At 51.7% G+C, this 140,112-nt stretch overlaps 3 protein-coding genes and 1 long non-coding RNA gene across 11 annotated transcripts in view; 3 read left to right on the forward strand and 1 right to left on the reverse strand.

Annotated features, from left to right (window-relative positions):
* The first annotated feature begins 11,175 nt into the window (after positions 1–11,175).
* On the forward strand, positions 11,176–23,729 carry PROM2 (prominin 2). Its single transcript, XM_032352808.1, has 24 exons — positions 11,176–11,783; positions 12,449–12,498; positions 12,887–13,086; positions 13,182–13,302; positions 13,588–13,651; positions 13,940–14,029; positions 14,302–14,501; positions 14,849–14,923; positions 15,675–15,738; positions 15,963–16,122; positions 16,415–16,567; positions 17,521–17,644; positions 17,765–17,856; positions 17,971–18,055; positions 18,834–18,980; positions 19,507–19,578; positions 20,387–20,479; positions 20,615–20,668; positions 20,971–21,051; positions 21,264–21,332; positions 22,069–22,158; positions 22,385–22,491; positions 22,857–22,931; positions 23,137–23,729. Exons 1-23 carry the CDS (start codon positions 11,540–11,542, stop codon positions 22,918–22,920), a joined length of 2,499 nt encoding a protein of 832 aa, XP_032208699.1. The 5' UTR covers positions 11,176–11,539; the 3' UTR covers positions 22,921–22,931; positions 23,137–23,729.
* A 6,798-nt stretch (positions 23,730–30,527) lies between these two features.
* Positions 30,528–111,992, forward strand: KCNIP3 (potassium voltage-gated channel interacting protein 3). 4 transcript variants are annotated; one of them, XM_032352810.1, is made up of 9 exons: positions 30,528–30,606; positions 42,421–42,586; positions 103,140–103,264; positions 103,719–103,788; positions 104,050–104,120; positions 109,558–109,665; positions 110,341–110,445; positions 111,139–111,201; positions 111,824–111,992. In XM_032352810.1, the coding sequence occupies exons 2-9, from the start codon at positions 42,427–42,429 to the stop codon at positions 111,869–111,871; spliced, it is 750 nt and encodes a 249-aa protein (XP_032208701.1). In that variant the 5' UTR covers positions 30,528–30,606; positions 42,421–42,426; the 3' UTR covers positions 111,872–111,992. The 4 variants fall into 4 exon arrangements, with proteins under 4 accessions (XP_032208701.1, XP_032208700.1, XP_032208702.1 ...); XM_032352809.1 differs by lacking the exon at positions 30,528–30,606 and adding an exon at positions 30,949–31,111; XM_032352811.1 differs by lacking the exons at positions 30,528–30,606; positions 42,421–42,586 and adding an exon at positions 49,113–49,284.
* Positions 104,846–109,620, reverse strand: LOC116595946. 4 transcript variants are annotated; one of them, XR_004287927.1, is made up of 4 exons: positions 109,540–109,620; positions 107,023–107,109; positions 105,611–106,081; positions 104,846–105,278 (listed from the first exon to the last, which is right to left on the reverse strand). It is a non-coding gene; the product is annotated as an uncharacterized LOC116595946 (long non-coding RNA). The 4 variants fall into 4 exon arrangements; XR_004287926.1 differs by having other exon boundaries at positions 109,473–109,562; XR_004287929.1 differs by having other exon boundaries at positions 105,611–106,144; positions 109,473–109,562.
* A 24,033-nt stretch (positions 111,993–136,025) lies between the features above and the next one.
* Positions 136,026–140,112, forward strand: part of FAHD2A (fumarylacetoacetate hydrolase domain containing 2A) — an 8,702-nt gene continuing 4,615 nt past the window's right edge. The window contains exons 1-2 of one of the 2 annotated variants that reach the window (XM_032352822.1): positions 136,026–136,214; positions 138,441–138,709. In XM_032352822.1, the coding sequence (XP_032208713.1) occupies positions 138,468–138,709 (242 nt within the window). In that variant the 5' untranslated portion in view covers positions 136,026–136,214; positions 138,441–138,467. The remainder of the gene's footprint in view (positions 136,215–138,440; positions 138,710–140,112) is intronic. The other variant, XM_032352824.1, reaches the window with a different exon arrangement.

Consider the following 140,112-nt stretch of genomic DNA (forward strand, 5'->3'; position numbering starts at 1 on the left):
GGATGGGGCGCCCACACACTGGCTTGTCTCCCAGTCTTTCCAGACTTAGAAAGCTGTGGCCACAGAAATGGCCAGAGGCCTCAGGATGGGGAAGCAGATCATGATCTTCGGTGGGGAGATGGCTCTGACCCTGGCTTATCAGACGGGAAGAAGGTACCCTGGGGAAGGTGCCGAGGGAGTCTTTGGGACCCCCAAAAAAGAACCTGCCCTGAGCTCTTTCAGGGATGTAGTCCTACTTCTCAGAAAGTAGCCGAGGAGCAAACAGAAACAGTTACACTCCCAGAGGAGAGGTGTGGCTGTGGAGACAGCTCCTCAGGCCTCTGACCCCCCGCCTGGCCTGAGGGCTCTCAGGAAGGCCCCCCTGGGTGGCGCAGGGGGACGTTTACCTGCAGAGAGCCACAGGAGGACACTGAGGTCCGGACACAGCACGTTCAGTGGCGGAGAGATAGAAGCACAACAGACTGGCCTGTTGGGGCAGAGCGGCCTTCTCGGTGGCTGTGCTTGGGGATGGAGGGGTGTGGCAGATGTCGCTGGCGAGAACAGGTGGCTGTGGGAGGGTTGGCCCCACGCGAAGATGCTGGAAGGGGCCTGGTCCACGTGGTGGCTGTATTTAGTTAGGAGGGTTTAGGCTAGGTTTCAGGAACTGAGTAACTACAGATCTCAGGGCCTAATCCAACAAGGAGTTATTTTTCCCTCGGGTCCATGTGCGGTGCTGGCCGGGGTTCGCATGCATGTGGGGTGGGGAGGAGGAGGGGTGCTGGGTTTGGCAGCTCTGCCGACACCCAGGGATCCAGGCTGAGGGAGGCATCACCGTCCTGTAAGGTCCCTACCCCGCTGTGCAGCTTCAGCTGCCCCACGCCGGGAACAGAGTCCTGGGACCCCACACTGGCTTTTGCTCTGCTTTATTGGGGGGACCTTGGGGAGCAATCCACTTTCCCTCCACTGACAGCCTGTTCAGCAGGATTTGTCCCAACCCTCGCAGGCAGCCCACGCTGGGGACAGGACTTCGTTAGGGGGCAGGGATAGCCCTGATGTATTTTAAGTAGGGGAGTGTGATGACCAGCGGGGTTCACCTGGGGGCCACCACATTCAAGGGGACTGGTAGTCCACTGCTTTCGGCTGCTGTGGAGCTGTGGGCAGGCCCAGGGCTGCTGCGGGATCTCAAAGATTTTCTGCCGAGAGAGTCAGAAGAGGGGATTCCGGCTCTGCCGGACCTAGAGCAGAAACCACTTCCCTCTGCAAGTATCCAGGGTGCTCTGGGCTGCCTGACATCTGGACAACAAGAGCTACTTGAGCCTTCTTGTCAGAACTTCAGTTTGGAGACATGTGGAGTCCTGGAGTCTGGACCCTGGAAGGCCCAGATCCTGCTGCTTCAGCTTCTGGGGCTCCTCCTGCCCGCCCTTGACGGCTTGCCTGCCCAGACTTGCTTGAGTTCACCTGCCTCGGGCCTCGGTATCTGCACTCACCTGGGTCTCCCCTGTGACTCTCATTCCTGCTGCGCCCAGCCCATGGCCACCCCTTGCCGAACTGCCACCTCACTGCCTCCCGCTGACTTTGAAGTAAGACTGTAACCAGACTCCGCGCTCCCTGCCTGGTCCCCTTGGTTCCAGCTTCTTTCCTTCACCTTCCCCTCCTGCTCCTCCTGCTGACACCCACAGCACCCGCCCCCCCCCCCCCACCGCCCATGCAGGCACGCTTCCTTCCGAAGGGAGCAGCCCGCATTCGGACCTGGTGCCTTCCTCACCCCAGTGTACGCCTGGCCTGGCCTGGCCAGTGAGGGGACTCTGCTTTCTAGATGGCAGGAATTTATCCTACAGGTCTCCCCACTGGGCAATGCACCCTCATAGCCCACCTGCATCCATCATAGCCTTGATGTTTTCAGTCTCTTGGGTTTCACCCGCTGACCCTCTGGATAATTTCTTCAGTCCTCTATAATTTGGTCTTAGAATACTTCCGCTCCTTTGGGGCTAGGAGAGTAGGACACACGTGTATCAGGCTGTGAGAGGTAATACATTTTCCTGTAGGTTAATGGTAAAGAGCCGCCCCTCCTGAACTGTGCTCTGAGAAAAAAGGCATCTGTTGTCAAATGCGCTTGGGATAGCCAAGGGGGGCAGTGACAGCTGGATCCATCCAATGTCCCACTCCCGTTCTTTCTAAGCCACAGAACACTGGCCTTATTCCAGGCAGCAGAGCCCCCTGCCCCCTGATCCCCCAGAGAGCATGCTTCCAAGCCTCCCTGGAGTTCGGTGCGGCCTTATGATCAATCTCTGGGCAATGAAATGTACGTTGAAGGTCTGGGAGTGACTTCTGGGAAGGCTGCTTAGAGGAAGGTGCCCCAGCCGGAAGGGTTATCAACCCTTCCTGGCCATCTCCAGCCTGGAATGTGAACATGATGGCTGGATCTCCAGCCGCCATCTGTTCCATGAGGCGATCCCAAGGCTACAAACAGAGAAGGAGACTGTGTTATTGTTGCTTCATGGATCTGCCAGATTAGTGCCGAATGGCCAGCCTCCAGTCTCATTTTATGAGAGAATGCCCACGGTTAGGTTGGATTTTCTGACCTACTCAGCTGAATCTAATCCTAACAGATACACCTGACATAGAAAAAAAAAAATTAGCTAGCAAATTAAAGACAGTGGGAAGGGACACCTGGGTGGCTCCCAGCGTCCTGGAATCGAGTCCCACATCGGGCACCTTGCTCCGCAGGGAGCCTGCTTCTCCCTCTAACTCTGCTTGCCGCTCTGTCTGCCTGTGCTCGCTCTTGCTCGCTCTCTCTCTGACAAATAAATAAATAAAATCTTTAAAAAAAAAATAATAAAGACAGTGGGAAGTTCTACTGAAAAGACAGCTCTTATATAGACAGAATTCCCAGGATGTCCCCTGAAGATTCTTATCCCTTGGCTGTGAGTCAAACAGTACTCTAGGAGTCGCTGTGATGGGACTTTGCAGATGTAATTAAGGTTGTTCATCAGCTGGCTTTCAGATAGTCCATCCGGGAACCTCCAGGTGGGCCCGCTGTGAGTCCCTAATCACAGGCGAAGGAGCAGAAGAGGCAGCGAGAGAGCGGAGGGACGAGGTGGAAGAGAACAGAGGAAAGCAACACAGAGGGGCATCAGAGGGATTCCAAGTGTGAGAAGGACTGGGTGCACAGTTGCTGGCTGAAGGGTGGAGGGTCCCACTCCAGGGAGCTGAGAGCCGCTTCTAAGAGCCGAGGGCAGCCCCCAGCTAGCTGACAGCCAACAAGGAAACGAAACCCCAGTTGGAGGCACTGCTCGCTCTCTGCTCTGGTTAGAAGTCCATGTTCCCCTGTCATTTGCAATGAAAAGGCACAGCTGCTGACGTTCACAGTCTTTTGAAGGCACCGTTCCATTGTCAACCGTTTTAGACATCACTGCTCTGATCACTGCACCCGGAAGCTGTCTCCCTGTCAGCTGCTGCACTGAGCCACCCTGGGACGCGGCTGGAGGCAACGCTCCTCTACCCTATATTTGCACATCACTATGGCTTTCTCCTTGCTTCACGGGACTTCCTCCTCCCCTTGCCAGTGCATTTCGAAGGTACAGCTGCAATGTCCTCTTTGTTTGGCGGCACGGCTCTACTCCCTCTGCATTTCAGCGGCACAGCTCTGCCCCCATCATCTTCTTGATTTCGAAGTCCTTCCTTCACTGCTGCATTGGAAGAACAGAAGCAAGATGGGAACCTCACTGTTCTGGTCATTGACTTCCTGTTTTCCTGCTAACTCGTTAGCCCGTCCCTGAGTGCTTTCTTTTTGACCTCATTAGGGACCCACAGAACCCCAGAGGCTGCCCAGACCCAGTCAGGGAGTTTTCAACATCTTCAAACATTCTGGGAATAGGTCTGAGTCCCCCAAGCCCAGCTACTCACAACTAACTGAAGGCTTCCCAAAAGGTTCCTCTGGGGCTTTTCTGGGACCCCGCTCTCTCCCTGTGACCCACTCCTTCCTGTCCCTTATACCCCGAGAACAGCCAAGGGACCCAGCTCTCTTCCTACACCTCCTTCTCATGCCCCTAGACCTGTATTGGTCTGGTCCCCCAAAGCCTGGAACGGAGGCACCTGCCTATGGTGGGTAGGAAAGGAGGGGGTGGGGATGGCCACAGGCAGGAAGGGAATCCTGACGCCCTATTCCACGCCCCTGCAGGAAACTTGAGGAGTGTGTGAGGTGGGGGTGCCCCTCCCCTTTGGGATAATGTCTGCTTTCCTGGAGGGGGGCCGAATCTACCCATGGCATTGGCTCTCGGTCCACCCCGACCATCAGAGCTCACAAAACCCGCCAATACCAGAAACCTGCCCCTGGAGAGTCACACTGAGTGGGGAGCAGCCCGGGCATCTGTGGGTGGTTTTGTGGGCAGCTGAATTAGGACTCCCCCAACTGCCAGTGGTGTAGGAGGCTGTCATCTCTGTTCTTGCCCTTTTGTCCTTACTGGCTGAGCAGCAAATTTTGTCTCAAACGACAGTTCCCTTACAGTCCCCTAAAGACCTGTTCTCCAGACTGAATGCTTAACAGAAGAGAAGGTCTCCTGTGGGAACGAGTAGTTTTGCCATGGTCCCCATACCTTCTTTGGGTCAGGATATGTCCTTCAGAAGCCCCTCCCACAGTTTTGTGATGCTTTCCTGTGTCTTAGGGACAGAGACCGGTGTGTAACTCACACCCCTGGGGGCGTCCCACCTAGGGGAGCATGTCTACATTTAATGTTTTGGGCTATCTGTGTTTCAATAGCAGTATTTGTGTGTTAGATAAATGCACTATGTGACATGAGATTCAACCTTCTCTAATGAGATGGGGTAAGGGTGGCTTTCTTATTACAGGTCACCCAGAGAGCAGAGACCCTCCCTTCCAAAGAAGCCCAGAAAAGCAACCGTCCGGTTCCTTCCTGAATCTGGTGTCCTGCCTCCTGGGGAAATGCCTCTGGGGGATTACTGAGGGGCCTGCTGTGCGGTGAAGGGGTGCCTATGACATCCTGAGTGTCAAGATGTTCCTGTGTCTAGGAACCTGTGTTCCTGTGTGTGTTCCTGTGTCTAGGGGGACCCCAGACACATTCAGTTCCACCCTCATTCTAGGGAATGCATCAGCTATGTGAGAAAGGGAAACAGAGCCCCTCTGTGGGGAGCAGAGCCTGGAGAAGGCTGGTCTGGGCTCATCGCGTCCTTCAGTGACCAGGACCCAGTCTTGGCGGCCAGGTCTGTGGAGCTTCAGGGAATGTGGGGAGAAGTGGTAGGAGGAGAAAGGCAGGCCAGGTCCCTTGGCAGCTTTTAGTATGAAAGACCAGAAGACAATGGAGGCTTTTTTCCTGCCGTTCCTGTCCCACTTCTTGACCCTTGGGTGGTCCTGTCCTGGACTCAGGTGGGTTCTTGGGGCTCGGTGCTCTGGCCCTGCCTCACCTGGTCATGGCAGGGCCTTCAAGTTCCACAGCAGGGCCAAGCAGCTCTAGGACAATATCACTGGGCCTCTGCAGGGGGACCTCTGACCTCTCAGGCTGCCTAGCATTACAAAGGCAGCTTAGGTATCCGGCCTCATTATTGACTCCTGCTAACTTGTGGTCAGCTGCTCCATGATGGTCTTTTTGTCTCCACAAACTGTTATGAATCTAGGAATCTGTTTGTGAATTGGACGTAACATTTCTCCTGCTTCCATTTCATGCTGCAAGCTAAAAGTCACCATTCCAGTGGCTCAAGATTCTTTCAAATCCTCATTCCATCACTGGGATCGTGCCCCTTGCCTCCTGGTTTTGCATAGTCGACAGTGAGCTCACATGCGCGGAGAGCAGCCAACACACCACCTGAAACCCCTCCCGGAGACTTGACTTTGTGTATTGACCCTCTGTGATCCCACGCACCTCAGTCTTTCCAGCCTAGCTCCCCTCTTCCAGACTTGCAGTCGTGAGGACCCTCTGCTGCCCTGTCTTGTGTCCTTCCAGAGCTATCTTAAGGGGACTATGGGTAGAGCCACTTTTTCCAAACTGTAGTGTAACTCTCTCTACTTCAGGCCTTTGCCATCGAGCTCCTAGGCCTCAGGGCAGGATGTGCCCATGAGGAGACTCAGGGCCCAGACAGAGCTCCTGAGATTAGGGCCAGTGGTGCTATCATGGGCACCCAGGAGGAGGAAATGGACACATGATGCCTCCAAAGAGGGGATGTCAGTAACAGCGAATGTGGTGACAGGAAGAGCCAGGGCCACAGAAGATCCTATAATAGCACCAGCAGCTCATCCCCAACATGTGCCTGTTGCTTTCTAAGTTGGGCTCTACAGGGCACATGGCCTGCCCCTCTGATGCTCCTGGACCATACGAGGCCCCACTTTGCCCCAAGGATCTGCAAACCAGACTCTGTCTTCTCCTCAAAGGGCCATGGCTGTGAGTGTCCCCATGTAGAGAAGGGAGCAGATGTCCTTGTCACATGTGGCCTAGGCCTTGACCTTGGAGAGCAGGGGTAGCCCAGGAGGCTGTGGCTAATGAGAAAGAGGATGCCAGGGAGCCTTGAGGAGATCTGGCTCAAGCCAGAAGATGCTGTCCTTCTAACTGACACAGAGACCAAGAAGTTGGGGGAATAGGATGACCCTCTGGTCTCAAGGGGACGGACCTGGCCATGAGTGTACAGCCTACTCAGGGGGCCTGGGCTGGAAAGACTGAAACCTTAGACAGACCCAAATCCTTCCTATGGTAAATCCTTCTGGATGATCGACCCACTCTTGGGCTCCTTCCTTAGGCAGACCAGAGTGCAGCCATGTCCATGTGCCTGGGCCCCTGTCTTCCTGACTAGGACTACTCCTGACAAGGTTGCCTGTCCCAGCATACCCGCTGCCCCTGGGCTGAGCCCAAGCAGCCATGTTGGAAGCTGCCTCTGGCCTGCGGCAGTTACCACAGAGATGCTAGAGCACTTTGCTAAAGCCCCCACATGCTTCCTGTGGCCTCTCTTTGGGCTGTACCCCATCCTTAATGCTTGGCAAAGCTCATGAAGAAATTCCCAGAGACATGCCACTCACCAAACAGCATCCTCCCTTTCCCTTCCCACCCCACCCCTGCTTTGCCTGCTTTACTAACCACCTCATGCACAGAATTTCACCTTGGGGAACTCTCCCATTCCTCCCTCCCCCCCTCCTTTTCTTTCGCTCTTCCTTCCTTCCTTCCTTCCTTTCTTTTTTAATTTTTATTTTGCGTCAGCTCCATGCCTAAAGTGGGGCTCGAACAGATGACCCTGAGATCAAGAGTCACACGCTCTACCAACTGAGCTGGCCAGACACCCCAGCTAGCACCTATTCTTGAAGCACATTCACTCGAAGACTCTGGCTGAGAGCGAATGTTTTTTCTTTAAATGTTTTGAAATCTGCTTTCTAGTCTAGGGAAACTTTTATGGAGAATGCTTTATGTGCCAGGTTTTGTGCTTGGGGCTGGGGGGCTGGAGAGATGGGAGCGTGAATAAAATACTCTATGTGAGGAGGACTCATGACCAAGAAATATGGACCAGCCTCAAGGGACTGCCACCTGAGCCTGGGGGAGGGATCTGGGAGCTTCCCAGAGAGGATGACCATTGAGCCAAGTCTTGAAGGATGAACAGAAATGGGGTGAAAGCAAAGAGTGGGGTACAGCAGGGGACCATGTGGACAGGGACAGGATGGAGTGGGTACAAATGAGAGCAGAACCCTGTGGGAACTGCCAGGCGAGTTGAGGGCTCTGGTGGTGCTTGGGAAGACAAATTAAGGAATTCACTGTCATCCTGAGACTGGAGAAGGAGTCTCTGGAGGGTTTGAAGCTGAAGAGTCACATGGCCCTGTCTGTATTTTCAATGGTCTATTCTGGAGAAATGCTCAGGAGGTAGCATTGGAAGGATACAGTTGAGTGGCTGGATGCAAGAACAAGGGATGAAGAGTTAGGGGTGGTTATATGGTGGGGTACGTGGTGGTGGAAATTCTCCAGAATATTTCTACGAAGTTACACCTTCTTCCAAGCTTGTGGAATTCTTACCCAAAAGCTTTTCGGAATGATACACATTAGGAGGCATACCTGTTTGGTGGTTTCTTGGAATGAGGTTCAGCTCCCAAGACTATGGCCGCCATCTTCTGGATATTGCCTCCCACTCAGAAGTCCTCACACAGCCACCAGCCTGTCACCATACCAGGTGGCTTGACCAGGGTGGCCTGGGGGGATACTGCCTCACGCTGGCGCCATGAGTCTCTTTGTGCCAGGATTCAGAATGTGGCCCACAGTGCTGTGGGCTCTGGGGACAGTAGACCTGGGAGAACAAGTGGACTCAGATTGGCAGGACATCCCTCTTTGTCCTGTTGGATGTAGACAAGGTCTGCAGAGGGTCCTGGACAACGCACAGTAAGGAGAAGCCTCAGCCCTGACAGACCATCTGAGACAGAGCAGCGGGCACTCGATGGGCTTCCTGTTCCAGGCTCTGAGCCCTCGTAATGCCCAGCCCCATCTTCCAGGCGTGGAGTCCTCAAATGTCTTGTTTCTCTATAATAAATTCTCACTTTTCAGATCCTTCAGCAACTTAATAGGGTCTCTGATTCTTGCCATCAAAATAATGTTGACTAAGCAAATGTTGTACTCCAGCTTCAATCGTCTGTCCCCTTGGGTTGGTTTATAACCCATTCCTGGGACATAGCATGGACACCTGAGGCCAGAAAGAATAGGGCATACCAGCTGTTTCCTTGAGAATGTTGAGGCATGCTCTTCCCTTTACTTCCAGCAGGTGGCACCTGAGGCAGACGACTGGCCACACCTGGTGTCCTTCCGACCTGTTTCCTGAAGGGCAGAGCCCCTGTCCTTACCCGGGTCTCCCCCTCCACACTCCCCACACTGACCTCAGGACTGTGGGGTTGGGGGACCATCAAACTTCTGAAAACTGTGAGTCGGGAATGAGAAACCGGACCCAGGAAGTGTGCCCAAGGTAACAAGAGACAGCTGCTTCCAGATCAACCAAAGAATTTCCACAGAGGGCAGAGAATACCAGGGGGTCGCAGTAATAAGGGACAGGCAGGTGTGCCAGAAAGGTGTGATTAAAGAGGGAATGGGACAGGACCATGTTTCAACCCCTTTCTAACCTTCTAGAAGTCCAGCAGCCTAGCAGCCCCATGTCCTTGGAGGCTGAGGCAGGGGCATCCCTGCTGCCGAAGGGGCCTAGCCCACCCAGACCCAACACAGCCCCTTGTTCTGTACCCCTTAACCCCAGCCCGAAGAAATTCAATTACAGCAGCCGGTTCATGGCCCCGGCCTGGTGCCTGGGCTGGCCAGGTGGGGCTGGGGGAAGGGGACAAGCCTGAGGCTGACCAGCCAGTCTGATGATAGATTGTTCCATCCAGATCCTGCTCAGGAGAAGATTCCTGGCCTCCTCACTGACTCAGGAAAAACCCTTCTTCAGAGCCTCACTTTGTCCACCTGTCAAACTGGCAAATTCAGTATCTTTAGCGACCCTTCCTGCCCCTTAGGCTAAAAAAGAGCTGGTATGTTTTGTTTCTTCTTGGGGAAATCTTACCTTCAAAGTACAGTGCTTTTATCATAGACACTTATGAAAACAATAGCAGTAGCAACTCACGGCTTAATGACAATAGTTGGGAAGAGACAAAGAGTGGGAGGCTGCACAGGGTGGGGGCAGGGCTGGACGTTTCCCACAGACCCAAGCATTTCCCATCTCCTGGGAAACTGAGGCCTTCACTCCCCCACCACCTCTCTGAGTCAGGGAATACCAAAAAAAACCCTAAACGGACTTCACTGCCCCACAGGGATTATAGCCAGCTAGGAAAGATTTCTGGGGGCAGTGCTCACATGGTGGGGGGGGGGCGGGTAGTTCTTCCTAACAGCTTACGCTGGAGGAGAGCTGATGAGAGCAGACCAGCCCTTCCCCTTGGCAGGCTCCAGGGGCCCACTGGGGCTGGTGCCCCAGTGCAGGTGCTGGGCTCAGGTGAACAGGATGGGGGTGAGGGGGGCCACAGCCTGCCTTTAGCTGTCCCGCACAGTCTCAGGGCAGAGTGGTCAGGAGCCCCCCTCCACGGGCTGGAGTTGGGCCTCCCGGGGCAGCGCTGGTCCTGGACCCTCCCTGGACCCCAGGAGCCAGCACCCCCGGCCCCTTCCCCATTGCAGCCCCGATCCTCATCTCTGAGTCACCCTTTGATGAGGTTCTGTTTCCTGTCTGCACCCCGTTATTAACTGGACTATTCCTTCTCTGACTGTACTCCTGTCCCAGCTCAGAGGATACAGTGGGGGCAGCCATAGGAGGGATCCAGCTGCAGACTCAGCCCTGACTCAAATTTAAGTTACTTCTTTCAGGCTCACCTCACCCACCCAGGAGCAGCTGGGAATCTCCGTGCCCCTCCCCCACCCCTGCCGAGCGGGCAGAGCCTAAGGGTCACAGACCTAGGGGTCACTCCCTCCAGGGCTCCCAGTGGAAAATGTGGCTGCTGTGGAAACTGACAAACTTCTGATCCTTCTGTGAACATAAGTAACACATTTTATTGCACAGAGATTAGCAAGTGGAGAGGAGCAGGTTAGAATATAAAAAGGCCATGATTCTACCCGGAGACGGTCAGCTGTGCCGTAAACAGCTGTTTGCCCTTAAAGCACTGAGTATCTTTCAAGTCAAGGGAGCAATTGCCACATCATTTTCTCTACAGACTGCCCTGGGTATCTGGCGAGATGCTCATTTCACCATTTCCTTGGTGGTGGTGGCAGCCATCGGGATAGTTTCCGTACCATGAAAAATGCTGCCAGAAACATCCCCCAACCGTTTAGCAATACTTCCTCACAACCTGCTCAGCCCGGGGCACCCTCTGGGTGTCGGGCAAACAGCCACTGACAAAGCAGAGACCTGTGGAGACAGATCTCCCGCCCTATCCTTGATGAGTTCCTTCAGCTGATGACGGGATGGGGCACTGCTGGGCCAGAGCGCACACCTTTGCCGGGATTCACCCTCTGGAAGGTTGTACCTGTCCCAGTGGCTCCTCTGAGAGCCCCCCTGGGTGAAGCCTGGTGGCCTCTCTGCTCCAGATTGGATCAGGCAGGTGCAGGCATGACCCAAGGGACAGAGCCGGCCCCAGAGGAAGCTAGGGGAGGAGCCCGGTTCCTGGGTCTGGGCTGCCTGCCACCCCTTGGGCTAGGGCTGCACTGGGTGGCTGTTTTCCCAGCCCCAGATTGGGCTGTTGGGTCTGGGTATGGAATATAATATTTGCAGCTGGGCCACTCTAAGCAATCCAGAGCTACTGAGGGGTCTTCCCTACCCAGCTCGGAGGCGGCCCTGCGTGGAGGATCTGCGGAGGGGAGAGTGAGCCCAGGCTCCCACCCCAGGCCGCGGAAGGCGGGTCCAGGTCAGGCCCTGCCCCCCTACCCCAGGCCTCCGCCCCTGCCCTTCCAGCGCAGCGGGCGGGCGCCCAGGTAGCTCAGGAGCCCAAACCTGTCGGGCCGGTTTTGAGAGCCGCGGGGACGCAGGCTGGTGAAGGATGCACGGCCTGCCCCGCGCTCTGTCCGCACGCCCGGCCGCCTGAGCCCTGTTCTGCCTGCCCCGCAGCCCCCCGAACGACCCCATGACGCGCGCGCCCGGCCTCCTGGCGACCCTGCTGGGGCTGGGGCTGGGGTTGGGGCTGAGCCCGCCTGGGGCGGGGGCCGCGGACTGCGGGTCCCTCAGCAGCGCACAGCGCCTGGCGTTCGCCCCGGCGGCCGGGGTCCACTGGCTGGCCCCTCGCGTCCGCCCGCCGGGGGCCCTGAACCCCCTGTACCGCACGGTGCGCCGCTTCCTGTCCGTGGTGCAGCTCAACCCCTTCCCCGCCGGTGAGTGCGCCCCTCCTCGGGTGGGCCTCCCAGCTAATGGGTCCCCACTCCACGGCGGGCTCCCCACTCCACGGCCGGGCTGCCTGCCCCGTCAGCAGGCACCCGGAGCGCAGGGTCCCCGGCCTTCCCCAACCCCCGGCGTCCTTCCCAGAAGACCCCGGGGCCCAGGGGCATCCCATGGAGACCTTCCTGCGTGACCTTGGGCAAGCCCTTTTTCCTCTCTGAGCCTCAGTTTGTCTGCCCTCAAGTGGAAAAACTTGCGTTAGAAGTTCTCACAGACCTGGCTGAGATTTTCCCGGGGTCTGGTGGTGCTGAGGGGTGAGAGGGCCAGGAGGGGTTACAGCCCTGTCCCTCCCAGCCTGTCCCCTGCTTCTTGAGGGAAAGGACCACTGGGCCCTCTGCTTTCCACCAGACTGGCAGCTTCGCCACTGCAGGGCTTAGCTGTAGGGTCTGGGAGGAGGGGTCCACCAGGCCTCCCCTCAGCCACTCCCTCCCCTGGCAGCACTGAGGACTGGGCGGGATGGCCCAGGGCTGCTTCTCGAGTGTCATGGTGGTGGGAGGAGCCCTTCCAGAGATCCCCACCTCTCCCTGGCAGTGGGCGTGGGCACAGGGGTGGGCAGGGGCTGTCCTCAAAAACCCCCTCCCCAGCTTGACTCTTTCCTTAGAGTTGGTAAAGACCTTGCTGAATGAGCCAGCCTCCGTGAAGGTGGATGAGGTGAGCCCTGGGGGCGTGGCCGGGGGGGGGGGCATGTTCAGGGGTGAGCATGAGGGGTTTCCTCAGCTCAGCCCATGTTGCTGGGTGTCCCCCAGGGTGGGATCCCAGGCATCTCTTCCCCCTTCCTTTAGCACTGCACTTGGCAGACCTAATTTCAAACCACAGCTCTCTGCCATTAACGGGCCCTGGGTTTTGCAGGGAGCAAACACGGACTTTGGTTTCCTGGTTTAGAGCTGGTAAATCACAAGGACACCGTACACCTTGCATGGGTTCTAGGAGATGTGTGCAAAGTGCCCACTGTGTGTGCATCCCCTCCCCTTCTGGGGATGTTCTGTGGCATCGGGCAAGAGGGGTCGGGACAGCCCCTCATGCCTGCTGCCTGGCCCAGGTGGTGCGGTATGAGGCGGGCTATGTGGTGTGTGCGGTGATCGCCGGCCTCTACCTGCTGGCGGTGCCCATTGCTGGCCTGTGTTTCTGCTGCTGCTGCCGCCGACGCTGTGGGGGCCGAGTGAAGACGGAGCACAAGGCCACGGCCTGCGAGCGAGGCACCCTCATGGCCTTCCTGCTGCTGACCACCCTCGTGCTACTGTGAGGGGCGCTCGGGCCAGGTGGGAGGCGTGGGCTGAGGCCCAGGGTGCCTGCAGGCATCCAGCAAGCCCCTGTGTCCTCCCCCATCCCTGCAGGACTGGTGTGGTCTGTGCCTTTGTCACCAACCAGCACATGCATGAGCAGATGGGCCCGAGTGTGGAGGCTGTGCCTGAGATTCTGCTCAGCCTCCGGGGCCTGGTCTCCGATGTCCCTCAGGTAAGTACTGAGTGACCCCCTCGCCAGGGCAAGCCTGCATGAGCACCAGCCCCAGGCAAGACAGAATAGTGCCGGGACCTGCGGATTAGAAAGGGCTCCCCATTCAATGAGCCCCCTGACTGCCCCCTGCTGGAGAGTGGCTGTAATACATGAATGCACCCTGGGCATCTTCAGGATGACCAGGCTGCTGTGTGCGGCATCTCTGGAGAAAGCTGCAGAAGGGAGGGGGTGGGGGGCTGTCAGGTGACAGGGGGAGAGCGGTCTCATGACCCTGTGTTTGCCTAGGAGCTGCAGGCCGTGGCACAGCAGTTCTCCCTTCCCCAGAAGCAAGTCTTGGAGGACCTGGACGGTGAGGGATCCAGCCGGCTGACGGATGGGCCAGCCCGTGGATCCCCCTGCTGCGCCTGTCTTGGGGGGGGGGCCCTCTCATCCCCTCATCCTGGGCTCCACCTGGCCACACCCTCGAAGAGGCAGGGTTGGGGCCCAGCTATGGAGCACAGTCATCGCTGTGCTGCAGGACCGAGAAGCCAGTGACTCTGCAGAGCCCAGTGTGGGGCCTGGGGAGGCTGGACTGATGGGTGAAGAGGGCCCCTAGGCTCCTGGGGGCCAGCCCTGCAGACCATGCTGTGCTCTCCAGGGGTCGGCATGAACATTGGGAGCGCTATCCACACCCAGCTCAAGAGCACTGTGTATGAAATGCTGGCCTCAGTGAGCAGCCTGGGCCAGGGTGAGTGGGACCAGAGGTGGGGGGGTGGGGGTGGCATCGCTTGAGGGCTGGCCCCACCTTCACCCAGGCCAGGATCCCATTTGCCTCTGCAGCAGGCCCCTCCAATGACTTCCTCATGGCTTTGTCCAGGATCCTTAGCCTGGCTTCCCGTGCCCTTAGGGCCGTCTTCCTTCTAACCGCAGAGGTTCCTGACCCACCTCCCGGGGGATGGGGGAAGGGGGAGGGGTTCTGTCTCCCACAAGGCCTCTGGGGTCCAGAAGGGGGTCCCTCAGCCCTGCAGGTCTCTGTGGATCACCTCCAAGCCCTGAACAGCACGTTGGTGGAGCTGCAGAAGAGACAGCAGGGCCTGGAGCCCTCTGTCCAGGAGCGCCGCAAGCGCCTCCTCGCCCTGCTGGAGGGGCCCAGCTGCCAGGGCTGCACCGAGGCCCAGAACCGAGCCCGTGCCCTGGAGCTGGGAGCTGACTTCCACCAGGTGAGGGCCTCCTGAAGGGAAGGGGGCTGCTCTGCCTGCTACCCCGGGAATCCCTGGGTGTTTCCCGAGGCAGACTCCGGATCCCCTTCCTCGGGCAGCTCCTTCCCTCCCCACACAGCAAGGGTTCATGATTTGGTCATCCCGGCAATGGGGTGAGAGAGCTTTCCTGGGCCATGTGCTGTGCTGTGGGCTTCCTGTATTTTAGCTCCCTGAGTTCTCCTTGCCCCCTAGTGAGATGGTCCCCGTTTTGCAAGTGAGGACATTGAGGGTTCCTCTCATCCTCCCTCTGGGTTCCCCCTTAGGCCTCTCCATGGGCTTTGTCATACCACCCCCTCTCCTCATTTCAGGTGTCCCCCGTGGACGATGTCCTGCATCGGCTGAAGGGCGTCCCAGAGGCCAACTTCTCCAGCATGGTCCAGGAGGTGAGTGCCTGTCCATTCTGCCCAACTTCCCCATCACCTAGTAGCTCACAAGTGAGGGGGCCTCATTTTCCCCCTTTGGGGGTGGGAACCCAGTCGAACCTAAGACTTGGGTCAGATCAGGGCCTTCCCTACTACAGGGCTCCCTGGGCTAGGTGCTCATGATGAGGGTTCTCGAGTGTGTGCAGTCTGGTGGGGGAGGCAGCCCCGGAAGCCAGAGGGAAGAGCTGGGCCCCTCGAGGTGGTGGGGGCTGGGGTGGCCAGGGAACAAGGATGCCAGCCGAGCCCTGGAGGTGCAGCCTCAGTGCAGATGGGCTGTGGGGGAGGGTGTGGCATGAGTCAGCACCTGTGACCCGGGGCCTGGAAAATGCCAGAGTTGGGGAAATGGTGAGTCACCTGTGCTGGGTGGCTGGAGCTGAAGGTGGGGGGGGGGGGGAGCTGAGGAGGGGTAGGTTGGAGCCAGACTTCAGGGAGCGAGGCCTGGCATCATGTGCAGGATGGGTGAAAGAGAAGACAATAGCAGGGAGAGTTGGGAGGGGTCCCCCAGGAGCAGTATTTTGGGGAGCTGAGTCAGGCAGGGCTGAGGAAGCAGAGAAGAAGCCATCTACCAAGAGAACAAAGGGCCTGTTTCCTGATTTCCTGAGCTGTGAGCCCTGAAAGGGGTTCCCTCCCCCGGGCCTGGTGCTGTCAGGGGTCCCTCAAGCTGGGACTGTGGGTGGACAGCAGGAGGTACAGCCACCTTTTGTCCTGGCAGGAGAACAGCACATTCAATGCCCTCCCGCTCCTGGCGGCCTTGCAGATGGCCGATGTGGTCAAAGGTGAGGCCCTGTCCGGGGCCTGCTGCTCCTACCAGAGGGGCCCGTGGAGAGGAGGTGGGGTGGGGTGAGGGGGCAGGGGTGGAGGGATAAGGCTGTCCTCCATCTGGGCCTGGGCAGAGAGTGGGCCCTCTCTGGGGGTCTCAGATGTCCTTCCGGCCCACCCGTCTCCTCCCTGGGCTCCTGGGTGCCTTCCCCCTCCCATAAGTCTCTGCTGCTTGGGGCAGAGCTGAAGAAGGTGGTGGCCCAGAAGCCTGAAGGGCTGAAGACACTGGCCGAAGAGTTCCCAGGGTGGGAGGCAGCCGCTCGCTGGAGCCAGGCATTGGAGGAGGTGGAACAGAGAAGCCGCCCCTACCTGCAGGGAGTGCAGAGATACGAGAAACACAGGTGCCCAGGAGCCCATGGGCTTGGGGGTGGGACAGGCAGCCCAGCCTCTCAGCCACACTGGGCCTGATTCCCAGCCCTCATCAACCAACCCCAGGCTATACTGAGCATCTGCCCCCATTTCAGCCAAGACCCCTTACTCCTTGGGCCTCTGTCTCCGCCTTGCCTATGGGCCCTTGGGACGTGAGCCTGGGGACCCCACAGGGGCCATGGGCACCCTCCCCAGCCACTAGATCCTATGCCACCCCATCCTGGTGCCTCCCTTCTCAGTGACACCCCATCCTCTCTGTGGCAGGTGGATTTGGGGCTATGTGTTGTGCTCCGGAGTCCTGTTTGTGGTGGTTTGTAACCTGTTGGGCCTCAACCTGGGCATCTGGGGGCTGTCTGCCAGGGAGGACCCCAGTCACTCGGAAGCCAAGGGCGAGGCTGGAGCCCGCCTCCTCCTGATGTAAGATGGGCTGGGGGCAGGGTAAGAGTCTCTTCCACTGGGCCAGCCGGACTCCTCTCATGTCCATGGATAGCTTCTAGTGTGACTACAGGAGAACGTCCTAGGAATCAGGATGCTGGGCTCTACTTCCGGCTCTAGCACCAACTCACTGGGTGACTCTGGGCCAATTACTAACCCATCTGGGCCCCCACGTCCTCATCTGTGTGAAAGGGTTAGACTAGAGCAGGAGTGGCAGATAAGAAGCACCTCCCCCTTCCACGCCATTGACAATTATCGTAATCAGTGGGCGCTCTTTCCCACTGAGCCAGACGTGGCCTCAGAATCCTTCTTAACCCAGCATCTAGATAGCACTTCCAGTAGGAGGCAGCAGCAGAGCTAGACTCTGTTTGCCCTCTCTGCACTAGATGGTTAAGTCTGGGGCTGCCTCATTCAGTTGTGCAGGCTGGCCACTGCATCAGGGTGCTTGACCAAAGGGGTGAATGGAGGCTGAAATCTAGCCCTTGTTCTATTCTCCGAGCCTCAGACCCTCGCTTGGGGCTGTGCCAATCCCGCAGAGAAGCCCTATAGATCAGCAGCACTGGTCCCATTCAGCCCCCCTAAGTTGTGGCCCCTACTGTGCCACGTGGCTCTGTTGAGGGCTGAGTTCTGGAGCCGGTCACCTGCATGTGCCTGAGGCTCAGAGGCTGGCCATCCTTTCTTGTCGAGCAAAGCAGCTAGGCTGCCAGGGCCAGCCAGGGTATCAGTGAGAGGCGGGAGTGGGGGGCAGGGGAGGGGGACAACCAGCAGTTCTGACTTCTCCCCTCTGGCCCTAGGAAGCAGAGTCCTCAAAGGGCTCTGTCTTGGGGCCAACAGACCCCAGGCCGCCCCCGCCATGTGGCGGGACAGAGGGTGTGCGGTCGAGGGTAGCCGGCCTCCTCTTTCCCACCTCAGCCCCATCCCTCTGCCTTCCCCAGAGGTGTGGGTTTCAGCTTCCTCATCGCTGCTCCCCTCATCCTCCTTGTCTTTGCCACCTTCCTGGTGGGTGGCAACGTGCAGACGCTGGTGTGTCAGAGCTGGGAGAGCAAGGAGCTCTACAAGGTGACCCTGCCTGTCTGTTCTGGGGCCCTGAGGGAGGTGGAGGGGACTGGGCTCTCGGGAAGCTGGGGTGGCCTTGCCCTCAGCCTGCTCAGGGCCCTTTTCTCTTTGCCCCGTTTCCAGTTTGCAGACACCCCGGGGAACTTGCCCCCATCCATGAACTTGTCTCAGCTTCTTGGCCTGAAGAAGAACCTCAGTATCCTCCTGGCCTATCAGTGAGTGGGAAGCCTTGGCTGGGGACAGGGTGTGGGAAGGAGCTGAGGTAGGGGATGTCGGTCCCCTCCTGCTGTCCTTTCCTCCCATCTTCAGTGTCTGTTATTTCTCCCCAGTCAGTGCAAGGAAGGGGCTGCGCTCTGGAGCGTCCTGCAGCTCAATGACTCCTATGACCTGGAGAAACACCTGAATATCAGCCAGGTGAGGGAACCTTCTAGAAGGCTGTGGGGATCCCTCCTGCAGAATCCTCCCTCCTCTGGCCTTGCCTCTGTGGTGGGACGATCTTACTGAACCAGAGAAGTCTGCAAGTCTGCAAGAGTGTTGGAGACACCTTGGGGCAGAGGCCCCAGGGCCGAGCTTAGGGCCTGGCCCAGGGCGAGAGCCCAGGATGGTTTCTAGGGTGTGTGGGAAGGTGGGTGAGTGCCTGGAGGCACAGCTCCGAGCGCTGTGCTCCAGAAAGAACTGAATACACCTGAGGTTGTAGCAAGAAGGGCTGGTGACAGTGAGTGATGGGGCTGAGGTGTGCGTGTCCTGACTGAGGACAGGCATTGGTTAGGATGCTGCTGTGGTAGTAGGGTAGTTGGGGCTGGGGGGGGTGACAGTGAAAACGATGGTGATCGAGTTGTGAGTCCCTGGGGGAGGTCTCACCAGAGGCCCTCTGCTGAGCTCCCACAGCCATAAACGTGGGCCACTGAAAGCTCTTTTATAGTGGTGGCCTGGGAAAGTCTGCATGCTGTCCACTAGCCAGATTTGTGTGGGCAGAGCTAGGTCTTGGTGGGGGTGGGTTGGAGTGCAGGCAGGTGAGAAGCAGAGGCCTCCTGGGAAACTGTCTAGGGCTGGAAATATCCAAGATGGGGGCCCTGGATAACCAGGGGGAGAGCCCTGAGGGCCTGGTGACTCCGACCCCCGGAGAGCAGCTCTGGGGTCCTGGCTGAGCAACTACGCATGCCCTCACGCTGTCCTCCCCCATCCCCCTCAGTACACTGCCAAGCTGCAGCAGGAGTTGCAGAATCTTAAAGTAGACATGAAGAATCTGGACCTGCTGAGCCCAGCCGCCCACCGGGACCTGGAAGCCCTGCAGAGCAGTGGGATCGAGAAAATCCACTATTCCACCTTCCTTGTTCAGGTCAGCAGGGAGCCCCTCAGGCCAGACCCTGGCAGACAGAGGGGCTCCCCGAGGAGCTGGACTGACAGGTGGTGTCTTGTGTCATCACAGCCCTCTACATTCCCTCCACTTTTCTACATGTCCCTAGGGGTTGGGGGGGTCTCTTCCTGTGGGGGGTTGTCTGCACACCGTGTGCCTCCAGCCTGTCTGGGTGCCCTGGTCTGGGCTGGACAGGATGAACTGGCTCCCACCCCAAGCACGTGTCGCTGTTCCTGGTCCTGAACCCATTGCTGTGGTGAATGCTGGTGGGAAGTGGCCTCTTCATTGGGTTATACCAGAGGGCGCCTCATTGGTTTGTTTTGTTTTGTTTTTTTCTATCCTAACAGAAAATTCCTGATATATTTCACAGTTTCAGGTCAAACCCATGGTGACCCCTGTGTCACAGTAGACTTAGCTGGTGAGGGGTACTTCTGAATAAACTGGGAATTTGAGTGCTGGGGGAGCCACAGTGCATCATTCCCTCTTGGCCTCTCCTGTCTGTCTCCAGATCCAGAAGCCCGTGGTGAACACCAACATGGAGACACTGGCCCAGGAGCTGGAGGAACTGGCCCGGACCCAAGTGAGAAGGGACCAGGGGCCCCACTGGGCAGGCAGGGGTCAAAGAGAAGTTTGGGAGGTGGGAGAGGTTGGGTAGCTTGGACTGGGGAGGGGCATGAAGGCAAAGGCAGGGGATGGGGGGGTTCCCACCAGGGAGCGCTGAGGCCCTGGGTCCCCTGGATGGGCTTAAGAGTTTTGCAGTATCAGTTCTGACTCAAGCTCTACCTCCAGTAGACTGTGTGGCCAAGGGCAGGTCATTCAGTGTCTTCAGGCCTCAGTTTCTTCATCTGTAAAGTGGACATTCCTCTACCTCAGACCAGATGAAGTAACTGTCTAATGTCACAAAGTGGAGCAGGGGTTTCTAAGTGCACACTGCTTAGGGAGCCTGCTGGGACAGGCATGAGGACCGTGCTATGGACTAGGTGTCGTGATAGTTATCCTGGAGAAGCTTAAACTCCACTAGAAAAAAATCTAACATTTTGCATTTATAAATATTTAGAGCTTAAATTGACTCTACACCAAGCACACATGATGGGTAGAGTGAGGAGTATTTCCTGTTTTAGGAGATGCCACCGCCGTATGTGTGTGGCCACCTCGGTGTGGTGGGCTTAGAGGCACCTAGTAAGCTAGCAGTGGACCTAGAACTCGGGCTTAGTGCCTCCATACCTGGATCGGGGCCAGGAGCTTAAAGAGGCCTCGGTTTTCTGCCCCAAGCTCAGCCCCTTCCACATCTTCTCAGTATGTCTGACTGAACAGCTGAGTAAAGAATATGTTGGCAGAAGTTGGCATGTCCCTGGCAGAGTGCCATTCTCATCTCTGTCTCCCCTCAGGGCAGTTCTGTGCTGGGACAGCAGCTGCAGCAGGAGGCCCAAGAGCTCAAAAACCTCTATCGGGAGAAGGTCCTCCCCCAGGAGAGCCTCGTGGTAAGTTTGGAGGCGCAGGGAGCCTGGAACCTGGGGAAGAGGAGAGGCGGGGAGGGGTAAAAGAGGAGGGAGGGGCAGGAAGCTTTCTTCCCTATGCATCCCTTCCCTTAACCAGCCCTGCCCTCTCCCCCGTAGGCCAAGCTCAACCTCACGGTCAGGGCCCTGGCATCCGAAGCTCGGAATCTCCAGGTGGCTGTTGGGGATGGGAAGGGTGGGGTGAAGCAGGTGGGCTGCAGAGGGGCCCTGCTGGTTTGGGATCTCATCTACTCCACGGAGTCCCTGTGGAGGTTGATAATAGAGAGTGGGAAGAAATGGGGGTGGGGGGACAGATCCTTAAAGACCACCATCTTTGGCCTCTGTGTCTTGGGCCCTAACACCTCCATCCCAAGGTGAGTATGTGTGTGTGAGAGGTTGAATTAATGAATAGGTGAATGAATGCTTGGCTGCTCCCTGACTGAGCAGGCGCTGAGTCAAGCCCTCTCCTTCCCCAGATGGAGACCTCTGGGGTCTTGGACAACGTCACCTACCTAAAAGGAGAGCTGCCTACCTGGGCCACCAGTATCTTGAGGAATGTGAGTGGGACGTGGCACAGGGGCGGGGGGCGGCCACATAGTCGGAGATGGACTGAGCTGCTGATGCACATGGAGCTTCTTCTCTCCCCTGTCCCCTCACCATGGCTCCCAGGAAAGCCAGCTCAGCCTGTCCTACTGGTGCTTGGCATGGGTGGTGGTGGCGGCTGGCTCCTGGGACCCCTCCCAGCCGTGGGCTCTTCTCTCTCCTGCAGGAAAGTGAGTGTTTCCTGACCCGGGAAGTGGATTATTTCTCCCAGTACGTGGCCTGGGTAAGAGAGGAGGTGAGTCGGGGGCCAGGCCCTCCTGACCTCAAGCAGGTTCCCGGGGCCACCAGCTCTTTACGCTATTGCATCCTTCCTCTGTCCCCTAGAGCCCCTGGGGGTGCCCTAGGCCTTCAGCATTGAACCCAAACTCTGCATCAGGCTTCTGCACTCCTGCTTCCTGGTGGGGCTCTGCTTACTCAGCCTCAGCTGCAGCCCTTCTCTGGGGCCTGAGTGTGAGCTGGGCCGGCCGTGGCTCTCTAGAACCTTGCCCCCATGCCCTTCCTCACATGGACCCCTGGCCCAGCTCTCCAATCGGCCTGCCTCCTGCAGGCCTGTGCTGGCTTTGGCCTCTGTAAGCCATCCAGGAGCCACACAGGGCAGGTGCGGTCGTGCTGAGCCCCAAGTGTGCGTGTGTATGGGCACATGTGGGTGGTACGTGTGTGGGGGCTTGCACACCACAAGCGGGGCCTCTCCAGTGAGGGTGTGAACCTAAAGAAAAGTCCTGGGCACACAGTAGGGGCTTAATATAGGCTGGCGAATGGAATGGAAAAAGCAGGAGCAGAGTGATGACCCTGGGTCAGCATGTCCTCCTCTCTGTGTCCCTGCATCCACATGTCTGTGCACAGCTGTGAGCAGGCTCCCTATGGGTTCCCTGGACTTATCTCTGTCCGGTCACCCTCCTTCTCTGACTGTGGGGTGTATGCCCGGGCATCTGAGTGTCTCTCCACGTGCCTGCTTCCTGTCGACACTACAGGTGACTCAGCGCATTGCCACATGCCAGCCTCTCTCTGGAGCCCTGGACAACAGCCGTGTGATCCTGTGTGACATGATGGCCGACCCCTGGGTGAGAGCCTTCAGCTCCTCAGGTCTCATGGATGTGGAGATCCCCAAGACAGCATGAGCAGGGCCTGAGGGGAAGCAGGAGCCCTGCCTCCAGGCCTGCCCGCCAGACCTTCCGCTCAGCTCTGAGAACCCGTCCCTGTGCCCCTCACTGAGTCAACAGGAGGCCTCGGGGTGGGAAGAAGTTGCTGCCTTGCCACAGCGAGCTGACCACACATCCTCTGTTCTAGAATGCCTTCTGGTTCTGCCTGGCATGGTGCACCTTCTTCCTGATCCCCAGCATCATCTTTGCTGTCAAGACCTCCAAACACTTCCATCCCATTTGGAAACGCCTCAGGTGAGGAGGTGGCCAGGACTGAGGGGGACAGCAGGGGTCTGGGAAGGAGTCCTTCTAGTTGCTGGGTACTGACACCCCCTCCTAGGGGTCCGAAGGAAGTCCTGAGACTTCCCTTGTAGAGGAGGCCCAGGCCTAGCTTTGAGGAGTCACACACTCTGAGCAACTCTGGGGCCAGAAATTTCTTTTGTATGTCTGCCCCATAGCCTTCTTGTTGCAACACATCCTACCATGCACAGCTTTTTGGAACTCTTCCTACCCCTGGAGAGTTTCTGTGCTGGGAAGATCAGGGCTCTGGGCTTGTCCCTGTGTCGGGGCCGAGGGTCCAGACCTGGGAGGTCACTGGCTTTCTTTTTGCGACGTCTCAGCTCCACCAGCTCAGAGGAGACTCAGCTCTTCCACATCCCCCGGGTCACCTCCCTGAAGCTGTAGGACCGAAGTGGGTGAGTGTCCCCACCCCCTTCATTCCTCGGTGCCGGGAGTGGAGAGTAGGAAGGGAAGGAAGGGCTTGGGATCTGGGGTCTCTAGGGCCCAAGAGGGCAGGAGCGTTCTGGGACTTGGTGGGTCTGGCCCGGTGGTGGATCTGACCCACCCGGCCTGAGCCCTGCCTTCCCCGCCCTCCCCTCACCCGCCCCGTTCTTCCTCCAGAACAGGGGTATTTGCTGGCTGCTAGGTGATGCCTGGGGCTGCTTGCCTTCCTCCTCCTTTGACTTGCCCTGGACCCGAGGACTTCCGTTGCTCTTGCCTAGAGCCCAGACAGGCATCAGGCCTGGATTAGCCTTCAGCTCCAATTCCCTGACCCCATGCTGTCTCTTTTCCACCCCCTTCTGCTGATGAACCCCTTTTTTCATTCTCAAAAGCACGTTTGACTTTGGTTGAGCTACAAGGGCCGATGGGTTCTTGCAGGTATCGAGCCCTTGTGCTCCTTGCTGAAACTCGTTAGCTCCAGGAGGAGCCTGTTTTCCACCTGTTGGAACCCCTTCCTCAGCCCTGTGGAGGAGACAGAGGCCCTGCCCAACCCCATTCTGTCACTATCTGCCTACCCCCCCACTCCAAGCTCCTGTCCCGTTTCATCCTCTGACCTGCCCACCTGTCCTAGCTTCATTCTGCCCCAGCCCTTGTGTCCTCCCCACAGGGAAACTACTTTCCCTGCTTTGACCCCTTTCTACCTTATCTGATGGCCTTGCTGGTACCCAGAGGCTTGTCCTGCCCAACTAAGCCAATCAGGTAAAACCGCCAGGCAGGCCAGGGGCCGCTAGGGCTCAGCCTCATGGCCCTTGAGCCCTCCACTGCCCAGGTACCTGGACCTTCCACAGGCCCTGGCCTGGATTTCTGGCCACCTTGTGGGGTGAGGGAGGCCTGTCTGAAGGCTGAGCCCCTTGCCCGTGTCCTGGGTTGGAAATAGTGCTTTGTCCTACAGCTCTTCTCTGAGCACTGGCTCCCTAGGAAGGGACCTGGGACAAAGGCCAGAGTGGGGGTGGTCACCCCTGGTTCCCCGGAAGGTAGCCTCTTTGACAACCCCCACCCAGCTTTCCCAGGAGAGATCTGGTGGCCACAACTGGATTCTGTACTGTGCCCCTTCCTCCTTCTATCCTGCGCATGAGGCCTAGTCCATCCTGTGCCCTCTCTGAATGCTGGATGCTGAGTTCCAGAAACAGGGAAAAGGAGGAGGAGAGAGAAGAGATGGACCAAACCTTAGATCCATTGAAGTGTTCTCACTTCCTGAGCCTCGGCCTTGGATCTCTGACATGAGCTCAGGCTAGGGCCCTATATGCAGTTGGTGTTTAATGAGTTTTTTTTGGTGAGGAGAATCCAAGGCTTCCTCTGGCCGTGGACATCCAGGATTAACCCAGCAATCAGCAAATGGGGAGTGGGACCCACTCTGAGAGCAGGCAGGCCTGGTTGCACATTCTGGCTTTAATGCTTGAAAGCTAGGACACCTTGGACATGTTCTGTGTGTTCCCTAGACCTTAGTCTCTCCATTGGAGAGAATAGTCATGACTGCCTTCTAGGGCTATGAAAAATGTGACATTGCATGGAAAACCCTTGGCAGGAGCCTGGCACAAAACAAATCCTCAGATGCTGCTATTTTTTTTTTTTCTGCCACAACTACTCTGGGCCACGGGCAGAGCTGGGTCTTGGCAGGTACAAGAGAGGAGGGAGATGGGTCCCTGTTCAAAGGTGTGAAGCCCTTTAAGATTAGAGTCTGCTGAGTTTCAGGGTGTGTCTATGTTGCATTGCATTCAAGCCAGCAACAGATTTGCTACTAGAAATTAGGATGGTGTGTACGAAACCTACTGTCACTGTTCCAAGCACACTCCAACCAGGCATCCTTGAATGAAGCACAACTGTTTTTTTTGTTTGTTTGTTTTTTGTTTTTGCTTTTCCCAAAGCTTTTTTGGCTTGTTTCTCACCTGTTGCCCTATGCAGGGGAACTATGGTGCCTGCTGTTAAGAATGAAATTGATGGGATAAAAGTTGAGAAAACAGTTGTGAAATAATTTCCAGTTCTCCACCTTATCCTTTCTCTATGTGAACATACCACACATGGTGACTTTAAAATTTAATGACCTCCTAATATGGAACCTCTTTGAGTCTATTTCTTGTGTCTGTTGTTTATCTTGGTTTTTGTTGGTTTTGCCTTGTCTCCTCACGTACTTGGTGTGATTTTTGATTGAATGCCACACATTCCATCTGAAAACCTGTAGAAATAATCTGAGGCTTGGGATGAAGGTATCTACCATCTCGAGGGTTATGTTTACATCTGGTGGATGGCTTGGGATCCAGCCAACTGGGATTGTTTTAATCTAGTTTCAGGACTGAGATGATCGGCAGTCCCTTGCAACGCTGGTCTGTTTCCAGTTCATTTGTATTCTGGGGGTGAATTCCTCTGGGGTCCCAACCCAAAGCATGAAAGACACTCCTCCTCTTGGTGGGCCCCGTTTTTACCTCTAACAGCACTCTGCTCAGCACCTTTGTTTTGTAATGTCTTCTGGCATCAGCGGACCTCCCGGGGAGAAAGTAGCCCCAAATATCACACACATATCCCTGAGTTTCCTTCTTTTCCCAGGTCTTGGCCCTTTGATTCCTTACTCCCTTGTTTACTCTCTGATACCTCCAATCAAACTTAAAAATATATATTTTGAGTAGCTTTTAAGTTGTCCTTAGTTGGGAATTTAGGTCAAATGACCTACTTCACCGTGATCAGAAGTAACTGTTCTGCAAAATTAACTGATTCCACCCCTCCACCCACCCATGACTTGGGTGGGAAAGGCTGTCATTCATTGAATCGAAGATCCAAGACCTTCACCCAGCCAAAGGAACACTGACTGTTGAACGGCGCTTGGTTTGGAGAGTATCACTGTAGGCCCTGGTATCTGGGGATGGGGGTGGCATTCCGCAGGTGGGAGAGAGAAAAATAGCCACGGAGAAAAATATATTACATATTTTCCCAGTTTTAAAATGCTGGAATTCTAAAATGCTCATCTTATTTAATGTGTGAAACAAAGCCCCGTTGTGGCCACATTCTCATCTGTTCTCATGACATTCCCTGAAGGCGGTGGGGCTTTTCATGCTTGTTTGACTCTTGAGCAAATGAAGCTTTTGGGGGCAGAGTCAAGGTCTCCCAAGCTGAAGCCCAGCCAGGCTTTGGATTCAGGTGCCCTGGTCCTGGTGACTCTGGAGGTTTCCTTCTGGGCACGCTGCCAGTTTCCATTCCCCAGGGCTGTGTGGGAGGGAGGCCCTGTCTCCAAGGAGATTTGATCCAAGTGTCCTTGTCGTCCCTGTGGCAGCAGGGATGACAGATTGAAGGCCCTGGGACATGCCAGATGCTCCAGCCTGGCCATCCCGAGCAAAGGCCCCGTGGGCCATGATTGCCAGATTCTGCCAAAGAAACGCCACATGGGCTGAGCTGTCTGAGGTCCCAGGTGGGTGGCCAGGGCAGTTCCAGCTGGCTTCAGTGTGCAGAGGAAGGGCTGCATGGGAAGGGGCCCATTCAGGCCACCCGAGGGGACAAAGACAGTTAACATTTGTTGAGTTCTGGGAATGAACCAGGAAGTGTGCTAAGCACTTCCCGTGAATTGTCTCAGATGCAAGCACTGTTCTCCTATCTATAGTTGAGAAAACTAAGGCCCAAAGACTGGATATGAGCTGAGTAGAAGGGGCACAGTGTACCCAGAACCATTAACCGATGATGGTTGCATTTCCGGTGGGATCTCTGGGGTCAGCCCGTGCTCCAACTCTGGGTGTCATGGACAGTGTCCCTCTTTTCCAGCCTCCTACAGTCAGGATCTCCACTTTGCTCTCCTAGTGCCCTATCTCCCCAGGCCTAAACCCCAGGGTTTGGACTGAGAGCTGTGGCCAGCCTGGTTCACAACGTCCCCCATGTCCTGTTGGATCGAAGCCTCTTCCCCAAGGGCCCCCTTCCTTGCCCTTCCTAGATGGGCCATTCCTGGAACAGTGAGCACTCCCCCATCTTACAAATGCTGCCCAGATACTGCAGCACCCCGGGAAAGGAAGGGGGGCCGTGTGCTGAGAGCTGACCTCTGCCCACAAGTGATGCAGGATTTAGGTGGCTTGAACCCTTACCACACTAAGGATACCCGAGAGGCAGGTGTGGAAATTAGAGGAGGGAGATTCTGAGGTGAGCAGAACCCAAGGGGAGAGCTGGGACGCCCACCCTTGCAGCCCTGAAGGAAGGAGGCTTCAGAGAGCTTCATGGTGTCCCCTGCAGTTTGAGAAATGGGGTGGACTGATGTCTCACCTCTACCTGCACACTCGAGAGAGAGCGCACCCTCGAGAGGTTGGCTGCTGTGTGGCAGAGCCAAGGAGGGGGCTGCTGGCCCACGCGAGGGAGCGTGTGAGGGGGTCAGGTGGGCTCTCAGGCTGGGTCCCAGGAGGCTGCCTGAAGCATGAACAGACCCCAGTGCCAGGCTGGAACTGCCACAGGGAGTCCAGGCTCCTTGGTGCCCTGAGGCCCCCGTGAAACAGCCCAGCCAGAGGGGGTGGCCAGGCAGGCCCTGGAGACCCGTGGAGGGGCCTATGGGAGCGAGAGGTGTAGCTTGAAACCTCCCCCACCAGAGCGAAGGTGCAGGGCAGCTCCGGTCCAGGGGTCCTACAGGCTGCACCCCACCAGGCACCCTGTGTTTGAGGTGAAGGGATGGAGAACTGTTGTGTGCCCTCACCAAGCAGCTCCCCAGGCCTGTCCGGTGTCTATCCCTCCACCTGAGGGCGGGCAGAAGAGATTCAAGCATCAGTAGGTGACACAAAATGACAGTGACTTGCCAATCCCATAGCTGTGCTGCCCCAGCACCATGGTGACATCCCCGAGGGCTGTGGCAAGCAGAGGAAGGCTGTTTGGGGCCCACAGGTTTCTTTTCTTCTTTTTTTTTTTTTTTTAAGATTTTATTTATTTATTTGACAGACAGAAATCACAAGTAGGCAGAGAGGCAGGCAGAGAGAGAGGAAGGGAAGCAGGCTCCCTGCTGAGCAGAGAACCCAATGCGGGGCTAGATCCCAGGACCCTGGAATCCTGACCTGAGCTAAAGGGAGAGGCTTTAACCCACTGAGACACCCAGGTGCCCTGCCCACAGGTTTCTTGAGCTCTTGTGAGGAGGGGATCCCACATGACCTCTCACAGGCAGAGGCTCTTGGTGGGGCAAGGACCCAAACCCGGAATTCGTATTGAGGATCCATCTCTCTCTCTCTCTCCCCCCGACCCTGCTGCACCACTTGGACAGGGGCAAGCAGAGCTAGGGCCCCAAAAAAAGACCCAGGAAAAAGAGATTGGGGGCTCCATGGAGCCAGGTTTGGAGTCCCTGAGGATGAGGAATTTGAACTTGGGCCTGGAGTGGAGAGGATAGTGAGCAACAATGGCGGAAGGTCCAGAAGACCCAAGACTCGTGCGTGGGGGTGGCATGCGCCCCTCACGAAGGAGGGGTGAGAGGACAGCCCCCAGGCAGCTGAACGCGCTCACCACTGCCTCCTCTCAGATGTTGTTCATACAAGGACACAGCCTTCCTCTCCCTTCCTCTCCCCCTGCCAAACTCCCCCATCCTGGGACTCTCTCTCCTGTCCCCCAGTGTGAGGAAAACCGCAGCTGAAACCCATCAGGCTGAAGCGTGTGTAGCCCACAAGGTGAGGTTCTTTTGCAGCGTGTCCTAACTTTTTTGGGTCTGATACACTGCCAAAGAGTCTCCGGAAACTCCCAGACTCCCTCTCGGGGAAAGTTTGCTGATGCCCACAGGCCCACACCACTGTCAGGGCCTCTCAGCGCCGCTGAGGCCGGCGTGAGGAGTCCTGCCCCTGGCCTCCTCTCCCTCCCCTCCCTCCTGCCCTTTCTCCTTCCTGAAGCCCCCAAGGGCCCAGTGAGAAGGCCAGACTGGGAGTGACTGGGGCTCTGGAAAAGCCCTGACGGTATGGGGTCTAGAAGGAGGCAGGAAGGGGTCTGTAGTGGGGCAAGGATCACGGCAGGGGAACACATACTCCATAGGAGGGTCATATGAGGGACATCTCATTGGTGGCAGCTGCGGTGGCAGGTCCCCAAGGCCCATGGGACGTCGGGCCTGGCAGGGAAGGACAACTGTCCTATGTTGTCACAGCTCAAAGCTCCTCCCCTCGGAAGAAAGCATCCTGAGTACTGCAAGTTCAGGGGGTGTCCCAAGTAGCAGGGCAGCGATTCTGCAGAGGGTGGCGCTGGTCTGGGGAGTTGCTTCTCTGGGATGCAGCCTCCTCACACCACGCCCAGAGTCAGGCCATCCTGGAGGTGTGGTGGGCGTTTCCTGGCTGATGTACAGAATGTGCGAGGTAGGGTAGGATCTTATCCATATGGTCCCTACGGAATGAAAGGGCCAGGCTGTGTGTATTGGCTTCGTTACTTTCTGGACCATGATGCTGGGCAAATCCTTTAACCTTTTTGGGTTTCACTTTCATCATCTGCAAAGTGAGATCGTGACCCTTTTCTCCCAGGGCTGCTATGAAGACAGAATGCTCAGTGAGTCCCTGCTTGTGGGAGCTTGCTAAGAGCAAAGGTGGCCAGTGTGCAAGGACTTGGCCCCAGAGAGCTTGGCCTCTGACCAACAGCTTCTCACCCTCCTTCCGGAGCTCCCAGCATGAGGTCCAGCCTGTCCAGCAGGATAGGACCTTCCCGGGCTGTCTCCTGCCCTGGAAACAGTTCTCCTTGCCTCAGTGGGTGCACAACTCCCGACTGTTTTCTTCCCCTGAGGATCTGAAAATTGGAGCTCATTGGCTGGCTCAAAAAAAAGAAAGGGGGGGGGTGCAAATTCTCTCGTGTATGCTGCAAAAGGAGGGGGGGGTGTCTCAGGCTCTGTTTCCATGGAAACCACTGGCACAGGCTGGCTCCTCGGGGTGCAGAAAAGGGAAACTTGGCGGAGGCTTTGGGCACCTGGCTCCTGGGTGGTTTCCCGGGGCTGAGCAAATGGTTAGGAGTCTGGCCTCCCAAGGGGCAGGAAGGATCTCCCTCCCAAACTCAGGGGCCTTCACCCCTTTCCTCCAGCACCACCACCCACCAGGAGATCTGGCAAGGTCCCTCAGCCTCCCTAATGTGGTCCCAACCTCAAACCTAAGTGGGGACAGATAACAGGCCTTGGAGGGACTGGGTGCCTTATGGGTGTAAGGAGCGCAGGAGGGTTCCCCCTCGCAGGGGGGAAGGAGGCAGCTGAGGGGGGTGGGGACAGATGAAGCAGTTGGAAGGACCTCTGTGTGCAACCCAAGTAATGTGGCAGCTTCACCCTTTCTGGCAGTGAGCTCCCATCAGTGAAGCCATTTCCCACCCAGAGACCCAGAATGATGTCCCCAGAAAGGATGCCCAGCACCAGCAGTGGCCAGAGGATGTGGGCAGGGCAGCCGGAAGGGCACCAGAAAGACCCCAGGCTTAGGAGGAGCCCAGATCCTTCTTTGCAGCCCATGTTGACTGAACCAGCCTGAGGTTGTCTGTGGGGGCAGCAGGGAGGGGAGGGGCTGGCCTGTTCTGGAACTGCCTCAGGGGAGGTTCTCCAAGCTCCCCCGCCCCACCCACCCCTCTGAATTCCGCATTGATCCGAGCTCTCCTCCCCCCAGTGGAAGCACTCTGCACCCACCACTCCACCCTCCTGTGACCGAGGTAGGAGAGCAGAGAGTGTGTGTGTTAGAGGAAGAGACAGACAGCGGGGGAGGCAGAGAGAGCCGCCAGCTCAGCAGCGGGAGCAGAGGGCAGAGCCAAGAGCCGGGCAAAGGGGCTTCAACAGACTCAGAGGGAAGGATTAGGAACCCTTAATACCCAGAGTGGGACAGAGAGCCTGGGAAGGGGACCGAGAATCCGTTGGAGAGGCGTGGGGAGGGAGAGAGAGGGAGGGAGGGGGAAGAGGAGGGAGAGAGGGAGAGAGACAGGGAGGGAGGGAGAGGGCTTGAAAGAGGCAGGAGGCAGAGCAGAAGGGGTGGAGCGGGTAGAAGCAGGCGGGGCGGGAGGGGTGGGCAGGGGGCGGGCGAGGAGCCGCCCGTGTAACAATTACGTGTGGGTCCAAGCAAACATGAGGCAGCTGCCAGCCGGCCAGGCAGTCCTGTTCTCAGCTGCAAAGAGGGGAGGCCGGCAACAGTTTCCTTCAGCGCCCAGGATGCATCGGGCGAAGGTAGGCGCCGGTGGGGCTGGGGGCTCGCCCAGGGCTGGGGACCCAGGGCTTCTGAGGGTGGCCCTGGACCAGGGAGCCCTGTTGTGCTTCCTCCTTTGATCTCAAGCGCTGTCGTCCTCTGTAGGGTCACTTTTGAAAAAGTAAGTGTTGGGGTGTCCTGTCTGGGAGGCTGGACGTCCGGGGGCCCCCCTCTGGACCTGTTAGGCGTTAGGTGTTTGTGGCATAGAAGGTGGTCGGAAGAGGAGCTTAGAGTCAGGCATGTGGCTGGTGCAGTTCTGTCCGGTCTCTGGGGCAAGTGCCAGAGTAACTGACCCTGACCCTGACCCTGAGACCGGGCCCACAGCCCTTAGAGGTGTGGGAAGGCTGAGTGCTGGGAGCGGGTGCCTTAGGCTTGAAAGCTGGGCAATGAGTGTTTCCTTTAATCATTCAGGAGATTAACACACCACTTCCCAAAGGGCTCTGAACCCCCTGAACAAGGATGCATACTCCTAGTTCCCACTCCGCTGGGTGGCTGGGAGGTTGGAGAGAGAGAAGGCGAAGGAAAATGCCTGGGACAGAGTTCATGAAATAGTAACAGGCTGTTGGGAAGGCTGAAGACTAAGTGAAGAAGGAGGGAGAGGAAAGAAAAGAAGCCGGTTCCCAGACTACAGCTCACACTCAGGGAATCCGTCCTGATGCCTTGCAAGCCTCTCACGTGTTTGGGATAGTCTTGTTTGGGAAGGAAGAAGCAGCATCAGGTTAGATCTGGCGGCTCATAACAGAACGCCCCGGCTAACAGCGGTTTGAACGAGTTGGTTGCGTTTCTGTCTCATGCAGAAGTCTGGAGGGAAGACATCGAAGGCTGGCACGGGGGCCCCTTGGTCAGCAGGGGCTCAGGCTCCATCTGTCTCCTTGGCTCCCATTCTTGAGGTTACCCTAAAGTCCAACATGGCTGCTGGAGCTCCAGCCAGCACGTGTAGGCAGCAGGAAGTTGAAAGAGGAGTGGGCAAAAACCAAAAACAAACCTCAGATAAAATCAAGGTCTCGTGAGTAAGGAAGAATAGATATAGGGCTGTCATCCTTCAGTCTCCCCCTACATTCAACCTCCCCCCTCCCCCGCCCCCTCCAAGGTGGATTCCTGCTTCTCTCTCACGCTCAAGGACAAACAGCCCAGAGTCAGCTTGCTTCTAGAGTCAGGTGGTTCCAGGCCACACTTTGGCAGAGCCTGGGTCACCCTCCTGGTGACCCTGGTCCACCCAGGAGGATTAGCAGAGGGGATGGCATGAAACACTTTCAGCCTGGTGATGGGGCCCACTGAAAGGTGCTTTCTCTCCTGACACCTCCAGTCTCCCCAGCAACCTCCAGGGCAGAAAAAGAGAAACCGTGTGCTTGGTTCCAGGCGTCTGTGCATGTGATCGCTTCACACGCCCACCCCAGCCAGCATGAGTCCTGGGCATCTGCACACGCGTGTGAGCAGACCCGGTGACTGTGCCCACAGCTGACAGCACACACACAGAGGTTGGCGCTTCCAAACCCGGGCTGCACGTGGCTGCACACAGCCCGATCTATCCACCCACCAGGAGACAAGTCTCCTTCCTCTGCTCCGCTGCCCCTAACTGCCAGGAGGCCACTCCCTGCCCCCACCTGGTGAGTGGAGCATGTGACTCGAGTCCCACAGGTGTATCTGGCTCTTTCCTTGGCAACTGTGATCCCATACCTGCCCTCCATACCCCTACGACTTTCTCCTGGGCCCCAGTGGATCTCACTGCACCTTAAGCCTACTGGTGGCCTTCTTGGAGCTGGCTCAGCCAGAAACTGGAGCAAGTCCCACACCTTCTGGTGCTGGGCCAGGTAGGGACGGTGGTCCTAAGGAAGCCGCCGCTGGGTCCCTCACCAAGGTCAGCAGGGGGATTGGGGAAAAAAATCCTCTCTAGGGGCAGTGAGGACTGCAGTTGAGAAAACAGGATGGCCCAGCTCATGCGTCCTCAGCTGCCTGTCGGTCATGGTCAGCAGCTGCCCCCAGTGACACCCCATGGGTGTTCAGTCCCTCGGCCTCTCTGTGCACTACCCAGTCCTTTATGGATCCTTGGGACATCCCAGGAAGGTAAGCACACCACCTCCCCTTGTACAGACACTGAGGCTCAGAGAAGGGAGCAGCCTACTTAGCTTGAACTCTGGTTGCTCCTAGGGGAAAGGAACAAACAGAATCACAGGTCTCCTGGGGGCAGGCACGGCTACCGTCCTAGATCTTTGGGGAGTGATGTCTTCATGGTCCAGCGCATGAACCGGGAACCTCTGTACCTGTATTACCTCCCTGGACCCCCGGGGGAGCCCCTGAGATAGCCTTTGGTACTGTATCCCACTCTACAGATGAGGAAACGGAGGTCTGCCTTACATTGCAAGCTACGAAGTAGTACAGATAGAATCTGAACCCTGTTCCATTTTACTCCAAAGCCCAGTTCCCTAGGGCTTGGTGGGGGGCTGGGGAGCTCCTGGGAGAGAGTGGCTTACTTGTCACCAGGCAGCTGGGAAAGTGCCCCATCCCAGCTGGAGGCTGGCTTCATGGGTTTGTGGCCCATTGTTCCTCCTGAAACCTTTAGTGAGAGCATAGTAACCAGACCCCATCCCTGGCCATGTCCCCTGGTTTAGCCATATCACCTCGAGCCAGCCACAGATCCCTTTCTAGGTAGTAGATCCAGGGCCACAAAGGAAAGGACCCCCATCTTTTGAATTCAGGATCCCTTTTCTTATCAAAATCCTTCCCGAGAGTGGCAGGTGCTCTGCCGATTCCAGCTGGCTTGGGGCCCATCTGCTCTCTCCGCCCCACTCCGAGGCATCTCCGGTGATGCCCAGGAGCAGCTGCGGAGCCCTGAATGTGGCCTCTGTGAGGGAGAAGGGCAACCTTGGTTTCCAAGGCAAAGAGAGAAGAGGAGAGAGAACTTGGCAAGTCTTCCTTAGCTGGTCCTCCAGACGAGGGGGGCGGGGAGCAGGAAGGAAACGGGACAGGAAAGAGGGCACAGTGGGCAGTCAGTCCCTGTGTGCTGTGCCCTCACTCCAGCTCCCTGTTCCCAGCTGACTGATGTTTCCCTTGAACAGGTGCATCTGTCAGCTGTGATCAGCCTACGTCCTAGAATGCCACAGAACAGCCACGTGACAGGGACAGAACCAAGGGGACTCGCAGGCACCAGAGTGGGAGAGGGGGAGCTAAGCTGAACTTCAGCAGGACAGCCCAGAGGGGGCCTGTCATACCTCCCAGTTGGCCCAGCCTCGTGCCTCTCGTCTCGGTCCCACCTCCCGCCCCAGGTCTCTGTCCAGCGGCCCCTGAGCCCCACAGCCACAGGTCTATGCAGTGCTCAGCTAGGCAAAGCAGGCACCGGTCTTCACAGGCCACATCTCCAGTTCTGTGTCCACCGCCACGCAGCCTCATCTCTGACACACCTCTCCAGGCCAAGCAAGGGGTAAACCCGAGGCCACCTGCTGTGGGTACCATGCCCCTCTGCCCAGCCTACCCTGACTCTGGTTCAAGATCCCCTCTCAAGATGGACTTTCTGAGCAGTGACCCCCAGAGGACAGCTTCTACCCCCAGCTCCACCCAGCTGAGCCTGCGAGCTGGGGCAGGTCCATCCCTTCTCTGAGCTTCAGTCTCCCCATGTGGGCCTTAGATACGCTCATAGCCTTGATCGGGCCCTCACCCGAGGCCTGTGCCTTATGCTGACTGGTGGGGGCCAGGAGTAGAGGCGGGGAACACTATCAAAAGTGCCAGAAGGCAGATCCGATGGGCATACATATGCCCACTGGCTTGTCACGGAGCCCCATCTGCACATTTGATATTGGAGGGCTCCAGCCACGAGAGGATAGTGGCCTGGGGTTGGGGGTAACACGGCTGTACCTTGTCAGCTATTAGCCTGGCTCTGCTCTGCATCAGGAGGACCTAGGCTCAGTCCCACCTCCTTCAAGCATTAGCTGTGTGTCCTTGGGCAGGTTAGTTAGCTCCTCTGTGCCACTGTCTCCTCATTTTCCTGGCGGAATATCATCCTCCTCCTAGATAAATGAGGTCCCATATCAGCCTACTCAGCCCAGCCGGGGCATAGAGCAGAGCTCCGTAAATGGTTGGAGGGTCAATGTCACTGTTTTCTGATTACTAAGTAGAGCCTGGGAAGGGCACGCCAACAGGAGAATGTTCTCTACGAGCAAGCTGAGTACCCCTCCCCCAGGTTAATGAGACACCTGCATTGCCTGGGCAGCAAGGGCCAGGTGGGAAGCTTGTGTCCTAGCCCAGGTGGCAGCCGTCAGAGGCAGGGCAGCAATGACCCAGTCCTCCCCTCCCCTGCTCCAACTCGTGCGTGCTCGTGCAAGTGTTGGCAGGAACTTAGGCCCAGCTCCCGCCTCAGCAGGCGAGCTGCCCGGCCTGCATCTGTAGGTGCCCAGGGGTGGGTGGAAAATCGAGGCTCCCCCAAGCTTCCCCACCCCAAATCCTTGGGGCCTGCACGACACGACGCCCACCGCCACTTCCTGCCATCTGTCCCAAGTGATGGAAATAGAGCGAGCAAGGAGGAGTGGTTGCTCAGGGAGCCAGCCTGAACTGCCAAAGTCCCCAGGACAGGGCCGGGGGCGGGGGGCAGGCAGCCCCACATCTGAGCGGCTCTGGCTCTGCTTGTTCCTAGCTGGCCCAGACTCTGGCCCTGAGGCAGCCCTCCTAGGAGGGGCCGGGGTGGGGAGGGAGACAGAATCCGAGACTCCTTCCTCCCACAGATAAAGCCTAGAACTTCCCATTGGTTGGCATGAGCCCTCCAAACCTTAGTGGCACTTTCAGATCTACCGACAGCTTAATAAAAATAGAGCAGCGCGGGCCCCACTGAATCAGATAATGCGGCCTCGCAGGCAGCCAGATGTGGGGGAAGCTCCCAGGTGATTCTGATACCCAGCAGCTCAGCAGAGCAAGTTGGCTGGCTCTCTCTCTGGAAATCACAGGACAGTCGCTTGGCCCCGCCCCGTGCTTGGCCCCGCCCCGTGCTTGGCCCCGCCCCTTGCTCTGGTTAGGCAGAATTTGCCCTCCACCAGAACGATGGGGATTAGGGATAATCGGGCTCCTGCTGGGGCTTTGTATGCCACCGCACTTAACCTTCCCCAGTGTCCTATAAAAGCATATTAGTCTCCCTCTTTTACAGATGAAGACTAAGCGTGGTCGAGTATTTTGTCCAGGGCTGTCCAGCCGAGGTGACGGTCTGGCTGACTGCAGACCTCTTCCCACTGTACCTGGTAGTGGGAAATAACATTAACCTGCCTGAAATCCCCCCTTCCTGGCTAAGTGTGTCTCATGAGCCGCACCTGGTGGGTCCTGATGGTCCTTAGGCAACCATTCACGCTATTTCTCATCCATACATATAAATATTTGGGAAAAATTAGTTCTAACTTTTGCATATGCATTTACTCAAGTGACATTACTCTGAGGAAGGGAGCCTGGGTGTTGAACCTGGACCCTCCATGGCCTCCAGCCATGCACCCCCACCCCCAATAGGCTGCCACAGGCCCACAGGTAACCTCTGCCAAGCCTTCTCTGGGCTTCGCTGTGGGGGTTCTCTGGAGGCCAGAGGATGAGAACCACAGAGACAGAAGTGGCTGACTGAAGGTCTTGCCTCAGGGCACCCCTACGGCTTGACCTGATGGGTCCTCACCTGATGGGTCCTCAGCTTTGCCCACTGAGCATGGGCAGTGAGCAGGGCAGCTGCTGGCCTTTCAAGGGGTTTCAGGGGGTGGGGACTCATGAGGTAGGGTGTTCAGGTCCTGGGAGTTTGTTTGAGATGATTGGGCTGATGGTGTTCTTGGTGGAGAGTCCAGACCTTGCCCTGGGGCAGCTGGAAGGCATGAGGGGTTGTCCTGCCCCCTCCGTCTCTGTGGTGACAGGTGTCACAGTTACTGGGGAGTCCCCTCGACCCCCCCACTACTACCCACATCCACAGCAGATCCCCCACTCACACTATTATCTCCACCATCCTTCCCACTGCCTGGGCCTCTCTCAGCACCCCCACTTCCTTCCCTGGATTTGCTTAGCCCCCCAAGTTTGCCTCCTGCCTCCACCCTTCCTCTGCACCCCACTGGGCCACCTTTCTGAAATAAGTCTGACCGACCCTAGCTGGGACTTGAGAAGGACAGAGGAGTTGGGGTCAGTGTATGCCCTGGCAGGAGAAGACTGCCCCAAACCATCCACCCGGCTGGTCTGAGAACCATCTAGAACAGTGCTAGCCAATAGAAGTGTAGTGTGAGCCACAGGTGTCATGTTAAATGACAGGGAGGCACATGAAAGAAAGTTTTCTTTTTTTTTTTTTAAAGATTTTATTTATTTATTTGACAGAGAGAAATCACAAGTAGATGGAGAGGCAGGCAGAGAGAGAGAGAGAGAGGGAAGCAGGCTCCCTGCCGAGCAGAGAGCCCGATGCGGGACTCGATCCCAGGACTCTGAGATCATGACCTGAGCCGAAGGCAGCGGCTTAACCCACTGAGCCACCCAGGCGCCCGAAAGTTTTCTTTTTTTAAAGTGAGGGGTTTTTTTGATCATATATTTTATTTAATCCAGTGTAAGTATTATCATTTCAATATGTAAGCAATATAGTTATTAATAAGCTATTTTCCATTCTTCCAAGTAAGGCTTTGAATCCATGTCTGTTTGCACTGATGGCACATCTCAGTTTGGACTAGCCCCATTTCAAGTGCTCAGTAGTCACCTGCCCCCAGGGGCCCCTGTCTGGGACAGCACAGACCCAAGGGCTCAGTGCAGCTGCCTTGAGTAGGCCCCTAGGTCTGTTGGTCCTCTGCCTCTGACTTTGCTTCGTCTGGCACAATCTGTATGATTGTTTTTTGTTTTTTCTTTAAACTTACTCGCATTTAAAAATTTTCTTTATTAACATATAATGTATTATTTGCCCCAGGGGTACAGGTCTGTGAATCAACAGGCTGACACATTTCACAGCACTCACCATAGCACATACCCTCCACAACGTCCATAACCCCACCACCCTCCCCCTACCCATCCCCACCCCCCAACCAGCGAACCTCAGTTTGTTTCCTGAGATTAAGAGTCTCTTAGGGTTTGTCTCCCTCCCGATCCCATCTTGATTCATTTTTTCCTTCCCTACCCCTCATAGCACCACCTCCCTGCCTCTCAAATTCTTCATATTAAAGAGATCATACGATAATTGTTTTTCTCTGATTGACTTATTTCACTCAGCATAATACCCTCCAGGTCCATCCACATCGTTGCAAATGGCAAGATTTCATTTCTTTTAATGGTTGCATAGTATTCCACTGTATAAAGGTACCACATCTTCTTTATCCATTTCATATTTTAAATTTTAATAAATGCACTGAAAGGGGAATCTTTAAATCATTATTTTTTTTTAAGATTTTTTTATCAGAGAGAGAGAGGGAGAGAGAGTGAGCACAGGCAGACAGAATGGCAGGCAGAGGCAGAGGGAGAAGCAGGCTCCCTGCCGAGCAAGGGACTCGATCCCAGGAAGCTGGGTTCATGACCTGAGCCGAAGGCAGCTGCTTAACCAACTGAGCCACCCAGGCGTCCCTAAATCATTATTTTAAATGGAAAGAGGGGAGCCATTGATGAAGGGGATGGTTAACAGTATGGATGCCTTGCAAGCAGAAACCACCAGGACACACCTAAAGGTAGACTCTTCCTTGACCCTGAGTGCTAGAGAACACACAGCACAGGGGAACTGGGCAAGCTTGGTCAGAGGGTGTGAGGAAGAATCTCTTCCGGAACTCGGGCTTCAGCTGGCTGATTTGGAGGAAGTTCTGAGGAACTTTAGTAGGTTCTGAGGATCTTTTAGGAACTAAAGTTCCTCACTTTAGTAGGAACTTTAGTAGACTCTTAATCTCAGGAAACAAAACTTCACAACTTTTGTGAACATCAAATAAGATAGCATCTCCATAAGCCTCACCTGGTGCCTGGCCCATAACAGGTGGGTCTCTAGCTTGGTGTCCTCTCTGTCCCTCCCCTGCTCCCCACAGACTTGGACTTGGAAGTGAGCTAAGACTCACCCCACCCCACTCCCCCCACAACCCATCTGACTAGACAGGAGCTCTGGGTTATCAGGGTACGACCCAGCCCACCCATAGCCCCTGCTCTTCAGGTAACCTGTGAGCCTCAGAGAAGGCTATAGGTCCCCAGGGCCACTTGTGCCAGATGTGCCAAAGGGGACTCTGTCACCCAACCCTGGCCAACCCTTGAGGCCCACAGAAGATGGAGGGAGGGCTCCAGCCTCTGTGGAAATGATGCCAGGATAAAGCAGGAGTGGGAGGAGAGAAATTCTCAGCTGAATTATGAAGAGCATCAGGGGACTTTCATCTAGTCATCTGTGAATATTTCCTGAGGTTTTTGAGTGTGCGTGTATATCTAATAGCCTTTTTTGTTTGTGCGACAGTATTTTTATTTGAGACATTACTGAGATCATTGTGGAATCACGTGTGGCTGTGAGAATTAATATAGAGAGACCGTGGAGGGAAGCTGTAGGTGGTAGTGGTTGGGGGGGTGGGCAGCGGAGAGAAGGTGCGAGAACCTGCCTGGCCTGTGTGAGGAGCAGCAAGGTGAGCGCTGGGCGCGGGCGACAGGGGGTGGGGGTGGGGTGGATGCTGCTGCCTGTCCAGCGGGGCGCCACTGACTGGGACTTTCTAGGCAGGACAAAGGCACTGGGGTTTTACTTGGACTGCGGTGGAAGGCATGGGTTGCTTAGCCGGGAAGGAGGTGGCTTTCATTTGAGCTGGAGTTTCCTCACGGATGCAGTTCTCCTCAATTTTGTCCCCTTAAAAAAGAGGCATTTTGGGGTGAGGGGGCTGGTCACCTCTCAGGGCTCCCTCCCTCCTATGCCTGAGAGCTCAAATCAGGAGCAGGGTGCCCTGAGTGGGCCACTAACATTTTCTGACAGCCCAGGCAGACCCTCTCCTAGACAGACCAGTGTCAACCATTCCTGAGGATGACCTGAGGTCACTCGTCCCTCCTGACTCCCCTCCTGGCCGTTGTGTGGCCCTACCCTGTCTCAGCCACTGTGGGCCCCTTCTCTCCTCCATAAAGACCCCCCACCCACCTCACAGAGGGTCACCGTCCTAGGCCCTACCTGTGGGGCTCCTGGGGCTCTTGCCCCTCGTACCCCAACTCCCTGTGTCAGGGAGAACACACACACTAGGTCTCGTCAGTACAGGAGAATAGGAGGACATGGTTTGGGGCTGACTCTGACATGGCTGCGGGCTCAGGAACCCCTCCCCAGCTTCCGAAGCCTCTCCGGGGTCCGGGCCCTAGGAAGGCTGAGCAGCACAGCCTGTGACCAGCACCTCCTGAACCCTGGAACCAGGAAACCACAAGGACAGAGAGGCCCTGGCATGCCCCCCCCAGACTTCTCCTGGAATTAGTTTCCTCATCTTTAAAATGGGGGTGGTGTTGCCGACCCTGTGGGATTGTCTTGACAGTGAGACCACCTTGAGGCCCAGGATAAAAGACACATACAGAGCTCTCTGCCCTGCCTGTGGGTCTTGCCTGTGGGTCTTGCCAGCCCTGCCTGGAGGACAGAACCCTAGCTCCCTGGCTGGGTCTCTCCCACTTTAGTTAGGTCCAGTTTGCAAGACAGAATCCCCATGACTAACCTTGGGCTCTATGAGGACAGTCCCTGCCAACCAGCACCAGCACCGACCTGGGATAGACAGGGACCCAATGGATGGCTCCTGAGGCCCACGACAGTTTTTCCTTCTGCCATTCTCCACTAACCCCAGCTTCAGGGCCTACAGCAAAGAATCATGAAGTGATGAAGCCACAGTTGTCCATCAACTCCCTCCCTGCCCCCGCCTCGCTTCCTGGACCGAAATAAAGACCTTACTCATTGAGGCCACTTCTGTCCTGAATAAGATCATTAATAGTGGAGAAGGTGCCTCTCTGATCGAGCAGGGGCAGGACCTGTGTGTGCGTGTGTGTGTGCAAGTACGTGTGTGTCTGTGCATACGGGGGCCCTCCCTCAGCCTCCCTGGTACCCCGAGGCCCCTGGGCACCCCTGCTCACCCCTTCTTTCTGCCCCACCAGGATGGGGGGGTGCTCGCTCTTGCTGCAGCTCTGGGCACAGCTGACCTGCCTCGTTGCCAGGGTGAGCCTTGGAGGAGGGAAGGAATGTGGGTGTGGTGTTGAGCGTGTGTCAGGGAGGCAGCTCGGAGGGTGATGGCTATAGAGAGGGCGTGCCCAACTGGGAAGGCCCCAGAAATCAGGGTAAGGGGTATGGATGTCACTCTGTCTAGGTGGCCACTTCACCAAAAGCTGACCAGGCAGGCAACAGACCGTCCAGCCCTACCTAGGAATGGGCCTCAGGGAGCCATGAGCCAACCCAGGACCTGGAAGCTTCTCCCGCATCATTGGTGTCTGCGGGGTGCAGCAGTCCAGCTTCCCCTCACCCGAGCATTTGTACGAACTCCTCGGTTCAGGGAAGCTTGTAGGGCTTTCCTTACTCCTCATGCTCAGAAAAGCCTGTACCCAAGACATGAGAGAGCCTGAAAGTCCAGATGCTTCCTTCCTGGCTCCTTCTGGCTCCTTCTGTAGCCAGGGAGGAGGCACAGGACCCAGGCAGGGACCTGGAGCTAGGGACCCCACTGAGAAGAACCCCCAGAGCAGCCTCCAGGTCCCGGGGACAGCAGGGCTATGAGGCCCATAGGGGTCCCAGGCCCAGTGCCCCAGGAGGGAAGCAGGAGCAGCAGGGGCTGGGGTGCTTGGCCACGGCAGGGGGATCATTGGCCTCTTCTTCGGGGGTGACTGTGACTGAGGGCCGGCTGTCCCTTGGCTCGCTCTTTGCTCTGGCTTATCCTCCCAGCCTGGCTCTCTGTCCTTTCTGGGGAGGCTGTGGCTGGCCCGGGACCCTGTGGCTGATTCCTTTCCTCTTGTCATCAGCCCAGGTCAGTCTCTGCTTCTTGCGCCCAAGAGCGGACCGATGCAGGGGCTCTGTTTGGGGCCCCGGGTCTGCAGCACTTGCCCAGCTGCTTGTCTGTTCATTGGTTTTGGGGACGACGCAGAGTTAGCACACATGGAACCTCACAACCCTGGAAGGATATCCCCAACTCACCACCCTGGTGGCCATTGTCCTGGCCAATCAACCCGACCTCTCAGGACTGGTGCCCGCGCAGGGGGGTTCTCCCTCCTGCAACTGGAGCTTAGGCCATGTGTCCTGGGTAGAGGGACCCTGGGGACAAGACTTGGGGGCGGGTAAAGGGTCACCCTGCCCTGGAGATTGCGGTCGGCCTGGAGGTCCTCTCTGAATGGGGGCTCAGGGCTGCTCTGCCTGTCCCTGCTGTAGGAAGTGATGAAGGTGTCAGATGGCAGCCTCCTGGGAGACCCCGGGCGCACGCCGCTGAGCAAGAAGGAGGGCGTCAAGTGGCAGCGGCCACGGCTCACCCGCCAGGCCTTGATGCGGTGCTGCCTGGTCAAGTGGATCCTGTCCAGTGCTGCCCCTCAGGGCTCAGGTAGGGGCGGTGGGGGGCTGGTGGAGGGCGGGAGTGGGCATGGGGCGTCTGATCTGAGCTCTCCTCTCTCTGAGGGCTCAGAGACCAGCTGGGGACCCTAGCCCAGGCCGAACCACCTCTGCTCTGTTGGCAGAGTATGTTTTCATTCATTCATGTAAGCAAGGCCACTGCACTCAAGGCAGGACCCGCAGAGGGTGGAAACCGAGGATTGGAACCATGCTGAGGTGTCCCACCTCGGTTGCTGGATAGAGCGAGGGGTTTGAGTCCGACAGGCCCGGCTGGCTCTACCGTCTGAGGGTCACCTGGGGCAGTTCACATGTCCTTCTTAAGTCCTCTGTGAAAAGGACGGGCAGCAGTGCATGCCAAGGCCCAGAGAGGAGACAGCCCCGGCCCTTGCCCCGCCTCAGTTCTACCCAGCGCACCCCAGGGCGTGTGCTGGCTGCTCACCTCGGGCAGCACTGGGGATAGGGGGAGGGTGTCCCTCCTGAGGGGTCTTAGGAAACAGCTGCTCTGCACTTGTTTTCGGTGATATTTGATGTCTGCCAAGTGTGACAGAGCAAGGGACACACAGGTCGCCTCCTGCAGCCCCTGAACTCTCACATGCACATGCCACACAATCATACCTGTGTACACCTACCAATACCCCTGTGCCTCCACCACACATGAATGTGCACACCCACCCACCACGCCCATGTGGGTGCACACCCAGGCGTGCCCACTGCTCACACCCTCGTGCACACATACCCACGTGTGTGTGATCACATAGTGCACAGGTGCACAGGAGAGCCTGCCTCTTTGCCTTGAAGGAAAAGGGCAGACCTGGGCCCTGACAGCCCATCCTGTTTGTTGTCTCAGACACTCTCTGCACGATTTCCAGGGAGACTCGGTTCCTCTGGCAGGAGAACGGACATAAATCATGGCCCCGGTCTCCCAGGCCTGATGCAGGGGAGAGGGGAGGGGATGGCCCTAAGGGCCCCGCATCGGCAAAGCAGCTGGTGGCCACCTGTGTTGAGTGGTTGAGTGGTCAAACCCCCTGTGGGGTGCTCCCAGCGCCATTCCAGCCCCTCCTTTCTGCCACCCCCCAGAGCCCCTGTCTGTCTGTGCTGTGGGCTGACATTTGCTCCTGGCCCTTCCCTTCCGTGCTGAGGCCTCTCGTGGAAACACTGTTGCACGGGAACGCATGTGCGGGGACGTGCGCGCTCCTCGGGGTGAGGATGGGGAATGGATTTTGCATGTGGCGGAAATATGAAGGCACTAAAAGTTCATGCAAACAGCTTTCCTGGGAGACTGGCCTCTGGACAGTGCTGTTTGTTCCGCAGCGGAGTAAATGCAACGCCATTTGTTGTCGGGATAGAAACCAAGAGCAGGGGTGAGCCCCAGCAGTGTGTGTGATGGGGTCTGGTCTGCTGCTGCTTGTGCTGCTTGGGGCTCCAATACCCCCCTGGTCTTGGCCCCCAGGCTTTTATTTATTTATTTCTGAAAGCTGGCTCCTCACCCAGCATGGGGCTTGAACTCATGACCCCGAGATCAAGAATCACACGTGACCAAGAGAGCCAGGCACTACCTCTGGGCTTTTCTGGGCAGCAGCACAAGACCATCACCTCAGTGTCCCTCTCCGTCTCACCCTCCCTGATCCTCTCCACCCAGGACCCCCACCCCCAGGCTTCTCTCCTGCTGGGCCCCACCTCCAGCTTCCTTCCTGCTTCAGGACTGGGCTGAAGGGTGACAGGCTACCTCCTGGCTAAGGCTGTTTGCACTCCCGAGTGTGGGTGGGCATCGAGGAAAGCCAGCTGGGGGCTGGGCTTGTTGTGTTCAGGATCATAAGGAGGGGGCCCTGAGGGGCCCATACATCCCACCTTGAGCTCGGGGGGGGGGGGGGGGGTTGGTCCTGGAGGTCAGGAACCGAGGCTGAGCTGTCAGGATGTGTTTGCTGGAGACTTGTCATAGCCCAGAGCCGTGGGGGCAGGAGGGGGGTGTGGATGGAACAGGGCCCAGGACACCTTCCATGGCTCAGGCCCAGCCCAGTGCATTGCCCCGCATAGACACGTCCCCCAGACTCCATGCCAGGCCCTGAGAGGCTATGTAGCGTGTGGAAAAACAAGATCCTATTTCATTGGATAGGGTACACCCTGCAGATCACTCTGTTTTATTAGAATCAACAGAAGCTCAGGGAGGTCACATGACACAGCAGGTCACAGGGTATTACGGGGCAGAGTGAGGGCTCTGACTGGGAGCTTTTCCACGGGTTCTGGGCGGCGGGGGGGTGGGGGGGGCGGAGTGCCCACCCCGATGTTTGTCTTCCATATCTTTTCTCTCGGGGAACCTCCGGGATCTCTGGAGGCAGCAGCCACTCTCACAGACTAAGGAACTGAGACCCGAGCGCACCCCTGGTCTCCACAGGGCCCAACTCCCAGACCCTGACTCCTTAGTCCAAAGACGTCTTCTATGTACCCCTCCTGGGATGGAATGCTGGTGTGGTCACACTGAGGGCTTGGCGTGCACGTGAAATGCTAGTGTGCCCAGATGAGGCACTTCTCCTTCAGGAAGCTTCCTGGGCTCTGGGTGTAGAGAACAATCAGTGCCTTCAGTGTCACTCAGTCCCCGAGCTCAGCAAGGCCCCGCTGCGGTGTCTGGAGTGCCGGTGCCTGTGGAAGGCAGGCGTTAAGGCCGAGACACTACACCCTTGTTGTCAGGGGTTTTTCCATTCGGATGAAGCAGGTCAGAGAGACAGATTTCTGGGACGGCTTGGGGGAAGAAGCCAAGGCTGAGGAAAGCACATGGATGTCCCTGAGGCTGAGGCGGCCTTGTCGTCAGGGGCCGGGATTCGAGGGTGCGATGGCTGGACCAGCTGCTGCTGTGCCTGGGGGTCCCTCCTGGGCTGTGAAGGCCCCCACATGGAACTGGGAGCTGGCCGGCTGCAGTGGCCTCTGAGATGGGCCCAAGAGCAGGGGAGTACAGGGGAGCCCAGGGCAAATGCTCTAACCCCAGCACCCCACCTAGGAGGAGGGCCCAGCCTTGGCGGGAGACTGTCCATCACTAGCCCTGGGGGGCCTGTCCTCAGTGACCCAGAGGCTGGGACCCTGACCTGCTCTGCATGTCTCCCCAGCTTCCAAAAGTCCTTCCTGTCAGGATACCGGAACATCTCTCCAAGAGCCTGGCTAAGCTACCAACAGGGTAGACTGTTTCTCAAGTCTGGCTCCCCAGGAGGACAGAGAGACTGGGTTTCTTCAACTATAAAACTGTCATCAGGGGCGCCTGGGTGGCTCAGTTGTTAAGCATCTGCCATGATCCCAGGGTCCTGGGATCAAACCCCCGCATCAGGCTCCCTGCTCTTCAGGAAGCCTGTTTCTCCCTCTCCCACTCCCCTAGCTTGTGTTCCCTCTCTCGCTGTGTCTCTCTCTGTCAGATAAATAAAATCTTAAAAAAGAAGAGAAAGAAAAAAAGAAAGTCACCGTGTCCCTTGGGTTTTGGGTCCGTCACTCAGCTACATCTGAATTGTCTCGTGGCCTGCGCTGGGGCCTGGTCCGCAATAGGCTCTTCCACTGTCCCACAAGGCCAGCTGCTTCTGGGCGTGGGCAACAGAGTAAGGTCAGCAGGCCTTGCCAGCGCTGGCCCTTGGCCACACTTCTTGGTTGTCAGAGGAGTCGCTCAGGCAGCAGCTATGGTGTGTGGGACCCTGTGGTGGGAGCTGGTGTTGGCAGGAGCAGGGAGCAGGGAGGACGTCCATACGCAGATCGAGGGTCAGCTCCGGGGAAGATAAGCGGTGGTCCCTGCCGGAATGAGGGGTGCAATGGAGCTGACCTGACAACTGGTAGCTGGCTTGTCACCCTGCCAACAAGCTGTGTACTTAACTTCAGCCTGGGGACGAGAAGTTCCTATAGGAACCCATCGGCCGTCTTAGACTACGTGGCACTCTGCTGGGGAACAGTGCCACGCAGCAAGGAGTATAGCCTGCCCGGCCATCTTGTCTACCTGACCCCTGGGCTCCTTCTCAGGCCTGCTGCCCTCTGGACAACAGTCACCCCTCCCCCTCTCTCTTCTCCTCCCCCTCCCTGACCCTTGAACAGATGGTTTGCCACCATCCACGAGTGAGTGGAGATCTGTACCCCAGGCCATCTGTTCTTCCAGGAAGTATGGGCGGGCAGATGTATCCGTCACTCTGCCCCCCAGGAAGGCTCCCCTTCTCCATCGTCCTTCTCTGCTGAAGAGGCCACCGTGTCAACCTAGAGTCCGTGCTGGTGTTTCTTGCTGCTCTGTCTATAAATGACATGGGAATGCTCTTCCTCTTCAGATGGCCCTAGAGACTCCCCATGGGGTCGCAGGTATGGGTTGAGGGGCTGCTGGTGCAGCAGTTGCCGTGGGGACATGAGTCTCTTGCTACGTTCTTACCTGAGCCTTCCAGACCCTCTGTGCCTGCACTTGGACATCGCCTATGCACATGCAGATAGAATGACAGAATGCTGCACACACACGTCTAGGCCTTTAGAGCCGATAGAGAGGTTGATACTCAGTACCTGATGGGCAGCAGAGGTTGGCTCCATGAGAGCTCAGTAGCGAGCCACTAGCTCCATGTCAAAAGGAAAGATCTTTGCCAAAGAAAGATGGCTTTACTCCAAACCCGGGGAGACCATGGAATGTTCCTCCTGGGGATGGCCATTGGCCTGTAGACACGCTGCTTTGCCTGGAACGCAATGGGTGCTCGTGAATGTGCAGGGTCACAAGGCCCAAGGGGCAGAACTGCTGGTCTGTGGCCTGACGTGCTGCCTAGCCTTTGCTTGCTCTCAGGAAAGCAAACGGTTTCAAGCAGCATGCTTCACGGCGGTGTACAGGAAGGCCCAGCCAAAGCTTACTTCCTTTTACCAGCTGGGAGTGCAAGGTGCAACAGTTCGTCTTTCACTTCGGAGGGAATATTTTGACTTGGCTGTACTTGTGTATAACAGAAACCCCAAATAACAGTGGCTTAATTTAGACAAAGATATGAGAAATCTGGGCTAAGCAGTGACTGGCACCAGGTTAGCAGCTTGGGGATGTCAGAATCAATGTCTTTGGGATTTGGGGTTTTTTTGAGGGGGGGCGGTTGCCCTTTTCCTCACAGCCCCAAGGTAGTTGCTTTGGTTCCAGCCATCACGGCTTCATTCTAGGCAAAGGGAAGGAGGAAAGGGGAGTGATTTGATTAGGAAAGCAACACTCTCATGGAAATCTCTGGAAGATTTCTTCCTGTATTTCACTGGCCAGAACTGAGCCACCCTGATGGCAAGGAAGGTGGGGGAATGTTGGTTTTTTGTTTTTGTTTTTGTTTTTTTAAAAGATTTTATTTATTTATTTGACAGATCACAAATAGGCAGAGAGGGAGGCAGAGAGAGAGAGAGGAGGAAGCAGGCTCCCTGCTGAGCAGAGAGCCCAAGGCAGGGTTCAATCCCAGGACCCTAAGATAATGACCCAAGCCGAAGGCAGAGGCTTTAACCCACTGAGCCACCCAGGTGCCCCAGAATGTTGGTGTTTAAAAGCTGGTTACATTTCTGCCTCCAAGAGAATCTGAATTCCGTAGGTGAAAAAGCAGAGGAGAATGAATACTGATGCGGCATTCTAGGCCACACGGACTTTATGAGGTTGTTTTGATGACAGAATGTGCTGGTGGCCAGAAGGACCTTAGCCAACTGCCTGGCCCATGCTAGGTGCCCAGTGAATGTAGGGGGTGGAGGGGATGGCCAGAAGTTTCTGCTCCAGTCCTCCCATTGTTTTCCTCCACCCTCCTCATCAGAGCGACCTCTTTTCCTCTCCCCATTCTCTGCTCTATAGAGACACCAACAGTGCTGTGATTTGGTGTCAGTGAGCAGAGACTAGTGGTCAAGAAGTAGCCAAAGGTCAGGACCCTACCCATCCCCCAGCTCTACGCAGGGCCCCTGGCTACTGCGCATCCCAGGCAGAAGGCTGGGTGGGAGCAGGCTGCTCCTTTTCTGGCCACGGAGAAACCCTGGGTCATGGGTGAGGCCCACTGCAGTGAGATCACACTCTCACCCGAATATCACACCAGCGGCACCTCCTCTATTGGTGCTGGGAGCTCCGGAGCAATGCCCATCTCCCCCACCCCCTTCCCAGTCCAGGAAGCTGCAGCAGCCCTTCCGCCTCCAGAAGAGTGAGCTCCAGGGTCCTGGGGAGCCAGAGCAGGCACAAGGTGAAGGGGCTGGCCTGAGGGTAGGAGTAAGGGCTGCTTGAGGACGTCCACCCTGGCAAGGGGCTGGCCATCTCCTGGATGCTCTGGGCTGAGGGCTGGGTGGCAGGTGGTCCTGGGGAAGGCTGAGAGAACAGGAGGCAGAGACGGAGGAAGAGGGAAGTGCAGGTCAGAGAGGCCGAGACCCTGAGGGTCAGGGTTAAGATCAAGAGGAGAGACAGGCCGGAGAGTGGGGAGAGAGAATTCCAGAAGGAAGGCTCTGAGTGTCAGGTTGGGGAGAGGCAGGCAGAGGAAGGACGGAGCAGGCTGGGGGTGGCCTGCACTGTGGCTGGTCAGGCCGAGCTGAGGGCAGGAGCTAGGGCCCCCAGGATGGGGCCCGGCCCAGGGGTGGCGGGGCGTGGGGAGACCCCAGGCCCAGCCCGGGGGGCTGCTCTGAGGCTTCAGGAATGCCACCACGGCTGCAAGAAGCACCTGGGAGACATCATCAGCTTCTTCTTCCGCTTCATCTCTGGGAACCTGGCTCGAGGTGAGGGCTGCTTTGACAGGACTGGTCAAGGGAGCAGAAGAAGCAGGTTTGGGACTCAGGACTGCTGAGCCTGCCTTGTAGGGGGTTGGGGCAATTAGAGGGGGTGGGAACCCCAAGAGCAGAACTGGAAGGAACCCCCTGGCTCAGGGCCCTGCCCTTCGACCGCAGGCAGTGAGTGCCAAGCTGGGCTCCCACACTCTTGGGCTTGAGGAGGGAGCAGATGTGGGAGGGGGCTTCCTTCTCCCGGAGCACAGACTTGGGCTCATCTAGGAGCAGGAGGCCCCAGGGCCAGCCCACCTGTCTTGCCCACACTGACCCCAGTGCCCTGGCCTCTCCCCTTCCCAGAGTCCCTTTCTCGTTCCCCCAAATAGAGGTGTGACTTCTGCAGTGAGGATGAAAGAAATTGCTTGATCAGTAACAGCCATCTTTTAAAATCTATACAACCAACCAACCTGGAATTTTGGGCAGGGACACCATGGGGCCGTCAGGCTCAGGCCTGGGGAGGAGCCCCATGTGGGAATGACAGCAGAACAGGCCAGGTCCCGCTTCTGCTCTGTCTCCTTTGCCCCTCACCAGGATGGGTGTTCTGGGGCCAAGCAGGACCAAGACCCCGCATCAGCCGTGGGGACTGGGAGGCCAGCACAAGGAGAGGGTCTCCTGTGTGTGTCAGGAGCTCTAGACACTGAAAGGAGAGACCCTCAACAGCTTGGGGCTTCTGGTCCTTTTGTCTTTCCCTGTTATTAGAAGGATATGAGGGGAATTTGGCTGAAGTAATCCCATGATTCTCTAAAGAGATATCAAATGAAATCCCTGACACATAAATATGAATCAGTGTAGACATGTGATGTATTGGTTTTTTAGCCAAAGATAAAAAATGCTTCTGTTGCCCAAAGATGCTCATAGACCCTGAGGGACGATGTGCCCACACTGAGTGGGGCTGGGCTGAAAAGCCAGGTCTGTTGTCCCCTCTCTGGGGGTACGGGCCTTGTCCCCTGCTCTGATTCCCTGCTCTGACCCACCCGAGAGCCGGGCACAAAGCCTGGTACGCCAAATCCTTGTCAAATTAATGAATAATACTTTAAGAAGAATAAAAACACAAAACTGAGCATATAACCAATCCTATCAATCATCTCAAAATCGGTCAGATAATAATGATTTCAAATACTGAAAAGCAGTAATAGATACCTAATCATAAGACAGGATTCTGATATAAGGAAGGTTTGCAGAGGGAGATCAGATGGAGATCTGAGTCTAAAGCAGGGGTGGTGACCTCAGGGGCCTTTAAGGGAGGGGGACCCAGTGTGGCTGCCAGAAGTGGGGGCCCAGGCTCACAAGCCAGCTTTTCAAAGGCAGTGGAAGCTCTCTCTCTGCTCGTGATGCCCCTTACCCTTGCCTCCCAGCTGCTGACCTTCCCCACCTGAGACAGCCATTGTGGGGGCGGGGGGGATGGAACTTTGCAGACTGTGGGCCACTCCTCAGGGAGGGGAGACACCTGGGGGTTAGGCTTAGTGGTGGAGGGATGAGCCTGGAGTTACCAAGCCTCCGGCATGTCCCCACGTGCTGCTTCTACTAGTTGCTCCTGCGTGTTCCTGCTGCCTGGTGATCAGGACTGCCTCTCCTGCCCCTGCTCGGCCTGGGCTCTTCATCTGTCCCAGGGGGATGGATATGTGTCATGGTGCCTGCTCCACGGAGCGCCTAGAGAGTCAGCAAGACCCCTCGCTTACTGAGTTTCCCTGAATGGGAGTCTTTATCGTCCAGTAATCTCATGCCCCTTTTTCAAGCCTTTTTACATGCTTGATGGGCTCGCAGACTCATGGGAGCTTTTTCTCACTACCTCTGGGTGTCTCTGTGTCTCCGTCTGTCTTGCAAGGAGGAAGGAGGCTGCGGGTCTGTGTCACCTAAGGGTGCAACCTGCCTCCCTCAGCTTCAGTTTCCTCACCTGACAAAAAACAAACAAACAGAAAAGGACAAAGACTTGACCTTGCTGGCCTACTTGTGAGCTCCTTCCAGCTCTAGATGCTGGTTCTGGGCGTCACGGTAAGTGGGGGGTGCAGGGAGCAAGGAGCCGGAGAGCAGGCTGGTGTCTGCTCTCAGACCAAGAGACATGATGCTTGAACACAATGGCTGGACGTTCACATGTGGGACAAGCCGGGGGAGGGGTAATTCCTTGTCACCTCTGACTTTTCCCGTCTTCGCTGCGGGATTGCTCTTCCCTGTCCTTGGGGGAATTCTGTGCAGGTCCTGTGGGTGTCTTTCAGGGGTTCAGGCATCTTCAGGGAATCCTGCCTGGCCCAGATCAGAGTTCTAGACCCTCATCCACTTCAGGATCTCCCTCCGGCTGGCTTGTCTCAGGCCAGAGTGTGGGCAAGGTCCTAGGCGTCTCCACTCCTTGTCCCTTGTTCACCTTGCTTCCCACCTGGTTCTGGTGGCCAGGCCAATGCCAGTTCCCTTCCTTTGCTCACGATGCCCCTTGACCCCATCTCCCAACTGTTGAGACTCCCCCTCTCCAGGCAGCACGAGGAGGAACAGTGAAGGTGGATTCCCCCAGCTCTCTTCCGCAGGGTCTGAGGGGCTCTGGGGAAATGCATCCTCTGCCTCCAAGACCATCACCCGGTGGGTGTCCAGTTTCCACCCCTCACCCTGGCTGTCTTGGCCATTGTAACCATGGCCTTCACCTGACCTCCTCCCAGTGTGGGTCAGACCCACCTGGCCCCAGACACAGGCCCAGACCCCAAAGGCTTCCTAGAAGGACCTCAGTTGGACAGAGGACTAGAGCCCCTTGGTATAGGAGGAGGGAAGACAAGTGCACCAACCAACCTTTCCAAAGATGTTCCCTTTCTCCGCCTCACCAACCTTTTCCTTCTCTGCCCCCTGGCGGGGTGAGGAAGGATAAGTCACAAGACCGGTTTCCTAGGCCCTTTGTATGACCTCCAGAGCTGGTCTCTACTGCTGGGCCAAAACCACATTTAACACCTGGATGTGAGACACGGAGTCCACATCAAGACGGGGGAGAGCCTTGTCTTCTGAGCCCCCAGCCCCACCAGGCAGCAGGCCTCCACGCCCCCAGGGCTTCCAGGGACACCGCATGGGGCAGAGGTGGGGAAGGGCCAGGAGCCAGGGAAGAGGGCTGGAGATTGAGATTGAGGCCGCAAAGCCTGGAGGTTCCAGACAAAGCTGGGCACAGCTGGCTTGCATTGTCAAGGCATCATTCTCTGTGTGTTAAAAATATCATTCTTCCACAAATAGACAGTGAGTGTGTGTCAAGGTCCTATTGAAGTACTTAATAAGGAAACCAGCAGAATGACAAAGCTGATTCAAAAGAGAAAGAAACACAGGGAATTTTAGAGCGGGTGGAAATAAAAGGGACACAGAGCTATGACCTCTCAGTTAGACTGAAACGAAGAAAGATCCAGGGCAGTCAGACAGCCACCTGCAGGGCTATCTTCTCTGCCAAAGAAAAGAGGAAATCATGGCCTCTTAACAGTTTTATAGGCTTGCGAAATGTCTGGGACCTCATCCCTGTACATCCCACTTCTGCTCCCCTGGAGAGTCCGAGGCTCTGGGCAGGCATTGGACAATGCCCTAGCGGGACTGAGAGGCTGGGCAATACCCAGCTGGCTTTGTCCCTACACTTTTTGAACAGAAGACCATCTCTGGCACTCCCAGCTGGTAAAAGGGTAAACTGAGGCACGTTAAGAATTTCAAGTTTATTTAAGCACACATCAATTCAAACAGGGCAGCGCCCACCCAAAAGTGGTGAGGACCGCTCCACAGACAGGAGCTAGGGGAAGGGTCTTATAAGGAAGGTGCCAAAGCAAAGCAAGGAAATATTTGATTGGCGGTGGCTGATGTGGTTGCCTTATTTGGGAAAGCCTGGTTGGCTGCTTGTGATGGTTTGTTCTTAAATTTCCTGGGGTTTGGGCTCGGTTGCATAGAGCCAAGGCATTAGAGCCATCACAGTCCAGTGGGCTCCTTGTTTCTTCTCTTAAACAATCCCCCGCCTTCCGATCATCTTTCATACGTGAGGGATTAACCGGACACTTGTTATTACGGCCACTCTCCGTCACCCTCAGGGTCAAGTTCTGATCTTGTCGGGAATCACCGATTATGATGTCAGGCTACGGAAGGATTGCTTTTGCTGTTCATCTCATCGTTCATCTTGTTTCTGCTCGTCCGAGCATGGTGAGACCATCTGATGTACTTCTGACGCTTGTGAGCATCTATTTCAGACCCTGGAGAGAACACGGTGCACCAGGGAGATCACCGCGATGACTCTCAGGAGGATGATAATGACAAAAGATTGAAGTGTGCTCCTTCCCCAGGGCACCCATGAGCCCAACCAGTTGGTGTCCAGTAAATCAAAGAACGTGTCTGAAGAGGCATCAACCTACTTAGCTAAGTGGCTTGTTGGTTAATTTCTCGTATGTGAATTTCTGCTGTACCAGTGGCCTTATCCAGGTACAGCAGGAGGTAAATGCTATGGCAGACTCCTCCTTGCTCAGGCAACAAGTAATCCAGAGCAATTTTATTATCTAAAACCAATTTATCAGCTTAAAATAATGGCTGTGCCCAAGAGGCATTTTGGGGGGTGGATATTTCGCTACCCTTTATACCCTGCCTTTGAAACCCCTCCAAGAAGTTTCACAATCTAGGATTTGAGCTGGTAGGTTGTGCCATCCCACTGAACACGTCCCTTAGCCCCGAGAATTGGTCACCTAAGTAAAATAGCTGTGTCTTACTTCAGGTGGCAGTACCCAGAGGGGTTCCCGAACCTAGGCCTAAATGGTGCAAGCAATCAGGTATTTAATAAAAGCATTTCCATGGAAACAAAAGGAAAGCCAAGGTTAATGGTTAGAGCAGACTATAAATGGGTTTCTGAGCCCAGAGGGAAGCCAGTCAAGAAGATGTCTCCATGTTGGCCTCCTAGAGGTAGGGCTTAAAGCCACTTTTATAGTTTGGATGTCTCTGGTGGTGTCAGGGGTATTTCGGAGAACTTTCTGAGTGACAGGCACAAAGCTTATCCACCCATGAGTCCTTATGGTGATTTCTCTAAAGTTTATTATCTATTTGTCTGGAAGTAGTTGGCAGGGCTTTGGGAAAAGGAAAGTGTTTGTTCTTAATGAGTCCAAGTCAGAGGAAGAAAATTAGAAACGTTAGTTTGGAAAGCTGTAGCCAGATATCAGGGAAAAACTGGAAGAATTTAGGATTCAAGCCAGTTTACAGGTAGAAAACAAACCTCCAAGACAATGAATGGGACTGGAATCTAATAGCCACAAGGGTTTGTGATAGTTTTCTACAGAAATTATAATTTTACAGAAACTACATTTGCAGAAACAAAATTTCTTTCTCTACAATTACCCCAATTTCTAGCAAAGATAATAAGATAAATGTATTTGCAGAGTAAGTTGTCTCATTAAACCTGGCCTGGTTATTTATATAAGAATGCCAAGAACAGTGATTTTAAGTATATCCTTAAGTATAATATTCCAGGTAAAGTTTGGTCATATCTAAGGGGCTTTAGTGGATCTATGAAGTCATTCCTGTTTCATTAGATTTTTTTTTAAAGCCTCTGTAGTCTAAGAAGTCAAGCCAAAGACTTGCCCAATTGTGCCCTATTACAAGGAGAAGAGATTCTTACTGAACTTACATTGTCATAAAAAATAAGACTAGCCAATAAGAGTTTCTGGATTTTGGAGAGATCAGGCAGAGAGGAAGAAAAGATAATGTATTATTATTATTATATGTTATCATGTATCACATATAATAATATTCATTTTTGTTTACAAAAGAATACTTAACCAAATTGCTGTGTTATAGATAACTTTAAAAAAAAATAAAGGAAAAGAAGCATTTTTTAAATCCAGAAAACAAAACGCTGAAGACCCAGCCATGCTTCAGAGTAATAAAACTTATAATTATCCTCACCAATCCATGCAGTCCCACGTCATTAATTATTTTTTAGAGACTTATTTATTTATTTTAGAGAGAGAGAGCAGGGGGAGGGGGAGAGGGAAAGAATCTCAAGCAGACACCGCCCACCCCCAAGCTGAGCACGGAGGCTGACTAGGGGCTTGATCCCATGACGGAGACCATGACCTGAGCCAAAACCAAGAGTCCGGGTGGATGCTTAATGACTGAGCCACCCAGGTGCCCCTCGTGTCAAGAGTTCTTGACCCTCAGGTTTCCCATAGAGTTTCATGGTGTCATCTTACAGTTATCAGAAATCTCTCCCTGTCCAAATTCTTTTCCTGAATCTCTTTGAAGAGGAAGGCTTTCTGCAAACACAGTAAAGGAAAACAATAACTATGTATAAATATCAGAAGATGTAAAAATGGCCACGGATTAAGATCCGATGACCGTTCATTATCATACAGTTAACAAGGGTTTTTGTTATGTTGGTGACATCCTTTTTTTTTTTTTTAAGATTTTATTTATTTATTTGACAGAGAGAGAGATCACAAATGGGCAGAGAGGCAGGCAGAGAGAAAGGGGAAAGCAGGCTTCCCGCTGAGCAGAGAGCCTGATGGAGGGTTCCATCCCAGGACCCTGAGACCATGACCTGATCTGAAGGCAGAGGCTTAACCCTCTGAGCCATCCAGGCACCCCAACATCCATTTTAAGATAATTACCAGAATTACGATTGATAACATGATACCAGGACATATGAGATGTCTAGGAATTTCATAGAACTTCTGGAACACTCAACATCAATAACACGTATCCGTACAAATATAACTTAGAGAAGGGTTAGCATCATTCTTATTTGACAATTCTTTCCATGTAATTTAATGTATCAAAGAAGCTTTAGTGAGCTTTATGGCTCTTTTATAAGGAGCGAGAACTAATCTGCTGAGATGTTCCAGAGCCCTCAGGAGAATTCCAAGGTAGTTTAAGACCAAAAAGACTTCACTTAGAATTTGATTATGGGAAGTTTATACAAAATATCAAAAGGTTTGAACAGTTGATTAAATATGATCTTGGTAATCTAGTCAACCAAAGTGATAAAGACTTCTAAGGCAAACAAGGTTTTAAACAAAAACAAAAACAAAAAACAGACGCACAAAACCTTAGCTTTTTTTTCTTTTTAATTGTGATGTTAGTCACCATACAGTACATCATTAGTTTTGGATGCAGTGTTCCACGATTCCTTGTTTGCGTACAACACCCAGTGCTCCATGCAGTCCGTGCCCTCCTTAATACCCAGCACCCGGCTCACCCATCCCCCACCCCCTTTCCTTCTAAAACCTTCCACTTTGTTTCCCGGAGTCCGTAGTCTCTCATGGTTCGTCTCCCACTCTGATTCCTTCCCCTTCATTTTTCCTGTTGCCTCATGTCTTCCCTGCTATACCTTATGTTCCACAAGTAAGTGAAACAACAAACCTCAACTCTTTTAATAGAAAACACTCCCTTCTCCCAATTGATCAAAAACCTAGTAAAAAAAAAAAAAACATGAAACACAAGAAATTGCTTCGGTAAAACACAATCTTTGCTTTCCAGGTGGATTATCCGAAGATGAAGGAAAACCTTTCATAGTCTCTGATCAAGCGCAGCCCAACCATCCAAGAATACTTTGTTCTTTTAACAAATGAAAGGGAATTACATTTTATTTTTGCCTAGGTATACTATTGATAGTAGAGCTTATTTTTAAAAACCCTTCTTAGGGGCATCTGGGTGGCTCATTCTGTTAAGTGGCTGCCTTCGGCTTGGGTCCTGATCTCAGGGTCCCCCATATTGGGCTCCCTGCTTGCTGGGGAGCCTGCTTCTCCCTCTCTCTGCCACTCCCCCTGCTTGTGCTCTCTCTCTCTCTCTCTCTCTGTTAAATAAATAAATAAAATCTTTAAAAAAAATAATAAAACCCTTCGATAAAATCCCTTCAGTCTTAGCCAGCTCGATCACATGAGATTTTCCCCTCTCTCTCCTCTGACTTCCCATATTCCATTTAGTTTTTGCCCTTTATTCTCTTCGTTCTCATTCTGAAACAACCAGTACTGTTCCGTAGGGCAAAATAACTCCATTTTCCTTTAACAAAAATGCATTTCCTTATTTTATGTCTTTTCTTACTGAAAATACCTCCTACTCTCCTTGTGCGCAGAGTTGTCTCTCTCATTATTTCTAGCGGTTTTGATTACATATATCAGTTAGATTTTTTAACCCTTGGAAACCCTGATTTCTACGGACACTAAGGAGTGCACAGTTGTGGACTGTTACACCAGCGTTCTATAGATTGGCAAACTTACTAATACGTTTCATAATTTCTAGGAGCATACTCTTCCTCGTAGGAAATTTTTCCACATGGCACAAAACAGAAGTCTCTTTAGTTGGTCTGTATTAAGAAGCTGAAGTCAGGGGTGCCTGAGTGGCTCGGTCAGTTAATCAGCTGCCTTTGGCTCAGGTCATGATCCCAGGGTCCTGGGATCGAGCCCCTCATCAGGCTCCCAGCTCAAGGAGCTCCCTGCTCCCTCCCTCTAATATCACTACCCCTGCTCGGGCTTTCTTTCTTTCCCTCTGTGTCAGATAAATAAATAAAATCTTTAAAAAACCAGCAAAGATAGATAAACCTAGGTTCAGTCATGAATGCTCAGTATTTTATCTTATTTGGAAACTGTTGGGAAAGGCAGTCTGACGCTCCACAGTCTTGGACGGCTACTCCACCCCCTAAGAGAGGGCCTCAGGTCCGGAACACTTCCTTCTTCCTTACCAAGAGGTAAAAAGCTCACACAGCCTTCATTGGGCTTATCCCCTTTTGTGATCATAGCCCTCCTTGTTTACCTTCCTGAGTATTCTTTTGTCTCTGCTTGTAGTGGCTGCAGCATGGGGTACACGGACAAGCCAGTGTTCTACCTGTCCTCTGCAGGGAAGGGCAAGGTTTGTCCATTGCAGCAGGAGAGGGGTGGTCCCAGGTCAGGTGCCCTGCGTCAACCACCAGGAGACACCTGCTAGCCAGGGGGGCTGAAGCCTACTCTGGAAGCCGATCTTGCTCTGTCTCTCCTCAATGTAAGTGAAGTGTTGTTCCATCCAATGCTTGGCTGATGTTTGTTTTCACCGGCAACTCTGATGCTACAGTGCCATGGACAGAAGGGTTTAGAGCCCTCTAAGCGGGACTGGTAACCGGTGCTCTATGCACTCCTTTTGGGGGGGGTGGTAAAAAGGGTAGGTGGGCTTTGAAGTGCTCGCTTCGGCAGCACATATACTAAAATTGAATTGCTTCAAGAGCTGCATTTCTGTTCTTATAAATTTGTAAGACAAATTGGATTGCAGTCTGAAGGCTGTCAAGGGGATGGACCTAGCCAGCAGGCCACATTATGTTCAGTTCTCTTCTTTATATCAGGGAGAAGGTTTCCAGCTAAGATGGAACTCAAAGGATTCCTACATTCTAGTTTTAGAGCTGTCTTTGGAATGTTTTAATACATTGTTTCACAAAGGCTTCAGGACAACAACCTTTCCTTTTAGCTTAGAAGGCCTTTAAAAAGTTCCTGTCAGGTTCTGAATATAGATCTCCAATTTCACCGACTCCTGTCCCTAGAAGTTCTCTTAAAAAATCCTTTCAAATGTCTTATCATCAAGTTCGAGTTGGGACAAAGAGTCAATATTCCTGGCAGTGTTAAGTCTTTAAAAGGGACTCTTTTGATTAACGTAGTCTTAGAAGCTTCTGCATACCAATCAAATATGCATCCCACTGTTTTGGGGGAAATTTAGGACTCTTTATTCTTTAGGGCATTTCGAGATGGATAAGTTTATTTAGGTTAAAAGTTCCCATTGTGGCCATCATGATTCGAGATCATTTTTGGTAAGCTTAACCCACTCGTTCAGACAAATTTGGGTCTGTGCCCATGATTTTCATGCATAGAGTCCTAAATGGAGGAGTCCTAGACTTTCTGGACTTGAAACAACCTGTTTTCTCCCTCCTTCCCTTAAAACAAAATTGTACTTCACTGAGGCCTCACCCTGGGCTCAGTCCTGTTTCAGTCAGACCTGGTCTGGTTTAAGTTGGAGAGCTCATAATGTTTAGGTTGGACCCAGTCTGGTAAAATAAATGCTTAAATGAAGTTGGAGAGCTTGTAATGCAAAAGCTGCAATGCTCAGTTACCTGCGAGGGGCTTGCCCTTGACCATCCTTCAGGCGCAGGGAGAAAGCAGAGAGCACAATGTGCTCAGCAGGTACCGATGCCTCATTGCTTGCAGCTCCCAGGGCCCATCAGGGTCTCCTTTGGATTCCACTTCTGACACCAGAGCTGTTAAAAGGTAAACTGAGGCACACTACAGTTGTCAAGCTTATGTGAGCATACATCGATCTGAATCTGGTCGTCCAAACCAAAGACGGTTGGGACAACTGCACCCATGGGACCTGGGGAGGCAGGGCAAGGGCGTGATTTGATTGACCATAGCTTAACCTATTGCCTTACTCGGGAAAGCCTTGTTGGCTGTTTGTGATTGGTTGTTCTTAAATTTTATTTTCTCAGATTCAAGTTCCTTGGCTCCGGCTTAGGTTTGGGTTTGCTTCCATCGGCTCCCAAGGCCTTGGAGCCATCCCAATCTAATGGCCTTCTTGTTCGAATACTTTCACGTAGATTCACTTGAAGCAAATTGCGTCTAACCTCTCTGTCTCTTCATTTGTAAAAGGATCATAAGAATAACGAGGTCATGAAGGTTGTCCAATGCACATGAAAATCTTGCACCCGTGAGGTGGGCTTTTACCGTCTCCATTTGGCTACCCCATGGGCTCCAGTACTGCTTGGCTGTGTACTGGTGTGTGACTTTGGGCAAGTGATTTGGTCTCTTTGAACCTGTTTGCTCATCCAATGAGCAGGTAGAGTCTGTAAAGGGCTATGACAGGGCTACCCCTTATAGTTTCAATAGCAGTGCTGAGATAATGGGGACTTACTGTGTGACTCATGGCTGGAACCCCTCCCCTGCCCCTTTCTGGGTCTTGGTTTCCTTATCTGGGAAGCAAGAGCTGGAGAGGGCAATTTGCAAGGGCAAGGACCAACTGTAAACCTTGTGATTTCCCCCCAACTCTTGAACCAGACACAGGGACCTTGGAGCTTGGGGTGCATTTTGGGGTCCTGGATTCTGGGCAAGGACTGCCTTTAGAACCACTGCCCCGTCCTGCCTTTTCCTGGCTTTTCCCTAGATGTCCTCTCCCAGTCCTGAAAGACTCTGTGCCCTTCCACCACTCAGAGAGCCTCCCAAACCTCTCCCCAGGGCCTTGCTAAGGAAGTGAAGTTCATTAAAAGCCAACTGTGAGTAGTCTGATGCTCCTTCTTGGGCTTGTGTGGGGAGGAGTCTCTGGACAGATATAATGGCCCGCCGAAGTCCCTGCCTCTGCCTGCCCGGCCTCCCCCATTGCCTGCCTCCAGATGGTCAGATCAGAATGGGTAGGAGAGGGATGGCTGGGGATGCACAGGGAGGGTCAGTGGAAAGGGCACTGACTGGAAAGGCGGGCCAGGGGAGCCCCTCCGGAAAGCTGAGTGGTAGTCACCTGCCCAGATACAGGGACCCCATGGGACCCATCATCACCTTTCTGTGCCAGACTTTCCCAGCATGGTGTGTGTGTGGTGCCCCTGAAGCTTTGGGGCCTGAGTCCCTGTCCTCTTGGATGGAGGGGTTTTGGGGATTATTTGGGATGGTGGGGAGGAAAAACAAGAATAGCTTCCAGATGCTCCAGGATGGGAGGAAATAATGTTTGTGCTGGTCTGGAGCTGCTCAGGGAAAACAGAACCTTGGGGACTGAGCAAAAGGGGCTCCTGAGCAGACACTCACAAGCTGGAGAGCCTGCTGGGCTGTCCTGGCCACCCCCTTCCCGCCTGCCTTCCCCGCCCTCCTTTGCCCTGCTGCCACAGGGTCTGTCTTGGCAGGTATTTCCCAATAAGTCCACCAGGGGGCAGCAGGAACCAACACGTCTGCCACACTGAACTTTTTTTTTTTTTTTTTTTAATATGGTCTTTTGTGTCTAGCTTCTTTTTAGTGCCTAGCTGAAAATTTTTTTAAAGATATTTTTATTTATTTATTTTATTTATTTGACAGACAGATCACAAGTAGGCAGGCAGAGAGAGAGGGGGAAGCAGGTTTCCTGCTGAGCAGAGAGCCTGATGCGGGCCTCAATCCCAAGACCCTGAGATCATGACCTGAGTCAAACGCTGAGGCTTTAACCCACTGAGCCACCCAGGTGCCCCCACACTGAATCTTTTTAAGTGGAGATCACCCGCTCTGAGTTTTCCTGATACCAGCCCTTCCCGCTTCCCCTCCTGCCTCCACATCCTCTTACCTTTGGAGCAGAGGGACACAGGGATCTGGAGTTCCTGGGCTTCCATCTCCCTTCCATGACACATCTTGGCTCCTGATGTCCTGAGCTAAGCCTAGGACAAGCCGGGACCCTCTCTCCAACAGGCCTCCCCTCCCCTCCGCTACCCATGATGTGCCTGCCCCAGGGGCCAGGACTTCCTGTGCCTTCAGGTGGCAATGGTTCCTTCTTGGATCACCCCCAGAGACCTCAGGAATGTGGGGCAAATCCCAGTTGTTACATAGGAGGGCCTTCTTGAGCCATCCTCCTGGGTGTGGGTGAGGGGACAGGTGCAGACGGGGGCCATGTCCACACCCTGGGCTTGTGCCTGACCTGGGGTAGCAGGTTTTCTGTAGTGATCTAACACAAATGCTTCCCAAGATAGACAGACCAGGCTCCCGACCACTAGTCTGTAGCCTGGTACAGGTTTCCCTAGTGAAGTGAGGTGAGACAGGGCTAAGCTGACCGTCAGTAAACTAACTGTATTCCCTTTCTGGTCGTTCACATCTTCATTGCCTTTTGAAAGAATGCTGAAGAGAGGGGCGCCTGGGTGGCTCAGTAGGTTGAAGCCTCTGCCTTTGGCTCAGGTCATGGTCTCAGGGTCCTGGGATTGAGCCCCGCATCGGGCTCTCTGCTCAGCAGGGAGCCTGCTTCCCACTCTCTCTCTGCCTGCCTCTCTGCCTACTTGTAATCTCTATCAAATAAATAAATAAAATCTTAAAAAAAAAAAAAGAATGCTAAAGAGAAATGGGAGTTAAGATTTTTAAGGTTTTTTTTTTTACATACCCTTGCAAAATAAAAGATGAAATTTTATGCCCTCTTCCAAATTTTGGGGAAAACATGAGACGTGTATAAAACCCTGACTGAGGCTGGCTGGAAGAAAGGGGGCTCCAGTGGTGGGACTGGTAGGCAGAGGCCAGGGACAAGGTGGTGAGGGCAGATGTCTTGGCTGGGACCTACGGAGAACATTCTCCCCACCGCCCTTCAGAGCAAGGTGCAGCCCTGATGTAGTTCACAGGCCTGGGGCCCCCACTCTGGTGACCAAGAGCTGGTCCCTAGAGGGAGGGACAAGCTGAAGATTGGACTTGAGCGGTGACCTGAATCCTGGTGACAGAGCAGGGAGTGTTAGACAACACAGTCCTCAGAATAGTGCAACCCGGAGCAGGTGAATGAGTGAGGGAGTGAGCAGAAGGAAGAAAGGAGCAACCAAGGAAATGATTGTTCAGTACTGACCCACATAGTCCAGCAGGAGGGAAGAAGCCTCCTACCACCTCTAAGTGTTCAAAAAGAAAGTGACAGCGAATGGAAGGGTTAGCAGAAACCAGTAAGTCGTGAGCAGCCTGGGGTCTAAGCCGGGTGATTGCATGTGGAGGGTCCCAGACAGGTGGGAGGCTCGTGGGTCCAAGGCCACTGTCATGCTGGGCCCCCCAAGCAGAGAAGCTGCCCCAAGTGGGGAACAAGGAGCCTGGGGGTGGGTGCAGGTCAAGCCGATGAAGAGGGCTGGGAGCCTTGGGCTGGAGTGTACAGGAATAGGAAGGACAGACTCCTCCCGACTCCTTCTCCTGCCCCCTGAGCCAGCAACCAGCAGAGAGTGCCAGAGGGTGGTCCTCCTTACTGCTCATTCCTCACTTCCTTTCCTCATGCCCGCCTCTCCCACCCGAGGTCTCTCCTGGGAGGTGGCCCCCGCAGAGCGCGCTCCACTCAGCAAGCAGCCAGAGGCGGCTTTGTGAACTTAAGTAAGTCATTCTCCTGCCAAAACCCTTCAGTGGTTTCCCTCGAACCTTAAATAAATTCAAGGCCCTCTTCTTCCTCTGCAGGATGTTAGCACACTCCGTCCGCCCTGCCTGGAGCTTTGCACTAGGGGCCTTTCTCCCCCTTCCGGTCTTGGTTCAAATGTCACCTCCTCAGAGGACTGGTGCTGTCATATCACAGTGCCGGTACATACCGGGTGCCAGACCAAATGGCATTTGGCAAAGACCACTTTCAGCTTGGGGGATTCAGTCAGACTGTCCACTAGGCCTTGAGCTTCCCCATGTAGATGGAGCCAGCAAGACTGGGAGGCTGACCATTTAGTTCAGGTCTAAGGATCAGCTCTCCCAGCATTACCGGTCACCCCAGGATCCCAGGATCCCCTTGCATTTAGGGATCCCAATCCAATGGCTCTGAGGTGACATGCAGGCTCCCTGCCCACTCTTCCAGGAAAGCCATGTGGTTGTACCCAGGATGCCTGGAGGCAGGGCATGGTCTCTGTTTGTTGCCAATTTGCAAAGAGGCTTCTGAGTACTGGCTGTGGCCAGGGCAAGGGGCTGCATACTCCCTGGGCCCTCAGCCATCCTTATACGGATCCTGCTAGGTGGGCATCACCATCAGCTCCACCTCCTGGGAGGACCTGAGGCTTAGGGAAAATCTTGTCCATCTGTCTGTCTGTCCATCCATCCATCCATCCATCCAATCAATATATATCCACAAAGCACCTACTGAGCCTAGCACAGGCTGGGAGGGAGGAGGAGCTGGGAGACCCTCCCTTCTGCCTGCCCCTCCCTTGCAATGCCCTGGCTCATCCCTCCCTGCAAACACACCTGGGAACCCGCCATGGTTGGACTTCAGGACCAGGCTTGAGCTGGCAGTATTTGGGGGACCTGCTCCTGGCCTGTGCTGGACAAACCTGGAGCTGCAAGAGCCCTGCACCTTCTAGAAGAATGGGAGCAGAAGCGAGGCTCTAGGTCTGGTTTATGCTTGGCGCACCCTGCCTCCCATGAAGATTTCAAAGTCACCCACCTCCCCATCTTCCCTGAGCCTGGGAGAATGAATCAAATACGATGGCAGATGCCACCCGCCCCCACCCTAACCCCCAGTGGCCTTCATCTTAGACCTGCTGAGAACTCAAGGCATAAATGGGGAAACTGAGGCTTGGGAGGGAAATGGGAGCTGTCCAAGGTCACATAGATCTGGGAACTCTCAGGTCAGCACTCTTTTCTCTACTCCTCCCAGTTCCCTTATCTTCAGTGTCTCAGCTTGAGAAGCATGAGGGCCCCAGAGAGAGAGATGCTGAGGGCTCCATCCCAGTACTTGGAGAAGGGCGGTAGAATACGCCGCGGACACCTGAGCCATTTCTAAGTGCTGAACGCACAAGGGATGTGGTTGAGTTGAGTCTGTGGGGAGGCTGGAAGCCACAGTGTGCTGGCGCATGCTTGTATGTGTGTGAGTGTGCGCACACGCTCGCCATCCACACGTCCTCTGTGATCAAGGGGGGGGCTTTGAGACTTAGCCTGTGCGTTGGGGAAGACATCCGGTGTTGTTCTTAAAGAAACAAGAAGCTCCTTAGAGACTGGCCAACTGACCCCTGGGAGAGCCTGGCCTGTGCAGGTGCCCTCAGAGCCAGGATCTCAGGGCAGAGGGGCCGTTGGCAGAGGCGAAACAGAAGCAGTGTTCTCTTTTGGCCGTGGTCTTGGCCAGTACTTAGATGTGTCCTCAGGCATGTAGGCTGCTGGCGGGGGGCCAAGCTACCTCTTGGGGGTGGGGGTGTCACGGAGGAGGAGGAAAGGGCAGAGAGTGGGTCTCAACATAGCCCAGAGGTTTCTAGAAAGGGTAGGAGGGGTCTGGACTGTAGTCCTGGCTCTGCTACTTACCAGCTGTGTGACCTAGGGCAAGTCACTTGACCTCTCTGAGCCTCAATGTCGTTATGTGTAAAATGAGGAGTGGTAATAGAACTTTCCGCTCTGGGCTGCGGCAAGGATTGAGTAAGCTACAGAGGTGACCCGGGAATGCCCAGCACAGGATGAGTACGTAGTAAATGCGTCGGCTCCTGGCTCAAGGCTGAGCCTCAGAGTGGCTCCACAACAGCCCTGTCATACTCAGATGACCGACATTGAGAGCACCCAACTTCTGAGACTTAACCTCATCCTGTATGGTAACTAAGAGTCCAGGGTAAGACAGGGACCTCTGGCATTTGCTCCCATGTGGTCCTGAGCCCGCAGGACTGGCATCTGCCGCATGTCAGCCCCCCTGGGGTCACACTGGGAGCACCCGCATGCCCTGAGGTAGGCTTCAGCAGCCCATTTTACAGATGAGTGCTGTGGTTCATGGAGGTCAAGACACCTGCCCAGAGTGACCAAGCCAGGAGAGACCAAGCCAGGAGAGCCCAGCTGTGTCCAACTCCTGGACCCATGCCCTTAGGGAGCCTCCGCCCCAGGGGACCGGGGGAGGAGCTTAGAGTTGCAGCCCTCTGGTGGGCCTGCAGCAGGGGGGTGGGGTGTGGGGGGTGTCTGCCGGGCAGGGACCCCTGTGTTAAGTGCGTGGCTGGCGCCCATATTCACAGTTAAGCCGAGTAAATATTTACAGCCATTATGGCAATTGATTGCCTTCGATCCTGTGTGCCGCTGTGAGAGCCCTGCTTACTCATGCTTTCTTAAAAACAGCCTCTTCTCTCACACGTCTTTAATAATTCAGCTCCTAATTGTCTCCAAACGCAAGTCCGAAAATGCCAACTCAGGGCCTTTGTCCCTGGGCTGGTGCATCTCCCTTCCTCCCTGCCGTGGGCGGAGGCGGGGGGCTCACCCCTTTCCTGCAGCAGACCCAGGCCTCCAGGCTGTGCCTGTGACCACTTCCGGGAGGGGCTCTGGCCTGCTGGGTGCCGGTATGCCCCACCTCTGGCTGTTGAAAGCAGCCGTGACCAAGAGAGCCTTGGAGTAATTGAGTTGCAGGGCTGAGAGGGGAGGAGGAAGGAGGCAGGAGCAGGAAGGTGTGGCTACTGTTCCCCAGGGAGCCCTGGGAAGCTGAAGAATAGGGAAGGCAGGGGTGGGGACCTGGGGACAGCTTGAGGTGGCAGGACAGGCCAATTCTGAATGGGTCTCTGGACACACCTGAGACCAGAAATGGCCTGAGGGGGTGGGGCCTGACCAATGTTTAGCGGGTCCTGGGAGCCAGGTCTCCTGTGCTGGGCTTCTGGGCTGGTATGCAGGGAGTCTGGGGGAGTGGAGTGTTCTGGGGCTGTCCCCCTGGCAGGGTGATGGGGATACTAATAGCACCACTCTGAGCTTATCTTCCCTTCTTCCATCAGGCCCAGTCAGGGGACATGGGTTCTAGGGAAGAGTTGTCTAGCCCTCCCCCTAAGCAGAATGTCTGCCCCGTGAAATCCTCATGGCCATGAAGGTCAGGCCCCATGAGACAGACACCGTGGCCGGTACAGCAAGGAGGGGACCAAGCTGTGATGGCTTGACCTGGCCCAGCGCCCACTCCTGTAGAGGGACTCTGGGCCAGAGCACCAGGGCTGTGGCTTCCAGTCCCTGTGAAGTCCCTGGCTCATGTGGGATCCCTGTAAACCTCGGGGACTCCTCTGGCCTCCAGCTCCAGGCCAGGCCAAGGCCACCCAGCTGAGCATTCACTCAACAAGCTAGCAATCTTGTCTGCCAGGTGCTGTTCTGGGCCCTGGGGACATAGCCGGGATCTAAGATCAAAATCCCTCTAGTTTATAGGCTATAAAATGAGATTGATATATAAATTATATATTTGAAAGTAATAGGGCTCCGGAAATTACACAGAACAGGAAGTGAGGTAAAGGACCCAGGGAAAGGCCTGGAGGGAATGTGTGACATTTGAGCAAAGACATGGGGGGTGGGGTTTGGGAAGAACCGAAGGGAAACTTTTCAGGCAGAGGGACAGTGCAGGCCAGAGCCAGGCGTGTCTGGGGAACTGGGAGATGCTCAGAGAGGTCACGGCCACGCTGCGGGAGGCTTCAGCTGGTGATAGGAGTGAGGCGGAGCCCAGGGATAGGAACAGAGTGGTGTGGGGAGCCTAGGAGCTGCCTCCTGGTCTGAGCCAGCCTTCCTGCTGCTGCTGCTGCTGCTGCTGCTGTGAGAAGGAAAATAAGCCACAGCAGCCAGGCAGGTGGCAGGGTCCTTGTAGCCATCAGGCTGGGGCAAGGTACAGGTGACAGAGACGGTGAGAAGCAGGCTGGTCCTGGAAGCATTCGAAGGCCGAGCTGAAAGGATTTGCTGACAGATGAGTGGGAGGGTGTAAGAGAAAGAGAGGCGGCTGAAGATAATGGTGAGGTCAAGGTTTTTGTCCTGAGCATCGGGACCTCTGAACCACTGTTCATAGTGGTGGGAAACAGAGGAGCAGACCTGGTGTGGGGCGAGGGTGGTGGGTGGTGGAGGGGGTTCCTTAGCTGTAGCACGATAATTGTGAGGCATCTAAGGACATCCTAGTAGAAGTGTTGAGGAAGCAGTTGGTAGTTGGGATATGAGGTATTTGGGGACTGAAGGGAGAAAATTGGGAGTCATTGGCACATACACAGGATTGAAAGCCAAAGGACTGGACAGAAGTGGTCTAGGGCCAAACCAGGCACACACACATGGAAAGGTCTCTGGTTCCTATGCCCATCCCCTGAGCTTGGCCCCCTAGTGTCTACAGAAGGTCTCTATGGTTTATTCTATTCAGAAAAGCACTTATCCATGTTCCAGAAATTGACCTTGATCTAGTTCTAACCATTGGTTGGGATAAAGGCTCCCAGTTCTCCATGCTTCTTGATCTAGATGTGGGCCCTGGACATTGCTGGGCCAGCCGGAGCAGGAGCACCCGCTGGCCAGGGCAGGCACCTGTGCCATCTGGGCCGATGAGAGCCCTTTCCAGATCCTTTGACAGTGAATGGCCCTGTGTCCAGAGATACAGTGACACAGAAGCCTGGTAGCTTCTAGTAGCCAAGAATAGAGCTACGTAGAAGAAGCCATTTGGGTGTGAGAGGTAGAGAACAGACTGAGCCCATGCTTCTGATCTTTCTTGTCCCTTTCTCTTCCAGTGGTCTGGTTTAAGGGCAGATAAATCCCTTTGCCTGAGCCAGTTCAATCAAGGGAGCCCAAATCTCAGTAATCAGCTGGAGAAAAGAGGCTAAACAGGGGTACTGGGGAGGTTCAGAACTGAAGGGAAACACTGATTCCCCTAAGCCCTGGAAAGGCTCCCCCAAATCAGGCCTACGAGGGGCACGGGATGCACAAGTGGTTACTGAGGCCAGCGCCAGATGCAGCGCTGAGAGGGGTCGGTACTGACTGAGATCAGTACTGTTGGTGATCTGATGATACTGAGTCCATTGTTTAAACAGACAGATAAGGCATGTGTTGGTTCACTTGGGTTCCCGACAGAGGTTTGACTGTTGCTTTCCTTGTTTGTTGATTTCTTCTACCAAGAATCTCAGGAAACAATGGATATATGGAGGAGGTTCATACAGCGGTCAAGGTGGCTGGTTTGGGGTTTGGGGTGCAGGACCTCTCCCTTCCCATTGTATTCTGGGTACAGGCCTCTCTGAGGTCCCCGTTCAGTACCCAGCAGCATCCCTACCAGAGGACAAACCAGACCAGGCACCACCGTGGAGCAGGGTCCAGCGGGCATCACCCCTCAGGGCCCAGCACACCCCAGGGTTTGGCGAATGTCACCTTCCCACTTACTGCTCACATCCTGAGCGAGGAGGCAGCCACGAGGACTGAGCTCCAGACTGGAGCTCTGGACTGAGACCAGGCCATGTGATCACAGCACACACGTGTGCTTCCAGCTCCCCCGGGAAGGGCAGAAGGGATAGCCAGAAGAGAAGGAGGAAGGGGTTGCCTTCAGTGAGCCAGAAATTGTGAGGCGTCCGTAAAAGGCAGAAGGCAGGTGGGTTCACACTGAAGGAGGAAATTGGGGGAAGCAGAGCACGAAGGTGCGGAGAACATGCCACGGCTTTCAGACCTGGGTGGGTGGCCACAGAGGGCAGAAGGGGTGTGGAAGGAGGAGCATCTGGCAGAGACACCCACCCTCTCCGCTGACCCCTTGTCTTCGCACACAGGTGCCCACCTGAGATCAGAACTAAGGTTGGGCATGAGGACCTAAGAAGCCGAGCAGTGCTGGGGGAGACTGGCCATGCCCAAGGAGCACAGGGAACCTGGTCCCAGAAGAGGAGGGGCAGGTACATCCTACCACCGACCTCCCCACCCTGCCTTAACCTCCCTGCGGGGACAGAGCCCCAGGCGCTTGACACGTAGATGTGGTCAGGCTGCCCGAGAGCCCCCCAACATTTGAGGAAACCCAACCACATCAAAAAGAAGCATTAAGCTCAAGTGAAATGAAAAAGCAACCCCCAAATCGACAGAGTTACTAAGACAAACAAAAGCAGAAGAACAGAATAAATATCGGAGATTCTCTCAGAGATCCAAGAGGACATCATTTGCCTACAGAAGAGTCCGCAGTCTCGGAAGGGAAGGCGGGATTGCCAATCGCCCTCGGGTGGCAGATGGGTGGAGGAGCCGAATGGTTGCCCTAAGAAACAAATTAATGAGCTTGACTCTGTAACCTAGAATTTCTATCAAATTATATATACCGAAAAAGATGAAAATATGACAAAGAATTGCATCATGGGGCAATTTTGCAGTTTCTACTTGCTCCTAAAAGGAGTAAGCAGGGGGCACCTGGGTGGCTCAGTGGGTTAAGGCTCTGCCTTCAGCTCAGGTCATGATCTCAGGGTCCTGGGATCAAGTCCCACATCAGGCTTCTTGCTCAGCAGGCAGTCTGCTTCCCCACAACCCCCCCCACCTCCGCCTGCTTGTGATTTCTGTCTGTCAAATAAATAAAATCTTAAAAAAAAAAATAGGAGTAAGCCGGTATGGATAGAACAGAGAGAACAGAGAGGCATGTTCATAGAAACACTGTGGGAGTCATTTCATTTCCTCTCCCAGCAGTGCATCGAGGAGCTGCGGAGAGATTGAAGTGACTTCTCCGGGACCCCGCAGTGACTCGGAGGATCCTCGGAGGATCTGCTCCTGGTTCAGCCTCACCCCAGAGCCCAGGGCCATGCTAACGGAGACTTGCTGACTGACATGCTGGAACAGCGTTTCTCCAAGTGTGGCCCGTGGAACAGTAGCATATGTCATGTGATCAAGATCCTGGGGTCAACTACGTTTGAGAAGCACTAGTCAGATGAGGCTAAACAAATTTTGTCTTTGTGACCTTTGGGAAGACTTTTTGCACCACCACCCCCTGGGCCTCGACTTTCCTCTCTGTTCAGTGGGAATCATAATGACATCCCGGATTGTCTTTCAGGTTTTGTTTTGTTTTGTTTTTTTTAAGATTTTATTTATTTATTTGACAGGCAGAGAGGCAGGCAGAGAGTGAGAGAGGAGGAAGCAGGCTCCCCGCTGAGCAGAGAGCCCGATGTGGGGCTCGATCCCAGGACCCTGAGATCATGACCTGAGCCGAAGGCAGAGGATTTAACCACTGAGCCACCCAGGCGCCCTGTGTCTTTCAGGTTTTGAGGCTCAAAGGAAACAAGGCATGTCACATTGCATGTATGATTGTGCAAATACGGAATGTCCTGGCTCGTGTGAGTCCTGTCACTAAGTCCTCTATCTCCTTCTGCTTCAGGCTTTGATGGGCAGCTGTACAGACCCAGCTTCTCATACATCATTGGGAAATTTGCCCTCCAGAGTCTGCTCTTTTGGTAAAAATGTTTGTGCTGAGAAGTGCCCTGTGTGTCTCTCCTTGAGCCCCGGCCCTCAGGTCAAGTCCAGGGTGGCTGGGCTCCATCTATCATGCTGCCAGCAGGAGTGGGGCTGTGTGTGGGCCTCCCACCCCTCTGGCTGCAGCCCTGTGTCTTTTAGAAGTTCAGCACCAGGGGGATGAGGGCTGAGGAAGAAGCCTTGATCAAGGAGTTGAGACCTGGGCCACTGTGCCACTGTGTCCCCACTCTGTCCCCACTATGCCACTGTGTGACTTCACAGCCCCTGGATGGGCCTCACTTGTCTCATCTGCGAAATGGGAGGAAATCACTGCAGGCTTTCCCACCCACCCCTAACCAGATCGGGCAGCAGCTAGAGAGGTTGTTACAAGGAAAAGAGCAGGGCAGGGGACAGGGAGGGGAGAAGAGGGAACAAATGTCTTGTTTCCCTTGAAATAAAGCCTAGTCTGAACCCTCACCTTGACTTCTTGGCTCCTGCCTGGCCCTGCTTCTGCCCCATGCTCTTACGGCCCCTTAAACTGGCTCCCCTTTTGTCCCCACCCAGTCACCACCTGCTCACTCCTGGTCACAATCTACTTTCCTGGAGCTTCATAGTCAAATCCTCTTCACTTCCTCTTTGCCTTCAGAGCTGGGCTTGGAAGGGTTCCAGCTCCCCCTGGGAAACTGGTTCTGGGTCTTGGGTTTGGGATGGAGCTCTTCACAGTACGGCTCCCGCTGCCATTGGTGGCCTGCCCAATTATAGCTGTCTCATGGTCTGCCTCCCTCTCTGGAACATATGCTTCTTGAAGCCAGCAGTCACAGGTGACACGTTTAATGCTGAATCTTCCAGGCACAGAGTAGATGCTCAGTAAAATATTTGTTGAATGAGCCTCTGCCTCCTTCTAACTCTGAAATCTTACATCTGTCTAGATTGAAGGAACATTCAAAAACCTCCTCTGGGGGGGGGGGTGCCTGGGTGGCTCAGTGGGTTAAGCTGCTGCCTTCAGCTCAGGTCATGATCCCAGGGTCCTGGGATCAAGCCCCGCATTGGGCTCTCTGCTCGGTGGGGAGCCTGCTTCCCTTCCTCTCTCTGCCTGCCTCTCTGCCTATTTGTGATCTCTCTCTCTCTCTGTCAAATAAATAAATAAAATCTTAAAAAAAAAAAAAAACCTCCTCTGGGTCTAGCTAACAGACTCCTCTGGCCCTGACCCCTTTCCCACGATGGCCACACGAGCTCTCTGAGAAGGAGAAATTTTAGGTTGCTAGGGACCTCCTTGGAGCAAGTGCTCAGGTTAGAACCCCATGCTTCTGGAGGGCAGTAAGAGGGGTGCTGTGTCAGGATGAAACAATTTTATGCGCGGGAGAGCCTGGGAGAAGGCCTGGCCCATAGTTAGCTCTTGGTTAATGTAGCTACTGTAATTATTAGTCCCCCATTCCCTCTCCTCGCTGAGCTCAGAGAGAAGTGTGGACTGGCTGAGACCTCCCAGCCTGTGGGAAGGAGGCAAGGGTGAATCGCAGATATGGGATTTTCAACCCCCAGCCCAGGGCTCTGGCTTCTCCCCTGCTGCTTCCCATCTCAGACCCCAAGGCTTTGATTCCCAGGCCATTCGTCTGCATCTGGCTGACACAGGGCATCAGGAATCAGCACACACCTCTCTGAGCTGCCAGAGGCCACAGAGCTGAGACGCTGGCACCAAGCATCTCGGGTGGAAATTCCCCAAGACACCCTTGGGCCCTCAGCTTGAGTACAAAGAAATGCTTATGTCCAGACTTCTTCACAGATCAGCAGCAAGGATGTGACTTCAGAGCACTTAGCATCAGTGTCATAAAACATGAGGATTGATGACCCTGTGTGACTGGGGCGAACGCCAAGGAGAACAAGCAGACTTGGAGTTGGCGTCTTGTGTACGTTTTGTGTGAAGGGCCCCAGCCTAGATTCAGCAGGGTGTTAAAATGACATGATACTAGTCAACATATGCACATAGAGCCCTCGCACATGCTTGGGGAACACCTGATTTTCATGACAGTATAAGGGGGTGGGCCACAGGCTAAGGAATGTTCCCCCCACTTTGCAGATGAGGAAGCCAAGGCCCAGGAAGGTGAGAAAAGCAATGTATCTCGGGTCACAGAACCTTCAATCTCCTGACTCCCCATTACCCAATCCTCTCGCCAACACAGAGAAGTGGGAAAGCTAAGTTCAGCCAAGAAAAATTAATTTACCCAAAGAAACATGGTGGACATTGTGCAAACTGTAAGTGTCTGCAGTGAAGTTGCTGAGAATAACTATATTTGGCCTTATCCAGTCCTGTCATTCTGGGATGGTTGCTTCCTCTACACTGGATCTGTATAAGGGTAAGAAAAGATGTAGGAAAAGATGGGAAGTCCTCCAAATGAGAAAGGGAATGGGAATCTTCTATCGCAGGGACCTAAGGAGTAGGATGAGGGGCTCTGAGGACAAGTTGGCTTCAAGTGTCCCTCTTTCCTTTACCTGTTCAGTATTCCTAGACTCTTATAAATCCTTGGGACAATACATGGGGATTTGGATATGCCCTGGGTGCAGGTAGAGACATGAAGAGAGATCCTCTTTTCTTGACAACGTGTAATCAAAGGTCATTGGGTAATCAAAAGAGAGTTTTCCACAAGTAGGCAGTAAGGGGTCTATGACTATGACTGCTATGATTCCATCTTGTGACAACTGGAGACATGTCCACATGTCAACAGCTTAGTTCTCTCATGCCTTCCAAGTCTGTCCAGACCACAAGAACCATGGGAAACAAGGTTTGTTAAATTAAGGAACATGAAGTTCCTTTCCTTCCAGAGACCACTGGCCCTGTTTCTGGGATTCTCAAGATGCTAAGAGATCCCATGGCTCCTGTGAGGGGCAAAAACTTATTCCCAGAGGCTGATTCTGACATGAGAAACTCCATCTCTTTCATACTTCTAATGGAATGTGTCTCCTGATGACAAATTCTCTCAGTTTTTGTTTAACTCAGAGTGTCTCAATTTGCCCTTCATTTTTGAAAGACATTTTTGCTGGGTATAGAATTATAGGTTGGCTGGTTATTTCTCTTTGAGCACTTTGAAAAAATGTTATTCCATTGTATTTTGGCTTCTGTGGTCTTTGTCACAAAGTCTACCATCATTTGTATTATGTCCCTAAATGTCTTTTTACTCTGGGTGTCTTTGAGATTTTCTTTTTACCTTTAATTTTCAGCAGTTTTTTTTTTAAGATTTTATTTATTTATTTGACAGAGAGAGATCACAAGTAGGCAGAGAGGCAGGCAGAGAGAGAGAGGAGGAAGCAGGCTCCCTGCTGAGCAGAGAGCCCGATGTGGGACTCGATCCCAGGACCCTGAGACCATGACCTGAGCTGAAGGCAGTGGCTTAACCCACTGAGCCACCCAGGCACCCAATTTTCAGCAATTTGACCATGATATGCCTAGCTGTAATTTTCTTTGTATTTATCCTATCTTGGATTTGTTGAGCTCATTGAAAGGCTCAACTGTTTTGGATTTGATATCTTTCATCTGTTTTGGAAATTTTTCTGCCATTACATCTTCAAATTCTGATTCTGTCTCTTGCTCTCTCTGCTTCTTCTGGGACTCCAATTACAGTTGTTGGGCTTTCTGATTCTGTTTCTTACTCTGTCTCTGCTTCTTCTGGAACTCCAATTACACATTTGTTGGGCTTATTTACTTTGTCCCACATTTTCCTTATATTCTTTTCTGGTTTTTCTTTCCTCTAACATTCATTGTAGTCCATTCACATTTATTGTAATTAACGATGTGGTTGGATTTCCATCTGTTATTTTGCTACTTTTTTTCTATTTGTCTCTTTTTTGTTCTCTGTTCCTCTTTACTGCTATTTATTGTGTAAAACATATATTTTATACCATTTTAATCCTCTATTTTTAACACCACATAATTTTGACTTACTTGCTTAGTGGATCTTGTAGGGATTATAATATACATTTAATTATAACAATTTACTTCAGAATAATATTAATACAGTAAAATATAAAAACTTTCCTCCAATATTCTACTGCTTTCCAGCTAATTCCATTATTTCTGAGAAGACAGCTATTAGTCACATCATTCCCAGCCTGTGAGTGTCATTTTTCTCTTGCTGATTTTAAGATTTTCTTTGTATTTCAACTGTTTGACTGTGATGTGTATGGGGGGGGGATATCTTCATGATTATCATTTTTTGAGGTTTTTGAGCTTCCTAGATCTAGAGATTAATGTTTTTTTTTCCTCAAATTTGGAGATTTGGGCTATTATTTCTTCAAATGTTGTCTTTGCTTTTCTCTCACTCGCCTCTGTTCTTCTGGGACTGTCATCAGATTCCTATTGGTTTATTTATTTATTTATTTATTTATAAAAGATCTTATTCATTTACTTGAAAGAAAAAATAAAAGAAGTAAATGAAAATTCTGAAGATGAAAAGTGAAATAACTGAAATTTTAAAATTCATTAGAAGGATTCAACAGCAGACGTGAGCTAGCAGAAAAAAGAATCAGTAACTTTGAAGAGAGATTATAGAAATTATCCAATCTGAAGAACAAAGAGAAAAAACATAGAAGAAAGGTGAAATGACTCTCAGATATCTGTAGGCCAATATTAAATATACCAACATAAGGGCTCCTGGGGTGGCTCAGTTGGTTAAGTGTCTGCCTTTGGCTCAGGTCATGTTCTCAGGGTCCTGGGATAGAGCCCCACATTGAGCTCCTGCTTGGTGGTGGGAGTCTGCTTCTCCCTCTCCCTCTGCTTATGGCTCCCCCTGCTTTTGTGTTGAGATCTTCAATACTCACAGCTTCTACTGATCTTTTTTTTTTTTTTTCTTAAGCATGAGTCACATTTTCATGTTTCTTGGCATGTCTGCAATTTTTAATTGAACTCTGGATCAGGGACATGAGCAACTTCATGTGGTAGATGGTGTCTGCTTCTTCTGCGGGTCACCTGTGTTGTCAGGGTTGGAGGCAGTGAGAGACAGATGTGGGTTCCAGCTTGTTCTCACTTTTTCTCACTTCGTATCCAGCCTTTTCCTCTATATTCTAGTCCTGTTGACCCAAATACAGCAACTTCAGGCATATGTAGGGACAATAGCCTTCCATGGACTTCTTATTCAGCTCCCCCAATTGAGTCAGGTCTCATTCTTATAATAAACCCTTTATTCTCTCTATCACTCTCTGTTCTATAGCTATATTCTCTATAGTCATAGTGGTTCTGCTTCTCTGATCAACCCTAGTGATGCAAATTTCCAACTTGCTGTTAAAATTTAAGCTTCATCTTTTCATTTATTTTGTCCATTTCCTTATTTTATTTTTGGAAACATGTTAATTATAGTTTTTTTGAAGTCCTCATCTGCTAACTCCAAAATCTCCATCATATCTGTATGTTTCTATTAAGTTCACAATCAACCACTTTTCCTTCTTCACATGCATAAAACTTTTTAACCTCATGCTGATTGATGTGCTTGTTATACATGTGAATGGTATGTTGTAGGGGCTCTGGGTTAGCTCCTCTCCCTTGAATTTTGTTTTGTCAGGCAATTAACCTTCTGGCAAGCCACACTCATCCTGTGAAAGCTTGCATTTAGGCTTGTTAAAGTATATCTGTTTCAGCTTTTTTCTTATGTATAGAGTGTAGCTCTTCTCCTAAGTCATTGTCTTAATCCTAAAGTGTAGCCTTCCTGGGACCTCAACAGAAAGCCCAAGTTGTTCCCAAGTGAACTGGCTGGACTCGACCTTCAATATTTCCTCAGAGTTGTGTGACTTGTGAAATCTCCGTTCAGCTTTTAGTTTCCTCAGCCACTATTCTCTGCGAGCCCTCCTGGAGTCTCTCCCTGCTCATGAACAGCCTGACAATTGACCAAGGACCCAAGGGATATTTTTGTAGATTTGGGGGGCTCTTCCTTCTCTGTGCCTCCCTCATTTCCAAATACCTGCCCTCTCAAATCAGGGCTACCTTAGCCATCCTGAAGTCTGATCTCTATTTCCTCCATCCAGTGTGACCACCAGTGCTAGGAAGTTTTGCTGCCCAGCATTTTGAAAATACAGTCAGGAATAAAGAAGAAATGAAAGTCGGTATCATTTAATGTGATTCTCATGGATCATTGTCCTATATTAATTCATGTCCATTGCCCACATATAATTGTTGTACATGTTTTGTCTAGATTTTATAGTTATTTCCATTGGTAAGTTTGATGTCAGCTACTTCATCATAATTAGAATTTTCCTTTTCTGCACTCAACAAGGCTGAGAGAGGTAATGCCATTTGTATAGTTAAAAACACAGATGTGTTCAGACTCACCTGTGTTCTTGCTTGGTCTCTGAATGTCAACAGGATATACAATGAATCATTTCTCTGTGATAATAACAGAAGCTTTAGCCCCTATTGAGTACCTCACATGGGTGAAAGTCACTGTTCTAAGTGCTTTGCATGTGCTAATTTATTTTACCCTCACACTTACTCTGTGACAGGTATTATCATTCCCATTTATAGTTGCAGAAACTGAGTCTTGTTGAGGCTTATTACTTGCCCAGGGTCACATGGCTAATAAGTGGAAAGGCCAGGATTTGAATCCAGGCACTCTGTCTTCAAAGCCTGCACTATTAACCAATATCCCACACTGTCATTTAAAAACAATCTTAAGATTTTAAAAAAAAATGTTTTGTTATATAGGTACTTGTGTGGCACAGTCTGTTAAGCATCCGACTCTTGCTTTTGGCTCAGGTCATGATCTCAGGCTTATGGGATCAAGCCCCATATTGGGCTTCATGCTCAGCATGGAGTCTGCTTCAGATTCTCTCCCCCTCTCCCTCTATCCCTTCTGCTCGTGCACACACACACACTCTCTCTCTCTTTCTCTAAAATAAATCTTCAAAAAATTTCTTGTATAAGTTATGAGAAAATCACTGTAGGAGCAGAGCCTTAAATATAGCTTTTCCTCCCAGGAATCTGCATTTGGAGTGTGTAGAATCTGTCGGCTTCCTTCATTTCTCTCAATGAAGCTCCCTCCTTTCCAGTCCTTCTGCCTCTACCTGGGTGCAGGCAACCTTCACCTTTCACCCAAACTCTTCCCTGTCCTCATCATGGGCTTCTCTGCCTCCAGGCTTGTTCTTGAAGTAGCAGGGCCAGAGAGGAAAAGCAGGAAGCTAAGCAGAGGAATGCTGGTGAGGACTGGAGCCAAGAAAACCAGCCCAACCATTGAGCTGGAAGGTGGAGGAACCTATAGGTGCTGAGAAAAGCAGCAGAACAAACAGCTGGAGCCCTCAGTTGGGGCTTGAACAATTAGAAGAAAGCTTCCAGGCAAAAGATTGGCAACTGGCAAGGAGCAGGCAGATATCAGGGAAGACAAGAGCCCCAAAGAGCCATTGTGGTCAGCACAGGAAGTGGATGGGTAGGTAGAGGTTGTGAGGCACATGACCCATCTCTCTGTGACACTGCCTTCACAGTACATTCAAGCAACAGCTTTGCCTCTTACATGGTGAGCACTTGGTATACATCTCTTAAGCTTCAGTTTCTCCTCAGTTTCATGGCACAAAAACCTAAGTAATGGTGACACAAATGAGACAAGGGTTTAGTTTTCTCAAGCAATGACAAATCCAGAGGTAGGTAGTTGTTAGGTTTAGTTCAGCAACTCAAGCCATCACAATTCAGGAACCTATGTCCTTCTCTCATGGCTCCAGATATAACCATCATAATCCATTCCACAAACGGATTGGAGAGAAATTACAAAAAAGGCAGATTCCATGGAGTCTCTCCCACTCCATTTAAGGTGGTTTCCAAGGAGCCCCACCCAATGGCTTCTGCTTATATCTCATTGGCCTAAACTGTGTCATATGGCCATCTCTAGCCACAAAGAAAGCTGGGAAAAGTAGTTTCTCTGCAGAGGACATTGTTGCCCCCAACAAAATTAAGGTTCTGCTAGAGAGAAAGAAGGAAAAAACAAATCCTAAGTCCGTGCAACCAAAAATCTCTGCCACAGGGGTACATGATGTTATTTCCTCCATAATTAGGGTCAACATGAAGAAGAAACCAGGTAATTTTTGTAAAGCATCTAGCAGATACCTGGCTCAGACAATAGCAGTGTATATTCCCAAACTCAAGGAGCTCTTCTAATTAGCCCATCTAAGGAAAATCTCCAAGAGAAACTGACTCTGTAGAATGCTCACCAGGACCATCCACAGAGTGAGGGCTCACTAAATATTTGAGGCATTGACTTGTCTAAGCCCCACCCAAGGAGAAAGCATCAGCAGAGGCTGGTGAGACACAGTCTAAAGCCTTTTTAAAGCCCTGTGTTGGAGGAAGTGGACTCTCTTTACTTGGTGGGTAGAGTGATGAGACTTTGGTCCTTGGACCTAGGTACTCTAAGAGAGTGGTATGAATGCAAAAACTGTAGCTTGTCTGCTCCAAATCTACTCCTTACTTCATCCCTCTTTAGGGAGCTGTGGTTCTAGCCTCAGGTGTCTCCCTTCCTCCTTCTGCTACTAGTAGAACTGGGTCTTCTTCCTCACCCTGGGGGTGGTCCTGATTGATCTGAGCCATCATGTTTGCATTAATTAGGTTAGATCAGGTGTTATAGCAATGAGACTCAATGTAGCTCAGTGGCCTAAGGACAAAGTTTATTTCTGTCTCCTGTGACCATCCTGAAGTGAGTGCTCAGGTTGGTGAGGGGCTCCACTCCATGCAGACATGCAGGGCCCCAGTGATTTCCACCTTGTGGCTCTGCCAACTCTTTCCTATCCAAACTTTGGAACTGAATTCAGATAATTTTCTAAGATGCCTTTCACTCATGAGTTCTCATACTTCTCATCCAAAACTCAGGACTCTGATAGATTTGAATGTGACATTACACTACTCATGACCTGAACTTACCAAAATAAGTCTCACATCTGAATTCAAAATACATGGATTTGGATAGTGAGGATTCTTGGGCTACCCATGCTGCAGTGGAAGGAGAAAGCTTAACTGGCTACCTTAGTTCTGTTCTCTGGATCCACCACCTTGCCCCTTGTCCTCCACAGTTCCAGCCTTGTCCTCCATTCCCTGTCCATTTCCCTCTGGGCCACACTTGAAGTAGGCATTGGGAAATGTGTCTTCCTCTGGAGTTAGAGAGCTTTCCAAGTTTTCTGCTAGTACAAGTTGGGAAGGTCAAGAGTTGTTGTGGATCTTGATTACTCAGAGGATTTGGGGGCCAGACTTCTGGCTTCTATCACAATATAATTCCCTCAAAGACTTGGTCATTTTCTGGTTCATTTTCTTCCAGTCAGTTCTGTGTTCAGTAACCACTACCGACGTTCTTTTCTGAATATAGTTCTCCTATAGTTGCTTTATTTCTTGGCTTCCTTCTTCTACCCATTTCTGTCTCTCATTTGAGGCCATCTTTGTTTGGCTGAATGTTTGGCTGATAAATCTGAAAAGACCTTTGAAAAACATTTTCTGCAACAATCTTATTTCTATTGCTTGGTCCAAGTGTTTGCTTTGCTAACATCGTGAAGCCTTCTGTACCTTGTGTCTCCTTCTTCCTTTCTTCCTCTATTTTCAAAATAGCCAGCTCTCACCTTATTATATCTTTTTCTTTAAGAGATTTTTTAAAGTTTATTTCTTTCTCCTTGAACATATCAGGGTGAATGTTCTAGCTTGGTGGGCGGTTCTGTTCCATGTAGGTCATTCAGGGACCAAAGTCCCTTCTATCTTGTGGCTCCACACCCTCCTCCTCTTCCAGACGTGTCAGGATCTGCATGACTGAGGCTGGTCATTGACATGTCTGGGTTCCTGCCAGTAATAAAAAGAGAAGAGAGAATGGTGAGGCTACTCACTCGTTGACTTAAGGCCTCCATCCCCAAAGGAGCATCCATCTCTTCTACTGTTATGAACTTACTCATATGGCCACAACTAATTGCAAAGGGGTCTGGGAAATGCTGTGACCACTGGGCAGCCATGTGCCCAATTAAGGCTTTTTTACTTTAGAAGAAAGGAGAGGAGAATGAGTTTTGGTGTAGAGCCAGGAGTCTCACCTATAGTGCTGGTCTCATTCCTCTTGCCAACAACAGATTTAGGCATGGCATGTGAAATAATTCCAGTCAAGAAACACCAAGAAGTGTTCATGGGAAGCTTAATGGGTAAATTTTTTTCACTATTAAAAAAAGACATAGGAAGAGATGATCCCATCTTTTCCAGGACATTGTCACATCAAGATGTGATGTCTGGGGCGCCTGGGTGGCTCAGTGGGTTAAGCTGCTGCCTTCGGCTCGGGTCATGATCTCAGGGTTCTGGGATCGAGGCCCGCATCGGGCTCTCTGCTCAGCAGGGAGCCTGCTTCCTCCTCTCTCTCTGCCTGCCTCTCTGCCTGCTTGTGATCTCTCTCTGTCAAATAAGTAAATAAAATCTAAAAAAAAAAAAAATGTGATGTCTGGAACTAGGCATCTACCTTGTGTCATGAGAGGAGCAGGTTGTGGGTAAGGTTAATGTTTTGAGGCTGGAGATGTAGGTAGATACATGAACCCAGGTCCTTAATGATACCCCCAGATCTGAGCTGATTATCCCTGGAGCCACCCTTGTGCTGGACTTCCGTGTGTGACATGGTGCACTTCCTAACAGTTTAAGTTAAAGGAAAGGAGGATTTCTGTTACCTGTAGCCACAAACCTCCCACATTTCATCTGAGGTTGGGCCAGAGCAGAGACTGTGTGGAGGGGTTCTCTGTGGTCCCCAGAGATCTGTCTGATTGGAAGATTTGGGCAATACCATAAGATAAAGTAGACCCCTTTGGTGTCACTTGGTGTTTCTGGCTCTGAGGAAGTGGGCATCTCCAGGAACAGGTCCCTCATGCCTGACTTGGGAGGCTTTCACTTCCATCAGCTTGTCAGATTCTCATAGCTCGCTGTTTGACAGGCATGTCACCAAGTGACTCCAGGAAAGGGAAGCTTGGAGAAGTGGTGTGCCTTGGCCAACTCTGCCAATAGATTACGGTTGGAACTAGGGACTTGGCCCTGGTTTTCTTGGACTCCCAGTCTGGTGCTCTTGCTAGTGATACCAGAACAGCCTCTGCTGAACTAATTAGAGGAAAATCATCATCTGATATCCCATTAATTATTTTATAAATACACCGAGGCAGGTACTAATTATACATTCAGGAAACTTACCATCTGGTGGGAGAACAGAAACAAATCAATGAATACATAAATAGCTAAACTCACATTGCAAAGAGGGAAGGGGATGGGGGGTATAGCAGAGCAGGGACTAATAAGGGGAGCAGGTCAGAGAAGATACTCAGCAAAAGTGACATTTGAGACCCAAAAGACAAGTAGGCACTAATTAGTTGGGTGAAATGGAAGAGGAGGAGGAGGAGAAAGAACATTCGTGGCTCAGAGAAGAGCTTGCTCAGAGATCTGGAGAATCTTGGGGCCATTCGGGTAGCTGCAGGTGTGGCTGGCGTCATTTGAGCAAAGGACAGGAGGAAGGGTCTGACCATGCTGGTGTAGAGGGGCATGGCAGGATTGAATTAAAATCATAGGCTGTGGAGCTGGAATGTTTGGGTTCAAATTCTGATGCTGTGTATTATCAGCTGTGTGCTCTTAACCAAAGAATTAACCACTCTGTGCTTCAACTTCTTCCTCTTATCAAGCCCCTACCTTATTGGGATCTATGAGAAAAGAAGAGTGGTGTTGAAGTGCCTGGTGCATGGTGAGTGCTTAGTAAATGTCAGCTGCTCTGATGGACCATATTAAGGATTTTGGTCTTTGTTCTATGAGTAACGAGGGTTGCATTGATGAAGACCCTTTTGGTTGCAAGGAGCAGCAACCCAACTCACATTGGCTTAAGCAGCAACAGGGAGATTTATAACTGAAAGAGACAGGTTTAGGTGTGCCATCAGGCACAGCTGGATCAAGGCATAGAACATTGTCAATTGGGCCATTTTCTTTAGTTCTATTTTCCCAAGAAATAACTTCCTTCTTCAGCTTCCTGTTCCCACATGGGTGGCAGAATGGCCATTTAGCTGCTATAGTGAACAAGTGTGCCCCTCCTTTTTGTCCCAGGGCCAGTCATGGAGGTCTCTCACTGAGTCCCAGCAGGTACCCACCCCTGAATAAATCACTGTGGCAGTGGAGGGGTGGTATGCAGTGGGAAAAGAGGAATTGGTGTTGGTTGACCAGTTATATTGCCAAAGCTCCAAAATCACAAGGCTGGCAGGGGCAGGGAGTTCTAGAAAGGAAATTGGGAGGGCTGTCACCACATCAGGGAGAAGAATGTCAAGCAGGCAAACACAACTGGTGTTGAGTCAGACAGCCACTCGAAGTTTTAAGCAAGGGAAAAACAGGATCTTATGTCCATCTTGAGATGACCACTCCGGTTGCCGAAAGAGGGAGAGACAGGAGGAGGATGGAATGGAGATGGGGAGAGTTGCTGGCAGCAGGAGTCCAGGGGAAAGGGACAGTGGCATGGCCAAGCTCACGGCAGGGGAGCCAAGATGGGTGATAAAGAGTCACAGTGCCGGAGTTTGTTGGTAGACTGGGCAGGAGTGGGACAGGAAGATTCCAGGCTAAGCCAGGGTTTTGGTTCAGAGCAGCTAAGATTGAGCTTGAAGGAGGGGCAGGTTTGGGGGAAGCCTGACAGTCTAGCTCTGAACACACCACATGTAAAGAGCCTTGGAACATCCATGGGGAGGAGTCCTAGAGGCATTTCTTTGGGATGTGGAATTCCACTCATGGACATTCTTGTTTGGTTCCTAGGAAGTATGAGAAAGAGAAATAAACTGAGTAATGACTGTTTTGCCTAGTAGATTGCACTAGAACCAAAGGGGGCCTGCCCTCTGGGAGAGTTGAGACAGGAGCCACTTGCTGAGCTGTTTGCTGAGCTGTTTGCTGGGCATGGGTCCCTCAAACAGCATGTGTGTAGCCCAGTCCCTGCCTTAAAATTCAAAAGACCTTTTAAAATCCTTGGGCAACTACATGATCAGTAGGCTGGGGCACCCAATTAATGTTTGGTCAAAGAGACAGGTCCCAACCCACCAGAGCTGACAGCACAGCTGTGGTGAGAGAGGAGAAGCACGGGGTGACATGGGAGATGTCCGGGCAGACAGCCAAAACACGGTGCAGAACGGCCCGGCCCAGGCAGCAGAGGCCATGGCGGTTCTGAGGAGAAGCGGGTTGGTATAGGGCTGGCATAATCTGGGAAGTCTTCCTGGAGGCAGAACTGGAGTGGTAGCAATATTCCAGGCGCAGGAAGACCATGACCTCAGGTGTGGGATGCCAGGCTAAGTTCGGGGTGTGCCCCAGACCACCCCAAAACAGCTGGAGGTCCAAAAATTTTCTAAACCAGGACACCAAGTCCTCCAAGACCCTCCCAGACATCTTGAAGTCTTCCAAGAGAGGGCTTGGGGCTCCCCAGCCCTCTACTATCACCCGGGGTAGAGCGAGCTGCTCCCTCCACATTGCGCCCTGTCTTTCCCTACTTCCGTGGCAGTCTACAGCACCCTGAAGGGCAGGGATTTCTCTCTGTGCCCCTCCCCCAAGACAGGGAGCTGGCAGGGATCACTGTCAACAGCCAGCATGCTCCTTGCCACAGGAGGCACTTGGGGGATGTTGGGGAGGGCACAGCTGGGAGCTAGAGAAGGGAGCTACAGCCAGCTGGGAAAGGCCTGGCCTGGGACTTCATGGGTGTGGGGAGGATGTATAAGGTCTGGGGGCTTGTCTGCCAGCTTCCCTGTCTAGGTCCCATGGAAGCAGCGAGCGTGATGGGGCCATCAGCCCAGCCTCAGTGGACCTGGTTGGCCCCAGGGCTGGCAGGCCCCAAGCTCGTGAGTGAGCGGGGGAGTCAGCTTCCCATCCATTAGGCCCCTGGCCCAGGCAGCTAATGCCGAGCGGACATTCTGCTCTCATCCCTGGTATCCACTTAGGCATCGTTAATATTTTACGCCGCAGAGCCAGGGGATCAATGTCTCATTTATAGCTCAGTGTTTATGAGCAGTCATTGAAGCTTTCCCAGGGAAGATGCTCAGGAGCATCAGGGGAAACTGAGGCAGGAGAGCAGGGGTGGACCAGCTTCTGGAGGACCCCCCATATGGCTTCTTTTGCTTGCTCAGTTCTCTATCTGCCCCACTCCCCCCATCTGTCTCTCATCTGGCACCCTGAACACACCCAGCTCCAAGAATACATCATAAGAGGCCATCAGAGCCCATGACACAGGCCAACCCTCGTCTCTCTCTCTGGATCTTTTACAAGCCCCTGGAGAGGTGGGCTTGTCATGCCCATTTTAGGAAACAGGCTTAGAGAGGTTAATGTATTCTTAACTAGACCACTGACTGAGGACTGGTGGCAATGGGCTTGGACACAGGCTAGATTTTACTCAGCATGTAAGTGTGTAAATTAGGAGAGTCTTGAGCCTTTATTAACTTACACACTTTAGCAACTCATGTGCTCCAACAGAGCTGTGTTCTCTGGCTATCATTAGCATCTCTGCTTAGACTTCTTGGTCAGTGGAGACTCACCACATCCCACTAAATGCAATTGAAAGCTGTGCATTTACAGTTCTTTAAAAATATCTCCAATAACTCAGACTTTTAACCAGGTGTGTTAAACACTGAGGTTGAACTGCACCCGCCAGAAGAAACCCAGCAGCCTCTCTCCCACCCGTTTCCACTGGAAACAGTGTGGTATGCTGGCCCAGCATCTGCAATGGAATCCAGAAGACCTGGGCTGCCCCTGTGTCCCTTCCCTGGCCCAACCTTTAGGCCTCGGTTTTCTTAACTCTAAAATGGGGACGAGAAATGCCCACTGGGGCAGCCCTTACGGATTATGAGTAAAGCTAAAGGTTTGGTTCCTGTACCAGCTCCAGAAGGGCCCTGGTCCACGCACGCTGCTGTACGGAGTTCTGCGCCTGGGGCGCAGTACACGTTCAGTATTTGCTGAACGAATGACCCAGTGGGTAGCAGAGGCTCATACAGGGAAGCTACTGTTGTTCCGACCCTACGTCCAAACAGGCGTGGAACGGGGCTGGATTTCCCCCTCCACTAAGGCAAATGGAGAACTTCTAAAGAACTTGGAGGGGCGCCTGGGTGGCTCAGTTGGTTAAGCAGCTGCCTTCGGCTCAGGTCATGATCCCAGCGTCCAGGATCAAGTTCCACATCGGGCTTCTTGCTCAGCAGGAAGCCTACTTCTCCCTCTGCCTCTGCCTGCCACTCTGTCTGCTTGTGCTCACTCTCTCTGACAAATAAACAAAATCTTTAAAAAATAAAATAAAATAAAATAAAATAAAATAAAATAAAATAAAATAAAATAAAATAAAATAAAATAAAATAAAATAAAATAAAATAAAGAACTTGGAAGTTCGAAGCAGCCCGAGCCTTCTCCCGCTCTAAGCCCGGGGCTGGCGAGGACACCCGCAGAGCGCAACGCCCGCGGGAGGGCAGCAGAGAGCCACGGCTCGGGCCCTCAAGTCCCGGAGTTCGGGGACTTGGAAGGATCCCGGGCTCCGCCCTGCCATGCCCCCATCTCTCCCAGTCCTTTCCTATCCCGGGCCTCCAGGCTGGAAGAGAGTGATTCACAAACGAATTAGCGCTCCAGTGCACTGCCCGCGCGTTGGACTTGGCATCCGTTTAGCTCTTTCCCACAGCCGGAAAGGCAGGCGGGCACCAGCCCCTCTGTAGGTAGGAGGAATCGTCAAGTCCGTGACTCGACCAAGGTCACGCAGCAAAATCAGGAGTGGAACTCAGTTCCGTAGTCTCTAATGCCAAAGCCCACACTCCCTCTAAAAGCCTGGAGCGCACGTGGGTTTCCGGAACTGGATAACTTTGAATACCAACTTTTTCATTTCCAGTGGGGGCCAGACCAAGGCCAAGTTCAGTCTCGAGCCGAGACCTGGTGGTGTGGGAAATACCCCGGGGTGAGAGGGCTTTCCCGACCTGCCTTGGCCAGCGGGGCAGTGAGCGGCTATGGCAGGCTCCGCACCCCTCAGCAAGGAGTACGGATTCCCGAGTCCTCGCAGAGAGCAATGCTGCGGCTCCCTTCTCCTCCGGTCCCCGACCCCTTCCCCAGCCACTCAGCCCCCACCCCGCACAGGCAGTTGGGTGAAACCGCCGACCGCTGGGTCTCCGGGGGCATGGCTGGGGGGTGGTGGCTGTGCGCCAGGCTCCGTACGAGGGCTGGGCCGCACGGGGCGGGGCCACCTCCCTCCGCCCCTTCCCGAGCTCGCGCTGGCGGGAGGGGGGCGGCCGCAGGGGACGCCTCCCCGGGTGGTCGCCGCGCCTAGGCCAATGAGCGCGCCGGTAGCCGCGATGAAGGCTGGGGCGGCCGGGAGCGCCCGGGACCCCCGCCGCCGCCGCCGCGCCCCCGTGCCCCCGCGTCCCTGGGGCTGGAGACGGGGCGAAAGAGGCGCGGCGCCCGCGCGGGCCATGGAGGCGTCTCTGGCCCGCGCCGGCCGCCCGAGCTGCGCTCCGCGCCGCCGCCGCCGCCGCCGCGCCTCGAAGTTTGCCGGCTGACTCGGAAAGTTGCGCTCGGGCTCTGCTGCCGCGCGGCGTCCAACCTCCCGGCCTGCCCAGTTCGCCGCCGCAGCCGCCCTCCGCGGGGCCCGGACCCCGTCTACACCCGCAGCCCCGCCTGCCGGGGGATGTGAGCCGCGGCCTCCCCAAGAGGCCGGGCGGGCTGCACCGGCCCGGGCGCCTCCCGAGGCACGCGCGGGCGAGGGGCACGCCCCGGCCCCGGGCAGCTCGGGTCGCCATGGGCATCCAGGGCATGGAGCTGTGCGCCATGGCCGTGGTGGTGCTGCTGTTCATCGCCGTCCTCAAGCAGTTCGGCATCCTGGAGCCCATGTCCATGGAAGGTAACGCGTGGCGGTCCGCTCCTCTGCCGGGGTCAGCAGCGTTTGGGGAGTGAGCAGCAGCGGAGTGCGGGTCTGCGGGCCCGGCGAGTGCTGCCCTTGGGCGCCCAGCGCTCAGCGGCACTGGCCGCTTGAGCCGCCGCCCCCTCCGGACTCCAGAGGGCTGGTCTGGGACTGAGGGAATGGAGAAGCCTGGGGCTCTGAGGAGCCCCAGAGGGGTTGGAGCTGCGGTGCTTGGGGTGGGCGTGAGCGAGATGCCTGGTGACACCCTGAGCCATCCTAGGCCTGCCGGTCCGAACTGCCCCGGGTGAGCACAGCCGGATCAGGCCTCCGGTTGACGGGAGGTGGCTCAGGGTGAAGATGACTGGAAGGATCCCCAGCCAAGGGTACTTGATAGTGGCAAGTAATGAGACCTTCGCCACATCTTGGGGCTGCCCCTTTTGCCTCGACTCCCATCCCTAGGCATGGCTCAGGCCCACGGGATCAGTAACCAAACCCTCAGGCGCCACATTTCTGTCCCAGTGCAATATTAACCGAGAAGATAGACCTACCCTTTAATCAGACTGTGGACAGCCTCCCTGGGACCCCTGAGAGGTGTCCTCGGAGCTGTTCCCCAACCTTCCATACCTCCTGAGACTTCTGGGCAGGTTAGGAGGAGGAGCCCCTCTAGGGCACACCCATTCTGAAGGGGACCTTGACCTCCCTGGGCTGTAACTTCCCCTCCTCCCTGTTGGAAGTGGCATTTGCAGCCTCCTGCCTCTGTACTGCAGGGAAGGGGGCCAGCCTGTCCTGTTCTTGTTACCTGTGCTCCCTTGCTGTCCTCTCGGGGGAGGACGGACATCTTCCTGCCGCAGCACTCCGCTGACCTTGCCAGGCTCCGGCTCTTAGAACTGAAACCCAGAGGTCCAGGCGGGCAAGGAAGGCAGACTTTGTCTTTGCTTCTGAACTGCGTGGCAGCCCCTCCAGCCTGAAGATGTGCCTCAAACCCCTACAAAGGGACAGGAAGGGGCACAGGGCCTGGAAGCAAGGTCCTTCCTCCATTTTGCCTTCAGAACCTCGAGCTGACTCTTTACCTGAAGTCCATGGCTATGTGCCCCTAAGAAGCCGTCAGGCTCCATCACACCTTTCCGAGGCAAGTCCATGGGGCCCAGAGAGAAGAGATGTGATCAAGTGGTTCTGAGAGATGACACCATAAGCTTTAAATGTTATGTGAAGAGGAAAATTGCCCAAGCTGGGCCTGCACTTGTCTGGATGCTGAGCCCGGTTAGGGAATCTATGACAGGGGATTTAGTGGGAAATGCATTTGTTTGGGATGAGGTGGGTGGGGGGGAGCATCCTGCACTGAGGACCGTTGCCTCCTGCAGGGCACGGGGCTGTCCCACATGCCCTGTCCTTTGCCATCTGCAGTCTGGGGACGGTGTGGGGGGTGTTGGTGCTTAGGCAAACCATGCCCCCCCACCCCCCACATTGATCTTCCATGTTTCCAGGACCCTCCTGGGCTGCCAAGGAGCCAGGAGCACCAGTGGTCTCATTCTGCTTGGTTCTGCAGAACCTTCCGAACTGAGCCCAAGCCCCTCCCAGGTCTGGGCCTGTGAAATTTGTTTTTGTGACTTAAGGAAATGGGATTTCTTTACAAGGTGGATAGTGTGCACTGGACTACAGAGGCTTTCTTCAGCCTACTAAAAAACTCACTTCAGGCTCTAGTGAGTTTCCCTTTCCTGCTACAGTTGCCCATTCATGCCCCTTAGGAGTTCCGATGCGTTGAGGCAGTGGGAGAAGTACGGACCCTGTGTCACCCAGGTCTTCGCTGGGGTCCTGTCACCCACACGTGCTGGCCGTAAAGCTCCTTTAACCTTTCCTGGCCTCAGTTTTGTTACCTGTAAAGTGGGCTGTAGCAGACATGTAACTAACTAGCCACTGGGGCTTTAAGGCCTCTGGCACCGTTCTTGGCATATAATAAATGTGCAAACTTTGTGGACCATTCGCATCACCAAAAATTAGCAATGGAGTGATGACTCGTAGTAGTAGGACCGATTCATGGTTGGAAACATTCTCTCACTCAAACAGACCTCCCCTCCTGCCTCAGAGGGAGGGACTTCTAAGTTCCACATGTTGCCTATTGTTGGGGGTGCTGCCCTTTAAGTGCCTGGAAGAGTCTGAGGGACTGTCAGAAACCCAGCCTGGATGGGAGCGGGCACCTAGGGAAGAGGTCTGGCGCCTGGCTCCCCTCAAGTGTGCGTACATCCGCTTGTATGTCTCTTGTCTTCCCTGAGCCTCTGTAGTTCCCATCTGTGAGCCGCCAGAGTTACGATGCCCCTGGGATTGTCAGGAACTAATGGATCTGGGTTCTAGGGATGCAGCCTTCTAGAAGTAGATGCAGATCATAAAAAGCCCTTAGTCTGCCCCGGGTCTCCTGTCCCTCTCTGCCTCCAGATGACCCTGTGCAGAAATCCCGGCCGGGTTCCTCCACTAGCTTACCAGGTGACTTTGGTGCATTTAACATTCTTGACCCTGAATCTCCTCAGTTGTAGAATGAGGATAAAAGCTTATATTCCCCTATGCGTTTCACAGAGGTGTGGTGAGCTAAAGCACTTTGGAAAAGTGAAAAGCAGAACTCAAGGCTAAGGGGCTCACAGGGTGGGGCACAGTGGCAATAAGTGACCATGGGCTGGAAATTCTTGGTGCTCGGTTTGCAAGCCCTGACACCACATAGCTTTTTGTCCACCACATCTGGGCCTAGGACTGGACTTCGGTCACTGCCTCTTATCTTGAGTCGGATTTCCTAGATTTGGGATGAGTAACTCTCAACGGAGGGCAGTTTTGCTCTCATGGACATTTGGTAATGTCTGGGGACATTTTTGACTATCCCAGTTGGGGAGAGGGGGCTACTGGTATCTCGCAGGTAGAGGGCAAACATCTGACAATGAATGGCGACAGCCCCCCCAAAAAAGAATGATCAGGTCCAAATATCTGTAGGGAGGCTGAGAAACCTGATTCTGGAAGGAGCACTTGGGGTGAGGTGGCCAGGGGCTGGGACGGCTGCTTTTCAGGCCTGACTCAGTCACTGACATGTTGTCGTTAACTTGGGCCAGTCACTCCTCTTACCTGAGCTCTGTTTCCTCGTCTATATTGGGGTATTGGATTGGAGGCCCATCTCCCCTGGGAACTTTCCCTCACCCCTCTGGCTCCCTGCCCCTTTGGGTTGTGTTATGATGCCGTTCTAAGATTTTCTGTGTCCCTGTCCCCACCACATACGGACTTTCCGAGAGGGTCAGGGACTGTGTCTATATACTTGTGGCCCCAGAGTGTGCTCAGCACTGCTTGGCAAACAGTAGACGTTGAAGAAGTGTAAATTACATGCCATCACTGGCACACATTTATTGGGCACCCTTTGTATGCCAGGTATGTGAAGCCACCAGAAGCGCAAGTAATGCAGGGTCTTGGCCCTCCTTTTAGGACACCCCTGGGCAGATGTCCTCTGAGGGGAGGACCCCTCTGGCTGGAGTGGGGACAGAGAAGCTGAATTATGACAGTGGGGGTAGAGGTGGGTGAAGAGATAGAGGTGTGAAGGGGAGAATGGGGAGTGCCTAGAGAGAGGTATGCATGCCCTGACCCACCACCCCTGCTCTTCCCTCCTGGAGGTGGCCCAACCTCTTTTTGTGTGTATCATGATTTTGTCCTCCACAGCAGCAGGCCCATCCTGGAGATGAGGGAGCTGAGGCTTAGGGAGGGTAAGTCACCTAACTGTGGCTCAGGTGGGTGGCTCCTGTAAGGCAGGGAGGTGGCCTAGAGCCTGAAACCTGATGCTGCTCTACATTGGGAGATTTGGGCCAAACCCGCTCCCTCCCCAAGTCAGTGCCTCACTTGTTGCATGGCTGGTGGTTTCAAAGTGTCTTAGCTATGGAATCTCCAACCGAGTCTTACTTGGAAGCCCAGTCCCCCCGACAGACGGAAGATGCATTGCTGGCATTCGCAGGGGAGTCTTGCTCTACAGTGGTCCCCGGGGCTCCTCAGAGGGACCTCCGGGTCTAGGAGTCCCCTGACCATCAGGGGCTGTCCACACTGGCTGGCTCCAATCCCTCTTGCCTCGCTGGTAGGCCAAAAATGGCTTTCACCCAGGACCTGGTACATCTTTGCTCAGTGAATTAAAGATTTGTCGCCACCTTTTCCGAGCCCCTGCAGGTGGGTCCTGGCCAGAGGGGGCTGTGTGGCATGAGGTCTGCTCCCTGGGAGGAGAGCCCCACTGGAGATTTGTCAGCTTGCTGTATAACGCGGGGACCTCCCGCTTTACAATGACAGCTTTTTTTTTTTTTTTAAGATTTTATTTATTTATTTGACAGAGAGAGATCACAAGTAGGCAGAGAGGCAGGAGAGAGAGAGGAGGAAGCAGGCTCCCCGCTGAGCAGAGAGCCCGATGTGGGACTCGATCCCAGGACCCTGAGATCATGACCTGAGCCGAAGGCAGCGGCTTAACCCACTGAGCCACCCAGGCGCCCCATGACAACTTTTTTTTTAGAACAGTTTTTTAAAAATTTTATTTATTTATTTGACACAGAGAGAGAGAGATAACAAGTAGGCAGAGAAGTGGGGAGGGGGGAACAGGCCCCCTGCTGAGCAGAGAGCCCAACTCGGGCCTTTATCCCAGGATCCTGGGATCATGACCTGATCTGAAGGCAGAGGCTTTAACCCACTGAGCCACCCAGGCACCCTTAGAACAAATTTTTTAAAGCCTCCTGATTTTCCACCTTTCACAAAATGTTTGTTTGATGGAGAGGTTCAATCTTGGTTGCTGAGCCCCTGGTTATCATTGGGCAGGGGTGTGTAGTGTCCAGGACCGGCCTCCGGGGGCCCAGGAGAAGGGCTGCACCCAGGGAGAGGTGGAAGGGAGAGGACAGAAGCAGGCTGACTTCACCGTCTGGCGGAGCACGGCTCCTCGGTGTTCTAAGGAAAACTGTAGCAAATGGCTATTTAGATCCATCAGTTGTCAGTTCTGCCTGTAATTGCAGCAGGTGGGTGTGAGGCCGTTGGCATCTCCTAAGAGATCTGGCAGCATCTCCGCCCAATCAAACCAGAGGGATGAATCCTTGGATTTCTCTTGTTGATGAGCCTGGAGTAGTCTCCATTGTCCCCTGAGAGCTTGTGGGGTGCCCAGGATCTGGCCGGACACTGTGGGAGTCAAGGTGAAGCCAGGTCCCCTGCCCCCCAGACACTTCCAGACAGTTCTATGACCTTTCCTTGGTGCATATGTGTGAAGAGGGGGTGAAAGTGGGTGGGGGCGGTGGGAGTGGAGAGGAGGGGGTGAGATCTCTCTTCCTCTTCTTACAAGGCCACCTGTCCTACTAGATACCATCTTACCTTAATTACGTCCAAAGCTGTATCTCCAAATAGAGTCACATTGGCTTAGGGCTTCAACATGCAAATTTTGGGGAGACCCAGCTCTGGTCCATAGCACCGGTAAACAGAAATATGCACCTGGCAGGGAGTCATAGCCAAATGGAAGAAAGTAGAACAGAGATGGGGGACACATAGGAATGGTGGGGGGCAGCACCTGTGAGAAGGTGACATTTGAGGAGAAAAAGGAGGTGTGAATTCCGAGGGAAAAGCAGTGCCCTGTAGAGGGAGTTTGCCTGGTGGGCTTGCGGGGCACAAGGGGGCGGGAATGGCTGAAGCAGTGGGAGCAAAGGGAGAGACTGGGAGATGAGGTCAGAGCTGAGCTGGGGAGGGGCGGCAGTGGCGGTGGCGGTGGTGTGCGTTCATTTGGTGATTTACTGGTTATTTTTATATTCAGAGCTTAGGGGAGGTTGTTGGACAGAGGAATGCACAGGATATGTTTCCAGCAGCTTCCTCCAGCACTGTTTGAAAACTAGATCTATGGGACCCAGGGCAGAAGCGGGGCTTCAGGCCAGGAGAGATGCTGGAGCCTTGGACCAGAGGAGGAACGTGGAAGTGGGAGAAGGGGTTAGATGCTGGAGTTGAGGGTTAGAGCTGGCCGGCCATGCCTGTGGGTTGAGCGCTGGGAGGAAGGTCTATGCCCAGAGTTTTGGCCGAAGCACCCAACAGGACAGAGTTGCCGTCCCGGGAGCTGGGGAAGGCTGTGGGTAGAACAGTTTGGGGAGGAAAATCAGGAGGTCCGTTTGGAAATGCTCCATTTGAGAACCACCTAGACATCCGAGTGCAGATGGCAAGCAGACAAGGGAGTCTGGAGCTGTGGGAGAAGGTAGCCCGCAGTCCCCAACGGAGTCTTGACTTTTAAAGTAGCTTTCAGACTTAGCTGATTTCATGAGTGTCACATTTTTCCTTGCTGTTCTCAGGTGCGTTTTCCATACTAATGATTTTGAACACCTCTTCGTGTACCCCTCAGCTTTGTCAGTTTGCTCACCTCTGACTTGCCCATGGATGTCCTTTGGCCATTTCTTTTGGGACTGATGTCCTTTTCCTTTCTTCCAAGTGTCCTATTTTGTCCAGACCAAAGGTGTGTTCTCGCTTTCTTTTTCTCTTGATCTGGGTACTCTAATTACTTCTTTTAAAAGATATTTTATTTAAAAAATTTTTTTTATTTGAGGGAGAGAACCTCGGCCGACTCCGTGCTAGGTGCAGAGCCCCACCTGGGGCTCGATCTCAGGATCCCGAGATCACAACCCAAGCCTAAATCAAGAGTCTTATGCTCAATTGACTGAGCCACTCAGGCACCCCTCTAATTACTTTTAAGCATTTTAATTAACTTCTAGCAAATTCAAATATATATTTGATCTGTGCATTAAAAAGAATAATAAACGCCAGTGAACTGATCCTCCCCACCCCTGGAATTAGAACATCACTAGCCTGCCTCTCTCTGAGCTTCTCCTTTCTCCCACGCTGCAGAAGTTACCATCAGCCAGGTTTGCACTTGTCATTCCTGGATTTTTTTTTTTAAAGATTTTATTTTATTTATTTGACAGAGAGATCACAGGTAGGTAGAGAGGCTGGCAGAGAGAGAGAGAGAGAGAGAGGGAAGCAGGCTCCCTGCTGAGCAGAGAGCCTGATGCGGGACTTGATCCCAGGACCCTGAGATCATGACCTGAGCTGAAGGCAGCGGCTTAACCCACTGAGCCACCCAGGCGCCCCGTCATTCCTGGATTTTTGTTCTTATTTACCATTTTATTTCTTGGGTATCCCTACAAATAGTCTGGTTTTTCTTGGTTTTGAATTTTGTAACAAATATGTGTTACCGTCCATTCACTGCTGTAGGACGTTTCATGCAGTGGATGGCCCAGCACAGTCTGTTTATCTGCTCTGTTGTCAGGCTCATGGTTGATTCAAGCTACTGTTACTGTAGAGAGCTGGGGTGTCTGCTCTCCTGCCTATGTCCTGGCCATTGTTTCTTTAGCACACAGTTCCTAGGATAGGGTTACCAGGCTCTAGGGTATGCAAATATGTGCAACATTAGCATGGAAATGCAAATACTTCCCCACAGTGCATGCCTGTATCAGTATGCATACACACTAGGATGCTTAAAAATTACTGTTGACCAGATCAAGAAGATGTGGTATATATACACAATGGAATACTATGCAGCCATCAAAAGAAATGAAATCTTGCCATTTGCGACAACATGGATGGAACTAGAGCGTATCATGCTTAGCGAAATAAGTCAAGCAGAGAAAGACAACTATCATATGATCTCCCTGATATGAGGAAGTGGTGATGCAACATGGGGGCTTAAGTGGATAGGAGAAGAATCAATGAAACAAGATGGGATTGGGAGGGAGACAAACCATAAGTGACTCTTAATCTCACAAAACAAACTGAGGGTTGCTGGGGGGAGGGGTGTTGGGAGAAGGGGGTGGGATTATGGACATTGGGGAGGGTGTGTGCTTTGGTGAGTGCTGTGAAGTGTGTAAACCTGGCGATTCACAGACCTGTACCCCTGGGGATAAAAATATATGTTTATAAAAAAATTTTTTAAAAAAATTACTGTTGACCTCCCTTCTCTCCCTAGCCAGCACTTAGCCTTGGTCAACCTTCTTTTTTTTTTTTTTTTTAAGATTTTATTTATTTAATTGACAGAGAGAGAGAGCACAAGTAGGAGGAGCAGCAGGCAGAGGAAGAAGCAGGCTCCCTGCTGAGCAAGGAGCCTGACACAGGACTCTGTCCCAGGACCCCGGGGTAATGAGTCAGCCAAAGGCTGACACTTAACTGACTGAGCCACCCGGGCGCCCCAACTTAATTGCATTTTATTATTTCCTGCTCATTTGGCTGTTGTGTTCTTAATGTAATTTGCCTTTTCCTGTTTAATAGTGAGGTTGAGCAATCTTTCCCATATTTATTCATCTTTCCAGTTTCCTTTTTTGATGATTATCTCATCTAGATATTCTTCTTTTGATCGTTTTAAACACTGTCTTCTCCCCTTCTGCTGAGTATCTTGAACTGACCATGGTGCGCCCCCCCCTTTTTTTTTGAACAGAAGTCTTTAAGTGTGATGTAATCAAATTCATCCATTTTTTTTCCTTTATGGTTTGAACTTTTGAAGTTTTAAGAAATTTTTCCCCACCCTTAGGTTAGCAAGATTCTTTCACATTTTAACTCTATAGCTTACCTTTCATACTTGGGTCTTTAGTTCATCTGGAACCCACTTTTGCATGTGGCGTGGGAAGGGGATCCAGATTTCCATGCTGAGCCAGTTTTCCTAAAACCACCTACTAAACCATCTGACCATTGCACAAATCTTCTGTGATGTTCCTGCTCCACCTCAGTCTCTTTTTGTGCTTTTGGTGTGTTTGTCTGTTCTTGCACTAACCACACCACTTTTATTACAGTGACTGTGCAAATGTATTAGTATTTAAGGGGAAAAATCCTCTCTGTACTCTTCTTTCTAGATTTTTGTTCCTCCATATGCATTTCAGAGTGATTTTATCAAGGTCCTCAAAAAGCCCAACTGGATTTTTAATGGCATTGTGTTGAATTTGTGAGTTACTTTGGGAAGAAATGACATCTTTATATTATGTGGTCCTCTTTTTTTTTTTTAAGATTTTTCTTTTAATTTAATTGACAGAGATCACAAGTAAGCAGAGAGGCAGGCAGAGAGAGAGGAGGACGCAGGCTCCTCACTGAGCGGAGAGCCTGATGCGGGGCTCGATCCCAGAGCCCTGGGATCATGACCTGAGCGGAAGCCAGAGGCTTTAACCCACTGAGCCACCCAGGTACCCCATGTGGTCCTATCTTAAATGGAATGTCTCATTTATTCAGATTATCTTGCTATAAAGAAGTCCTTTGAGTTTTGGCTAATACTTAAATAGTTTGAGTTTTTATTGCAATCATGAATGTTATATTTTTAATTATATTTTCTAGGTGGTTATTACTGGTGTGGAAAATTGCTATTGATTTTTGTAATTAATCTTATATCTGGCAACCTTACTAAACTCTCATGTATATTGATTCTTTTGGTCCCTGTTGGGACCAAATATTTACAAGAATATTAGTTTTATCCTATACTTCCCAATTCCTGTATTCTTTCTTTCTTTCTTGAAATTTCCTTAGAGCAACGGCAGGATATCAATTAGTGGTGCTTGTGGCCAACCTTGGCTTGTCCCAAATCTTAAAGGGAATGTGTCTGAGCCCTTGCCATTCAACCTGATATTTTCTGTAAATAAATATATAACTTGCAAATATAAATTACACCAAGTTAAGAAAGTTCCCTTCAATCCTAGTTTGCTTCAAGTTTTTGTTTGATTATAAATAGATGTGGATGTTTATCAAATGCCTTTCCTGTATTAAGGTTTTCGTATGATTTTCCTTCCATATTACAGATAAAACCTTGATCATGGTGTATTTTTTTTAGTACAGTTGGATTCAGTTGGCTAACATTTTGTTTAAGGTTGTATCTATATTCAAGAGTGAAATGGGCATGTAATTTACTTTTTGTTTGCTTTCCCAGCTTTACTGAGATATAACTGATATATAACAGTGTATGGGGCACCGGGTGGCTCAATTTGTTGAGCATCCAACTCTTGATTTCAGCTTAGGTCATGATCTCAGGTCCTGAGATAAGCCCCACATCAGGCTCCATGCTGAGGATGCAGTCTGCTTACCATTCTCTCCCTCTGCTACTCCCCCTGCTCATGCTCTCTCTCTCTCTCTCTCTTTCAAATAAATAAATAAATAAATAAAAGCTTAAAAAAAAACACCCCCCCCAAAATTATATAAATGTATGAAATGATTACTATAATAAGGTTAATTAATGCATCCATCATCTCACATAATTACCCTTATGTTGCCTGGGGGGGGCAGTGTCAGTGAGAACATTTAAGATCTATTATTTTAGCAACTTTCAAGGATACAGCACACAACACAGTATTCTTAACTGTGGTCAACATGCTGTACATAGACCCCCTTGACTTACTCATTTTATAACCGGAAGTTTGTACCCTGTGACCAACATCTCATTTCTCCCACCCCCTGCCCTGGCAGCCACCACAGCCTACTCTCTGTGTCTGTAAGTTTGGCTTTTTTTAGATTCCCCACGTAAGTGAGATCATACTAAGTGAGATCGCACTGTATCTGTCTTTCTATGCCTGACTTACTTCACTTAGCATAATGCTCTCAAGGTCCATCCATGGTGTCACTGTAAATTTCATTCTTGTATGGCCCTTTTATGGTTTAGGAGTCAAGATGACAGTACTGAAAACTGGACTAGCAATATGGTGATCACTGGTCATTCTCTGAAAAGCAGCTTGTGTGGACTGGTGGGGTCAATGTCCCATAGGCCTAAGTTCAAGGGAGACTAGGAGAGGAAGTAAAGATAGTGAGTTAAAGAAGAGGAGAAGAAAGAAATAGCTGGAGGGGAGGGCAGGGCTGAGGAAGGAATAGCAACAGGTTTAGGGTTTTTGTTTTCTTTTTTGACCCTTAGGGGCAGAGGATTAATCATCTTCTTTAGTTTATGGGACACTTTTTTTTTTTTTTTAAATCAGTCTGGACCCGTTTAAACCCCTCTCTTACTTTATTCTTTTCCCTTTTATCCCTCCATTTCTACTCCCTTCGACTCCTATAGGCAATTACTCTAGTTTCTGTTTCTTTTGTTTCTAATCTACATACAAAGAGTTCTCCTTTTCAGTGTCCAGTTCTGTGAATTTGGGCAAATGCATCGTAATGCAAGCACCGGCCCAGTCAAGGTAGAGAACAGTTCCATCACACGAAAAATTCTTTCCTGCTGCCTTTTCTGTCATCAGCACGTCCCCTGTGTCACAACCCCTTGCAGCCACGGTGAGAGAGGTTTTCTTTCCCTATGATTTCTGCAATTCTGTCTTTTTGCAGAACGTCATTTAAGTGGGAGTCCTCCAATGCATAGTCCGGATTTGTTCACTTAGCTAGCGCATCTGAGGTCCATCCCCGTTGCTGTGTGTATCAATAGTTCGGGCATTTTTACTGCTGACTGGTATTCTGCCGGCTCGCAGTTTGCCCATTCACTGGTTGAAGGACATGGCGGGTTATTTCCTGCCTTGGGTGATTGTAAATGAAGTTGCTCTAAACATTTGCAGAAACGCTATTGTGTAACTCTGATAGGCTTCATTTCATATGGGTAAATACCCAGGAGTAGGAATTCTGGGTCACATGGTAAAGCTCTATGTTTATAAGAAACGGCCAAACTGATTTCTAGGTGGGCAGTACCATTTTCCTTCCCACCAGCAAAGTGTAATGGTTCCAGTTACTCCGGATCCTCACCAGCCCTTGGTATTGTCAATATTTGTTAGTTAATTGATTCTGAGAGGTGTGTAGTAGCATTTCCTCATGGGTTTAGGTTGTATTTCTACAATTGCAGTGGTGGTGAACACTTTTTTATATGCTTATTTGCCCCTTGTATGTCCTCTAGGTCAAGGGTCTGACCAAGTTTTTGGCCACTTACTAATTTGAGTTGTTTTCTTACTATTGAGTTTTGAGAGTTCTTCATATAATCTGGATATTCTTTGTCAGATATGTGATTTGCAAATATTTCCTTCCAGTCTGTAGTTTACCTTTTTTCTCTCATATCTCTTGCAGAGTGAAAGTTTTGTTATTAAAAAGTACAGTTTACCCAAAAATAAAATAAAATAAAAGTGCAACTTAGCAATTTTTCTTTTATGGATCATGCTTTTGGTGTGTCTAAGAACTGTTTGCTTAAACCCAGCCATAAGTTTCTTCGTGTGTGTGTGTGTGTGTGTGTTTTCCTAGAAGTTTTGTATTTTTATGTCTTATGTTTTAAATCTGTGCTCCAATTTGAGTGAATTTTTGTATAAGATGTAAGGCTCACACACCATGGATATATGTACCACACATATGTGTTCCTTGCCTGTGGCTCGCTTATTGGGTTTCCTAGTAACTTTATTGGTTTTTCCTCTATGTTTGTCTATTTTCTCTTTTTGCTGACTTTCACTCTTACTTTTATATGATCTCCTTTCTTCTAAAAACTTTGAACTTAATTTGCTTTCTTTCTGGATTCTGAAAAGCTTAGATCTAGAAGTTTATATCATTGACTCTATACCTATCTTCCTTTCTAATAAAGTAACTTAAAGCTGTAAATTTCCCTCTAAACGTAGCTTTGCCTGCAACCAGAAAATTTTGGTATGCTGTGGTTTTATTATCATTCAATGCAAAATATCTCAAGACTGTCCTTGTGACTTTCCTTCTCTGACTTATGGGTATGGTAGAAGTATGTGTTTTATTTCTAAGCATTTGGGATTTTTTTTACCTATCTTGTTTTTTGAGATTTTGATACCATTGTGGTCAGAGTTTTGCACTATAGTCCAGCATCTGATACATGTTGGGAACCACTAAACGTGTTTTCTATAATTGTTGGGGGTAGGGGTCTAGAGATATTAATTTGATGAAATTAGTTGATAGTGTTTTTCAAATCTTTTGTTTCTTTACTTGTACCATTTACTGGGGAAGCATGTTAAGATCTTCAACTGTAACTGTGGTTTATCTGTTTCTCCCTTTAGTTTTGAATTTTTTTTGCTTCAGTTGTTTTAAAGTTGTCATTAGGTAGATGTATATGTTTCGTATTGCTCTGTCTTTTTTTTTTTTTTTAAAGATTTTATTTATTTATTTGTCAGAGAGAGAGTGAGCGAGAGCGAGCATAGGCAGACAGAGTGGAAGGCAGAGTCAGAGGGAGAAGCAGGCTCCCTGCGGAGGGCAAGGAGCCCGATGTGGGACTCGATCCCAGGACGCTGGGATCATGACCTGAGCCGAAGGCAGCTGCTTAACCAACTGAGCCACCCAGGCGTCCCTGCTCTGTCTTCTTGATGATTTAATCCTCATAGCATTATAAAATATTCCTCTTTGTCTCTAGTCATAACATTTGTCTTGAGGTCTCCTTTTTCTACTAGTAATATAGCCACACCAGGTTTCTTATCTATTCTACTCTTCTAATTTACATCTGCATGCACATTTCACATTAAATCTGTGATTTAAGGGTATCCTTTTGTAAGTAGCATATAGTTGGGTCTCTTGCTTTTTCATCCACTCTGAAATGTCTGCCTCTTAGTTGAAGTAGGCAACTGATTTTTAACCTCCATTTATGATGTGATGTGTCCCTTTAATCCACTGCACAGTTCTCCCTGGCGTGCACCCTCCATGTTGTGCCCACCAATCCTGCCTGTGATGCACCCCTGGGATGCCTCCAACTCCCCCATCAAAAATATTATTGCTATGAACATCCTGGTACAGTCCCGTTAGCTGGCTAAGATTCTATCTGAGATGTTTACCCAGAGTAGAGTGGCTTGCTTGTAAGGTTTGCCTATACTTTATTTGATGAAGGATTGCCAGATTTAACAGTATGTCCTCATGGTGGTGGGAACGACCCAGAAGGGAGAGCAAAAAGAAGATGAGGAAAACGGAAAGAGTGGGAAGGCTTGCTGCAGTCCCATGCTGGAGACAGTGGGGTTGGGACCCACTATGCAGGTGGAGGGGTTTGCCTTGGCCAGCCACCGGGACAGTTCGTTCCCAGAGAAAGAGGGAAAGCAGGTGATATTTGGGCCAATACAGGTAGATGGGTAGACATGGGGGTGGGAGCTTGGAGAAATTTTCTTCTGGGGCTTCTGTTTTCTCAATAATGTAGGAAGCAGCCTGACAAGGGATGGGGAAGGAGGCACTGGGAATTTAAAGAGAAGAGAGGTATGAAAGCTCTGTCTTGGAGATCAGGAACGTGCATGGACCAAGGCAACAGCGCCTGATTGCCAGGCCCTTGCAGGGCACATGGCCCTGAGCAAGAGCCAGCAGGACTCGTGGGAGAGGCCTGGGTGCTGGGCAGCCCAGCCCAGGGCTCAGTGTGTTCCGGTTAGCAGTGCTGCCCCCTTGGTGCTGACTCACCTCTGTGGGCATGGGGTGGTTGGTGCAGGGCGGCTCATAGCCCTTCCTGTGCAGTGGGAGCCAGTAAGCAGCCGTGAGATAATCACACAGTCACTGTTGTGCGGGACGCCAGGGAAGGCTAGGGGTGGTGGCAGCGCAGTGGGGATCGTGGTACCCGTTTCAGTGGGAAGTTCTGTAATTACGTGAGCCTGCTGTTAGCAAGGCTCTCAGTGCTGTTTTGTCAATAGCTCGATTTTGTGTTGTAGAAGTGATGTATGCTGTACCAAAAGAAATGAGAAAAATGTAAAAAAAAAAAAAAAATCACAAATAAGAAAGTAAAGATCACCTGAAATTGACCTCCCTCCTCCCTGCAAAGATAACCATGGTTAATTAACATTTAGATGTGTTATTATTAAAGGAAAGGTCTTGTCTTGTCCCTGCCCTATGGGCCCTTGAGGTCTGACCTCCTATGCAAATGTGACTGACACCCTCACACCAAATGCAGCCAAGCAGCAGCATGTTAGGCTGGTTGGGCCAAGAGCGGTGACCTCCCATTCCTGGGGGTAATCAGGGAGGGCAGCGTGGAGGAGGTGGTCCAGGAACTGGATCTCAAAGGCTGAGGTCCACTGAGTTTCTCTTGCTGTCTTTTTTTCTCCCACGTCCCTTTGTTCGGTGGCTCTTTAGGATAAGACCAGCTCTCAGCCCCCATCCCACATGTGGCTGAGAGGGTAAGACACTCTAGATGAGGCAAGTGGAAGGGGCCTACTCTGCATGAGGAGCAAAGCAGCAGAGCAGCCATAAGGCACAACTCCTCTGAATGTGTGTCATTCCATCGTAGCCACTCCATTTGTGTAGTGCACAGCCTGCGGGGACGTACATGGTAGTCACGTAAGGAGAACCCTCCACCCTTACTTTAGCACATGGCCTAGTTCCCACACTGGAGCTAGAGGAGGAGCAGGGGCACTTGTTCCACCCTCCCTGGGTCTGTGTCCCCTTCCAGATAGCAGCGACAGTGAGCTGGAGCTGTCCACAGTGCGCCACCAGCCGGAGGGATTGGACCAGCTGCAGGCACAGACCAAGTTCACCAAGAAGGAGCTGCAGTCCCTCTACAGGGGCTTCAAGAACGTGAGTGCTACCTACCCATGCCTCTGGGGCAGGCCCTGACCCACCTAGTCCTCCTGTCCCAGGCTCCAGGAAGGAGGGATCCTGACCCAAAGAGACCTTCTAGAAATTATCCATGGCTCAGCAAACATCCCAGGGGCCTTTATGGGTCTTAAGTTTTGTGGGAGAGCTGTCTGGGGTTGGTCAGGTCCCCAAATCAGCATTCTGAAGGCACCATCCTCCTTTCTGTGTGTTCCTAATGCTGACCCAGGGAAGGAGCAGACGGTGTGACTTACCACTTACTGCTCTTGCATTACCCTGCCCCAAGGCCAGACTTTCCCCAGCTCCGGGGCTCAGTAGCACCCAGCAGTATCTCAGGCAGCAGTATCCCTGGAGGGAGGAGAGAGGCCAGGCCCTCTGCAGTCTGGTGTGGGGCTGGGGATGGCTGAGGTCACTAAAGGGTGACTTCCTCCTGCAGGAGTGTCCCACAGGCCTGGTGGATGAAGACACCTTCAAACTCATTTACTCCCAGTTCTTCCCTCAGGGAGGTGAGTCTGAGGCCAGGCCCCCTGGCTCTTCCCCAAATCCCCACGTCCCCCCTGTGGCAGCTCTATAAACAGTGGCTGTCACTTTTATGGAGAGGGGACCCTTGCTTCTACCCTTTGCCTGCCAGAGGCCTGGTGCTGCCTCTGTCCTGGTGGAAGGGTGGGGAACTCCAGCTCTGGAGGCAGCTGGAACCCGCCAGCCACCGTGGGGCTGCCTGGGTGGGAGCCTCGACACACCCCAGCGCTCACCCTTGCTCTCCCCAGATGCCACCACTTACGCACACTTCCTCTTCAACGCCTTCGATGCTGATGGGAATGGGGCCATCCGCTTTGAGGTAGGTCCCCGACAACCTCCCACATCCCCTGCCCCTGCAGCCCTCTGGGGTGGATCTCCCTGCCCTGAGGCCTCTCTCAGGCCTTCCAGTGGCCAGGCACGATCCTGGGTGTGAATGGTCCCATATGTCCTTCCGAGAAGGAGCAGACTGTGCTGGGCTGGCCCTGGCCCTAACTGTGAAGCTAGGGCAATGGGATGTGGCCTTCTGACTCCCACTCTCACTCTCACTCAGCCTTCTCTTCCATTCTGTCCCACCAAGCCAAGAGACCTGCAAAGGCACACTGAGGCCGTAGGAACCCAGTGTAAAACTGCATTTGAAAAGGGGACTCAGACTCAGGGGTCTGTGCTTCCGGCAGGATTTCAGGCCCCCAGCTCCAGAATTTAGCCCTTTGTTCCAAGGCAGGTGAGGCAGGCTGAGTGGGTGTGATGTGCCCGCCTCTGATGCCTGCCCACTCCCCCCCCCTCCCCGGGCTTTGCCTCTGCAGGGCCTGCGAGTGGGCTGGCCCCGCTGTGGGCTCCACCTCGGCTGGCCACATGGGACCACTTGAGAGAGGCCCCGTCTGTGGAGCCCAGGCCCCTAAAAATAGCCGCAGGCGAAAAGCTGAAACCTCTTTGGAGAGGAGAACCTTGCTGAGAGCCCGGCCTGATCGATAACCACCCTGCTCGGCTTCCAGGGCCAAGGGCAGCTGACAGGAAAGCAGAGGAGGGAGCCGGCTGGGCTCAGGAAGCCCCTGGACGCACCGGGGTGTAATAATAACCCGTCGGTAATGCCACTCGGTTGATTTTTGTGTCGCGGCCAGCCTGCACACTGACGGCGTGGGGGAGGGGGGCGGCGAGGCCACAGCCTTGTCCTGTGACCGCAGGGGCCTCGCCCGCCCCTGGGCTGCAGGCTCAGGGCTAGTGTCTGCGTGAGTCCAGTGTCGTCATCTGTCCTGTCTTCAGTGATACCCGCATGTGGCAAAAACCCAAGCACCGCAAAGGTTGACAGGAAAAACTGATTGTCCTGCCCTGTGACCAGGCTCTTGTGTATCCTTGAGGGGACATCTAAGATTTCCAGAACTGAAGGGTGGGGAGGACTCGTGTGATGGACCCAACCAGGGCTCTGTGAGAGAGTTTTTCTTGTTCAGAAATCAGCTGACAAACAATGAATTCTGGAACACTGAAAAGAAATTTTTAAAAAAAGGTTACTTGAGAAAAAAAATCATAAGGAACATTGGGGTACATATAGCCCTTCTTCTCACTACATCTGTATTTTTGGATGAGCCATGAGAGACTGTGGACTCTAAGAAACTGAAGGTTTTGAAGTGGGGAGCTTGGGGGGATGTTGAGCCTGGTGGTGGGTATTAAGGAAGGCATGTATTGCATGAAGCACTGGGTGTGGTGCATAAACAATGAATCTTGGAACACAAAAAATAAAATTAAAATAATAAAATTATGTAAGTTAAAAAATTGAAAAAAAAAAAAAAAGAAAGAAATCAGCTAACAGCTCACCAGGGTCCTGGTGCGTGTTGGGTGTCAGGAAGGTCTCGGTCCCCCACCCCCACCATGGGGTCTGGTGGGCCCTTTCAGGCAGTAGGCGGTGGGTCTTTGTGGAGTGCGCTGTCACTGGCTGAGTTGGGGGCACTGGTGCCGAAGGCCCTCTGCCAGGAGCCTTCTTAGAAGGTCAGGTATCTCCGGCATCATCTGGGACCTTCCAGGGGCTTCCGTGGGCTTCTTTGCTGTGAGGTCAGCTCCTCTGGTTTCATAATGTGTATGTTTATCTTGAGGACCATCTTGATTTCCGCATTCTGCTCTAGGACAGCATTTTCAGAAAGAGAGAAGGGGATGTGTGTCCTTGGGGATCTTCCAGTCGGCAGAGCCCAATCCTGGGTGCCCCATGGGTTGGGGTCTCTGTGGCAGGAAGGACTGTGAGGGGTGGGGGTGGCCCTTGGCCCACCTGAGATGGACTCTTCTCTTGTGCCCCTAAAACAGAAAGTCAGGTCCGCTTCTGGATATTTATAATGACCCCAGTCCTTGTTGTATATTCTTGAGAGACAAGACACATGTTAATTAAAGTGTATCGATATGGTAAAATATGGTAACTTCCCTACCCTCAACGAAAAGAGCACCAGAAAACAGAACAACACCCAAGCCAACCTCATCTTTGCCAAGTGGGAGAAGCGGTCCCACATCCCACCCCAGGGTTGGCTTGCTTCGAGGTTCCTCTTGGGTCCTCTGGGATCTCCCTGCAGGAGGGAGCCTGGTCGTGGCCTCCCCAGCACAGGCCCAGGCCATGTGCCTGCAGATCGATGCCCCAGAACCCTCCATGCCATCCAGGGCCTTTCTCATTCACCCCACACGTCTTGCCAGCACATGCTGCTGTTTCGGAGTTGGGGCTGGTTGTGTGTCTGGAGGAAGGGGCGGCCACCTCTCCCTGAGCTCCCTCTGCAGGAACCCCCTCCCTGTGTCATTCACTGGCCAAACCCCACGTGGGGGCAGTAACTAGAGAGAACGTGCAGGCCGTCATCACACCCTCTGCCTCCCTGCTCTGGCTGAGCTCCTGCTCTGAACTCTCCCAGAGACCTCTCGTGTGCACTCAGGGGCTTCTCGGTGTGGGAGCGGAGGCCTGTGTCACCGTGCCACGGCTGGGCCCCCAGGCTCCCCGGGCTCTGCCTCAGGGACACAACGGCAGAGCAAGGGCTGTGGAGGCGAGAGACTGCGTTTGCCTGGAGTCAGGGGGTTACAGCTCGTGACAGTCCCACATGAAACTGTGCTGTGTGGGGCTGGAAGTTTAGGACTACCAAGTCCTTGGACGTTTGCTGGCAGGACATGGGGTACTCTGTAGGTTTTGGAGGAAGGTCCAAGTGGCCTCGCAGGGGACATTCCCACTCGTCTCTGGCTTAGTACCATCACCACTGATCTACCTGCACACTTAGGGACACAGAATGGAGACATTCCTCAGATGGTTGTGGCTAACTCTGAGGGCTGTGAGGCAGCAGGCAGGCCTGGGTCTGTGAAGACAAGATGGCAGCGTTAGTGGGGAGGAATAGTGGTACTGGCACCCCCCCCACACACACACACCGTGACTCACATGAGAAGGGAGGCCCTATGTGGGCCTTCACCATCCCCTGCATCCTCAAAATGGGACTCCACACCTTTGCGTCCCATTGGGGAAGCCTGTCAGATCCCAGAGACGTGATTTCGGGGACGTGGTACCTCTTCATTAACTCATGCAAGAGCTTCAGTGATGATTCCCCAAACTGAGGCAGGTAGGAACCATCACCTGTTTCTCCTTTAACATTTTCTTCACTGACACACGCACAATGGACTTCATGAGCCCAATAGAGTGACAGGGTGTGCTTTGAAAGAGCAGCCATGAGGCGCCTACCCACACACCTGAGGAGGCCGCCACCTTCCGCTGTAGCCCATTGCCACCGTTTGCCTCCGTGTCCCTGGTAGCACCTGTGTCCCCAGTGGCTGCCCAGTTCTAGACTACTGGTCCTCCACTGTGGGGGGCAAGGAGCTGGGTCTCCCATGGGCATACACACCTTTCCCATATCCCCTGGCTTTCCAGAATGATAGGATTCAGGTGAGACAAGGACTGTGTTTTGTTCTGATGGCGTGAACGGATTACGTTTTCCTTCCCTGCACACATTCTTACTTTGCTGCCAGTTAACAGTGGTCCTGTTTGTTGAGTTACCCAGGGCCTGTGACCTGTGATCTCATCATTAATTCAACCCCAGGCCTTTCTCCGATCATCCGGATGGGCACCTCCCTGGGGACGCTCCTCAGCCTCTCTCCTTCTGGGGTTGGATCCCCTGGTTCCAGAATTCCGCATCTTCCTCTTCCTTGATTTATTCTCCCTTTTCAGGGGTACAGCTCTGAGCAGCTTCCTATGAAAGAGTAACATGGGAGGTAACTTTTGAGGCTTTAGATATCTGGAAGCATCTCCACTGCGTTCCAAAGCTGCCGTGGGAAGTTGCCCTCCCTCCCCGTGGTGGTGGCCACACTTCAATCAACGGCTTCTTACCATAGGCAGAGTGTGCCGAATCCTAACCCTCTGTATGGGACCTGATTTTGCTTGTTCTGTTTGGTTGTATTTTTCTCTCTGGAAGCCTGTAGGATCCTCTTTTTGCAGCCGGCGCCTGCAGGCCACACGGTGGGCCATTTCCGTGCACTATGCTTGGCCTCGGCAGGACCAGGACGCTCCCAGCCTTCCATTCTGGGAAGTCCTTCCCTGCTTCTCTGGCCTGCTTTCCTCCATCTCCTCCGACTCTCCCAGGAATTCCTGGTGCACGCGTGGTGGTTCCTCCGGAGTGGACCTCTTGTTGCCCTCTTTTCTCTTTTCCAGCTTTTTCCTTTTCACGTGACTTTATGGAAGATTCTACGTGCTCTTCCAAACCTCTTCTGAGTCCGTCATTTTGTTTTCTTATTTTTAATTCCAAAGCTCCTTCTTATTCTCAATTTGTAGCATCCTATTCTTATTTTTGGGGGGTGACAGATGTCTAATCTCTACTTCTAGTCATTTTTCTTAAGTTTTTTTCCTCCTGGAATAAGTTTTGTTTCTTCCAGGTTGCTTTCCTGTTTCCCTTAGCCTTTCCCAGGTACAGACCTCCTTAGATCCAGAAAATCTGATGTTCGAGGGGCAGCCCAACCCCTTAGTGCACAGCCCGGCCCCCTGCAGTTTGTCTGTCATCCTCCACTCCCTGTTCCAGGACAGCCCGGCTCTGCTCCCTTCTTTCAGAAGAACCTGGGAGGGCCCCATGGGGCAGGACAGCTCACCCTGCAAGCCTTCCAGGAACTGGAAGAAAGGGCTTGCTTTCCACCAACTGTGAGAGCAGCTGGAGTTTTCCCACAGAAGCCACTGGAACATTCATGAAACAGTATAATAAATTATCTGCACACCTCAGCAATGATTGCCCCACACAGGCATGCCGTGACCCCAGAGCTGAGCTCTGTTCGTTTAGCTTTTAAGCTGTAAGTTCTCAAGCACCTTGACCTGCAGATCCTTGGTGAACTAAAAGTGGAGCACCCCCTTTATTAAAAGAGCACCGTGGGTCTTCTCTGCCCGTACTCATTCATTAAATGGGTCTAAGACACCATGTGTTTGAATATCTGTACTTGAGAAGATCAGGACCAGCCACCATGTCATCTCCACCACACACGCGTGCGCACACACATACTCATGCCTGCACATGCACACCCTCACGCACACACACATGCACACTCACACACTTGCACAAACATGCTCATGCAAACACGCATGCATGCGCGCGCTCACACACACATACACGTGTGCATACACACTCACGCATACGCTCATACTGTGTTGACCTAATAGACACCTGCCTGCGCTGTAAGGAAGACTCCTCACCTACAGGGGTGTGAGGCCACAAGGCAAAGTGGAAATGAAGTCTGGGCATGGGGCTGTCACTCTGCACCCTCCCTTCCCTCCGTAGGACTTTGTGGTCGGCCTCTCCATCCTCCTGCGAGGAACAGTCCACGAGAAGCTCAAGTGGGCCTTTAACCTCTACGACATTAACAAGGACGGCTACATCACCAAAGAGGTACAGGGCGGTGGGGGTCCCTCTCCCTTGTTGCTGGCACCACACACCCAGTCTCTCTCTGCTGCTCCCCTGCTGGCCCTGTCTCCCTTTCCTGTTCAGAAAGGTGGCTCTCAGCCCCGCCCTGGTGGGGATAGCAGCCAGGGGACTCTCCTCCTCTCCAGGCTCTTGGTCCTGGATGCCTGGGTGCAGGGGGCATGGGGCTTGTTCTGTGCCCTTCCCCACGCAGCTCGGTCTAGTTCGACAAAGATTCTCAAGTCATTCTTTCCTCACAGGGAGATCCTGAGGGAGACACAGTGGAGAAGCTGGGGACAGAGGGTGGGAGTTGCTGGCCTTGGCTCCGCCCAGTCAGGGGGGGCAGTGTGGCTCTTTCAGGCAGGTGGGGGTCTTCGCCATACTGGCCTATAGTCTGGTTTTATTCGGCCCAAGCATTTTCTTGTATATGAAAGAGTTGCTACAGTTTCAGATTTTGGAGATGGCACATTAAAATCTAGCTCCAGCTTCTGGAGAGTCAGAGGCTCGCGCTGGGTATGCTAGATGGGGGTGAGCCCGTCTCCGTCCAGCTGGGGCTCCCCTCCTGCTCCCTCCCTCCTCAGAGGCAGCCTCTCCCCTTGGGCCCTGGTATGTCCCTACATCCTTGCAGCCGGGCTCATGCCAGCCGCCCTGGCCCCCCTCCAGGAGATGCTGGCCATTATGAAGTCCATCTATGACATGATGGGCCGCCACACGTACCCTGTCCTGCGGGAGGATGCACCCCTGGAGCACGTGGAGAGGTTCTTCCAGGTGAGAGCTCTAGCCCCGAACCCTGAGAAGAAGGGCAGATGAGGGAGGGATGGGGTCCCCCTCTTAGGACAACCCTGGGCAGGCCACCCCCCCTCTCTGAACCCACCTCTCCCCACGAGGAGGTTAACCTTGCATCCCCCACCGGGCTGGTTGTCAGGATCCCAGGGAGCAAATAAAAATATCACCTCCACTTCCCAACCCACTGAGCCTCCCCTTGGGGCATGCCAGGGCCTGCGGATTCTGGGGCAGTTGACACCCCAGGCCAGTGTTCTGGTGCTTTCTAAGAGCTCTCCCAGCCCCTCCAGAAAAACCACGCAGGAGGAGTAGGGTTGGGTGACCTTGCTCCGTGTCCATGGGGACGAAAGGGGCTGAAGTTTCCACCTCCCATTTGCTGGCCGCCCGTGCTGTGCCTCCATTGCTCCGTCCGCCCTGGCTGCCCGCCAGGGAGGTGAGGGGGACAGAGGGGCGTGGGGATGCACTGCGGGAAGTGGAAGCCCAAGAAGGCTGCTGGGAAGTGGCTGGGTGTAGGGAGCAGGCCGGGGAGGCACCGGGAGGTGCCGGAGAGGTCAGCTATGCCACGGAGGTAGCCGGGGAGGGCCCTTCATGTGGCCCGGATCCAGCATAGAAGGCAGAGGGGACAAGTTGGGATGGAGGGGACCCACAGACTAACTGAGGCCATGGCTTGGGTTACAGAAAATGGACCGGAATCAGGACGGGGTGGTGACCATTGATGAGTTCTTGGAGACCTGTCAGAAGGTAGGTGGCATCGGGAGTCGAGGACACCCAGGGTCCTGCCCCTGCCGGCCCGAGCCCCTCCCGACCTCTAGACTTCATATTGCCACTTTGGTCTGAGCCCATCCCTTGGCCACCCGCTCCTGCCAGCCCACAGCCCGCGGGCTCACCATCCCTCAGACTGCCCTGTAGGGCCTCACATCAGAGTGGCAGACGCAGACCAACAGGACAGTTGGGCCCCTGGGCCCACAGCACGGGGTCACACTGTAAGAAAGGTGCCTGGAGTCTCCCCTGGCCTTGCTGTTGGCCTTCCTCTTCAGAGCACCCTTGGGGTCCATGACACGTGCCTCCCCGTCTCACTCCCAGAGCGGCCTCTCAGGGGCCTCTGGCCTCCCCCTGAGTGCAGCCGAGGAAGTCTGTCTGTCCGCAGGTCAGCAGCTCCCGGAGGTGCTTGTAGTCGGGCTCGGGGGCTGAAGAGAGGCTGGGCCCAACCAGGTGCCCCTGCCCCAAGGGAGACAGACAGAGCAGTCGCTGCGGGGTTCCGAGTCTCTGGAAGGAATCTGCTCAGGGTAGGATCAGTGTGGGCATGGCCTGCGCCGCCCGCCCGGGCTCTGATCGGGCCCCTTCTCCTCCTCTCTCCACACAGGATGAGAACATCATGAGCTCCATGCAGCTGTTTGAGAACGTCATCTAGGCCGTGGCGGGGGGGAGGGGTCCTTGAGTGGCCAGTGCCACCTCTGCCCCCAAAGAAATCTCAGTCCTGCCGGGAGCAGCTTCTATGAGAAACTTTTTTTCTAATATATTTGCAAAAAGTGAACAGTCTGCTCTAGACACACACACATAGAGCCTATTCCTCTGGGCTGGGAGAGGGGGTGCAGAGGTCAGGGAGGGGCTGAGTCTGGCTGGCTGGGAGCCGGATCCAGGTGACGAGAGCTGTACCACCTGGGGCCAGCCCCTGTCCGGGCCAGTGCAGTGGGGCTGCCCCCGGAGTGGGCACTGAGCGAGCCATGTCTGCAGGCTGCTGGCTGCGAGGTACTGTCTGGAAAGTGCTCAAGGGCCCCTACAGAAGAGGGTCCAGTCTCCAAAAGGCCCCTCTTGTGAGTCCCCTTGCCCCTCCCTCCCGTCACCCTTCTTTCCCACCCTACACAGGCCAGGTTGTGGGGGCTACACTGGCGTTTTTGTCCCCCAGCCACTCCCCTGCCCACCGACTACACTCCCAGAATGCTCATCACCGCAGGACGCTTGCCGGGCAGTAGCGTCAAGGGAGTTGGGACGGGGAAAGAGGTAGGAATGGAGACGGCCTGCTGTTTCCTGGAAACACTTCCCTGGGGTCCTAGGATGCCCGTCACCCCACTGGCAAGCTCCAGCGGTAAGAGGCCACTGGACTGTCTTCTCTCTATCCTGGGAAGGGGGCCTCTCAAGCTCAGGGATTAGGTTTCTTGGTGGAGAATCTTAGGGAACTGTCTGCCAAGTCCACTACAGTGGAGGAAGACTTCCCTTGCCTCAGTCCGAGCCCAGTGGGAATGAAGTGGGTGGGGCTGCCCCTCCCCCTCTGGCACTAGAGTGTTCAACCCCAAGGTCATGAACAGGTCCTAAAAAGAGGTCACAAGGATCAGGGACTGGCAGCCAGGGAGCACGGGTGGCAGAGCAGACCTGAGAAGGGGCTTCTCCCTCCTTTCTTGCCTGTTCCTGTGTCCCTTGGCCCCCAGCTTGGATGAGCCCCCCACTACCACTTCCTGGTTAGGGTCCTAACATGATGTGTCCAGCCCTCTCTACACAGGCTCCCCCAAGCCCATACAGAAAGCACAAGCACCCAGAGCCACTCAGGCTGCAGCCCACAGAGGGAGCCAAGGACACTCTGGTTTTCCAAGATCAGGCTCTCCTGGTGGGCTGAGGCCGGGCTCACGGTGGCCCCAATCAGGTAGTTCTCAAGAAGAAGCATGGAGCTCCATTCTGTGCCTCAGAGCCCTGCGGCCTCAAAGCCCATCCCCATTCCAGCCCGGCTCACCAACATTCAAAAGCACAAATCGTAGGGACTGTCCTTGTCTGCGTTCTTCTTTGGGGATGGAGGCTCCTGTCAGCCTGAAGGCAGAGCCAAAAGTGAGGGCTGAGGGGCCTGAGGCTGAGTGGGAGATCAAGAGAAACTTCCAGGAAAGAGAGAGGCTGCTCTCCTCCGCCCAGGCCTCCCCGAGAAGGAACCCAGCCCTTTCTGAGGAACATTCCCATACAATACATTCCACCGGCTGTCTCTCTGCTCAGGCCTGGCCCAGGGGTGTGAGCAGGGCCCTCAAAGGAAAGTGGAATGGTGGACGCCATGGAGATTGGCCTGGTTTGGTCACGGGGACCCCTTGGCACCTACACACACAGGTGGTCCTCTCCCTCGGAGTTGTACTGACACCCCATCTCCAGTCTGACTGAAATGAGGGGTCTTCCCTCCTCCAGGAGGGCATCAGCTTTCCCTGGCTCAGGGATCTTCTCCCCCTCCGCCCACCTCCAGCCCTCCCAGCTGGCATAGCTGTGCTTCTAAGGGGCCCAGGCCATGGAGAGGGTCACCACCATGCTCCTGCCCCTCTTGGCCTGGGGCCAGACTGGCTACACGTCCAAGCAGGAGGGGTCTGTCTCCCACGCTGGGATGCGGACTGGCCGCATGTCTGCATGGCAGAAGCATCTCCCTGGGGTGCAGCCTGGGAGGGTGGTTCCTGTTCTCAGCGCCCACCAATATTCAGTCCTGTATATTTTAATAAAATAAACTTGGCAAAGAAGAGGGACTCTTGTTGGCTTTATCCCAACTCTGGATTTCAGTCCAGCCCCTCCCATCCCTGCTGCTAATTAGCCATGGCTCTTGCCCAGGGCTGTGCTGGTAAATGTTTGACATTCCCTGAAGTGTAGCACTTGCCAGTGTCCACGCTCGCTGGCTCACCAGCTCTCAGGCTCCCACTGTGCCAGCACTGAGGGCGGAGCCAGGCAGGGAGGCCCACTGTTGGGAAGCCTGTACAAGAAGCTCCAGCCCCCGGAACCTCTGCAGAACCCATGGGACGGGCTGCCTTCTTGAGGTGCCATTTGTATTCCCTCCCAGATCCTTTTTCTTTTCCAGTTCCAAGAAGTCGTTCCTGCCATGTCCCCTTGGCTGGAGAGTGCAGGTGACAGAGCAGAAGCAGAATCTGCCTGAAGATAGTTTCCTCTCCTGGCTTTATTTTCAAAAGAGTAAACTCAGTGAGAATGGTGCCAGGGGAGGGGCAAGAAATGAAAACCTGGCATGGAAGAGTGGAAGGGCTTTCCCCAACTCAAGGATGGGGAGGAGGGAGGTTCTCGGGGATCTGCAGTGCTTTAAGGACCAGCCCCCATGCTATGTGACATCACCTCCACAGTGAATACAGACCCAAGCCTCCATGGGTCACCAGGCTTGGCTGATGGGCATCTCAGCAGTAGTTGGGAGGACAGGTGACAGGAACCCACTTCCACCACCACACACACCAAAAGGCCCTGGGGCCTTGGCGCAATCCAGGTAAGGAAGCCCTGACCTTGCTGTCTAGGATGGGATATCCTGCATTTGCCATGGGCTGACCACCATGGTGAGCATGTTCACTCTGGTCACCGCCTAAAGGGACGCTGGGTTAAAAGATCTTAGGACCTCCCGGTCATTGAAGAATGGAGCCAAGCAGATGGCTTGAGGCTGGGTGTAAGCACTGACTCAGTTCATGATGGTCTACTGAGCTAAGAGTGGGGAAAGCCCATCCGTCCAGCCAGCCAGCCTCCCTCCATCTATCCATCATCCATCCTCCCTTCATCCATCCTCCTTACAGCCATCTATGCATCCATGCATCCATCATCCATCCTTCCTTCATCCATCCATCATCCATCCTCCCTCCATCCATCATCCATCCTCCCTCCATCCATCATCCATCCTCCCTCCATCCATCATCCATCCTCCCTCCATCCATCATCCATCCTCCCTCCATCTATCCATCATCCATCCATCATCCATCCTCCTTCCATCCATCATCCATCCTCCCTCCATCTATCCATCATCCATCCATCATCCATCCTCCTTCCATCCATCCTTGCATCCGTGCATCCATCATCCATCCTCCATCCATGCATCCATCATCCATCCATTTATACATCTGTTTTCTATTGATTCACTAAGAACCTTCCTGACCTGGATACTCAGTGCAGAGGTGGTGATCAGGGTATGACTTCTGGGTAGTTGGTGGCACTGACGGGTTCAAAGGAGCTCTGGGTACAGGGACAGGAGACTTAGTCCTGACCTCGGCCATAAAACGTATGTGACCTTGGACAAGTCCCATCCTCTCTTGCTCCCTGGGTGTTGGTGTAGAAGAGAGGGAGAGAACACTTTCCAACTCATTTTTTAAAGAGTGGTATTACCAGGATTTTTAAACAACCAGTCATGGGTAGGATAAGAAGGAAAAATAGAGGACATTCTCAACCATAAAACAAGGATGTAAATAATCAGAATATCAGTAAACCCATTCCAACAATGTATGTATTATATCATGACAGATTTGGGTTTATCCCAGAAGTGCAAGGTTTGCCATTTAAAAATATAGACACTTCAGTTTCCAATAACATGGAGTGTCTAGGTAACTGGATTATTCCTTCCACTGAAAACAACTAAAAATCTAGGATAAAATAACTTCTTAGAAAAATCACTGACCTGACCAAAAGGTAAAGCATTCTTGGACCAGGAACTGAGTGAATATGGAAATTCAGAGATGTAAGCAGAGCCATGAAAGGACTTTTTGAAACAGGTAAGCTTGGCTGAGTTTGGTTTAACGTCCTTTAAAAGCCTAAGGTATAAGAGATCAAGCCCAGGATTTTCCCAGGTGAGAAATCTATCACGAAATCCTCCACAGAACTGGGGCCCCAGTTACACCCTTGGGGCTAATGAGCGTGAACCAGAAGGAAACCCAGCTGTTCCCACCTTCTCTCCAAGGAGGCTCCAAGAAAATTTGACTATCTCAATTCCCCAGTAAAACTGGGAAAACTCATCCCTAAAATTAGGAAACATGAGGGGCTCCTGGATGTCTCAGTCAGTTGAACATCCGACTCTTGATTTTGGCTCAGGTCGTGATCTTGGGGTCCTGGGATTGAGCTCACCAGGGAGTCTGCTTGAGATTCTCTTTCCCTCTGCCCCCGCCCTGTGTGTACACATGCTCTCTCTAAAATAAATAAATCTTCAAAAATATTAGGAAGCATGAGCTAAACTTTATGTGAGTTTGCAGCCCAGATTCACACAGAAAATACGATTGAAAATTTAATTCGTAGTGATCTGTGTAAAGTTGAAGGAAAATGAGCAGATTCAGTCAACAACAACTGAGTATTCAAAGAAACAAGACACCATAAGTGAGGTTTAGTAGAAATAGCAGGCTGCATCAACAGACCCAAAGGGCTTCCAATAATGGAATTATCAGACATAACTATAAAAGATTCTATTTAATATGTTTATAGAAATAAAAGGCACACTTGAAAAGTGTGTATGTAGAAAAGACTATATTGGTTGTCTAAGCAAATCTGATAAGAGTCAACTTCTTGGGATATATATGTTGTGTGTGTGTGTGTACACATACATATATACATAAAATAATTATTTTATAAAATAATTATTTTATAAATAATTATTTTATATATATAACAAAATAACATATACATGTTATTTATACATAAATATATACACATACATATATGTATATATACATAAAATAACATATACATATGTATATATGCACGTGTGTACACATATATGTATGTATGCATACATATACATGTGTGTGCATGTACATAATATATGTACATGTGTGTATATTTATATATATTTATACTAAATTTAAAACTCAAGGAATGGGTTTAGCAGTAAATCAAATTCAGCTAAAAAAAGAATCATCCGGGCGCCTGGGTGGCTCAGTGGGTTAAGCTGCTGCCTTGGCTCAGGTCATGATCTCAGGGTCCTGGGATCGAGTCCCGCATCGGGCTCTCTGCTCAGCAGGGAGCCTGCTTCCTCCTCTCTCTCTCTGCCTGCCTCTCTGCCTACTTGTAATCTCTCTGTCAAATAAATAAATAAAATCTTAAAAAAAAAAAAGAATCATCCACTTGGAAATCTAAATCTAAAGAAATTATTCAAACTGTAACTCTGACAAATAAATAGAAACATTATAGAGGTAAACAAAGATAGAAAATAGAGCAGGAAAAGTAAACCTTAAATCTCAATGCAGTCCCTAAAATAAAGAAAGAAAGAATGAATGAACGAATGAACAGGGAATGGCCAAGAAGTTCTAGACTTGACTAACACTGTTTTCATCATGGTTCTCCCAGCAGAGGGCGACGGGTGTGAAGGAATTGGCTCACATGATTGTGGGGACTGACAAGTCTGAAATATGCAGAGCAGGGCTGCAGGCTGGAAACTCAGGCAAGAGTTGAAGCTACAATCTTGAGTCCAAAATTCACAGAGCCCACCAGCAGGGTAGAAATTTCTATGGTAGTCCTGAGGTAGACTCCTTGCAGGAAACCTAAGTTTTTGCTCGTAAGGCCTTCAACTGATGGAATAGTTCACCCACATTCTGGTGTGTAACCTGCTTTACATAAAGTCTACTGAATATAACTAGTAATGGTAAGCACATCACAAGAACCTTCACAGTGACATTTAGACTAGTGTTATGCACTACAGTTTAGACAAGCTTGAGGGTCTCCAGGACACAGAAGATTAATCATTACAGAAACCAATACACTGATTTAAGAAATTCAAACAAGCCCCAAGCAGGCTGAATAAAAGGAGAGTGTCAGCTAAAACACAGTATACTGAAACCACAGAACACCAAAGACGAAGATCACCAAGCTAGCCAGAGAAGAAAGCACAACAGACTGACAGATGACATCTCATTGGTAACAATGGTGCTAAAGGACAGTGGATTGTCTTAAGTTTCTTCAAAAGAACTGCCAACCTGGAATTTTAGACTGCGCACCATGAAAATGTTTTCAAACAAACATCACTTGAGAGAGTTTGCCATCAACAGACACTAAAGAAAATTCTGAGAGATTTACTTCATCTCCCCCAGCTACAAGGTCTGAGGTGCAAGAAGCATGAAGAGCCCAGAGAGCGGGAAATATTATTCCCTAGGAAAGTCTATTCCTTAGCTCTAGGCACTGGCTCTGAGGGAAGCTTCTCATGGAAATCTCCTTCTCTCCACCCTGCCTATGTCCTTACACATCCCCATAACCTCCGGACATGCTATACCTCCAAGGCCCTATGACATTTAAGGCAAAAAGCCCATGCTTTGGTTCTGGAATTTTCTGTTTCATCCTAAGCACATTTTACCTTGTTGAGCCTCAGTTTCCACACTAAAATAAGCAGAAAAACAATCATTATGACAATTAAATATGAATATTTACTAGCTTCTTGATAAATATGAACATCCTTCCTCATGCCACTGAAGTTTTCATGTATTTTTCCCTTTCTATAGAAGGGTGTCTCATATCAATAAGCCACCAGAAAAAGGACAGATGTTTTGAAAGGAGTTTCCAGGTGTTGGAAATAAACCTGTGATGGTTCCCAGTTTCCCTGGTAACTTCCAAAGCCTATTTGGGGACCAGGTGGCTAAGGAGGAGCAATCCATGCCCGTCAGGCCACATCCAACAACCTGCTGTCCATGTGCCCCATGCTCCTGTCACCACTCACTGCATGTCCACGCTGACATGCCCCAGACAGGAGAAAGGACCCAGAGCAAGCAGAGGTTCCTGTGGTCAGGTTTGTCTCAGTCTTATGGGCCTACCCAGGAGGCCCCACCTCATTACCTTTTTTGCAGGGAAGGGGGAAAGTGAGACACTGGGTAAGGAGCCCCTAGCCCTTCCCCTTCCCTGTGTTCTGCTGCACAGCTTTCCAGAGCAATGACCAGCCTACAAGAAGATGCATAGCTTCTCTTCTCCTCCCCCACATGGAGGTTTTATTGGAGATGCCATTTGCTTGTGCTTACAGGGGCTGTGCTCCCTGTTGACCACCCCGGGGCGGGGGTGACTGTACCACAAACGGGTCTCCACACAGATTTCCTGCCCTCAAGTTCCTGGAGGAAACTATTTGGAAGGGAAGTTACGTGTCATTTCTCTTACAGCCCAAAGACATTTTCATATTTCCACCTCTTTCTCCATGTGGTTTTTCTTCAGAAAATGGACTTGATCAGGATTAATTTCACAAGAGCCTACCAATCTGGGTGCTGGGAGAGAGGACACGCTGTCAGTCCCTATTTTATGAACCAGGACACACATAACTACTCATCAGACTACATAACTGTTACCACATGGAACTGATTTAATTCCAGCCCATAGCAAGGATGTTAACATTTGGGCTCCCCAGTGAGCTTTGCCCAGGAGGCTTTTGAAAATCCTGGAAAAGGCTTGAAAAACCCAGTGACACCCTTTAGGATCTAGAAGCCAGACAGGAGACAGTAGTTTGTCGCAGAAACATCTGGGCTGTCGGAGACCCTTACGGGAAGGAGCTGTGTGTACAGCAAGCAGGCTTCAAAGAGCTGAGAGTGTGATCCTGACAGAAGCAAACTTTGAAACAACCACACCTTCCCTCTGCAACCACTTGTGGGGGCTGAGACCTTTTTTTTTTTTTTTTTTAAGATTTTATTTATTTATTTGACAGAGAGAAATCACGAGTAGATGGAGAGGCAGGCAGAGAGAGAGAGAGAGGGAAGCAGGCTCCCCGCCGAGCAGAGAGCCCGATGCGGGACTCGATCCCAGGACCCTGAGATCATGACCTGAGCTGAAGGCAGCAGCTTAACCCACTGAGCCACAATCTCTCCGCACTCTTCTGTCGCTAACCTTTGCTCAGTGCCCCGGAGCCCTCAGTAACAGCAACATTGTCCTTCAAGTTGGCTGCTGCCTCAGAGGCTCCCGAAGTTGCAGAGCCGTTTGCCTTCTGTGAGCTTCTAGTCATTGTGTGTCTGCTTTGGGTGGTTTTCCGCCTCCTCCTTCACACCAGGTGGTAACACTCCAGTCAGGAGTCCTCTTCCCTCTTCCCTCTTCCCTCTTCCCAAGTTCCAAATTCCCTGGTCTTCACTAAGGAAGGCACGATTCTATATTTATTAGATACCTTCCCACATACCAGGCGTGGGCTTCGATGTGAGGAGACCACCGTGGATAAGCCACAGCCTCTGCCTTTGGGAAAGTCAAGTCCTGTGGGGACCCAGGAGGCCCAAAGTCCAAGGCAGGGATTGAGACCATGAGGGAAATTACCATGAGGCACACACGGGGTGTGTGTGGGCCGAGGGTGTGGGGAGGTAGTCTCAGGGGAACAAAGCTCATCAGTGAGAATTGCTGGAGGACCTGGACTTCCCACAGAATTGTGAGTAAAATAAGAGGAAAGAGTGAGGTTCCTCAAAGTGAAGAACTGAGGAACCCTCCTCAATATAAGAGACGTCCATTTAGAATGGCTGGGAGCCTTTTTTCCCTGGTCTGTCCTGTCTTCCCCGACCATTCCAGACAGGAGCTATGCAGCAGAGTCAGTAAGGCTTTGAGCGCTAGTGTGAGGCCCTCCTCAACCCAGGTTTTCTATCATCCTGGACCTGGTTCCTTGTTCTTTGCATTGCCCCATTAACCTTCTCCATCCCAGACAAGCCCCCAAGGCCATGGATACCGCTGCCAGCCCAAAGCCAGTACTGGGCACCCCTTCCTGCCCCCTTGCCCACTCACATGAGCCCTAATCTGTCAGGTTAGGGGAATACCAGAGGCCAGTCATCCCTGGTTTCACATGGGCCAGGTATAATCACATGGACTTTGTCTCAACTAGCTTTTTGTAAAGAGAACGTGCAGAATCTAGCTGCCTGTGAAGTGAGTTCTGCAGGGTTCAGAGATGAGGGTAGAGAGTGAGATATAGGTAGGGTCCAACCTGCACAGAGAATGATGCTTGTAGGGGAGACCTACAGAGACAGCATGGCCAGGAGTAACTCGTTCCTACACAGGGAGGGCCAAGATGATGGGATCTGTAAGAAATCATCTATTTGTTGTACCCACATCCCTGTCCATTCATGCAAGAAATCGCACATATCTTGAAAAGGAAAATACAGGTTTAATGAGACCTTGGCCGGAGCTGAGAGGTCCCAGGGAAGAGGCGGTGTAATGAGAGCAGCCTGACAGGAAGTCCAGGTGTGGCCCTGGAAGGGATTCAAGCTCTTCCTGAGCAGGCGCCCGAAAGCAGCCTTCTCTTGGGTGCTGCTGGCACCAGTTAAGGGTCCGTCCAACCCATAAACCTCACTCTGACAGCTGTCCTGACTGCCGAGTACCATCGGCCTTAGAACAGGACTCCCCAGCTGCCGTGGACTTTTTTGTTTTGTCTATTCTTCCAGCAGGAAACCCCCAGCTTCCCTCTAACTCACCTGTCTTTGCTCTCACTCCTTATTCTGGACACAGGGCTCCCTCTGTTCAGCTCTCTAGCTGGCTTTGAACATTACCGAACCCTCCCGTGAATGCAGGATCTCGGTCTACCCCATCCCTTTGCCCAAGATGACCCTCCATTCTCTTAGCAACAAAAGGCATTCAGAAACTTCACTCTCGCTGACGTCCCTGGGCACCATGGGGACGAGGAAGGTCACCAGCTTCCCGCCTCGCGGGCATCCTCCCTCTTCTAGCAGTCTCTCCTGGGGAGGCCTTCTCCACTCCCCATCAGGGAAGCCTCGGCTGCCATGTTACCTCCAAGCCGAACAAGGCCACGCCTTTCCCTGACAGTGATTGGTTGAGGGGCGGGCACCCGACTCGGCTACAGCCAATGAGGTCCAGGGAGACATGTGCTGGGCATGCTGGGAAGACGCTGCGGCGTTACTTTGAAAAGCTGGGGTGTGTGTCGTAGCTGTTCCTGTGGCTGTGTCACTGCGGGGCGTGGGGGAATGAAGTTCGTGAAGAAGATGGCATGACTGAGGGATGAGGAGAAAGAAAGCAAGTTCTGAGGAAGACAAGTGGGGGCAGGGGGTGGCCCTTGAGCTCAAAATCAAACTGTACCTTAAGCAAGCCCCCTCCCAATCTTTAGACTCTTCACTTATGAGCCACTAATAAGATTCCCCACCTCACCCACCATCCCCTAAAGCCAGTTAGAGTTGGGTTGATTGGCGCTTTTCCTGAAAATTTCTCAGTTACTGTGGCTCATAATGTTAAGCTCAGCTGTGGATGGTGAACGTGCTTTCTAGACTCCAGCAGGGCCTAAAGGAAGGGGGTCTATGGCGGGTCTTCCCGGTGCCATCTCTCCTGCCAGATTGTGGGCATCTTGCAAGCAAACACTTGCAAGCAGATGTTCCCTCTTAGGGCCCAGGACTGGCACTGTGGTGGGCATGGGGGAAGGGAGTGTTAATGCTGCTGAACTAAAGGTTATAGGGAAGGAGGGCATGGCAGACAGCCTAGGGAGGGGCCAGGTGTCAATGCCCTGAGTCTGCAGGGTCATGGGCCCAGCTCTCCCACGTTACCAGGATCAAAGTCTCTTTGAAACATCTCCTCTGGCCTGTTCTGTAGGGTCCCTCAGCCTGAGCACTCACCCCAGCCCCAGCTCAGTCCCTCTTTCTTCCACTTTTCCTTTCCTGAGCATTTCTGGCTGTCCTGACCCAGGAGCAGAGTAAATGAAGCCAGGCAGTGCTTTTTCCCAGTTTTGAGAAATTACCAAATACAGTAAAACATCCAGAAACTAAAAATAAAGCCCCAAAGAGCAGGCTGTCAGTCCCCCACAGCCAACTGCCAGCCCAACCAGTATTGAGAAATCAAGTTCTCTGCTTTTTTGACGAACTTCCCCACTCCCAAGTGGAGCTTTGTCCTGGGCAGAGCAAATGGGGCCCAAAGGAAGGAGACCATGGTCTCTGACTCGCATCCCCTGTGTATGTGGGACAGGCATCAAGACACTGGTGTGTAAGGCATCTTCACTCCAGCTCCCATCCATCCCAGCCCTGGGCCCTGACTTCACCATTCTCTCATCATTGGAAAACACAAACAACCCTTGTACACCAAGCCCTCTGCTGGGGTCTGTGGTTAAAATGGCAGAATATTTGCAAACCCCTCCCTGATGGAGCCTATCATTTCTTGAAGACAGGGCATTAATAAAGTTAGTCACTCAAAAGAGTTTAAATTTATAGCCAGCACTAAAGGCACAAAACTGAAGTCTGTTTTTCTGTGAGAACCTTCGGACAGGCCACATGATCTCAGGAGGCTTCCTGAGGGAAGTGGCATTTGAGCTGAACCTGAAGGATGAGTAGCACTGAGCTAGGTAAAAGGCTGTGGCGTGGGGGGAAGACAGCACTGCCCAGAACTGGGCTAGATTGATGGGGTTTGGAGCCCAGAGTCCTGAAGGCAGATGCAGGTAAAATGGGGAGGTCCTCTGAAGGCTTGGGCATAGTCTGAGAGGAGCAGGAAGCCACTGATGAGTGTCCTGTCAAGTCAGTGTTTTGAAAATGCCCCTCTGTCCGGAACATGGACTCCAAATTGGAGGGGGCCAGAGAAGATGCAGGGAAACCAGACAGGAGGCTGTCGTGGTCCGCTCTTGCAGCATAGCTGTCCCTGGTTATTATTGGATCTCACAGTGATATCATGCAGAGTCTCTTGTGCACTTGCAGTTAGACAGTGGCTGGGGTGGGATTCATCTGATAATTGAAGTTTATGGCAAATGGGGATGCTCTATGGAGCCTCTGGAAAGCACTGATAGGAGAATCATCACAGTCCAAGCTCTAGGACTGTGGAGCATGTCCATATACCCTCTTCTGAAATACCTACTCTCACTTGAAGAAACAGCTCTGGCTTGTTGTTGGGCTTTGGTAGAAACTTAGCACCTAAGTATGGGGTTGAGTTGCCGACCTTCCCAAATAACCTGGGTGTCGTTGGACATCCCCACCTGAGTTGTAAGGTTGGATATATGCAGCATCAATGTGTCATCGAATGGAAATGGTAGAGAGGAGTCCAAGCTCAGGCAAGTGTGGAAGATACAACTAAGACACACAAGCAGGTGACTCATGTTCTTTTCACACCAATTCCAGGTGCAATGCCTCCTCTCTCTCAACCCATGTGCAGGGCTTTCTGGGATGGTCTTTGGGATCAGTTTCCTGAGGATGAAAAACTCAGGCTTGGTTTATAGATGGGTCTGCATGATAGGATGCTGATTCTTCCTCAGAGTTACAAGGCAGCATGACCCTCATTCAGGGATGAACTTGAAGGTCAGTGGTAAAGAAAAAAATCTTCCCTGTGGCCAGAACTTTCAACAATGTTTGATTTTTCTGGAGTGAGAGATGGCCAGAAGTATGAATCTACTGGTTATTGATTCATGATCAGTTGTTAATGGTTTGGCCATATGGGCAAGGACTTGGAAGGAGCAGGAATGGAAGACTGGAGTAATATGGTTCTCCAGAGGACAGAACCAACACAGATAGGTAGATGAATAGGTAGGTAGGTAGATTTTTTTAAAAGAGTATTTTTTTGAGACAGAGCATGCATATGTGCAGAGGAGAGGGGTAGAGGTTGGGGGGTGTAGAGAGAAACTTAAGCAGACTCTGTACTGAGTGTGGAAACCAACTTGGGGCTTCATCTCCTGATGCTGAGATCACAACCTGAGCTGAAACCAAGAGTCAGATGCTTAACGTACTGTGTCACCCAGGTGCCCAGACAGATAGACATTTTTAAGGAATTGGCTCATGTGATTGCGGAGGCTTTTTGTGTCCAAAATCTAACAGGGTAGGCCAACAGGCTGGAGACTCTGGGAGGAGCTGTAGTTTGAGTTGAAAGACCATCTGCTGGCAAAGTTCCTTCTTGCTTGGAGTGGGGGCGGGTAGATATCAGTCTTTGTTCTAGTAAGGCTTTCAATGGATTGGACTATGGAGGGCAGTCTCCTTTACTCATACTCCACTGATTTAAATCTTAATTTCATCCAAAGAACACTCTTACAGAAATATACAGAATAATGTTTGACTAAATTTCTGGGCATTGTGTGGCCAAGCCAAGTTGACACATAAAATTACCACCATCACAGTTGATGACAAGTAAGTCTGGAGAAGAGGCATGTGGATGAACCTTCCTGAAAGGACACAGACTATGAAGATAGTAGTGTGGTGTGAATGCCCGCCAAAAGGCATCCATTGCTGAGGAGACACTTAACAATAGGTGGACAAAATAGCATACTCTGGATGTCAGTCGGGGCCTCTCTCCACAGCCACCCTGGTGCTTGCTCAATGGGCCCATGAACAGAGGGACCAGGGTGGCAGGCATAAGGTCTACGCATGATCTCAGCAACGTGTACTTCCTCTTACCAAGACTGACCGAACACTGCTGCTGAGTGCCTAATCACAGAGATCCATGTTAATCCCTGATATGGCACCGTTCCTGGCGGGTACCGGCTAGTCCTCTGTTGGCAGGTGGATTCCACTGGATTGCCTCCAGCATGAAAGGGGCAGAGATTCGCCCTCACAGGACCCATATTAGTAAAGTTTAATGAAAAATGCAACAACAGCAAAGGTTAATGGAAAACTACAGAAACCAAAAAAGGCAGGACAACTGTGGGCTCAAAGTTTTTGGGAATGAGAGTTTAGGCCACTCCTTTAGGTAAAGAACCCCACCAGCTGAGGTTCTCATTGAGGGCAGGGGAAATACAGAGTGTGCAGTGAAAGAAGAAAGCTAGCAATATCAGTTTAAGGTCTTGTGACAAACTACAGAAAGAACTGTAGGAGTTTTGCTTTTGGGGAGGGGGATTCATGGATTTTTAAATCACTTTTTTCATCAAAATAAGTATACTTTTTAATTCCCATTCCCTATTTTCCCCATCCCTCTTCCCTCCCCCAACCTCTCCTTTGGTAACCATCAGTTCTATGTAGTTTAGAGTGTGTTTGTTGGTTTGTCTTTTTTTTTCCCCTCATTCATTTCTTTGTTTCTTAAATTCCATATAAGAGTGAGATCGTAGATTTGTCTTTCTCTGATTTACTTCTGACTTTTTAGCTCTATCCATGTTGCTTCAAATGGCAAGATTTCATTCTTTTTATGACTGAATAATCTTCTATTATACACACACACATGGGCACAACACTTCTTTGTCCATTCACCTGTTGATGGACACTTGGGCTGTTTCTGTAGTTTGGCTATTGTGAATAATGTTGCAGTAAACATAGGGGTGCATATATTCCTTTAAATAATTTGTGGTTTTGTATTTTTTGGGTAAGTACCCAGTGGTGTAATTACTGGATCATAGGGTAGTTCTATATTTAATTTTTTGAGGCAGCTCCACACTGTTTTCCCCATGGCTGCACCAATTTGCATTCCTACAGCAGTGCATGAGGGTTCCTTTTCCTCCACAGCATCACCAACACTTGTGATTTCTTATGTCTTTGATTTTAGCCATCCTGACAGGTGTGAGGTGATATCTCACTGTAGTTTTGATTTGCATTTCCCTGATGATGAGTGTTGTTGAGCATCTTTTGATGCGTCTGTTGGCCATTTGGATATCTTTGGAGAAATGTCTGTTCATGTCTTCTGCCCATTTTTAAATTGGATTAATTATTTTTTGGTTATTGAGTTGTATCAGTTCTTTGTATATTTTGGATCCTAACCCCTTATTAAATATGTCATTTGCAGATGTTTTCTCTCATTGATTATGTTGCTCTTTAGTTTTATTGATAGTTTCTTTTGCTGTGCAGAAACTTTGTATTTTGATGTAGTCCCAGTAGTTTGTTTTTGCTTTTATTTCCTTTGCCTCAGGAGTCATATCTAGAAAAGTGTTGCTATGGCTGATGTCAGAGAGATTACTGCCTGTGCTCTCTTCTGGATTTTTATGGCTTCAGATCTAACATTAAGGTCTTTAATCAATTTTGAGTTTATTTTTGTGTATGGTGAAAGAAAGTGGTCTAGTTTCATTCTTTTGCATGTGGCTGTCCAATTTTCCCAACACTCATTTGTTGAAGAGACTGTCTTTTTCCCATTGTATGCATTTTCTTCCTTTGCCAAAGATCAATTGGCCATATAATTGTGGGTTTATTTCTGGGTTTTCTGTTCTATTCCATGGATCGATGTGTCTTTTTTTTTTTTTATGCCAGTCCCATTCTGTTTTGATTACTATAGCTTTATAATAGAACTTGAAATATGGAAGTGTGATGCTTTCAGATTTGTTTTTCTTTTTCAAAATTGCTTTGATGGGACGCCTGCATGGCTCAGTGGGTTAAGCCTCTGCCTTTGGCTCAGGTCATCGTCTCAGGGTCCTGGGATCGAGCCCCATATTGGGCTCTCTGCTCAGGAGGGAGCCTGCTTCCTCCTCTCTCTCTGCCTACTTGTGATCTCTGTGTTGAATAAATAAAATCTTTTTAAAAATTTGTTTTGGTGTTTGAAATCTCATGTGGTTCCATACAAATTTTAGGATTGTTCTAGTTCTGTGAAAAGTTTTGTCTCTTTTCTAGTTGATTGTTACATTTGGATATGCTAACCATTTGTTCCTCTCTCCTTCCCAATTTTCCTTTATACACAAGTTATCAAAACTTAATTTTACATTTTAGGCAACAGAATGTTCTAATCCAGGGCTGGTACTCAATTTGTGATGGATACCATGACTCTTGGGGAAAGGGTGAGAACTTCTTTACTCCTAGGAAGCATAACCTCAGATTAGATAGCAGTCAAGAGTTGTTTTATTGATGTACAGAATTTAAATATTTGTCAAGGGTGCATATGGAAGCAGAGTGGTCAAAAGTTTGGGCTATACAGTTACATATTTATTGCTTGTCAGCTCCAGATCTACCTGTCTTGCCTACTCTGTAAAAACAGACCCAGGCCCTTTAAATATTTTCTCCTTGCCAGCTGACACTGAAGCATTGTCTTCGGAGGGCACTGGAGACACATTCCAGGAGGAATGTCTCTCCAGTGGAGGAATTGCTTCCTGGTGTCAGATTCTCACTAGACTGGCTCCTGCAGCATGGGCAGCTTCTCCAGCTCTCCCCAGGGCCCAGCTCTTGCAGTACATGGTACCAGCAGCACCTGTGGCCAACAGCTTCCCTTGGCATTTCCTCCCTTAGTGGCTTTGTAACAGAGCACTTGTAGCAAAACGTTGCGGTACCCTAGAGGATGGATTTCGCTGGAGCTCCAGATTTCTAGTTGGTTTCACCAGCCCAGCACTAAACATCTCTGTCATCTCCAACAAGGCCTGGATCTCAGCCCTGGCGGGTTTCTTCCTTGGGTGTTTTCCTTGAGTCTTAAGGGTTTGACTTCTCCTTTTATCTGATACTTTTATATTTTTTAGAGCCTGGGCAACCCCTCATGACTCCAGACCCCTGTTATAGTTAATACTTCCTTATGTTAAGCTTAAATCTGTTCAGATTACTGTGTGGTTTCTTTCCTGATTGGACTCAGACTGATACGCTGTCCTGAGAGAGCCCAGAAGAGGCTGTATCACCTTTTATTACCTAGCTGTTATAGGCTGAACTGGGTCCTTCCAAAATTCGCATGCTGAAGTCCCAACTCCTAGTACCTCAGAACTGTATTTGGAGATAAAGAGGTAAATAAATTAAAATGAGGCTGTTAGGGTGGGCGCTAATCTGGTGTGACCAGTGTCATCATAAGAGGAAGGTTGGGCGCACAGACACAAGGGGTGTGTGCACAGAGGGGCGACCATGTGACGTGCCAGTAAGAAGGTGGTCATCTCCAGGCCAAGGAGAGAGCCCTGCGAAGACCCCAACCTGCCAACACCTTGATCTCAGATTTCTAGCCCCCCCCCCCCCCCCGCAAACTGAGAAAACAAATGTCTGTTCTTTAAGCCAGCTGCTCTGATGGCCGCCCCAGCGGACTAGCCTCGGCTTCAGGCAGGGTCATCCACACACTGTGCTGAGTAGAAGTGAGTCACTAAGTCCAGCCCACAGAAAGGGGGAATGGAAATTAGATACCTCGGGAGGGGGGTTGGGAGAAGGGGGGTGGGGTTATGGACATTGGGGAGGGTATGTGCTTTGGTGAGTGCTGTGAAGTGTGTAAACCTGGGGATTCACAGACCTGTACCCCGGGGATAAAAATATATGTTTATAAAAAATAAAAAATAAAAAATAAAGAAATTAGATACCTCTTATTGATGGAAGGAGTGTCAGAATTTGTGGACATGAGGCCCACACATAGGCCCATCAGGACGGCAGCCAGGAAGGTATATTAGTGGTTCAGCCTGGGCTTCTGGGAAGTCTAACAATTCAGATTTGGGGAGGTACTGTTGGTAGGATGTGAGGATGGGTTGGAAATGAAGTGAGAGTGTGGGAAGGGCAAAGACCGAATTCTGGTTTGGGAACTGCCCAGCAGGGCAGAAGCTCCTGACATCTCTGAGAGACAAAGACTGTGTTTGATGCGGAAAAATCGTTTAAGCTCAGTCTTAGACATGTTGTTTATGGTCCTTTCGAGACATCAAAGTGGAGATGTCCAACAGTCAGTTGGGTTCATGTGAGTCTTCATTCTATGGTGATAATTAAACCATCACACATGAAAAAGATTGCTTAGGGATCCTGCTGAGTGGAGAGAAGAGCAGTAAGGCGCATGCCTTGAGAGATGCAACATCTGTAGGTTGGATGGAAGAAGGTGAGTTTATTTTTTTAATTTTTTATTAACATATAATGTATTATTAGCCCCAGGGGTACAGGTATGTGAATTGCCAGGTTTACACACTTCACAGCACTCACCATAGCACATACCTTCCCCAATGTCCATAACCCCACCCCTCTCTCTGTACCCCCTACCCCCGGCAACCCTCAGTTTGTTTTGTGAGATTAAGAGTCTCCCTCTGATCCCATGGTTTGTCTCCCTCCTGATCCCATCTTGTTTGATTTATTCCTTTCCTACCCCCCCAACCCCCCCCCACCACATTGCCTCTCAGCTGAAGAAGTTGAGTTTAAAAGAGACTGAGGTGGAGAAGGAAATTAAAATGTGGTATGGGAGGAGACATACCAGTTTAGATAATGTCTGGCTGCAAGTAACAGGAATCTAAAAGAACAGTGGCTTAAAAAAATTTTTTTCATTTGTTTGTGCGAAAGACCAACAACGCCCATCTGTAACCCTAACAACCATTAATCTGTTCTCCATCTCTGTAATTTTGAGATGTTCTATAAATGGTATCATACAGAATGTGACCTTTTGAGACTGGCCTTTTTCCCTCAGCATAATGCCCTTGAGATCCATCCAAGTTTTGGTGAATATTCAAAGTCAGTTCCTTTTTATTGACAAGTAGTATTTTGTGGTATGGATGTACCACATTTTGTTTAACCAGTCACCTATTGTAAAACACTTCGGTTGTTTCCATGGTTTTAGCTACTACAAATAAAACTGCTATGACCAATCATATGGAAGTTTTCATTCCTCTGGGATAAATGCCCAGGATTACAGTTTCTGGGCCATATGGTAAATGCATGTTTAGTTTTTTAAGAAATAGCCCAACTGTTTTCTAGAGTGGCTAATACATTTGACATTCCCATCAGAAACGTGTGAGATCCAGTTATCTGCATCTTCTCCAGCATTTGGTATTGCCGCTGTTTGTTTTTTTAACTGTTCTAATAAGGCAGTAATATCTCATTGTGGTATTAATCTGCATCTCCCTAATCTCTATAGAGATGTTGAACATCTTTTCATGTGATCATATCCATCTGCCATCTGAATAGTTTCTTCAGTAAAGTGTCTCTTCATGTCATTTATCCATTTTCTAATTAGATTGGTTTTTTTCCTCTGTTGATTTTTCTTTCTTTTTTTTTTAAAGGTTTTATTTATTTGACAGAGATCACAAGTAGGCAGAGAAGCAGGCAGAGAGAGAGAGGAGGAAGCAGGCTCGCTGCTGAGCAGAGAGCCTGATGTGGGGCTTGATCCCAGGACCCTGGGATCGTGACCTGAGCCGAAGGCAGAGGCTTTAACCCACTGAGCCACCCAGGCTCCCCTCTTTCTTTTTTTAAATTAACATATAATGTATTATTTGTTTCAGGGATACAAGTCTGTGTCTTTATTTATTTTTTTTTAACTGAAGTGTTGTTGGCACTATTTTACATTAGTTTCAGGTATACAACAGTGATGCAACAAGTCTCTATGCTGTGGCTTTTTTGTATATCCTAGATACGAGTTCTTTGTCAGCTATGTAATTTGCAAATATTTTCTCCCTGTCTGTGGTTTGTTCTTTCATCCTCATAACATCCTTTTGCAGAGCAAAAGTTTTTACTTATGATGAAGTCCTCTGCTTGTTTTGTTTTTCTCCTTGTGTTATGCTTTTGGGGGTAATGTCTAAGAACCTTTCACTAAGTCACTAAGCCATATGTCTCAAAGATTTTCTCCTGTATTTTCTTCTAAAAACCTGATAATTTTACATTTTAAATTTAAATCTAAATCTGTGATCCATTTTGAGTTAAATTTTGTATAAGCTATGAAGTTTAGGTCAAGGATCATTTTTTAAAAGATTTTTACTTATTTATTTGACAGAGATCACAAGTAGGCAGAGAGGCAGGTAGAGAGAGAGGAAGGGAAGCAGGCTCCCCGCTGAGCAGAGAGCCTGATGTGGGGCTCGATTCCAGGACCCTGGGATCATGACCTGAGCTGAATGCAGAGGCTTAACCCACTGAGCCACCCAAACGCCCCTCAAGGTTCATTTTTAAAGAGATGGCTGGGGGCACCTGGGTGGCTCAGTGGGTTAAGCCTCTGCATTCGGCTCAGGTCATGATCCCAGGGTCCTGGGATCGAGCCCCACATCGGGCTCTCTGCTCAGCGGGGAGCCTGCTTCCCTTCCTCTCTCTCTCTACCTGCCTCTCTGCCTACTTGTGATCTCTGTCAAATAAATAAAATCTTGAAAAAAAAATAAAGAGATGGCTGTCCAGTTGCTCCAGTATCATTTGTTGAAAGGACTATCCTTCCTCCACTGAATTGCTTTTGTATCTTTTTCAAATGCCAGCTGGGCATATTTCTGTGGGTTCACTTCTGGGTTCTCTTTTCTGTTCCACTGATCTGTCCATTCCTCTGCCAATACCACATGATCTTGATTATGGTAACTACATAATAAATCTTGAAATCAGGTTGGCCGATTATTTTCACTTTATTCTTTTAAAAAATTGTTTTAGCTATTCTAGTTCCTTTACCTTTCAATGCAAATTTTAGAATAGTCTTGTCTGTATGTATAAAAATTCTTGATGGGATATTGCTAGGAATTGTGTTAAACGTGTATATTAGTTTGTGGAAAATTAACATCATCACTAAGTCTTCCAATCTATGAACATGGTATGTCTCATTATTTATTTTGATGTCTGATTTCTTTTATCAGTGTTTTATAGTTTTTAGCATACAGGTCCCGCACATGTTTTGTTAGATTTGCACCTAAGTATTTCTTTTTATTTGAGGAAATAGTATTATATTTTAAATTTCAGGATGCACATTTTCATTGCTAGTATATAGAAATACAGTTGATTTTTCTATGTTGATCTTGTACTCTGTGACCTTGCTGAATTCACTTATTCCCAAGAGGTTTTCCCTCTTATGGATTTTCTTTTTTTTTTTTTAATTGTGATGCAAAGGAGCGCCTGGGCGGCTCAGTGGGTTAAGCCTCTGCCTTTGGCTCAGGTCATGATCTCAGGGTCCTGGGATCGAGCCCTGCATCAGCCTCTCTGCTCAGCAGGGAGCCTGCTTCTCCCTCTCTCTGCCTGCCTCTCTGCCTACTTGTGATCCCTCTCTCTGTGTCAAATAAATAAATAAAATCTTTTTAAAAATATTGTGATGCAAAGATCTGTATTTTTTTTCTTTTTTAACCTCATTTTCTTTTTTTTTTTCACTTTATTTTATTTCTTTTCCAGTGTTTCCAGTGTTCCAGAATTCATTGTTTATGCACCACACCCAGTGTTCCATGCAATACGTGCCCTCCATAATACCCATCACCAGGCTCCCTCCTATGGATTTTCTATGAAGAAACCCATTTCATCAGCAAGTAAGGTATAGTTTTATTTCTTCCTTTCCAATCTATATGCTTTTATTTCCTTTCATTGCCTTATTGCACTAGCTAGAATTTCCAGTACTATGATGATTAAGAGTGGTAGCAGAGTGCCTGGGTGGCTCAGTCGGTTAAGTGTCTTACTTTTTTTTTTAATAAAGATTATATTTATTTATTTGACAGACGGAGATCACAAGTAGGCAGAGAGGCAGGCGCAGAGAGGAGGAAGCAGGCTCCCTGCCAAGGAGAGAGCCGGATGCAGGGCTTGATCGCAGGACCCTGAAATTATGACCTGAGCCGAAGGCAGAGGCTTTAACCCACTGAGCCACCCAGGCGCTCCATGTGTCTTACTTTTGATTTCGGCTCAGGTCAGGATCTCAGGCGCTTGAAATCAAGAGCAGGATCAACCTCTGTACTCAGCAGGGTATCTACTTGAGTTTCTCTCTCTCCCTCTGCCCCTTTCCCCACTTGTGCAATCAATCAATCAATTATTTAAAAAAAAAAAAAGTTAGGAACAAGCATTCTTTGTTCCCAATTCCAGGGGGAAAGCATTCAGTTTTTCACCATTAACTATAATGTTAACTGTAGGCTTTCTGTTAGATGTTCTTTATCAAGTTGAAGAAGTTCCCTTCTGAGTTCTCTGAGAGTATTTGTCATGAATGGGTGTTGAATTTTGTCACATTTTTAATAAATTAATTAATATGACTTTGTGATTTTTTTCTTTAGCTTATTAATATGTTGGATTATAGTGAGTAATTTTTGGATATTGAACACGCCTTGCACTCCTGAATAAAACCCTGTTTGGTTATGGTAGAGAATTCTCTTTATGTATTTCTGAATTATATTTGCTAATATTTTGTTAAGGACTTTTTTTAAAGATTTTATTTATTTATTTGATAGAGAGAGATGACAAGCAGGCAGAGAGGCAGGCACAGAGAGAGGAAGAAGCAGGCTCCCTGCTGAGCAGAGAGCCCGATGCGGGGCTTGATCCCAGGACCCCGAGATCATGACCTGAGCCGAAGGCAGCGGCTTAACCCACTGAGCCATCCAGGTGCCCCTTGTTAAGGACTTTTACATCTATATTTATAGGAATTACTGGTTTTAGTTTCCTTTTTTTGTGCTGTCTTTTGTTTTCTGTTACCAGGGTAATACTAGCTTCATAAAATGAATTGAGACATGATCCTTCCTATTCTATTTTCTGAAATAGATTAGGTAGAATTGGTGTTCATTCTTTAAACATTTGGCACAATTGCTCCAGTAAAAACATCTGGGACTGGTTTTCAGGAGTTTTTAGCTTACAAATTCAATTTCCTTAATAGATACAGTGATATCCAAATTACCTATATCATTTTGGGTGAAATGTTTTAGGCTCTATTTTAAGGAATTGGTCCATTTCATTGAAGTTGTCAAATTTATGTGTATAGATTTGTTTATAGTATCCTCTTATTATTTTTTTGATCATGGTCTTTAAAGACATCACCTGTTTTATTCTTGTCCAAGAACAGAAGTCCTCTCCTTGAAATTTGGAAAGTGCAGTTCCGAATCTCTGCCTAAATTATATGTTCCACCGTCTCCCTGTTTCTCTTCAGTCTTTCTGGCTGATCCTTACACAATGGGTCTCCTGACTAGGGTTTGTGCCAAGCTCTCTTTGCCACATCCCTCCTGATCATACTTACCCTCACAAGTTTCATTTCTGTCTGTATGCTGACCTCTACCTGCAAGCTAATTCCCTAAGTTCCAAGACCTGTGTCTCCAACCGCCCACCCTACAGAACCTCCTTGAATGTATCACAGCGACATTAAATACAACCCATCCAAAACTGAGCTTACCATCCTCTTCCCAGACCTGATGTTCCTCTAGAACCCTTGACTTCATGAATGGCAGTGGCCTTTACTGGCCAGAGATGGAGGAGTTGGCCTTGGACCTCCTTTCACTTCCACCTCCTGTCATCATCATTGAGGGCTGTCAGTTCTACCTTCTAAACATCTCTGGATGTTTAGCCACACACCAAGCCACCTACACCATTGCCCTCACCTGCACCACTCTTATCCAGACACTTTGCCTTCTAGGAGTGGCTTGGGCAGAAGTTCTCAAATGCAAGTCTAACCATGGCACACTCCTTGTGAGGTCTCCTGTGTACTTAGAAAAGGCCAGACTCTTTCTTGGGACAAGTAAAGCCCTGGATGATCTGGTCTATGGTTAAGTCTTGGGCATCTTGCCCAGAGCCCTTTACATGTCTCCATGTTCCGGAGGCCTACAATCCTAGTGGATTGTCACTGCCTGTTTAATAAAACCACCTATGCACAAGAATGCCTGTTCTTTGATGCTGGAGGTTTTGCTTCCCACTATCCTGCGCTAGGCCGAAAACAGTGCATGTGAAGACAAGGCTGCTTGAGAATGGGAGTAAAGGGCTGCATTTGGGGGGTCAAGAATGCTGGTTCCACTATTCACACTCCTTGTGTCACCTTGAGCAAAACACTTCTGCCTTGGGTTCCCATATACAAAATGGGTGCAATCATTCCTTCCCTTCTCAGTGATATATCAGAATCATAAGACAAAAATACTCGTCGAAATACTGCGAACCAGGATGCCATAATTTGGCCTCCTCCACCACCTTTTCCCAACAATCAAAACGGTATGTGGCTCCAAGCAGGGCCCCACGTACGTGAGGCTTGCAAGGCGCCCAAAGTACAGATTTGCAGAAAGCACTTGCAGACAGATTCATGCAGGTGCAGGGAGTCCGGACTATGAGTATCGGGGAATTTGGTCTCGGCGACGGTTGGCCTCCCCTGCGTGCGCCAAGAAGACGCCTGAAGGTACCCTAGAGAAGCCACCTGCCCTCCCTCCGGCACTAGGCCCGCCCCCTCCCTGACCTGCTTCCGGGACAGAATGAGGCGCCCTTCTATTGGTTGCTGCTCTCTGGCGTCAGCAAGGAGCGCCCGGCTGAGCGAAAGTCCTAGTGGAGCCGCTGGGCGCGCTACTCCTGCTGATCCCCCGGCGAGTCGTGGCTCCTAGAACGCGGTGCAGGTGTCTAGACGCCTGTTGACCTTGGCCCCCAAATCGGTGAGCCCGAGCTCGAGAGCACAGGGCACCCGGCAAGACCGGCCGCGGCGGCCAGGTACGTTGAGGTTGTGGGCCGGGCCGGATCTCAGCCTCCGGGCAGGTCTTCCGCGGAGGTCAAGACTGGACCAGGATCCCCGGCCGCAGCGACCACGGGGACCCGGCGGGGTGGGTACTCGTGAGCACCCACAGAGTGCAGGAGACAAAGCCGGGGTACTGGTGTAGGGTGCCAAGCAAGTGGATAGTGGGACACGATCCCAAGCCTCAGTCTGCGATGCTTGTGCTGTTTCCGCCTTGAATCCCAGCCTCTTCGCTTCAGGACATGTTTCCAGGAGTTGAATTGAGCTCAAGCTCTTGTTGCGTCCTGATTATCACAGAAGCACCAGGACCACTTTCTAACTGGTACTTTGGCAGATGATTTCTTTAAGCCTTACTACCCGTTTCTATAAAATGGGACGTTGTACCTGAGGATATTGCTGTAGGGCAGAATGAGAACCGGAATGTATCTGTCATGTGGAAAGGGCATAGTCCATGGGGCCTGGAGTTATCTTGGAAAGCGGGTGACCAGCCTTATCCCTGAAGCAGCAGCCAGGATGTGACCACGTTTTCCCTGGCTGACAGCAGACCTCTAGGACATACCCTCTTGGAAATCCAACCCCCACCACCTCTAGGACACTTTCGCCCAAGCCAAGAATTTCAGTGTCACCTGGACTTGGATTCAAGTCCCAGCTATTTTCTCTCCTTGGGAACTTGGGCAAAGCCCTTCATCTTTCTGAGCCTTTTTTTCCCCCCATGTAAAATAGAACTAATGTACGTACTTCCACAATTGTCAAGAGAATTGAATCAGACATTGTAGGCAAAGCTCTTAAAATAAGACCTGGCATTCAATGGGAGCTGTAACTATTTTTTCAGTGTGTGGAGTGTCTGAGTGCATGCATTTTGACTTGAATAGCTTTTTGACAGCATCTTTGTGTAAGATGGGAGGGCGGAAGTTTCAAAGCTGATTGTCTGGACGAACTCCTTGGCTGCTGCAGTGGTCAGATCAGTGACCTGGGTCTAATGAGTCTTTAACTGAACATGGTAAATCGAATGAGGACCAGGAATCTGGGACTACCTCCATGCGCCTGAGCATAAAGGGGCACTTTTTAAAGCAAGGACCCATGCAGGGCAGGGACTGTTCGGAATGAAGGCCAGGCTTAGATTAGAAACAAAACAAGAGAATGGGGTTTGTCTTTGAGTAAAGCCTGGAGCTCAGAACAGGACCTGAGCCCTGTTGATATCTTCTAAGTGATTTGAGGAGGAAAGACAACCATGTTGGCAATCACCAAGCTTTCCCAAGTAGTGAAAAGTCAAGCTGCGGCTCCTGGCATTGGTTGATTCAATAAAGTGTAGTGTAGAGCCTCCTGTGTGCCCAGCATAGTGCTTGGCACTGTGGACTCAGCAGTGAAAGAGAAAGATGCAGTCCTGAAACCCAGAGAGGAGACAGCCCAGTGAAGTCTGTCAAGCTGAGGACATGCCCTTTGCAGCCTCTTCCCTCAGGTAGTCTGAACTGCAGCAGGAGAAACGAAATAATTACTGTCCGGAGATGTTTGTGGGGGCTGCTTCTAGAAGACTAGAACAGCCCCGTAGAGGTTTTGGCTTGGTAATGTGAGCAGTGGGAAACATTTCAATAGAAGGGTAATAGGATCAAATTGGTATTTTTAAAAACTGCCTATAACTACTGTGAAGCCAGTTTTACCAGTGGTCACTTCTCCATGCAGGGCCCCACTCTTAGCTAATTTCTAGTCCTGCTTATTTTAGCCCAACCCAGCTCAGCTCAGCATCACTTCCTCAAGAAACTAGATAAAGGCAGGACCCTTTATCTTCACATCAGTAGTCCCAATTGCTGGATCTTACTTATGACGTCAGTTGTTAATATCCATCTCCCCTGAGAGCAGGATGGCAGGCCTGCGCGTGTCTGATCTATAGTGTGCCCAGTGCCTCGGTGGTGGCAGGTACAGCATAGGCCTGCAGGAAGCAACAGTTCAAGGAATGCCAGAACCCCTGCCATCTAGACTCGTGCCTGGCATGAGGTAGTCACTCCTTTAGAAATGTTTCATTACATGCGTTGAATTGAGCAAAACAATCACCTGATAAAGTATAACAGGATGAAATAACTAATAAATGTGGACCACTTCCAGGACTGTGCTGTGGCAGGGATGGCTGATGGGGTGAGAGGGCTTGGGCTGCAGCTTGGGGAATTCTGTGGATCCTGATGGTGGTCTCAGTTCCTTCTGTCTCCTAGGACCCACGTTTTTCTACATAGGTTCTGATGCTGGTCTCCTGTAGAAGGTTGCTCACAACTCTGCTGCACGCTCAGAAGTGGCCCTTTCAACCCTCCAGAAGTATGAGACTGGTGCAGTTTCAGGCACCCCACTTGACAGGACCTCACCTGGGCTTGGAGTCAGGGAATGGCGGGGGCGTCATCAACCTCAACACCTTTGACCCCACACTGCCCAAGACGATGATGGAGTTCCTAGAGCAGGGAGAGGCCACTCTCTCAGTGGCAAGAAGGTAAATCAGCAGGCAGCTACAATGGCTGCCCTGCTACCCCCGCCCTCTTCCCACCCCCATCCCTGCCCTGGGAAACAGAACCAGCTGGTAGCTCTTTCAGAGGTGAGCAGGGTGACTCTACCTTTCCTTTCTCATCTCTTCTCTTAGTGGAGAGTCTTAGAAATCTTGTATGACAGCACCCTTGGGCCCAGGGATGGTGATTAACTGTTTCAAGGCCATACTTTCAGTGGTGGAGCCAGTACGCTGCTTCATCATCCTGCCTTTCCCAGGGATTAAGTTTCTGTCTGCCTGAGAAGTCTGGGATCTGGGATCCTAGGAGACATCTTGGGAAGCTTGGGGGAAGTCTTTGGACGCTTAGCTCCTTAGAAGAGAGAGAACTGTAAAAAGGTGTTCTTAGAGATGGTCCTTGGGTTTGGGCTAGATAAGGTAGGGACTTACCTGAAGTCAGGAGCCATTTGAAATCTGATAAACAGTAAATATATTAAACTGGCAAAAATGCAAGTGTTTGACAGCTCACAGTATTGGTAATAGTATATGTCCAGGGGCACCTGGGTGACTCAGTCATTGAGCATCTGCCTTCGCCTCAGGTCATGATCCCGGAGTCCTGGGATCAAGCCCCCCATCGGCCGCCTTCTCTCTTTCCCACTCCCCCTACTTGTGTTCCCTCTCTCATTGTCTCTCTGTCAAACAAATAAAATCTTTAAAAAAAGCCCAAAATCAGGGCACCTGGGTGGCTCAGTGGGTTAAGCCTCTGCCTTTGGCTCAGGTCATGATTCCAGGATCCTGCGATCAAGCCCCACATCAGGCTCTCTGCCCAGCGGAGAGCCTGCTTCCTCCTCTGTCTTGCCTTCCTCTCTGCCTACTTGTGATCTGTCAAATAAATAAATAAAATCTTAAAAAAACAAACAAAACACCAAAACAGGATGTTTCTAATACTGTCATAGTCTCACAAGATTGGAAACTACTTCCATGCCCTCATCAGGTAATTGGGTCTACCTGTACTGTGCAGGTATACACAGTCCTATCAAAAAAGAGGAAAGGTATGTGCTGTTATGGAGAGATCTCCCAAAAAATACGTATTTTTTCTAAAAGGTGTATTCAGTGTGCAGTCATTTGCGTAAGAAAGGACGGGAGGAGAAGAGGATGTGGAGAGCTACACGGGCCAGGGCCACGGTAGCTGTGTCCAAGGGTGGAGAAGGGGCAGAAGAGAGGCCTTTCCAGTCTTCTCATGTGCACCTTTTGAATTCCCTTACATGACATGTATTACCTAATGGGGGAAAGGAAATCAACACTGGATAAAAAATAAACAGCACTCTAATATCAAAGGATAATACCTGGATTTGGTTTCCACACGATTAGGATGGTTGATAGATCTAGAAAATACATTTGATAAAGCATAACTT

The sequence above is a fragment of the Mustela erminea genome, chromosome 7 (genome assembly GCF_009829155.1).
Source record: "Mustela erminea isolate mMusErm1 chromosome 7, mMusErm1.Pri, whole genome shotgun sequence".
Taxonomy (NCBI): domain Eukaryota; kingdom Metazoa; phylum Chordata; class Mammalia; order Carnivora; family Mustelidae; genus Mustela; species Mustela erminea.

Bases quoted from the DNA above. Each gene is read 5' to 3' on its own strand.
- PROM2 (XM_032352808.1), top strand. From the start codon at position 11,540: ATGACGCGCGCGCCCGGCCTCCTGGCGACCCTGCTGGGGCTGGGGCTG. The intron at 11,784-12,448 runs GTGAGTGCGCCC...CTCTTTCCTTAG, and splicing joins GCTCAACCCCTTCCCCGCCG to AGTTGGTAAAGACCTTGCTG. The intron at 15,739-15,962 runs GTGAGGCCCTGT...TGCTTGGGGCAG, and splicing joins GATGGCCGATGTGGTCAAAG to AGCTGAAGAAGGTGGTGGCC.
- KCNIP3 (XM_032352809.1), top strand. From the start codon at position 31,013: ATGAGGCAGCTGCCAGCCGGCCAGGCAGTCCTGTTCTCAGCTGCAAAG. The intron at 109,666-110,340 runs GTACAGGGCGGT...GCCCCCCTCCAG, and splicing joins ACGGCTACATCACCAAAGAG to GAGATGCTGGCCATTATGAA. The intron at 110,446-111,138 runs GTGAGAGCTCTA...CTTGGGTTACAG, and splicing joins ACGTGGAGAGGTTCTTCCAG to AAAATGGACCGGAATCAGGA.